We start from the raw sequence: 134,049 nt of genomic DNA, 5'->3' as shown, positions 1-134,049 counted from the left end.
GGGAGAGCTGACGTAACGTCCCCCAGCGCCCGCGCAGGCCACGCGCGCGGGAACCAGAGTCCGGCCGTCTCCGGCCGCCCCGAGGCCCCCGAGGCCCCCGCGGCCCCGGCCCCTTCAGTCCATCCTTCGCGGCCTCCTCTCCCCGGGGCGGGGTCTCCGCGACTCTAGCCCCTCCAGCTTCCGGGAGGAGCCCGGGACCTGCCCGGGCGACCCAGGAAGCCCACTCTACCTTCCGCCTGCTCCAGCGAGTTCATGTCGGGCGGCAGCTCGGGTCACCGCCGCGGCCCCGTCCGCATCGCAGCTCCGCGGCCCCCGCCCGGCCCGCAACGCCAACTCCCACCTCTAACCGCTTCCCTCCGCCCCTCGCCGTCGCACCGCCCCTTGCCTACACCCGCTGCGGCCATTGGGCATCTCTGCCAGACCCGACAACTAAGACGGATTTCTATTGGTTAGCTCCCGCATGGGCCTCGGGGCCTAGCGTTGGACGGTCTGCCGGAGGGACCAAGACCTGCCGGCGGCGAGGCTGGTGTAACGCTGGCGCCGCCTCCTGCCCCGGGGAGGAACTGCAGCCTGTCGGAGCCAATTCGCTCGTAAGTGTGTATTCTTAGTTTCCTGCCAGGTTCTTTCATTCCTCAAATATTTATTGAGCGCCCTTTACTTTCTGGGCAGTGTTCTGGTTACTGACGAGGGGTAAAGAAATAAAGGAGCTAGCTCTTCCCTCTAGGACTCGAGGGGATACAAACCCAATGAAAACCCAAATGATGCATTTAGGTTAGAGTACCTCTTTCCTTGAAAGCCCAACTACTTAAGGAAGCATTTCTCCCTTGGTTACTTTTTTCTCATGTTACCCAATTTTCCCAAAGTTTACCAACTTTCATAAATCATAAATAAGGCAAAGAAAGTATGACTACGTTTATATTTAGTTAAAATGCTTCTTGCTAATTTCCTTGTGGTCATGCATTCATTCAAGAACTATTTATTGGGAGATGTTCTAGGCACTATGTTTTAGCAGGATACACTTATGAGGGGCGCCTGGGTGGCTCAGTGGGTTAAAGCCTCTGCCTTCCGCTCAGGTCATGGTCCCAGGGTCCTGGGATTGAGCCCCAAATCTAGCTCTCTGCTCAGCAGAGAGCCTGCTTCCCCATCTCTCTCTGCTGGCTTCTCTGCCTACTTGTGATCTCTCTCTCTCTGTCAAATAAATAAATAAAATCTTAAAAAAAAATACACTTATGACCAAGACAGAGGAGATTCCTATCTTATTAGAGGAAGATAGAGGAGACTGCTTTCCCATTACAGCAGGTGAAAAATATGCAATAAGTAATGCGACTCTTGATCTTGGGGTCCTGAGTTGGAGTGTGCCCCTAGGTGTTAGGCGTACGGTTTACTTAAAACACACACACACACACACACACACACACACGCAAATAAGTAATTGATTTCAGATAAAGATAGTTGTATGAAGGAACTAACAGTAATTCCATATGATGAGCCAAAGGAGGGGTAAATAAGTAAGCAAACAAATTTAAGCCATTTCCACTTCGTGATCAATGCTCTATTTCTCCAGCACCAACTCTTGTTAATCACCCTTCCCTTTGGGACCCAACAGTGTTAGAGAATGGTTATTGAATATCTGTTATATTACAGACTCTCCTGGGCGAGATCCTGGGGAGGTGAGGAGTGAGACAGATGGCTGAATAGGACAGTCCAAAGTACTGTGATAATGGGAGCTTTGCTAACTTGCCTTCAAAGGAGACCTGATGGGGCACGTGGTGGGTTCCGTAGGTGGAGCCTGTGACTCTTGATCTCAGTTTGTGATTTTGAGCCCCATATGGGGTGTAGAGATTACTTAAATAAATGATTAAAAAAAAAAAAAAAAAAGCAAGACCTGCTAATTGCAGGTTAGCCTGTTTGCCTGATGGGCTAAGCAAGTTTCTATTTCTAGCAAGAACTTGGGACAACAGAAGGAAGACCAAGGACTACCTCCTGGGTATTCCCTCTCCTCTTTCATTTTCAACTGTGCTCAAATAAATGTTAATGTGTCTTTGAAAGAGTATACATTAGGGGGAAAATGGGCCTCATAGGTTAGGAAAATTGGAACCCAAGGCATTGGGGAGACCAAAGGATATAGATTTGTAAAAGCATCGTGTCAGTGAGATTTGGCAAGAACACAGTCAACAAGAAGCCGTAAATGTTCAGGCACTGGGACATAAACTGGGAATGCAAAGATACCTACAACTAATTCCTGCCTTCTGTAAGGGTAGAACTCAGTGTGAAAACAAAATGAAACACCAGCTGAAAACATCAGGGATGAGATGAAGATCCACTTTGAAGAGGGCAGTCCAGGACAATAGCTAACAATTGTTATATTTTTCTAGGGGGGTTGGCACTACACAATTTATACTTCAGGACTGCTATAGCTCCTTTAAACCCTCCATCAACAGCTTTGAGTCCAAGAGTGTCTACCACACCCGTTGCGGAGATGAGTTTATAGATGAGCAGGTGAATTGATCAATTCCAACACTGTGGCTGGAGTTACTATTGACCTTTCTCTTTCTCTTCTTCCACAAGGTACATCAGATCACTTGGCAAATCTTGTTGGCTTTGCCCTCAGCATGCCTCTGCCCTGAAATTATGACCCGATCCAAAGGCAGACATTAACCAACTGAGCCACCCAGGTGCCCCTTCATACATTTTTATTTATTTAAAAAAATTTGCGTGGGGGGCGTACCTGGTGGCTCTGCTTGGCAGAGAGCCTGCTTGGCGCCCCTTTGATGGATTTCTGTGTTTGCTGTTTTCCGTCGATGTCCTCTACTTACTACTTAAATTACAGTATTTGGTAATTTCCCCTTTATAAAACTTTTCTATTATTTTCCATGGGTTAAAAGTGGCAGGGCTGTGGTGTCTGGGTGGCTCAGTGGGTTTAGCCTCTGCCTTCGACTCCAGTCATGATTCCGGGGTCCTGGATCAAGCCCCATATCAGGCTCTCTTCTCAGTGGGGAGCCTGCTTCCGCCTCACTCCCTCTGCCTGCCTCTCTCCTACTTGTGATCTCTGTCTGTCAAATAAATAAATAAAATCTTAAAAAAAAAAAAAAAAAGTGGCAGGGCAGTAGGCAAACTTCAGGCCATATGACGGCTCAGCCCAGAAAATTTCAGTCCCTTCACTGGGTACCCATCGGCAGCCTAGGATGCGCTGGGGAGGGGACGGACACAGGCATCCCTCCCATGGGGCCGTTGAGGGCAGGAATGCCTTCATGGGAGGGCAGGATGGTGATCAACAGTGATTCTGAATCTTCGGGGGATTCCTCCAGTTGCTTTCGACACCTTGGGACCTCTGACATGTCCTGAGTGGGACGCCACCCAGGAGTTAGGGGTGGGATACAGTAATGAAATTTCTTTACTTTTCTGGGAGCATGGCCTCAATACTAGGCTTCTTCTTCGGTTCCCTTAGTAACATTTTTTTAAGAGTGAAAGAGAGAGAGAGGAGGAAGAGAGGGAGAGGGATAAGGAGACTCAGCGCAGAGCTGGACGCAGAGCTTGATCTCATGACCCTGAGATCATGACCTGAGCTGAAATCAAGAGTCAGATGCTTAACCGGATGGGCCACTCAGGTGCCCCGTGGGATGTCTTTTTTAACTCACTGAAAACAACTTGGATTGCAAAATTTAGGAAAGGACTGATCTCCTGTAACCCTTCATGGCCACAGTGGGATCAGTCAGTCAGATCTCACCTGCAGGAAACAGGGCAGAAAGTATTTACCCAAAGGTGTCTGGCTAGTAAACGCTTTCCTGACCTCCTGGAAGATAATGATCTAAACAGGCCTCCTGCAGATAAACCCAGAGTGCCAGAAACACAGGCCCTCTCTAGTGAAGGGGAACCTGACTCTTGTCAGTGTTCCTCCTAATAGACATGAGGGCTTCTCCCTCACTCATTTCTTAGGTTAATGGCTATAATTGGAGTCAACTGTGGTTGGACTTCAAGGAATATTCCCAAGCAGCTGCAGGAAATTCCCTTTGTTTTAGGGAAGTTCCATCTTCTCTGGCTTGACATGGACTGACTAACCCCTCCCCCCTTGCTGGTGGGAAAACATGGTTATCTGCTTCCCTGTGGGAGCTGATGAGCTCTAAAACTGGGAACCCTTTCTCAACCTTCTGGTAACACTTTGCCTGTTCTGTCTCCCCGTACTCCTCCTCTTTCTGCACCACCTCTGGCACGGCCTTCATAACTGGTTTCTAGACCATCATTCTCAGTGCCTCAGGCACCATACCCTTTCTCCCCTCACGGTCAAGGAGCAAGAAGAGCACCCCGCTAGACCTAACACCACCCACTCCAGAGTTCCCCAGCAGCGTCTCCGGTAAAAAATGACAATGGGGAAGATCCCCCAGTGGAACAGAATTCAGCATGTAAACTAAGTTTGGTGATTGAATTAAGATTAAGTCTTTAAAGATACCAGGACTAAACGAGAAACTTGGATTCTATCAAGGTTTGCTGAAGGTCAAATAAGCCCGTATGATCTGTTGCAATTTGTTAGCAAGAAGACGACTTAAAAGGTTGGTTAATCTTGTCTGCCTCGGGGCGCCTGGGTGGCTCAGTGGGTTAAGCCGCTGCCTTTGGCTCAGGTCATGATCTCAGGGTCCTGGGATCGAGTCCTGCGTTGGGCTCTCTGCTCAGCAGGGAGCCTGCTTCCTTCTCTCTCTCTCTCTGCCTGCCTCTCAGTGTACTTGTAATTTCTCTCTGTCAAATAAATAAATAAAATCTTAAAAAAAAAAAATCTTGTCTGCCTCAAAGTTGTCAAAGGGTAATTAAGGTATAGCTTTCAAAGTCTTTAGGAATCTGAAACTTAAAATTGTTTTGCTGGGACAGTAAATGGGATTAAATTCACGGCACACCTAGGTCTTTTCCAGGTAGGATAAAGTGCTAACGCATCAATTACCGGATATAGGTTTATGCTTTTGACTTTTTACAAAAAACAAAGGATATTTGGGTCTGTTGGTAAACATGCTTTGTGCTTATCGGGTTCTTAAATTTGCCATCTAAAGAATTCTGGTGTGGGGCCCCTGGGTGGCTCAGTGGGTTAAGCTTGCTGCCTTGGGCTCAGGTCATGATCCCAGAGTCCAGGGATTGAGCTTTGCATTGGGCTCCCTGCTCAGCAGGGGAGCCTGCTTCTCCCTCTCCCTCTTGCTGCCCCTGCTTGCTCTCTGTGCTCTCTCTGGCTGTGACATCAATGTCACCCCATTGATCGCCAGGCTTGATTCGGCTGATCTGGCTGGCTAGTGTCCCCTTCCTCCCTCATGGCTCCGTGTGTGTCCCTCCCGAAGCTGTGGGCTCCATCGAAGAGGATGAGAGAGGAGAGGACCATTCCTCGGTCAAGGGTATACGAGGAGCTTCGCTCCCCTGCTAGAACCTCCAAACAAGCTCACTTACTCTCTCAAATAAATAAAATCTTTTTTTTTTTTTTAAAGATTTTATTTATTTGACAGAGAGAGATCACAAGTAGATGGAGAGGCAGGCAGAGAGAGAGGGGGGGATTGCAGGCTCCCCGCTGAGCAGAGAGCCCGATGCGGGACTCGATCCCATGACCCTGAGATCATGACCTGAGCCCAAGGCAGCGGCTTAACCCACTGAGCCACCCAGGCGCCCCCAAATAAAGAATTGACGTAACAGTTCACAGTTGGTTAGTACTTCGTCTTCACGGGAGATGAAGGTTTCTAAGAGTGCAAAATTCTACTAATGTAGGGGCGTCTGGGTGGCTCGGTGGGTTAGAGCCTCTGCCTTCAGCTCCGGTTGTGATCCCAGGGTCCTGGGATCCAGCCCTGCATCGGGCTCCCTGCTGTGGGGAGCCTGCTTCCTCCTCTCTCTCTGCCTGCCTCTCTGACTACTTGTGATCTCTATCTGTCAAATAAATAAATAAATAAATAAAATCTTTAAAAAAAAAATTCTACTCATGTAGAATGTAAGACTGACTGACTGATGGGAATTAGGGAAACAACTCTACGTAGAAAAGTAGGAGATACGTAAGAAAGATACAAGGAAAGGGACTACATTTTTGTTGAAGGTAAAAGAAGGTAATTTTGTCTTGCAGGAGACTGGTTGTTTGGAAAGAAATGACTTGGGACAAAATCTGAATACAAAGGAAAGTTGTACAAGCTTTCTGAAGGGAAATCCTTGGAGAGGAATTGTAGGTGTGGTCAGGAGAGACAAAGATTGAAATGAACGGATCTTAAAGTACACTGGTAGAAGACTCAAAGTTTGCTTTCTCTTAGTTCAAAAAGACGCGTGTTCTTGCATTGTTGGTCTGCTCTTGATAACAAAATGTCAACAGTTGTTTTTTCTTTGGCTGCCCAGAGAAACCAGTTTCTATCTGTTGCCTTTATCATGTTTTTAACATCCCTAATCCTAGTTAGGCATGCCCTTTATAACTTTGAGGTTTTAACAAACTTTCCCAAGATTAAAATCATGAACAAAGTCTCATTGACTAATCAGGTTTGTTTGTTTGGTATGCTACCTTCTGGGATAAGGTCATCATCACTCGATATTCTGTCTTTTGAAGTGTTACGTGTCACAGAAATAACCAAGTTTCCTTGTCAATTGCATCATAACAAACTCTCAGATCATTAACAATGTCAATATCTGAGTTTTTGTTATTTATAATTTTTCTCAGTCTCTTGCGGAATAAATTTCCTGGGGTGCCTGGGTGGCTCAGTCATTAAGCATCTGCCTTGGGCTTAGGTCATGATCAGTGGGAAGCCTGCCTCTCCCTCTCCCTCTCCCACTCCCCCTGCTTGTGCTACCTCTCTCGCTGTTTCTCTGTCAAATAAATAAATAAATAAAATCTTAAAAAAAAAAAAAAGTACGTTTCCTCTTGAAGAAGATTCATAAAAAGGACTGTTAGGACAAACAACAAGTAAAGATATTCAATATCTTTTTTTAAAATTAATTATTTATTTATTTGACAGAGAGAGATCACAAGTAGGCAGAGAGGAGGCAGAGAGAGAGGGGAGGAAGCAGGCTCCCTGCTGAGCAGAGAGCCCAACTCGGACTCAATCCCAGGACTCTGAGATCATGACCTGAGCCGAAGGCAGCAGCGGCTTAACCCACTGAGCCACCCAGGCACCCTATTCAATATCTTTAAGATCAAAACTGAAATGGGTAAGAATTTCCAGAACTAACTAAACACTGCATTCAAACTGAACAAGAATTAGTAACAGAGACTAAATGAACTAAAGAGATTATACTATTGTGACTCTTGTTTGAAACACTGTTGGTTCTCTAATGTTTGCTCTGCCAGATTAAGGAAACTTTCTCTTAAGATATCTATGACCTACAGAAACTTGATCAAGTATTTATTTGTAAACAAATCAAAGCATTTAACTTTCCTACCTGAACCCTCTGAAATGAAAAAGGTCTCAGTAAGTATTCTTTTCTCCATGGCAATCTCTGTCATTTGCATAAATTCGATGAGAATCTGTTCCCCTTGTAAGAGATGATCTCTTTAGTTCATTTGGTCCCATGTTATTAATTCCTGTTCAGTTTGGATGCAGCGTTTAGTTAGTTCTGGAAATTCTTACCCATTTCAGTTTTGATCTTAAAGATATTGAATATCTTTACTTGTTGTTTGTCCTAACAGTCCTTTTTATGAATCTTCTACAAGAGGAAACTTTTTTTTTTTTAAGGTTTTATTTAACCATTGGAAACATTGGTTATTTTACCAAGGCTATGACTGGAGTGTCCTTTTTTTTTTTTTTAAAGATATTTATTTATTTATTTATTTATTTGATAGAGAGAGAGAAAGAGAGATCACAGGTAGGCAGAGAGGCAGGCACAAAGAGGGCAAAGCAGGCTCCCCACTGAGCAGAGAGCCTGATGTGGGGCTCGATTTTAGAACCCTGAGATCATGACCCGAGCCAAAGGCAGAGGCTTAACCCACTGAGCCACCCAGGCGTCCCCTGGACTGTCTTATTTGAGAGAGACATGCATAGACTCAGATATGACCAAACAGCTTTGAGGAAGTGAGGTTGACTTTATGAAACCTGGAGCCAAAAAGCCCCTTGGAACTGTTGGCCTGGTACCTTGCTTACAGGTTCCCAGCAGCCTCACTGGGTGAGTAAAGAATGTCATTTCCGGACAGGTGCAGGAACCTCGGAATACACTGGAGACTTCATGAAGAGGAATCTGCACATCGACAGGTATTGCTGACCATCTCTGATGGCAAGTACTTGGCTTGGCTTCTGGCCTCTCTCAACTTAGAGATCCCTTACAAGAGTCCCAGCAAAGCAAAAAAAAAATTTTTTCCAGCAAAGCAAATTTTAAAGATCTATATGATCAATCATTATTCTTGCTGACCTTATGTAAATTAGGCCAAGTCTGTCAAAACGGACCTTGTTTTTCAAATAAATTAGTCCTGGTTTGGCTATCTCTGGTTAAAAGTGAGGGTTATTTTAGAGAGAAAAATTCTGTTTCAATAACACACCTTTGTGGATGTCAAATTCCAGATCTGATTCTCTTTGAATGTTTGCCGTTTACTTAAGCTAGAGAACTTGAGATAAACTTCAGAGAAATTACCGCAGTAGCTCATGTATAGATAGTCTTCTTGGTTGTTATTCTGTGGGGATAACAGGACCCCATGGGCATATGATGATTTGAACAGCTGGGAAATAGGATCAATTCCCTAAGGATTGTATAACGCAACTGGCATCTTGAACCATTCTAGGGGGCTGGGATGATGAATTTTTTTTCCTAAAAGTCAGAGCATATCCAGTCTATCGGGTTAACTATGGACTTTGTGGAGATAATGGATGACCCCACTTTCCCTATGATTGGACTTGATGATGCAGCTGGGGATGCCCTTATCTCCTGAGACAAGTCTTCTCCCACTTGCCAGTGAGTCCTCATAATTAACACACTGTTAAGGCTGTACCTCAAACAAGTCTTCTTGGTAGTATTATCCCTTAGTTATATTTATTCTAAAAGCCACTTCTCTTGACAATTGCAAACAAAGGCTTTAGCCAAGCATACAACAGTTCTCCCGGTTGGAGCTTCAAAGCTCACTATGGGGGGCGCCTGGGTGGCTCAGTGGGTTAAGCCGCTGCCTTCGGCTCAGGTCATGATCTCGGAGTCCTGGGATCGAGTCCCACATCGGGCTCTCTGCTCAGCAGGGAGCCTGCTTCCTCCTCTCTCTCTCTGCCTGCCTCTCTGCCTGCTTGTGATCTCTGTCTGTCAAATAAATAAATAAAAAAAAATCTTTAAAAAAAAAAAAAAAAAAAAAAAAAGCTCACTATGGGACCATCCCTAATTGTAATGACTTCACATCAGGTCCAGAGTGTCTTCGAGGCCAAGGCCACCAATGGATGATGGGAGGCTGACTTATTAAATACCAGGCTACACTTACAGATTTGCCTGAAATATAGAGCATAAGTGTTCAGAGGTTACTGGTCTTGTTTATGCTAGTCAACCAATCTTTTTTTTTTAAAGATTTTATTTATTTATTTAACAGACAGAGATCACAAGTAGGCAGAGAGGCAGGCAGAGAGAGGGGGAAGCAGGCTCCCCGCCGCGTAGAGAGCCCGATGCGGGGCTCGATCCCAAGACCCTGAGATCATTATCCAAGCTGAAGGCAGAGGCTCAACCCACTGAGCCACCCAGGTACCCCAGTCAACCAAATTTAAAAGATGCCCCTATTGAAAATACAGATGACAGTTGGTTTACTGATGGCAATGGTTTCATGGAAAAAGGAGTAAGAAAAGCTGGGTATGCTGTAGTGTTCACTTGTGCTTTACAATCACCAAAGCACTATAAATTAATATTTATTCTGACTCCAAATATGCTTTCCTAGTCCTACATGCTCACAGAGCCATTTGGAAGAACGAAGGATTATTATCAAGCCATAACTCCCCAATCAAACAGGGGCCTGAAATTATTACTCTACTTAAGGCTGTACGCCTAAGGACAGAACTATAATTCACCTCAAAGGACATCAAAGGATAGGACCTTAGGATCTAGGGGAAACAATTTGGTAAACCATGCAGCCAAGAACATAGCACAAGATAAACAAATATTAAGTCTAAGAGAAATTGTCCTTAGATTTGGACTCCCGGTGTCCCTGCAAAGTAACAATGGACTGTCTTTTATTACACAAATTCAAAAGATGGCCCTCCAAACTGACTAGCCCTTGACACCTTGACTGCAGTTGAAAGGGCCCGGAATTATATGACTACCTCCTAATGGGACCCAATGGCTATGTGGCTCTAACTTGTGTTTATGGCTTCCCCCAGGCTGCACAGGCCCCTGTACCCTAGGTTTTGCTTAGAGGCACGGATGCATTATTAAGACCATTATCAACCTGGTTAACCATCCAAAGTTAAAATAATGTTGGACAAGTTCTATGTCTCATTGGTATAACCAACTGACATCCATTTTAGTTCCCTCTTTGGGACTGGGGAATGTTGTCCGGCACATAGAAACTCTTAGTAAGTACACAAAGCCCTCAGTGACGCTCAAAATAGCATTTATCTACTAAATACTGAACTGACACAAATGTGTAAAGCGGTTTTACAAAATAGAACATTAGATATTTTAACTGCTACACAAGCTGAAACGTGTGCTGCTATCATAAATACTGAATGCGATGTGTATGTTCCAGATTAACACAAAGTATTTCTGGGACTCTGACATGAATACTCAAGTTGTTGCTTTAAGGGTCCCTGGGCGGCTTGGTCATTGTTGGCTCAGGCTAGGATCCCCGCGTACTGAGATAGAGACCCACATCTGGCTCCCTGCTCAGCCGAAAGCCTGCTTCTCCCTCTCCCACTCCCCCTGCTTGTGTTTGCTCTCTTGCTGTCTCTCTTTCTGTCAAATAAATAAATAATATCTTTTAAAAAGTGGGTACTTTGAATGATCCATCTCTTTCCTTTAATGATTGGTTCAACTCCTGGACTGGAAGAGGATTTTTGTCCACTATCAAAGGACCGTTTTTTTTGTTTTTTTTTTTTAAGATTTTTAACCCACCAAGACATGAGATGGTAATTATCTGGGGTCTCATGACTGAGGTTTTCTTAGACGATGACAAAATGACCCTTTCCCAGTAATAGCTAGCCCCTCAGGGTCCTGGAAACCTTGCTTCCAGAATTCCTTCGAGACTTACACTATCCCTAACCCCCTCCCAACCTGGAAGGATATAATGGGTCACTCCTTAATGACCCCAAGTGTAGCTCTTTCTGCCCAGGGGTCCTGTCCCTGTGCTTCAATAAAACCAACGTTTTGCACCAAAGATGTCTCAAGAATTCTTTCTTGGCCACGGGCTTCGAACCCTAATGTTTCCTACATCAATAATCTATCATCGAAAAATATTTTAGTACTCTCTCACTAGATTAGGTCCTTCTTAGGACTGTAGCAGCTTCCTATTCTGCAAAAGGATGTCCTACTCTGTCCTCAGACCCGCCCATCTCTGGAGTTTCTGGAAAGTATCAGAAATGTTTTAGCAAGAGTTATCAAACAAGGGGCGCCTGGGTGGCTCAGTGGGTTAAAGCCTCTGCCTTGGGCTCAGGTCATGATTCCAGGACCCTGGGATGGAGCCCTACATCGGGCTCTCTGCTCAGTGGGGAGCCCGCTTCCCCCTCACACTCTCTCTGCCTGCCTTTCTGCCTACTTGTGATCTCTGTCAAATAAATAAATAAAATCTTAAAAAAAAAAGTTATCAAATGAGAGCTAATTTTGTGTGGTCCTCTTTTACTTAGAGACAACCTGTTTAACCCAACACACTCAAAAAACAGCTGGGAAACTGTAGTGAGTATGAACCTTTAATAAATAAAGTGTAATAAATAAATAAATAATATGTAGTACGTGCAAACCCCTACTAAATGAAAAACAGGCAAAAGGAACAAAATACAAACTAACCACATAGCAAATAAGCCTAGACCATATGCGTGTAGTGATAAGATTAGCGCGGAGTAACAAGTTATAAATATTATAACTTGTGCGAAATATCGTAAACCAAAACATGTTTACGACGTGTGTATGTTGTTGGTGTGTAAGCATAAGTGATGTAATATGTTTATGAAGGAGACTTAGCACAGTATATAAAGAGGCATCAGGTTGGACTGAGGTGAAGAGAGTTCCCTGTCGGGAGGACATCATCGCTGGTGCTACCGACGCCCCGACAGTTTCGTTGCCGACCACTCGCTGGTTCTCAGTCTCAACTTCTGCAGTGACCTCTCTGTCTAGATTGTGAGGCGACGTCTCCTTTTCCGTGACAACGTCAACGGACCGTGACCGGGCCACGATTGTGGTGCGGACCTCGTCCCAATAAAGATCAAGTGAGTTACATCATAATCCATCTCTCTATCTCCTCTTTACACGCTGCGACCTCCTGGCGGGACGCAGGGGTTTTGCTCGCGACAGAAACACTCTAATTTTAGTAAATTTAAATACATCTTTGCTAATTTTTTTTGCTAATAGTTTTTGTAAATAAAAAGGCTTTTATAACACAACTTAGGGGCACCTGGGTGGCTTAGTCTGTTAAATGTCTGCCATGGGGGCGCCTGGGTGGCTCAGTGGGTTAAGCCGCTGCCTTCGGCTCGGGTCATGATCTCAGGGTCCTGGGATCGAGTCCCGCATCGGGCTCTCTGCTCAGCGGAGAGCCTGCTTCCCTCTCTCTCTGGCTGCCTCTCCGTCTACTTGTGATTTCTCTCTGTCAAATTAATAAATAAAATCTTAAAAAAAAAAAAAAAATGTCTGCCATGGGCTCAGGTCATGGTACTGGAGTCCCAGGACCAAGCCTGGGATCTGGCTCCCTGCTCAGCGGGAGGTTGGCTTCTCCAGCTCCTTCTGTCCCTCCCCCTGCTTCTGCAATCTCTCTCAAATAAGTGAAATCCTTTTTTTTTTTTTTAAGATTAAAAAAAAAGATTTTATTTATTTATTTGACAGAGAGACAGAGATCATAAGTAGGCAGAGAGGCAGGCGGCAGAGAGAGGAGGAAGCAGGCTCCCTACTGAGCAGAGAGCCCAATGCGGGGCTCAATTCCAGGACCCTGGATCATGAGATCATGACCTGAGCTGAAGGCAGAGGCTTAACCCACTGAGCCACCCAGGCGCCCCTAAAGATTTTATTTATTTATTTGAAAGACAGAGATCACAAGTAGGCAGAGAGGCAGGCAAAGAGAAAGAGGGGGGTGGGAAACAGGCTCCCTGCTGAGCAGAGAGCCTGATGTGGGGCTTGATCCCAGGATCCTGGGATCATGACCTGAGCCAAAGGCAGAGGTTTTAACCCACTGAGCCACCCAAGTGCTCCAATAAGTGAAACCTTAAAAACAAAAGCAAAAACAAAAACCACACGCCTTAAATATGTTTTTTTAAAAGGATTATTTATTTATTTATTTGACAGAGAGAGAGAGAGAGAAAGATCACAAGTAGGCAGAGAGGCAGGCAGAGGGGGAGGGGAGGAAGCAGGCTTCCTGCTGAGCAGAGCCCAATGCAAAACTCCATCCCAAGACCCTGAGATCATGACCTGGGTCGAAGGCAGCAGGAGCTTTAACCCACTGAGCCAGGCATCCTAACGTTCCTTGTTTTAAATATTTTTATTTATTTGACAGACAGATCACAAGTTGGCAGAGAGGCAGGCAGAGAGAGAGGAGGAAGCAGGCTCCCCGCCAAGCAGAGAGCCCGATGCAGGGCTCGGTTGCAGGACCCGGGGACCATGACCTGTGCCAAAGGCAGAGGCTTTAACCCACTGAACCACCCAGGCGCCCCAACATTCCTTGTTTTAAGAGACTTCCGAGATGCCTCATTTTCAAACAAGGGGCCCTGGTGGCACCTGGCTGTCTCAGTTCGTGGTGTATAGGACTTTTGATCTCAGGGTAGCGATTACTTAAAAATAAAATGGAAACGAAAAGTCTTTAATTAAAAAAAAAAAAAAAAAAGGTGGCCTGATTGCTCCCCCTCCTCCCCACACCCTGTCTTTTCCATACCCCGCCCGCTCCATTGTAATTCTGAGTGGCTGGAGATGGGCCTTTCTTCTGTAAAGTGAGCTTCAGTGTGGGGGCGGGGAATCGCCGGAGAGGAGACTGCACTCCCAGGGCGAGGGAACCGGCATTCAGGTTCTTTGGAGCCTCCCCTCCCTCGCTGTCTCAGTCTGGGCGCTGGGGGACTGCTTAGAGGACGGGAACTCACTTGGATTTTCCCCCAAACCTGCTGTTTATCCATCTTCACTGTTTTAGTAAACGGCCCAGCATCCGCCAGGTGTTCAACCAAGAACCTGTGGGTCAGCTTTGGTTATTTCTCTTTTCCCCTCCCCCAACACTCCTTAAAGCCCATCCATCATGTCCCACCACTTTTTTTCCAAACTGAATCCCAAATTTTCTCACTTCTCACCTCGACCTCTACTGCCCAAGTCCTGGCCACCATCACCCTTGCCTGGAAGATTGCAAGATCCCCTCAACTGTTTCCCTTTCTGCTGCCTCCCCTCCTCCAGATGTAGCCAGGGGTCCTGTCCCTCCCCTACGTAAAATTTTCCATTGCTTTCCTTTGCACTTAGCATAAAGTTTGAATAATATTACTTACTAGGGTGACCAGTTTGTCTTGGGCCGAACCGGATAATTGATCATTCACACGGCTTGGCTTGGTGGGTTCTGTCTCTGACAGCCTCTGTCACTGCTTCTTAGAAGACTTTCTGCCACCTCGTCTCCTCCCCCATTACCTAAACTTCCCTCTTTGGTTTATTTGACTCCAATCACGTGGGCGCTTTGTCGTTCCATGAGAGGCCCTGGTGTCTCAGGACCTTTGCACTTGCGTCGCCGTGGAGCTCTTTTGGCCTTGGCTTGCTCTTGCATATTGGGTTTGGCTCAATGTTCCCTCCCTCAGGAGTCCTTGGATCACTCCAGCTTTTACCATGATTGTCAGGCCCCCACACCTTCCTACTTATTCATTGTGGAATTTGAGGCTCTCTGTGCTTCACTTCCCACAAAATAGAGATGGGCTTTATCCCCAAAGGGCTGGAGTGGCGGATATAGTAAGATACCCCTTGCTCAGGCCTCAAATCGCTGCTGAAACAAAGAAAATTCTTCATAGCAACGGTAATTATCGCCCTGTCCTGTTTTCTTCCTAGCTCCTGTTAATATTTGATCCAATCACATTTATATACTTACTAATTTCATGTTTATTGTCTGTCTTTAACTAGAATGTTGAGCTGCATCCCGGTGAAGATCAGGTTTATCTCCTTCAGTGCCTAGAATGGTTGCCTGGCACATATCAAAAGCTCAAGATGTGTTAAATGTGAATGAAGCTTGATGTTTGCTCACAATGGGAGTGTACCTAATGCTACCCAGTTGTACACTTAAAAATGGCTAAAATGGTGTATTTTACCAAATAAGGAAATGTATAGTTGGGTGCTTGGGTGGCTCAGTCGATAAGCGTCTGGTTTTGGCTTGGGTCATAATCCCAGGGTCCTGCGCTCGAACCCCGCATTGGGCTTCTTGCTCAGGGGGAAGTCTGCTTCTCCCTCTCCCTCTGCCCCTACTTGTGCTCCCTCTCTCGCTGTGTTTCTCTGTTCAAATAAGTAAAAATCTTAAAAAAAAAAAAAAAAAAGAAAACGTACACTAATGCCACGTAATACATACTTGATAGCTTTGATGGTTACAAAAAAAAGAAAATGGAATGACAGTCTGAGCATCCCAGGAATGGTTAGCCCCTCAGAGAGGGGCCAGGTTGGGACTGCAGGTTTCAGGGACTTTTTTTTTTTAATTAACATAACACTCCTCCTTTTCTTTCTGTTCCGCAGCGTACGTGCCCTCCTGGGGAGGTGAGCGGGAGGTGGGGACAGGAAATCCCAGAAGTCCTGCCTCCAAGGTTGAATTCTCCTAGAAGAACTGGGCTTTCTTCTTCCTCCTCGTGCTTCAGGAACCCCTCAGCCCGCTACGCACGGGTCGTCACTCTTCCATGGACAGAGTTTTTGCAGCCGAACGTGCCACTTACCGGCTGCGGGATCTCAGGTAAGTTACCTGACTTCCTCTGCTGCTGTTTTTCCCTTTTAAATGTTAACAACAATAAGAAAAGCTCCCTTCCAGGATTGGTGTGAGGGCTGAGCACGATAAAGCATGCAAAATGCTTAGAGAAGTCCCCACCTTGGTCATCGTTAGTGTTACGGAAATGTTTGCTGTTAATATTTTTATTATCCATCCAGATACTTAAGCCAAAAATCTAGGAGTTGTTCATATTCTTTCCCCCATTTCCAGTGTTCAGAATGGATCTTGGAGCCATTCACTTTTTCTTCTAAATATTCTCAAGTTTTGCCTTTCCTACTCGTCTTTACCCTGTTCAGAGACATATCCAATGCATCTTCGTTTCCATGTGGTCTACCAGTTGTTCAGCGCTATTTACTCCTGGTCAACCTCTTCCCTGTTGGTCTTCCTGGAGAGTGCTGTGCTGTAAAAGTTTCTCTGTGTGCAGGGACCTGTTTTGGAGTCTGTTCCATTGGCCAGTGGTTAACGATTTTCCTTCCTCCTCATTCCTTATGGGCACTGCATCAGCAAGTCCGTGCTACCTTCAAAACACCTTTCAAATCTGTTTCTCCGTGCATTGCCACCCCGCCATCATTTCTCAGAGACAATCGCAATGGCTCCGATCTACTGCCTACCTGCACCTTTCCCTGTGGAACTCCCCTGCCTCTAGCCATTCTCCTTAGTGATGTAGGAAAGATGTTGGGGTTTGAAGCCGACGGCCAGGAAAGAAAATTCTTGAGACATTTTTGGTGCGAAAAGGCGGTTTTGTTAAAGCACAGGGACAGGACCTGTGGGCAGGAAGAGCTATACCGAGGTCAGGAGGAGTGGCCCATTGTATCCTTACTAGTTAGGAGGGGGTTAGGGATAGTTTAAGGCTCCAAGGAATTTTGGAAGCGAGGTTTCCAGGACCTTGAGGGGGGCCAGTTATGTTGGGAAAGGGTCATTTTGTTATCTTCTAAGAAAATCTTAGTCATGAGACCCTTCTTGTGCATATGGGTGGGTCATATACTTAAGGGGAGTGATTGCCAAGATATATCTTAGGGGAGGGTAGAGATGAAGGAAGATTCCAAAGGAAGTTTTTCAATGTTCAGGTAAACTTACAGGGTCCTGGGAGTAGGGCCTTTAGAAAAGTACCAGTATCAGGCAGTTGAGTCTCTAGAGGAAAGTCACACTGCCTGCTTCAAGGACTTGTCAATGGGCAGTAAGGGAATTTAATAATTTTTCTTCTGCCTTTCTTTCCCACATAGTGCAATCCAAGAGACCACTTTCTTTTTTTAAAATGGCATAATGTTTGATATGTACAAAAATAAAGAAGGACGCCTGTGGAGGTTAAGAAGCAGGACCACAGAACCGTCTGTGAGCCCACCTTCCTACCTAGGAAATGGAACAGTAGTAAATTCTTTGATGTCCTGAATGACCTCAACACTACTGGGAACTTGTTCTTTAAAAAAAAAAACAAAAAAAATTGTTCTTTTAAAACTATTCCTTTGCTTTCTTTTATCTATCTATCATCATTTATCAAGTAATCTCTACACCCAGTGTTGGGCTTGAACTCATAACCCCGAGATCAAGAGTTGAATGCTCTTCTGACTGACCCAGCCAGGCTCCCCACCCATGCTTTCTTCTATAGTTTTACTACATGTATATATATTCCTAAGCAATTTATTATCTGTTTTTGCTTGTAAATTTTACAAAAATAGTGTCATATTGTGAATACTCCTCTGAGAATTGGTTGACTTGTTTACCAGTACTGATTCTAAGATCCTTTTGTGTTGGTGGATGTAGCTATTGGACAGTCTTGTCTTTTCTTTTTTTTTTTTTAAGATTTTATTTATTTGTTTGTCAGAGAGACAGTACAGGCAGGCAGAGGCAGAGGGAGAAGCAGGTTCCCCGAGGAGCTAGGAGCCCAATGTGAGACTCAATCCCAGGACGCTGGGATCATGACCTGAGCTGAAGGCAGCCGCTCAACCAGCAGAGCCACCCAGGTGACCCTGGACAGTCATGTTTCTGTTGCTACTTAGTAATCCACCGTAGGATCCATTATTTGCTGCTAATAGGCATTTGATTGCTACTTTGCTTTTCTGTTACGAACTATGCTTGTTCATGTCTCCTGGTGTACTCCCATAGGGGTTTCTTCTAAGTACTGGCCTTCATCCCCCCCATCCCCATTCGTCTCTGTGCTTTGTCAGGACCAGTACACTAGACACATACATTTATCCTGCTTTTAGTGGTGCAACTTGGCATTTTCTATATTACTCTGTTTCATTTAAAAAATTTTTTTTAATTTTTTTAAAAAGACATTATTTATTTATTTGATTTGACACACAAAGAGAGATCACAAGTAGGCAGAGAGGCAGGCAGAGAGAGGGAGGGAAGCAAGCTCCCTGCCAAGCAGAGAGCCCAATGCGGGGCTTGATCCCAGGACCCTGGGATCATGACCTGAGCCGAAGGCAGAGGCTTTAACCCACTGAGCCACCTAGGTGCCCCCTATTTCTTTTTTTTAAAAAAGATTTTATTTGTTTATTTAAGAGCAAGAGTGAGAGAGAGCATGAGCAGGGGGAGAGACAGAGGGAGAGGGAGAAGCAGACTTCCTGCTGAGCAGGGAGCCCAATGCAGGACTCGATCCCAGGACCCTGAGTTAGAGGCAGACGATTAACCGACTGAGCCACCCAGGCACCTCCATTCTACTTCATTTTTTAAAACAGAAGTTAAGGGGGGCGCCTGGGCGGCTCAGTGGGTTAAAGCCTCTGCCTTTGGCTCAGGTCATGATCCCAGAGTCCTGGGATCTAGCCCCGCATCGGGTTCTCTGCTCAGCAGGGAGCCTGCTTCCCTTCCTCTCTCTGCCTGCCTCTCTGCCTACTTGTGATCTCTGTCTGTCAAATAAATAAATACAATCTTAAAAACAAAAAAGATCTTATTTATTTTTTTGACAGACACAGGTCACAAGTAGGCACAGGGGCAGGCAGAGAGAGAGAGGAGGAAGCCGACTCCCTGCTGAGCAGAGAGCCCGAGGTGGGGCTGTGGGGCTCGATCCCAGAATCCTGGGATCATGACCTGAGCTGAAGGCAGAGGTTTTAACCCACTGAGCTACCCAGGTGCCCCTAAATAAATAAAATCTTAAAAAAATAAATAGAAAAGAAGATGATCTGGGGCGTCTGGCTGACACATCCCCAGAGCACGTGACTCTTGATCTCTGGGTTGTGAGTTGGGTCATGAGTTTGAGCCCCATGTTGGGCCTAGAGCTTACTTGAAATCAAGCAAGCAAGCAAGCAGGAGGATGGAGAGCATTTCCTTCTGAATGCCTAAAAAGAATTTTTTTTTAAATTTAAAAAGCTGTTGATCCGCAAAATGATTTAATGACCAACCAATCCACAGTGTGGAAAATCCCCTAGTCTAGGGGAGCCTGGCTGGTGCAGTCACTAGAGCATGTAACTCTTGATCTCGGGGTTGGGGTTCAGGTCCCACGTTGGGAGTACAGCTTACCTAAGAAAAAAAAAGAAAGGAAGAGAAAGAAAAACCTGTGGTCGATTCTGGGTATGTACCTGGGAGAGAGATGCTGTTTCAGGGAGTGTGAGCATAGTCAACTTCATCAGAACAAATTGCTCTCCTAAGTAGCTAAAATAATTGACCCCTCACCAGCCCCATATTAGAATTGATGTGTATTCCACATGTTTTTTTTTTTTAAACATGTAGTTTTATTTTATTTTTTTAGATTTTTATTTATTTATTTGACAGATCGTAAGTTGGCAGAGAGGCAGGTGGTAGGGGCGGGGAAGCAGGCTCCCTGCTGATGCAGGGCTGGATCCCAGGACCCTGAGACCATGACCTGAGCTGAGGGCAGAGGCTTGAACCCACTGAGCCACTCAGGCGCCCCTGTAGTTCGTACTTTTTGAATAAAAAAAAAAAATCTTCTCTTTTTTCTGAACTCCTAAAGATAGCCTCCAAAATTTTCTGCTTAACAAATTTTGAATATTTAAATCTTTAGTCCCCAAGAACTTGGGCAATTTTTCTTTATTTCTTTATGAATTACCAATTGACCCAGCACCCTGTGCTGGATAACCTGTCCTGTCCCCATTGATTGCTCATGTCAGGCTGTCACTTACCAAACTCTTAACTGTGTGGGTCCATTTCTGTGCTCTCCTCACTTCCTTTCATCAGGGGAAGACTATTCTTTTTTTTTTTTTTTTTTTTAGGGGAAGACTATTCTTGTCCAATACTTATTATTCTATTGTAATTTTGGAGTGTTTTGAGTATTATCTCTTTCTTAAAGATTTCAGTCATTTATTTGAGAGAGAGAGAGAGACAGAGCAAGCGCGCTCGCGCGCGAGGGGGCAAGAGAGCATGCGTGAGCTGGGGGAGGGGCAGAGAAAGAGGAGAAGCCAATTTCCCACTGAGAGGGGAGCCCAACCCAGGGCTTGATCCCAGGAACCTGAGACCATGACCTAAGCCACCCAGACACCTTTGTTTTTTGAGTATTGTACATGCTTTGCTCGCATATCCACGTTAGACTCAGTTGAGCAGGTTTTATGACACCCGCTGTTGAGACTTTGGAATTGGTACTGACTCCAGAAATCTTTTTTTTTTTTTTAAAGATTTTGTTTATTTCTTGCCATCCGCGTGCAATTTGGGACGCCTGGGTGGCCCAGTTGGTGAAGCCGCTGCCTTTGGCTCAGGTCATGATCCCAGTGTCCTGGGATCGAGTCCCACATGGTGGGGGGGGGGGGTCCTTGCTCAGCAGGGAGCCTGCTGCTGCCTCTGCCTGCCTGCGCTCGCTTTCTCGCTCTCCCTCTTTCTTACAAATAAATAAATAAAATCTTAAAAATAAATAAATAAAGATTTTGTTTATTTCTTCGACAGAGAGAGAGAGAGAGAGGATAGCGTGGGCAGCAGCAGGCAGAGGGAGAAGGGAAGCAGAGTCGCTCTGAGCAGGGAGCCCAAGGAAGGGGTTGATCCCAGAACCTTGAGATCATGACCTTAGCTGAAGGCAAATGCTTAATGACAAATTTTGAAAATTTAAATCTTTAGTCACCAAGAACTTGGGCAGTTATTCTTTTTTGTCCCTAGTAGTTGTATTTTTTCTTACAGATTTTAACATTTATTTGAAAGAGTGCAGGGGGATGGGGCAAGGTGGGGGGAGAGAATCCCAAGTGGACATGGGGCTTAATCCCATGACCCCAAGATCAGGAATAGAGCTGACACCAAGAGTCGGATGCTCAACTGAGTCAGTCACCAGGCAACCATGGTAGTTCTATTTTCAATTTTCTTTCTTTCTTTTGTTTTTTTTTTAAGATTTTATTTATTTATTTGGCAGCCAGAGATCACAAGGAGGCAGAGAGGCAGGCAGAGAGAGAGAGAGAGAGGAGGAAGCAGGCTCCCTGCTCAGCGAGGCTCAATCCCAGGACTCTGGGATCATGACCTGAGCCGAAGGCAGACACTTAACCACTGAGCCACCCAGGCGCCCCCAAACCAACTGTTTTTAAAACTTAATCATGTATTGACATATTAAAGTATCTCACAGGTTTGATTCACTTATTTTATTTATAAAGGTATTTTTACCTTCAAGTTAAAAAAAAATACCAAATAATACTTACCCAGTATAGAAAATCAGAATAAAGAGCAGCAGATGGAGAGGGAGAAGCAGGCTTCCTGCTAAGCAGGGAGCCCGATGCAGGGCTCAATCCCAGGACCCTGGGATCATGACCTGAGTGAGCCAAAGGCAGATGCTTAACTGACTGAGCCACCCAGGTGCCCCCTTTTTTTCTTTTTTTAATTAAGTAGTTTCCATGCTCAGCGTGGCCCAGCTCAGGGATTGAACTCATGACCCTGAGATCAAGACTTGAGCTGAGATCCAAGAGTCGAATGCTTAACTGACTGAGACACCCAGATGCCCCTCTCTACATCTTTTTAAAAAAGATTTTATTTATTTATTTGACATAGATAGAGAGACACAGCAAGAGAGGGAATACAAACAGGGAAGAGGGAGAAGCAGGGTTCCTTCGGAGCAGGGAGCCTGATGCGGGGCTCGATCCCAGGGTGCTGGGATCATGACCTGAGCCAAAGCAGATGCTTAATGACTGAGCCACCCAGGCGCCCCCTCTATCCAGATTTTTTTTTTTTCCATTGAGTTATGTGAGCTCTTATACATTTTGGAGATTAACCCCTTACCGGATACATGATTTGCAGATACTTTCTCCCACTCCATAGGTTGCCTTTCTATTTTGTTGATGTTTTTCTTTGCTCTATGGAAGCTTTGTACTTTGATGTAGCCCCACTTCTTTTTGCTTTTATTGCCTTTGCTTTTGTCAACAACTCCCAAAAAAAAATCATTGCCAAGACTGATGTCAAAGACTTTACTCCTTATGTTTTTTTTTTTTTTAAAGATTTTATTTATTTATTTGACAGAGAGAGATTACAAGTAGGTAGAGAGGCAGGCAGACAGAGAGAGGAGGAAGCAGGCTCCCTGCTGAGCAGAGAGCCCGATGCGGGACTCGATCCCAGGACCCTGAGATCATGACCTGAGCCGAAGGCAGCGGCTTAACCCACTGAGCCACCCAGGCGCCCCTACTCCTTATGTTTTCTTCTAGGAGTTTTATGGCTTCAAGTCTTAACATTCAAAGCTTTAATCTATTTTGAGTTAGTTTTTGTGTAGCATAAAATAATGGCCCGGTTTCATTCTTTCACAGTGGCTTAACCCACTGAGCCACCCAGGCACCCCCTCTGTAGGGTAGATTTAAGAGAGGGTTTAAAAAAATTGTAAGTTAGGGGGACGCCTGGGTGGCTCAGTTGGTTAAGCAGCTGCCTTAGGCTCAGGTCATGATCCCGGCGTCCTGGGATCGAGTCCCATATCGGGCTCCTTGCTCCGCAGGGAGCCTGCTTCTCCCTCTGACTCTGCTTTCCACTCTGTCTGCCTGTGCTCGCTCTCACTCTCTCTCTCTCACAAATAAATAAATCTTTTAAAAAAAAAAAAATTGTAAGTTAGGGACTCCGGGGTGGCTCAGTTGTTAAGTATCTTTCTTTTGCTCTGGTCATGATTCCAGGGTTCTGGGATCGAGTCCCACATCGGGCTCCCTGCTGAGTGGGGAGTCTGACTTCTACCTCTCTCACTTCCTCTGCTTGTGTTCCCTCTCTGGCTGTGTCTCCTCTCTCTGTCAAATAAATAGATAAAGTCTTTTTTAAAAAATGTAAATTAGATCTTCTCCCTTCCCTGGTTATAACTCGATAATCATTTTCCATTGCCCTTAAAATAAAGCCCAAATTCTTTGCCTAAACACATACAACCTGGTCCTGTCTCTTCAGTTTTATCTTACAAAATGGGCACCCTCACCCAGAACTGGCCAGGGTCACGGTCTTCTGGTCAGTCCTCTTGCTTACCTCAGCAATAGTCAGCCAGTGTTTCTCCTCTGCTAGAAGACTTCCCATTGTCCCACTGTCCACCTTCTGCCTGGCTAGCATCCAGCTCAGATCCCTACTTCATAGATACCTTTTTTGAACCTCTTACTCAAAATCATTCAGTTAATGCACTTTTTTTTTTCCTCAAATATTTTATTTATTTATTTGACAGACAGAGATCACAAGTAGGCAGAGAGGCAGGCAGAGAGAGAGGGGGAAGTAGGCTCCCGATGTAGGAGAGAGCAGAGAGCCCGATGTGGGACTCGATCCCAGAACCCTGTGATCATGACCTGAGCCGAAGGCTGAGGCTTTAACCCAGTGAGCCACCCAGGTGCCCCAGTTAATGCTCTTTGATAGCCAAACAGAGTGCCCTGTTTTCCCTTCTAACTCTATTATTCTTTGGCAGTTGCTTGGTTTATTTGTCTCTGCCTGATGTCTGGTTTCTTTTTTTTTTAAGATTTTATTTATTTATTTGACAGAGAGAAATCACAAGTAATCGGAGAGGCAGGCAGAGAGAGAGAGAGAGGAGGAAGCAGGCTCCCTGCTGAGCAGAGAGCCCGATGCGGGACTCGATCCCAGGACCCTGAGATCATGACCTGAGCCGAAGGCAGCGGCTTAACCCACTGAGCCACCCAGGTGCCCCTGATGTCTGGTTTCTTGAACAGCCTACAAGCTCCCTGGGAGACCTTGGCTCTTTGGCTCACCTTGGCATCTGGTGCATTGTTTAGTACATAATGCATACTCAAAAAATGTTTGTCAAAGGACCAAAGGCAAGGAAAGAGGAAGGAGAGAGGGACTTCTATAGCTTGGAAAGCAGAAACAAAGCCAAATAAGGGATGCAAGCGGTCAAAAGTGGGCTGGGTTTCAAGAAGGTTGTAGAGGGGGTCCCCTGCTGGCTTCGTCGGTAGAACATGAGACCCTTGATCTTGGGGTCCTGAGTTCGTGACCCATGTTGGGTGTAGAGTTTACTTTAAAAAAAGGCCTTGATGGTTTTATTTATTTATTTATTAAGACTTTATTTATTTATTTGACGAGAGAGATCACAAGCAGGCAGAGCAGCAGGCAGAGAGGGGGGGGGGAAGCAGGCTCCCCGCTGAGCAGAGAGCCCGATGCAGGACTCGATCCCAGGACCCTGGGATCATGACCTGAGCAGAAAGCAGAGGCTTAACCCACTGGGCCACCTTGGTGCCCCGGCCTTGATGGTTTTAAAAATCATTTCATTTATGTCGTATGGAATGTATTATAGTTGTCAAAGCTTCAAATGATACAGAAATGTAAGGAATATACATTTAAGTGTATTTTTACCACCCACTCTTCAGACCCACGCCCCATCTCCAGGGTAACCACATTTATTGCTGGTTTGGTAAATATCTTTATTTTATGTACTTACACATTTTTGCATATATACCAAATACATTTATATACATACAGGGCTTTTCTTTTAAAGATTTTATCTATTTATTTGACAGAGAGATCACAATTAGGCAGAGAGACAGGCAGAGTGGGAGATGCAAGGTCCCTACTGGGCAGGGAGCCCGATGCAGGGCTCGATCCCAGGACCCTGGGATCATGACCTGAGTGGAAGGCAGACACCCAACATACTGAGCCACCCAAGTGCCCCGGATTTGTTTTTCTTTTTTGCAGTCATGGATAGCATCCTTTACGGTTGTGTGAGATGCTTGCTTCATTTAAAAATACGACATGGAGGGGCGCCTGGGTGGCTCAGTGGGTTAAGCCTCTGTCTTCAACTCAGGTCAGGATCTCAGGGTCCTGGGATTGAGCCCCGCATCTGTCTCTCTGCCTGCTTGTGATCTCTCTTTGTGTCAAATAAATAAATAAAATCTTTAAAAATACGACATGGAAATCTTTCCATTTCAGTTCAGGTAGATATGTAACCAGCTCACAATTGGTGGATATTCGGTCTGTTGAAATAGCTCACAAGTATAAACAGGGCTCAAGTGAAAGTGATTATATCAGTCAGGCAGACGCTTAACGACTGAGTCCACCCAGGTGCCCCAGGTTTCACCTTTATAAGAAGAAAAGTGTTGGGGAGCCTGGGTGGCACAGTGGGTTAAGCCTCTGCTTTCCGATCAGGTCATGATCCCAGGGTCCTGGGATCGAGCCCTGCATTGGGCTCCCTGCTCAGATGGGAGCTTCCCTCTCCCCTCTCTGTCTCCCTCTCCACCTGACTCTCTGCCTATTTGTGATCTCTGTCTGTCAAATAAATGAATAAAATTAAAAAAAAAAAAAGACGAAAAGTGTTCTGGACGGTGGTAATGGTTGCACAATATTGTGAATAGGCTTCATGAGCCAGAACTGTATACTTAACATCTGTCGTTGATTTTATATTATGCATTCTTTACTGTAATTAAAAATAGTAATTAAAAATCCCATACCAAGAGCATACAGATTCCCTTGTATTCAGAGTGTTGGAAGAATAGAAGGTTAGACTTACAAAAAGAAAAAAATCCATACAGATGAATTTGAAATAGTTCTGGGAACATATAGTCCCAGACTTCCAGATCTGTATCAAAATTTTATTAAGATTTTCTTTCTATTTATTACTTTTGAAAATATTTATATATTTATTTTAGGGGCTAGAGGTAGAGAAAGTCTTAAACACACTGTGCACTGAGCAGGGAGACCGACACAGGGCTTAATCTCATGACCAGCGCTGAAACCAAGAATTGGACTCCTGTGCCACTCTGGTGCTCTTTTTAAGAGTTGATTTGATCTGATTTTTTAAAAATATTTGACAGAAGGGAGATAAAGACTCCCCACTGGGCAGAGAGCCTGATGAAGGGCTCAATTCGAGGAGCCTGGGATCATGACCTGAGCCAAAGGCAGATGCTTAATCAAATGAGCCACCCCGGTGCCCCAAGATTTTATTTTTATGCGATCTCTATAACCAAAGTGGGACTCGAACTTACAACCCTGAGATCAGGAGTCATGTGTTCCACCGACTGAGCCAGCCAGGCACCCCTAGATCTGTATCAATTGGTTCATAGATTGGTTAGGTGCTTGGCTGCAAAAATTGAATAGAGGGGTGCCTGGGTGTTTCAGTGGGTTAAGCCTCTGCCTTCGGCTCAGGTCATGGTTTTGGGGTCTTGGGATTGAGCCCTGCATCGGGCTCTCTGCTCAGCGTGGAGCCTGCTTCCCCCTTTTTCTCTCTGCCTACTTGTCAGATCTACTCGACAGATCTCTGTCTGTCAAATAAATAAATAAAATCTTAAAAAAAAAAAGTTACAGTAAAGAAGTCCCATTGTCTTAAAAAAAGAAATGGTCAGTGATTTTACTAGCCAAAATGGACCTACTTGGGAATAGCAGGGAATTGCAATTCAGGACAAACAAAACAAAGCAAAAAAAAAACCAAAAAAACAAAAAACCAAAACTCCTAAAAAACCTAGCCCAATAAACAAAGGAGAGAAATGTTATTTTATGGGGAAGTAGGAGTAAGTTGGGAGGAGTTGTTTTGAGTAAAATCCACTGGAGAAACCCACAGGTTCAGGGTAACAGTGGTTTCTCATTGGGTAAGTTGCTGGGGTAGTCGATTTCTTGTGGGAGATGCAGTGTACATCTTCTTCCTTTGGTGGTTGATGATTCTTTCCTATAATGGACACTGAGTGTATGGCTCCCCATTCTGGCCTCCCGAGTTTATTTTAGGGAGGAGTTTCTTTATTTTCACATTTCCTCCTTTTGATCCAGATACTTCTCTGAAAGCACATACCCTCCCCAATGTGCATAACCCAGCCACCCTATCCCTAGCCCCCCACTCCAGCAACCCTCCGTTTGTTCATTGAGGTTAAGAGTCTCTTACAGTTTGTAAGAGACTCACTGATCAAGAGTCATGTTTTCTTAATTCCCTGGCCTTTTGTCTCTGGTGCCAAGAAGGGCCTTTCTTGGGTGTCCTGTCCCAGGCTGGAGAGAAATTGAACGGATTAGAAACCTGCTGTCACAGGGGTGACTGGGTGGCTCAGTCAGTTAAGCTTCTTACTTGGCCTCAGGTTACGATCTCAGGATCCTGGGATCAAGTCCCACATCGGGCCCCTTGTTCAGTGGAGAGCCTGCTTCTCCCTCTGCCTGCTTGTGCTCTCTCTCACACACACAAGTGAATAAAATCATTAGAAAAAAGAAACCTACCATCACCTTTGTTCAACAAGGAGGGGTAGGAGGGAGAAGTCAGGCACTTAACCATATATTGTCCATATTTATTAAGATTGTGAGCATTGAAGATCATCATCTTGGGTCCATCGTTTCTACAAAGGTTTAATATTAAGGCAGTGAGTACAGAATGAAAATAACATGACAATTCCACATCATACAGTGGTTCTAAGCCAGGACCCAGGGTCTGAAAGTAGCCAATTGAAAATATTCATTGACACTTTTCCTAACTTAGAGGACAGAAGTTCTCCCTCTGACTCCAGGCAAACCCAGAGTCGACTTTGCCTTCAGGAAGTCCCTGTTTAAAGCAGCCACGGAGGCAGAATAGTGGGCACTGCAGAAGCACACCTAGAGAGTTCAGGGAGGGCAGTTAAGAAGACGCAGTGCAGGTGTAAACAGGCAGCAATAGCTGATGAACCTTTTGCAGAACATCAGCGCTTCACAGACATGTTGACAGCATTGTTAGCTCAAAATAACTGGAATCAAAGGTGGGATCAGTAATACAGCCTGTAACGTAAATTTAGAAATCAGGAATCTGGATAAGAACCGCGAATCAGGAGGTACCTGGGTTGCACAGTCAGTTAAGCATCTGCCTTTGGCTTAGGTCATGATCTTGAGGTCTTGGGATGGAGCCCCATGTCGGGCTCCATGCTCAGTGTGGAGACTACTTCTCCCTCTGCCTTTGCCCCTCAATGCCCCCCACTCCGACCTCATGATTGCTCTCTCAAATGAATAAATAAAATCATTTTTTCTTTATTAACATGTATTATTTGCCCCTGGGGTACAGGTCTGTGAATCATCAGGCTAACACATTTCGTAACACTCACCATAGCACATACCCTCCCCAATGTGCATAACCCAGCCACCCTATCCCTAGCCCCCCACTCCAGCAACCCTCCGTTTGTTCATTGAGGTTAAGAGTCTCTTACAGTTTGTCTCCCTCCAGAACCCATCTCTCTTTCTCTCTCTCTTTTTTTTTTTTTTTGAAGACCATGTTTATTCATTTATTTGACAGAGAGAGACAGCACACCAGCAGGGAGAAGCAGACTCCTTGCTGAGCAAGGAGCCCAGTGCAGGACTCGATCTCAGGATGTCAGGATCATGACCTGAGCCTAAAGAAGGCACTTAACCGACTGAGACACCCAAGCGCTCCAACAAATGAATAAATAAAATCTTTAAAACCCCCAAAATAGGGGCGCCTGGGTGGCTCAGTGGGTTAAGCCTCTGCCTTTGGCTCAGGTCATGATCTAAGGGTCCTGGGATCGAGCCCCGCATCAGGCTCTCTGCTCAGCAGAGAGCCTGCTTCCTCCTCTCTCTCTGCTTGCCTCTCTGCCTACTTGTGATCTCTCTCTCTGTCAAATAAATAAATTAAAAAAAAAAAAAAAAGGCAAAAAAAAAAAAAAACCACAAAAAACCCAACCCCCAAATGAATCCAGGATCAGCTAATAGTCCAGTTGAAAAAGACAGACTTCTTTGAGTCCTGAACCTTATAATCGGTCTGGTCTGGGCGTTTTGGGAAAACTATTGTCAGATATCCTCTTACCAGATACCTTTTTTTAAAAAAGATATTTATTTGTTTGTTTGACAGAGACAGAGAGAGAGAGGGAACACAAGCAGGGGGCGTGGGGGAGGGAGGAAGCAGGTTTCCCACTGAGCAGGTAGCCTGATGTGGGACTTGATCCCAGGACCCTGGGATCATGACCTGATCTGCCGAAGGCAGACGCTTAACGGCTGAGCCACCCAGGTTCAAGTAATCTGTACACCCAATGTGGGGCTCAAACCCAAAACCCCAAGATTAAGAGTTGCGCACTCCACTGACTGAGCCGGTCGGGTGCCCTGTCATCAGATGTCTTCAATTCTGGGACATATACTTGAAGGTCACCAGATGGTGTGCAGGCCCAGTCAGGATTTGGTGCTTTCTTTAAATGTGTCATGCAAATCCCAGAGTCTAGTTCCTGGAATTTGGTCACACGGGATTGGTTAGCAGTATCTGATGGGGCCTTTCCAGTGAGGCTTAAGAGAGTCTTTTGGAAGTGTGTGTGTGTGTGTGTGTGTGTTTTAAATAGATAAAATCTTCAGGTTGCAAGATGTGATGCTTTAAGATCTCCATCTTCTGAGCACACACTGTAAAAAGACTGCTCTACCAAAGCATTTTTTTTAAAAGTAGGCTCCACGACCCTAAGATCAAAAGTTGCATGCTCAAGGGGGCGCCTGGGTGGCTCAGTTGGTTAAGCATCTGACTCTTGATCTCTGCTCAGGTCTTGATCTCAGGGGCGTGAGTTCAAGCCCTGCATTGGGCTCCATGCTGGGAGTGAAGCCTACTTTAAAAAAAAAAAAAAGTTTCATGCTCTACCGACTGAGCCAGCCAGGCATCCCAGCATGGCTATTTTTAATAGAAGCAATTAGGCCTTTACACTATTGAAGTATATCTTTTATCAGCTGTGGCTCAAAGGAGGCAGGGACCAAATGCATTGGGCGTCCTATGACTGTCTCAAAGGATGAGACTCGGTGAGTTCCGAAAAAGGTGGATCTGAGATTCAGAAGGACCAACAGCAATGCTTGTGGTCAAAGTCGTTAGAGGATTTCTTTCTTCCTTCCTTCCTTTATTTTTCTCTTTCTCTCTTTCTTTCTTCTTAAAGATTTATTTGAAAGAGAAAGAGGTTTGGCCAGTTGGGGGGGAGGGGCAGAGGAAGAAGTAGACGCCCCACTGAGCAGGGAGCTGGAGGTGGGGGATATTGGGACTCGGTGACCATGACCTGAGGCGAAGGCAGATGCATAACCTAGGTGCCTCAGAAAGTATTTAGGAGGGACGCCTGGGTGGCTCAGTTGGTTAAGCAGCTGCCTTCGGCTCAGGTCATGATCCCAGTGTCCTGGGATCGAGTCCCACATCGGGTTCCTTGCTCCGCAGGGAGCCTGCTTCTCCCTCTGACTCTGCCTGCCACTCTGCCTGTGCTCACTCTTGCTCTCTCTCTCTCTCTGACAAATAAATAAATAAAATCTTAAAAAAAAAAAAAAAAAGAAAGTATTTAGGATTTCTACAAATTTTGCCAGTTGAATCTTAATGTGCCATTAGCGCTGAACTGAAGGATTAAGGATGGCGTGCACGGTGAAAGTGTTGTAAAACTGGCTGAAGATCACAGATTTACTGAAGCCCCTCACCGGGAAAATGGGTTCGTTGAAGGAAGTCCAGGAAGGATTCCCCAGGTACGTATAGTCTTTTTTAACAGAATTTTAGCCACACAAGAAGCTGTGGCCCATTTACAGATGAAAGCCTTAGACCAGTGAGAAAACATACAAACCATGACTGAAACATATCCCATCCATGAGATGGGAGGAGCTGTATGAAACCGATTGGCCAGACCTCCAGTGGGCCATGGGCAGTTCACAGGGTCTGGGTGCAGACTGAGCATGGGTCCTTGGACTGGACTTTGGACAGGTGGGACACAAGAGGTAGGCACTTTGTAGCCTTATTAATATTCCTCTGCCATTATTTGTTCAGGAATGCTATCACTTTGGTTTAAGGCACATACAGTAGTAAGTAGTGGGAATTTTAGAATTTTCTGGAATGGCTGGAACAGTATTGGGTCCAAACCAGAGTTCTCTCTTTTTTAGTGAACCAACATTTATTAGATTTCCAGTATTTTTCCTTTTCTGGGGCCAATTGTTCAGTGTCTTTTGTCAATTTTTTTCAAATTGTCATTTGAGAGAACATCCCTCTGGACCGTGACAGAGGTTGACTATTGGTTTCCTTGAGAGAGAATTTTGGCTGGAAATAATCCGTGAGGTGGTTTCCGCTGGCCTCCAGGGGGTTGAGTCTGGAACGCCAAGGACATTTAATAGCCGGAGCAGCTGGCAAAATTAGGGCATCAATCAATTTTGGGTATAGAAGCCATTTTAAATTTCATTCCCATTAGAGGTAAGGAAACCTCACTGTTTCCATGCCATTCCCAGGTTATGAGCTACTTCAAAGGGGTATCCGTTATCTGTACGAATGTCTGCGGTTTTACTTCCATCTGAGGTACAAGCCTGAGTAAAGGTGTATCACAGCCCATTGGGTGAAGGAGCCAGAGGCAAACACGCTGCCTCACGGACATCAAACAGTTGCAGTAGCATGCCCAGCGCAATATTTAGCATTTTCATCCTTTAAATAACATCCACCAGGGGGCGCCTGGCTGGCTCAGACAGTGGTGTATGGCTCTTGATCCCGGGGTTGTGAGTTCGAGCCCCATGTTGCTATAGGGATTACTTAAAAAAAAAAAAAAAAAAAAAATCTTAAAAAAGGACCTATCAGTAAGCCATGAAAAATCTTCAGCTGGAGAAGTTTTCTATAAATAGTCACGGGGAGGCAAGAGGTGATTGGTCAGCGTGAAGCAGTCAGGAGAGGTCTCATCTGTGGAGGCGGGCTTGGGGGGGTGTGGTGGGTAGAATCTGAGCAGGGTGGAGGTTATTGCTTCAAGAAGTTATAGGAGGGGTGCATGAGTGGCTCAGAAGGTTGAGCATATGCTTTCCGCTCAGATCATGATCCTGGAGTCCTGGTATTGAGCCCGGCGTTGGGCTCCTTTGCTCAGCAGGGAGCCTGCTTCTCCCTGTACCTCTGCTGCTCTCCCTGTTGTGCTCTCTTGCTCGCTCTGTCAAATAAATAAATAAAATATTTTTTAAAATGTTATAGGAGGAGCAGTTAGTGGAAGATGTCATAGGAGGTGAGGTGATTGGCAGCAAAGGATTGAGTGATGGAATTCAGGAGGGCTTTTGCTGCAGGGGGCATAAGGATGGTTAAGAATGTCCTCTGGCAGTTTCTTCAGTCACCTTTACCAATAGGGCAGTGGCAGGAATGGCTCTAAGGCAAGGGGGATGTCCCCAAGCCCCATGATCCTCTCGTTTGCTATAATGCCCTATGGATTGATGATGGTCTCTCTGTTTTGGGGTGAGCACTTCAAGGGATGTCCTTCCCTCTCACACACAAAAAGTAAATAGGAGCTGCTATCAGCTCCTTGGATGGCAAAGGGCAGGGGACTTTATTTTAGGCTTTTCTTTAAAGTCCCAAGAGCTATGTCCTCCTGATCTTTCTAAATAATAGGGTGAGTTTTTTCTTTAAAAAAAAAATTTTTTTTTTTTAGGAATTTATTTATTTGACAGAGAGAGATCACAAGTAGGCAGAGAGGCAGGCAGAGAGAGAGAGGAGGAAGCAGGCTCCCCGCTGAATAGAGAGCCTGATGCGGGACTCGATCCCAGGACCCTGGGATCATGACCCTGGCCAAAGGCAGTGGCCCAACCCACTGAGCCACCCAGGCGCCCTGTTTTTTCTTTTTTAAAGACTTTATTTATTTGTCAGAAACAGATACAGAGAGAGAGAGCACAAGCTGGCAGAGTGGCAGGCAGAGGCAGAGAGAGAAGCAGCAGGCACTCCACTGAGCCAGGAGCCTGATGTGAGGCTCAGTCCCAGGATTCTGGGATCCTGACCTGAGCCAAAGGCACGGACTTAACCAACTGAACCACCCAGGTGTGGGTGTTGGTTGTTTCTTAGTAAAGCGCATACATAGAAGTTAAGCCATAAGAAAAGTTCGGAATCCAGTTTTGACAGTAGTCCTAGAGAAGCTCATCATTATTGCTTAGTTTTAGGTTTGAGGAAGTTCAGGATGCCATGAAATCTATCTAGGACCAGGTGTAACCATTGTTCTGAGATCAGGTGCCCTAAGTATCAAACCTGAGCTTGAGCAGACTACAATTTTCTATGAAGACTTTATGTGCTTTAAGGTCCTTTTTTCTTTTTTATAATTTAATTTTTAAAGAGTTATTTGTTTATTTGAGAGAGAGAGAGCATGAGCCAAGGGGAGGGGCAGAGGGAGAGGGAGAAAAGCAGATCCCCACTGAGCATGGAGCCCTATGCAGGGCTCAATACCAGGCCCCTGGGATCATGACCTGGACCTGAGCTGAAATCAAGAGTCAGACGCTTGACCAACTAAGCCACCCATGCACCCTAAGGCCCAAAGTTTAACAAGGACTGTCTTCCTGTGTAGAGGTTTGAAAAGTGGAGCAGAGAAGTAGTCTATGCGTTGAACAAAGTAGAGGCTGCAGAAGCCTTTATATCCTTGTAAGAAAGAAAGGGCTCTCTGAAGCCTTGAGCCATCACTGTGTAGGTATATTGCATTTCTTCCCAGGTGAAAGCAAAAAGAGGTTGACTATACTTAACCAGAATACTAAAACATGTCCTGTGTCAATCAGTGACAGCAAAAAAATTTGCTTTCAGTGGCAGTGGTTATCAATAGCAGATGGGGCTTAGGAACAATGAGGTACCAAGGGATAACAGTGTTATTTATTCCTTGGAAGTCCTGGACAAAACTTCATCCTCAGTCATTGGGTTTTCTCATGGGTAAAGCTGGGGTATTAGAGGAATGAGTGCAGGGGATGATGAGGCCCTGACTCTTGTAATCCTCTATTATGGGCTTGATACTATGAAGGGCTTCTTTATTTATAGAGTATTGACTAGTTCTGGGGAGGGATTTTGAGTGATCTAGGGGAGATGCACTGTGGATTCTGCCAATATCAGTTGAAGATTTTGCTCCTAATGAGGTTGGTAGCTTATCCAGTAAGAATACACAATCAGTGTCCCCCACTCAAGTGCAGTGGTGTCAGAGATAGAGCAGATCAAGGTATCGATGTGTCCTTTAATTCACCCAGTTGGCTAGTTTGATTACTGCTGTCAGTTTCTGGAATTATTTAAACCCTTTTGGGGAAAAGATATTCCAGCATGATATTTTTCTAAGAAATCTCTGTCTAGTAAAAATAGGGAGGAATGGGGGTGCCTGGGTGGCCCTCCCTGGGGGCCTCTCCCCCAGGCAGAGGCTTCAGCTCAGGTCATGATCTCAGGGTCGTGGAATCGAGTCCCACGGAATCGAGTCCCGCATCGGTCTCAGTTCAGCAGGGAGCCTGCTTCCTCCTCTCTCCCTCTCTGCCTACCTCTTTGCCTACTTGTGATCTCTGTCTGTGAAATAAATAAGTTAAAAAATCTTAAAAAAAAAAAAAAAGAGAGAGAGAGAAAGGAACTAAGGGGAAAAGGGTGGGTAACTAAAGGGACCTAAACAAAAGGGAATAGTTCAGAAATTGGAATCTGTTGAGGTTCGTTAGAGAACCACACACACTATTTGAACTATTTTAGTACTCTGAGCCAAGGCCTGCTTTATAGCAGTGGGATTAAGCGCTGACGGTGTAGCACTGATGTCAGTAAGGACACAGAGAGATTCATTCCTAATCTGGAGAGTTTTTTTTCCTCCAGGCTGAGTAGAAGGGAGGAGTGGGAAGATCCTTGATAGTTTCTCGGAACGCCATCTTTGGGAATTAGGAAGTCGTTGGAAAAGGCTGGCTGGTGGGCGGAAGGTGCCTTATGTTGGTAACAATCTTTTTTCCAGTGTTCTGGCTCTTTGCAGTAGCAGCAGAGACTTTGGGTTTTGCTTAGGAGCCTCTATTTGTCAGAATGCAAAATTAAGAATTTTAGTGGTCTGTCTTTTAGGTGACTGACCTAGCATGCAGGTGAGCTGGTTTGCCGCATTAACTCAGTGTGGAGCAGACACAGTTTCCCATTTAATTCTTGTCCTTTATTATTTTTTTTAAAGTTTTTTAAAAAATTTACTTATTTTTAGGGGTGTCTGGGTGACTCAGTGGGTGAAGCCTGCCTTTGGCTAAGGTCATAGTCTCAGGGTCCTGGGATCGAGCCCTGCATCGGGGCTCTCTGCTCAGCAGGGAGCCTTCTTCCCCCTCTCTGCCAGCTGCTCTGCCTACTTATGATCTCTCTGTCAAGTAAATAAATAAAATTTTAAAACAATAAATTTATTTATTTGAGAGAGAGCACAAGCAGGAGGAGGGAGAGGAAGAAGCAGAGTCTCCGTTGAGCAAGGAGCCTGATGTAGGGCTTGATCCCAGGACCCCATTATCATGATCCAAGCCAAAGGCAGATGTTTAACCCACTAAGCCACCCAGGCACCCCCATCCTTGTCCTTTAAAAGAGAAATTTCCTGGTTCAGGCCATTAACAAATACGGAGTTAAAGCCTACCCAAGTGGATTCAACATCTGAAGGAAGCCCAGAATTTTTTTTGAAAACAATCTGTAGTGGGGTGCATGGGTGGCTCAGTGGGTTAAGCTGCTGCCTTCGGCTCAGGTCATGATCAAGCCCCGAGTCAGGCTCTCTGCTCAGCAGGGAGCCTGCTTCCTCCTCTCTCTCTGCCAGCCTCTCTGCCTGCTTGTGATCTCTCTGTCAAATAAATAAATAAAATCTTAAAAAAAAAAATCTGTAGTATAAGAGCCATAAACAAGTTCCTCAAATCTTTGTGCGCACGCCTGAATTTGTTCCAGTCGACAGGCCAACCAGGCGATACCACAATTGCTCTGTGGAAGTTTTCCGCATGTGTTTTCAGCATTTACCAAAAGTTAGGGTTTTGTTTTTCTAAATCCTGTTCAGCATGCTCCCATGGATAAATGTCCTTCACTGTTTGGCTTGGCTGTCACCAACAAGCATGTGGGCTCAGTGATACAGATCTGAGAAACCAGGTGGATCAGTTTGAATAACTATGTTAAATTCATCAGCAAACCTATGGAGGTCCTCAGTCACTTTAGGAAATTCTTTTTCTGTGGCTCACAATCCGGCTTTTGTCCTGGGAATGTAAGAAATTTCAGATTTATTTGGTCCCCTAGAAACCTGTTTGTTTTTTTCTAATTGTTTGTCTCACTTAGTCTGGACATTGTATTTTGCAGAGGGGCAACTTTATTTTTTATTTTTATTATTCATTTTGAAAAAAGATTTTATCTGTTTGTCAGAGAGAGAGAGCATGCATACAGGGGAAGTGGCAGGTGGAGGGAGAAGCAGGCTCCCTGCTGAGCAAGGAACCCAGCACAGGACTTGATCCCAGGACACTGGTTTCATGACCCCAGCAGAAGGCAGGCGCTCAAATGACTGAGCCACCCAGGCATCCCAGAGTGGTAATTTTAGATTCCTGATAATATTTGGAAGCTTCATAATACTTATCAAAATAGGCATCCATTTCAGCTTTGACAACTCTAAAGCCATGGTTGTGCAATTTGGTTTTGAGAAAAGTAAGTTTGGGGAGACTGAAAATTCCCTGTAATGGACATTGGTGTTTGGAATTATTTTTGGTTATGTCAGTCCATTTAGTTAGAAAATAGTTTCTAGTTATTTATTTATTTCCGTAGTTTATTTTCTTTAAAGATTATTTTTTTTGAGAGAGAGACAGAATGAGCAGTGGGAGAGAGAGAGGGAAGCAGACTCCCTTCTGAGCAGGAAGCCTTATGTAGGACTTGATCCTAGGACCCAGAGAGATCATGACCCGAGCCGAGGGCAAATGCTGAACCAACTGAGCCATACAGGCCCCCCATATTTATTTATTTATTTTAAAAACTGGTTTATTTATTTATTTATTTATTTATTTTGAAAGATTTTATTTATTTACTTGACAGAGATCACAAGTAGGCAGAGAGGCAGGCAGAGAGAGAGGAGGAAGCAGGCTCCCTGCTGAGCAGAGAGCCCGATGTGGGGCTCGATCCCAGGACCCTGGGATCATGACCTGAGCCGAAAGCAGAGGCTTTAACCCACTGAGCCACCCAGGCGCCCCAAATTGGTTTATTTTTAAGTAATTTCCACACCCCACTGTGGGACTCAAACTCAAAACCCTGAGATCAAGAGTCACACACTCTCCTGATTGACCCAACTAGGCTCACCAAGGGACCAGAGTTTTTATTTTCATTCATTCATTCATATATTCATTTATTTTTAAAGATTCTATTTGTTTATTAGAGACAGAGAGAGAGGTGGAGGGAGAAGCAGGCTCCCCACAGAGCAGGGAACCCATGTGGTACTCATTCCAGGACTCTGGGATCATGACCTGAGCTGAAGGCAGACACTTAACAACCTGAGCCACCCAAGCACCCCAAAGTGTTTATTTTTAGTCTTTTTAAATTCATTTTTAAAAATTTCATTTATTTATTTGACAGAGAGCGATTACAAGCAGGCAAAGAGACAGGCAGAGAGACAGGAGGAAGCAGGCTCCCTGCCAAGCAGAGAGCCCGATGTGGGGCTCAGTCCCAGGTGGGATCATGACCTGAGCCAAAGACAGAGGCCTAACCCACTGAGCCACCCAGGCGCCATTTTAAATTCATTTTTAAAAGATTTTATTTATTTCAGAGAGAGAGAGTTTGTGCATGTGAGCAGGTGGAAGAGGCAGAGGGAGAGGGAGACCCTGACTCCCTGCTGACCAGGGAGCCTGTCCTGGGGGCCTGATTCCAAGCACCGGGGATCATGATCTGAGCTGAAGGCAGACACTTAACCGACTGAGCCATCCTGGCACTCCCAAGACCACAGTTTTTAAACATAAAACTGGCAGGAGTCCCAGAAATAGTGTGTGTGTGGGGTGACTCAAAATATTTTGATGACTGGAATCCCATTTCTATTTTTTTTTTTTTTTTTTTTTTTGTCAGAGAGAGTGAGCACAGGCAGAGTGGCAGGCAGAGGCAGAGGGAGAAGCAGGCTTCCTGCTGAGCAAGGAGCCCGATGTGAGACTGGATCCCAGGACGCTGGCATCATGACCTGAGCCAAAGGCAGCCGTTTAGCCAGCTGAGCCACCCAGGTGTCCCTGGAATCCCATTTCTTAGAGGTTTTTTTTCTTTCTTTCTTTTTTTTTAAAGATTTTATTTTTAAGTAATCTCTACACTCCATGTGGGGCTTGAATTCACAACCCTGAGATCAGGAGTTATGTGCTCTACTGACTGAAACAGCCAGGCGCCCCTTAAGGGTTTTTCTATAGAGCAAAAAGAAAAATTCCTAAACTGCTATTCTAATAGGAATGGCCCAGTTCCCAAAAGGAATTGGGCCAACAACCAGCACAATCATGATAGGAACAGTACAGTTCCAAAATGGAGTCAGACTAAAGGCCAAATGAGTACACTCAGAAAGGAAAACCCTTCAGACAGATCCCCAAATAAAGGCCAGGGAGCTTAAAATGCAGAGAGCAGAGTTAGAAATTCAGGAGAGACATACGTCACTTCAACTCTAGAGTCAGCAAGAAAGCAAAGAGCTCAACGGGCCCTGTGGATACCAGCTCCTGTTTGCTTACCAGTCTTGGAGTTTTGTGTGTATATGTGTGAGTGTGTGTGCGTGCACGCGCGCGTCCTTGCCAGATCCCACTTATGACACCAAGTAATGTCCCTAAACATAAAACAGTTACTTTACCATCAAAAAATGGGTTTATTTGGGAATATCAGAAAATTGCAATTCTGGACAGGGCCACTGCAGCAAAATCCATAGGCTAGTACAACAAAGAAAGATAAATGTTATTTTATGGAGAAGAAGGAGGAATCTGGGAGAGGTTGTTTTGAACAAAAGTCCCCTAGAAAAAAGCAAGATTTCAGCGTGATAATGGTTCTCATTGGCTGAGTTGCTGGCGTAGTTGATTTCTTAGAGGAGATGAAGTGAACATCTTTTCTATTGGGGTCTGTAATGATCATTCTTTCTTGTGATTATACTTCTGCTGGGTCTGTAATTGACCATTCTTCCTCTGTTTGACATCAAGTGATATGGCATAAGACCTCCCGCATCTGGCCTCTTGGCTTTATTTTATTGAGATTTCCTTTTATTACTTTACACAACCCTGAAGATGACCTAAAAGATCCAAATTGTATTGGGAGCCAGAGGGGTTTAGTAAAGCTGCAGATGTTTGAAAAGGTGTTCTAGAAACAGTTTACTGTGAGCATAGATTAGATTCTTATCCTGAGGGCACCTGAGTGGCTCAGTCGGTTATGCCGCTGCCTTCAGCTCAGGTCATGATCCCAGTGTCCTGGGATCCAGTCCCACCTTGGGCTCCTTGCTCACCTCCTCCTCGTCTCTGCCTGCCTCTCTGCCAACTTGTGATCTCTGTCTGTCAAATAAATAAATAACATCTTTAAAAAAAAGAAAAAAGAGTCTTTCCTTTACATCTTCAATAAATTCACCTTTCTTGCTCTAGTATCAGGGTAAGAATCTTTTTTTTTTTTTCCAAGATTTTGTTTGTCAGAGAGAGAGAGAGAGCACGCAAGCGCACAAGCAGGCAGAGCGGCAGGCAGAGGCAGAGAGAGAAGCACGCTCCCTGCTGAGCAAGGAGCCCCATGAGGTGCTCGATCCCAGGACCCCGAGATCATGACCTGAGCTGAAGGCAGAGGCTTAACCCACTGAGCCACTCAGGTGCCCCAAGGAAAGACTCTTTAACACGTTTTGGGTTTTATTGCCCTTTTAAATGTATTTTTTATTACAGTAAAATAAACAGAACAACATTTACTTTTTTTTAAAAAAAGATTTATTTATTTATTTGACATAGACAGTGAGGGGGAACACAAGCAGGGGGAGTGGGAGAGGGAGAAGCAGGCTTCCTGCTGAGCAGAGAGCCTGATGTGGGGCTCCATTCCTGGACCCTGGATCTATGCCCTGAGCCAAAGACAGAAGCTTTTTTTTTTTTTTTAAGTGAGTTTTCTTTTCTTTCTTTCTTTCTTTCTTTTTTTTTTTTAAGATTATTTATTATTTATTTGGCAGATCACAAGTAGGCAGAGAGGCAGGCAGAAAGAGAAAGAGAGGGGTAAGCAGGCTCCCTGCTGATCCAAGAGTCCAATGCAGGACTCAGTTTCAGGACACTGAGATCATGACCTGAGCAGGGGTCTAACCCACTGAGCCACCCAGGTGCCCCCAAAGGCACCTGAGCCACCCAGGCACACCAACATTTACTATTTTGACTATTTTTTATTTTAATGTTTTTTTAAAAGTTTTATTTATGTATTTATTTGAGGGGGAGAGAGAGAAAGTGAGCTTAAGTGGGGGAAGGAGCAGAGGGAGAGGGGCAAGCAGACTCCACAATGAGCATGGAGCCTAAGGCAGGGCTCCATCCCAGGACCTGAGATCATGACCTGAGATCCTGACCTGACCTGAATTAAGGTGTCAGATGCTCAAGTGATTGACTCACCCAGGTGCCCCTTATTTTAGCTATTTTTTAAAAAAGATTTTATTGGGACACCTGGGTGGCTCAGTGCGTTAAAGTCTCTGCCTTCGGCTCAGGTCATGATCCCAGGGTCCTGGGATCCAGCCCTGCATCAGGCTCTCTGCTCAGTGGGGAGCCTGCTTCCTCCTCTCTCTCCCTCTATCTGCCTCTCTGCCTACTTGTAATCTCTGTCTCCATGTCAAATAAATAAATACAATCTTTTAAAAAAAAAAGATTTTATTTTTTTATTTAGAAAAATATTTATTTATTTGAAAGAGAGAGAGATTGAGAGTACACGAGCAGGGAGGAGGGGTAGAGGGAGAGGGAGAAACCGGCTCCCCGCTGAGCCAGGAGTCCAATGTGGGACTCAGTCCTAGGACCCTGAGATCAAGACCTGAGCTGAAGGTGGACGCTTAACCCACTGAGCTACTCAGGTGCTCCAGAGATTTTATTTATTTACTCAAGAAAGGGAGAGAGAGAGTGAGATGGAGGGTGGGTGGGGGAGGTAGAGGGACAAGCTGGTTCCCAGCTGAACAGTATACCCAACTCCGGGCTTGATCCCAGGATCTTTGGGATTATGACCCAAGTCGAAGGCAGACGCCCAAATGACTGAGCCACCCAGGTGCTCCTATTTTAACTATTTTTAAGTGTACAGTTTTGGTGCATTAAGTGCATTCACATAGCTGTGTAATGATCACTACCACCATGTCCAGAATACTTTTCATCTTGCAAAACTAAAACTACCCATTAAACACTGACCTTCCCTTCCCCCAGTTCCTGGTGACCACCATTCTACTTTCTGTCTCCATGATTCTGACTTTAAGTACCCCATGTCAGGAGAATCAAATAGTATTTTCGCTTCTGTGAATAACTGATTTCACTTAACATTTGGTGCTCAAGGTTCATCACATCATGGATGTGTCAGAATGTGTCAGAATATCCGTCCCTTTGAAGGCTGAATAATATTCCACTATATGTCTCTACACCTTTTGTTATCGATTCATTACCTTTTGACAATCGGGCTGCCATCTCAAGATTCTCGGATTCCTCTAGAAGCAAGCAGCATGAGAAGAAGAACAGCTATTCCAAGGCCATCAGACTAAGTAGATGAAATGAAGAATACTTTACAAATTCTGAATCAAACTCTCACCTTGTCTTTCTGGTTTTACTCTTGAGATCTTCATAGGCTAATTCTAGTCATGTTCCTCTGCATTCTCTGCCTATTTACTGTACCATAAAGATGGAAAGAATTGCTTTTAAGTTAACCTTTTTTTTTTTTTTTTTAGTTTTATCATTTTCTTTCTGGGTATGCTATTATAGCTGGTTACAAATGGCTCATTAAGTATCTAATCTTTGGGAAAAAAGTGATCACTATGCATATTTCCAATTTTGCTATGTATGCTGGTTGCTTTCCAATATTCCTCATTTCGTAGCCAAAACAGGTAAAACACCTTTTCAGAGACAAAAGCATAGGGGAGGGACGCCTGGGTGGCTCAGTTGGTTGAGCAGCTGCCTTCGGCTCGGGTCATCACTGGGATCGAGTCCCATATCGGGCTCCTTGCTCCGCAGGGAGCCTGCTTCTCCGTCTGACTCTGCCTTCCACTCTGTCTGCCTGTGCTCGCTCTCGCTCGCTCTCTCTGACAAATGAATAAAATCTTTAAAAAAAAATAAAAAAAGAAAGAAAGAAAACAAAAGCATAGGGGAATGGGACTTTCTTGAAAATCAGTACAGGGCGCCTGGGTGGCTCAGTGGGTTAAGCCTCTGCCTTCAGCTCAGGTCACGATCTCAGGGTCCTGGGATTGATTCCCACATCAGGCTCTCTGCTCGGCAGGGAGCCTGCTTCCTGCTCTTTCTTTCTCTGCTTACCTCTCTGCCTACTTGTGATCTCTCTTTGTCAAATAAATAAATAAAATCTTTAAAAGACAAAAAAAAAAAAGAAAATCGGTACAGTCATAGACCTAACAAACACCAGCCTAATTCATGTTTTGATATAGTTTGCAGAAAAGGAAAATGTATTTGGAAAGACTGGACCCAACTTTGAGACCCAAGGTTGGCACTAGAAAGTGTTAAGAGAAGTTATAATTAGGTTTCCCTGCCAGAAAGAAAGTTTATTTATTTCATTAAAAAATTTTTTTTTAAAAGATTTTATTTTTTTGAGAGAGTGAGAGAGAGCATAAGCAGTGGGAATGGCAGGCACTGGGAAAGGGAGAAGCAGGCTCCCCACTAAGCAGGGAGAAGCAGACCTCTCGACTGAGCAGGGAGTTGGATGCAGGGCCCAGTCCCACAACCCTGGGGTCATGACCTGATAGGAAGGCAGGTCCATCCAGGTGCCCCCAGAAGGAAAGTTTAATTTACAATGATCAGCCAATACCATGTGGCCTGCTTCTCCTATATCCCGAAGGATATAGGAGAGTTCCCTAAGGAACTCCTTATTTTCCAAATAATCCAAATGTGGATGATTTAAAAAGAAAAAATTTAAGTAATCTCTACACCCAGCATGGGGCTTGAACTCACAACCCCAAGATCAAGAGTCCCATGGTCTACCTACTGAGCCAGACGGGTGCCCTCAGATGTGTGGCAGATTTAAGTTGGTCACATTCTTTGATACTCCTTGCATCAAGAGATGGGCATCTCCTCCCCTTTCCTTGAGTCTGGATGCTCTTTGCTATTGCTTTGACCTGTAGAATACAGCAAAGATGATGCTGTGCTCAGTAAGATAAGTCTATAAATCAGTAAATAATTGTTTGGTTTAGGAATTTGTTTAAACCTACTTTTCTGGACAGTTTGCAGGATGGGCTCTCACACTGGGAATCTCATCGGGATTGCGCATCTAGGAGAACAGGTTGCCTATCAAACAGTTTTACTTACTGAGACTTGCTTTAAGACCCATGGCATGATGTGTTCTCTAATCCTAAAATTTATGTCAAGACATTTGCCCAATCTCAGACAATCCTTTTTTGTTGTTGTTTTTGTTTTTTTAAAGATTTCATTTATTTAGGGCGCCTGGGTGGCTCAGTGGGTTAAGCCACTGCCTTCGGCTCAGGTCATGATCTCAGGGTCCTGGGATCGAGTCCCGCATCGGGCTCTCTGCTCGGCAGGGAGTCTGCTTCCTCCTCTCTCTCTCTCTGCCTGCCTCTCTGCCTACTTGTGATCTTTCTCTGTCAAATAAATAAATAAAATCTTTAAAAAAAAAAAAAAGATTTCATTTATTTATTTGGCAGACAGAGATCACAAGTAGGCAGAGCAGCAGGCAGAGAGAGAGGGGGAAGCAGGCTCCCTGCTAAGCAGAGAGCCTCTTGCGGGGCTTGATCCCAGAACACTGGGATTATGACTGAGCCGAAGGCAGAGGCTTTAACCCAATGAGCCACCCAGGTACCCCGACAATCCTTGTTTTTAAAAATAATTTAACTTACAATTTATTTAGTACATAAATATCAAGGAAATTACATTTAACATTTCTTTCAAACTAGGAGAATGAGTAACCTGGGTGGCTTAATCAGTTATGCATCTGCCTTCAGCTCAGGTCATACTCCTCGGGTCTTGGGATCAAATCCCACATCTGACTCCCTGCTTGGCAGAGAGTCTGCTTCTCTCTCTCTCCCCCTCTGCCCCTCTTCCCCGCTTGTGTTTTCCCTCTCTCTCTCTCCCTCAAATAAATAAGAATTAAAACAAATTGAATTAGGAGGATGTTTTTCATTAAAGCTATATATCATTGGGTGCCTGGGTTGTCCAGTTGGTTGGGCGACCTATTCTTGGTCTCTGCTCAGGTCTTAATTTCAGAGCTGTGAATTTGAGCTCCATCTTGGGCTCTGTGCTCTGTGCGGACCTACTTAAAAAAAAAAAAAAATGTGGGGGCACGTGGGTGGCTCAGTTGGTTAAGCATCTGCCTTTGACTTAAGTCATGAGCCCAGAGTCCTGGGCTCCTTGCTCCGCAGGGAGCCTGCTTCTCCCTCTCCATTGAATGCTGCTGCCTCTGCTTGTGGTCTCTCTCTCTCTTTGTCAAACAAATATATAAAATCTTTATTAAAGAGGAAGTTCCATAGCCTTTTAAATTCAATAATTGATCGCCAGTAAACTAAAGGAAATAAAATGTCCTTCTAAAATTAACCTGCTTTGCAATGTCTTTCCTGCCTATTAGGTCTTGTCTTGAAAGATCTGCTTGAACTACCCAAGTCCAGACCCCAACCCTCTAAATTTCCGTTCCTTGTCCCCCCTGTCTGAGATACTACCGAGACTGTCAATGTAGAATTCTCCATTACTGCAGGAAGTCTAACAAGGTTAGTTGTGCTCGGTCACAAGTTTTCTGTTTGTCTCTTGAGGAGCTGCCCATCAAGTATTAGTTTGTGAAACTTGAGTTTTAATTTTATGGGGGTGTGTGTGTGTGTGTGTGTGTGTACACTGGAAAGGGATGTAAAATGTGTTGGACCTGTGAGTGGGGATAACAAAGTTAGAAAGTCACTCATTTGTTGTCGTCATCTTCTAGAATGTAAGCTGATGGGCACAGGATTTTTGTCTTCCCTGCATTCTCCCCAGTGAGCAGTTTCCGGAGCACATTTAATTGTTTTGTTTGGTTGTTGTTTGTCTGTTTTTTTTGTTTTGTTTTGTTTTGTTTTTAAAGATTTTATTTACTGGGGCACCTGGGTGGCTCAGTGGGTTAAAGCCTCTGCCTTCTGCTCGGGTCATGATCCCAGAGTCCTGGGATCGAGCCCCGCATTGGGCTCTCTGCTCCGCAGGGAGCCTGCTTCCTCCTCTCTCTGCCTGCCTCTCTGCTTACTTGTGATTTCTCTCTGTCAAATAAATAAATAAAATCTTAAAAAAATTTAAAAAAAAAGAAAGATTTTATTTATTTATCGGGGGGTGGGGGAGAGCGAGCACAGGCAGACAGAATGGCAGGCAGAGGCAGAGGGAGAAGCAGGCTCCCCGCTGAGCAAGGAGCCCGATGTGGGACTCGATCCCAGGACACTGGGATCATGACCTGAGCCGAAGGCAGCTGCTTAACCAACTGAGCCACCCAGGCGTCCCTTGTTTGTCTGTTTTGCACACACATAATTGTTAAATGTAGGAATGAGTGAAAGAACTACTGTGTGATTGAAAACATGAAAAAGGCAAAGGGAAGGTGAGGGGGGAAGGAAGAGCAAAGAGGGATGTGCAAGGAAAGGGCAGAGGAAAACGAACAAGAAAGACCAGTCAAGAAGGCAGTGGGCCTACACCTCCCAGCCTGCAGGGGCGCTGTGAGCCGCTTGCCCGCGAGGTGTGGGGGGCGGGGCCTGTTGGGGGCGGGGCCGCAGGCGCGCAGGCGCAGAGGGCGAGGTGAAAGTGGAAAGGCTTGAGGAGGAAAGGCGCGGGACGCTGAGTGAGGGAACCCTGGAAGAACACCTTGGTCCCGCGGGGTAAGTGCCCCACCAAGGGCGGAGGGGCCCCGGTCTTGCCTCCCTGCAGGCCTTGTGCCCCTAACCACCTCCCGGCTGGAGAGCCTGGGGAGCAGGGGAAGTGGAGGCGGGTGGGTGCCTCAGAGTCTATGTTCTGGCTCCTTGGGGACCTCAGTTTCTCCAGTTGGGAAGTGGGCAGGTGGGCCTGGTGCATTACCTGGGGATGAACCGGGAACCCCCGGCAGCCTCCCCTGCCTCTTACAGCCAGCCTGTGCATCCTCTTGCCGTCCTGCTTTGGCGTGTCCTCGTCGTCATCTGGATTAGCCCTGCCTCGGCCTCCCTTTACCTCCTTGGGAGTGGGTGGGGTAATGTGCTAATGTGCTGTGACTGTCTCCAGTTCATTCTTTCTGCCAGTGTTTACCAAGGCAGCGGATTGGGTGATTGCGCCAGGCTTCTGCGGTCAGATGCGTGGGTGCATGTGGGTGCACCGCTGACGAGCTGTGTGTACCTGGGCAAGTTATCTTACCTCTCTGTGTCCACTTTCTCATCCCCAAAATAGGGTAATGATAGATCTCACTTTATAGGATCTTTTGATGGTTCAATGAGTTAATATGGATAAAAGTTGAGAACAGATACATTCTGTTGCACCATTTCCAAAGTGCCTGTGCTTCCCTGCCTATTACCATACAGTTCTAATTTCGCTTCAGTGATTATTTAATAACCGTTCTGACTGCGTAATGCTTGATTAATAAATTATTCCTAGGAGAGCAAGACAGTGTTCTTACCTGCTCGCCCTGTATCCCCTGCACTAAGCTCCATGCCTAGTTGGGGAGTTGGGGAGTCTGAGGTTAAGGTTGGCTAGGCTGGGAGTATGGGAGTGATCAAGAGGGTTTTGCCCTGTCTGAAAGAGGCATTTGAACAAGTAGGGCATGTTTGGGTCTTCTGTGGGAGTCTGGTGATTGGGAAAGAAATGAGTTAAGGTCAGTATTACTCTCTTTTTTTTTTTTTTTAAAGATTTTATTTATTTATTTGACAGACAGAGACCACAAGTAGGCAGAGAAGCAGGCAGAGAGATAAGGAGGAAGCAGGCTCACTGTTGAGCAGGGAGCCCGATGCAGGGCTCGAGCCCAGGACCCTGGGATCATGACCTAGGCCGAAGGCAGAGGCTTTAACCCAGTGAGCCACCCAGGCTCCCCAAGGTCAGTATTGAGTCTTGAAGGAAGGGTGCATGGCTGGCTCAGTGGGAGAAGTTTGAGACTGTTCTTGGGGGTCCTGAGTTTGAGCCCCCTTTTGAGTGTAGAGATTCCTTAAATAAATAAAATAACGACTCCTGAAGGAATTGAATATTGAAAGCTCCAAACTGAGGTTTATGGTTTTGTTTTGCCTTTGGTCATCTTTGTAATTCAGCTTTATCCCAGCCCAGCAGCGCCAAGAGGCTACCTATTTTGTTTTTGTTTTTTGTGTTTTTTTTGAGGCTACCTATTTTGCAAGGCAAATGCCTCCAGCCTTGGCGGGGACTGGGAGCAGACAAAAGGCTACCTGCCTTTTGTTGGCAGTGTTGGCTCTCTAATCCTGCCCTTAGCTAAGCGTTGAGAATGCTATTGCGTTTGGGTGGGTCTCTGAGGTTTTGCTAGTTCCCATGACAGGCTGACCTGTGGGGTGACCCTCTTCCCAAGCTCACGGTGGAAAAATTTATCTCCTTCTTACACACTTGTAAGTTGACAACTAATGTATGTTTTTATTATACTAATAAGGACTTGCAAAGGGTATCATGACCATCCTATGCTGTGGTTTTCATATGTATGTTTTAGTCCTATTTTGAGTAAAATCCAGGAGGTATAGATTGCACTCATTTGGTTTATGGAAATTAAATGGCAGAGCACCGTTCTGGCCAAATTGACCCTCAGTGTCCAACCGAGAAGTCTGAGTTCACTTTTTAAACAGTATATTACTGAGATGTGTAATTTACATCCCACATAATTCAGTCATTTTAAATTTAATGGTTTTTAGTAAATTTACATAATACCTTTACCACAGTCCCTTTTGAAAATTTTTGTCCCCCCCAGAAAGATGCCCCGTACCCCATTTTAGTCACTTCCCATTCCACCCTGGGCAACCAGTAAGCTTTCTGTTTCTTTGAATTCACATTTTCTGTATATTTCAGATAAATGGAATCATAATTATATAATTGTTGGTTTGTAAGCTCCTTGGAAGCTTCTGGGTATAATCTGAAATGGGCAGAGGGCAGAGAGAGACCCAAGAAAGAGGCAGACCACTGCCGATGGGTAGGTGTGAGGTATAATAAGCAAAGGAGCTCAAATAGAAGATGTGTCTTGAGCAGCTACAAGATAAGTAGATCTCTGCACCTACCTGCCAAATCTTACCAGTTTCTATAGAGATCTTCACCTGCATTCAGTCATGTACTGTCCAGATGGTCTCAACATCACATCGCTCTCTGAAGGCTTTGTTCTAGGGCAGCCTCTGGGAGTAGGAATGGCAAGCTGGATGTATAGTCCAAGGACAGAGAAGGGGGTAAGGAGCCTCCTGTTGCTGAGATCCTGCTCACAGGTCATGTCGTCTCAGTGACCACCTCCACCAGTAATATGTAGCCTTTGGTGACTGGCTTTCACTGTGGTGTGCTGGTTTTGGGATTCATGCATGTTGTAGCATATCTCAGTACTTAATTCCTTTTTATTGCTGAGTAGTATTTCATGGCACGGATATCCCACATTTTTTTCTTTTTACCCGTTCACCAGTTGATGGACATTTGAATTGTTTTCGTCGTTTGGTTCTTGTGAGTAATGCTTCTGTGATCATTCGCCCACAAGTCTGAGTGTGGATGTGTGTTTCATTTCTCTTGGGTAGGTGGGTTGAATGGCTGTTTATGTTTAACTTTTTAAGAACCTTCTAAACTGCTTTCCAGAGGGGCTATACTATTTTACATTCCCAGCAGCAGTAGATGAGGGTTCCAGTTTCTTCACCTCCTCACCAGCCTTTGACCTTTTTGTAAGGTTTTACAGGCGAGATACACAACACCAAGGCCAGATAGGCACAAGGCAAGCTTTATTAAAGGCACCCTCGGGTGAGGTTCTGCGACTCTCCTAGGAGAGGACAGTAGGTGAAGTCGTGCGGTAAGGGGTTAAGTGAGCATTTACTAGGCCAGGGCAGGGTGGGGGCTCATAACCATATTTGGTAAGGTTAGAGGTTGGGGTTGGAAAGTCCCAAAGTGGCTGGTTTCTGTTTCTGGTATAGGTTTTGGTTTACTTAGGGTGACCTTGACAGATGTCCTTCTGGTGGGAAAGTCCTGGGTAGGGGAAGATGGCGGCCTGGAGGCCATTTTACTGTTCCTCGTGCTTTCCCAGGGCCGCTGACCCAACACTTTCGGTGATACCCATCTTAGTCAGTGAAGTGCTGTCTCTTTGTGATTTAAACTGAAAAACAAAACCAAACGGAGACTAGAGCCAGTGGTACTGTAATAGCGCTGTGTGTGACAGATGCTGATGACACTGTGGTGAGGATAGTGCCATGTATAGACTTATTGAGTAACTAGTCACTGGGTGGCACACTTGAAATGAATGGAATGTGTGTCACTAGTACATGAATTTTAAAAAATTGTGGTAAGACACACATGACAAAATTGCTGTCGTAACCATTTTTTTAAAAAGACATTCATTTTGTTTTTTACTTATGTATTTATTGATTTTGACATTTATTTAAAAGATTTTATTTAGTTATTTGACAGAGAGAGAGATCACAAGTAGGCAGAGGCAGGCAGAGAGAGGGGGGGATGCAGGCTTGCGACTGAGCAGACAGCCCGACACGGGGCTCGATCCCAGGACCCTGAGACCATGACCCGACCCAAAGGCTGAGGCTTAACCCACTGAGCCACCCAGGCACCCCAGCATTCATGTATGGGGGGAGGGAGAGGGAATCACAAGTACACTGCTAAGCGTGGAGCCCCACGTGGGGCTCTGAACCAAAATCAAGAGTCAGATGCTCAGCGGACTGAGCCACCCCAGGTGCTTTCATCTTAAGTGCTTTTGTGTGTCCAATTCAGTGGCGGAAAGTATGTTTACCTTATGTGCAACCAGTCTCTGGGACTTTTTGCAAAACTGAAACTTCTTGCACATTAAACAGCAGCTCCCTATTCTCCCTCCTCCTAACCTCAGGCAACCTCCATTCTGCTTTCTGTTTCTATATATTTGACTCCTTTAGATAACCCCATATAAGTGGATTCATAAAATGTTTGCTGTTTCGTAACTGGCTTATTCCATCCGGTATAATGTCCTCGAGATTCATATGGTGTAGAGTGTATCAGAATTTCGTTCCTTTTTAAGGGTGAATATTCCAGTCTATGTATATAACACATTTTGTTCATTCATTCTTCCATTGATGGACACTTGGATTGCTTGTATCTTTTGGCTGTTGTGTGTGAACTGTGCTGCCATGAATATAGGTGTACAAACGTCTCCCAAGACCTTGCTTTCAGTTCTTTTGGGTATATACCCAGAAGTGGAATTACTGAATGATAGATAATTCTGTTTTTAATTGTTTGAGGAGCTGCCATTCTGTTTCCTGTAGTGGCTGCACCAGTTCCTCCACACATCTACCAACATTTATTATTTTCTGTTTTTTTTTTATAGTGGCCATCCTTACGGGTGTGATATCATTGTAGTTTTGACTTGTACTTTCCTTATGACTGACGATGTTGAGCACCTTTTCATGTGTTTTGTGCCATGTGTACATCTTCTTTGAAGAAATGTCTACTTAAATCCTTTGTCCATTTTAGGGGCACGTGGGTAGCTCAGTCAGTTGAATGTCCAACTCTTGGTTTTGGCTCAGGTCATGATCTCAGGGTCTTGGGATTGACCCCCTAGTTGAGCTCTACACACGGTCAGTATGGAGTCAGCTTGATTCTTTTCCTCTCCTCCTCCCCCTTCTTGTGCTGTTTCTCTCAAATCAGTCAATTCAAATCAAATTTAAAAAATCATTTGCCTGTTTTACTTATTTAAAGATTTTATTTATTTATTTATGTATTTGTCAGAGAGAGAGCGAGAGAGAGAGAACGCGTGCGAGATAGAGCGCACCAGCAGGCAGAGTGGCAGGCAGAGGCAGAGAGAGAAGCAGCCTCCCCACCAAGCAGGGAGCCTGATTCGGGACTTGATCCCAGCTGGGATCAGGACCTGAGCCAAAGGCAGCAGCTCAACCAACTGAGTCACCCAGGCTTCCCCATTTGCCTGTTTTAAAATTGCGTTATTTTTCTTTTTATTATTGAATTGTAAGAGTTCCTTTTATGTCCTGAATATAAGGTCTTTATCAGATACAAGATTTACAAGTTTTTTTTTTTTAAAGATTTCCTCTTTGTATTATCTTTCTTTCTTTTTTTATTTTTTAAGATTTTATGTATTTAGAAGCACCTGGGTGGCTCAGAGGGTTAAGCCTCAGCCTTCGGCTCAGGTCATGATCTCAGGGTCCTGGGATTGAGCCCCCGCATCAGGCTCTCTGCTCAGTGGGGAGTCTGCTTCCCCCAATCTCTCTGCTGCTTTGCTTTCTCTGCCTACTTGTGATTTCTATCTCTGTGTCAAATAAATACATAGAATCCTTTAAAAAAAAAAAAAGATTTTATGTATTTATTTGAGAGAGAGAACACAAGTGGGATGAAGAGCACTGGGGAGAAATAGACTCCCTGTTGAGCAGGGAACCCAATGTGGGGCTTCATCTGGGGACTCCAGAATTGTGACCTGAGCTGAAAGCAGATGCTTAACCTACTGAGCCACCCAGGTGCCCCTACAAATATTATTTTTAATGATGTCTTTTAAAGCACAAAATTTTAAAGTTTTGATAAAATCAACTTGTCAATTTTTTTTTTTTTTAAAATTTTACTTATTTGACATAGAGAGATCACAATTAGGCAGAGAAGCAGGCAGAGGGGGAGGGGGAAGCAGACTCTCTGCTGAGCAGAGAGCCGGATGTGGGGCTTGATCCCAGGACACTGAGATCATGACCTGAGCCAAAGGTAGATGCTTATCACCTGAGCCATCCAGGCACCCCCAACTTGTCAAGTTTTTTACTTTCTTTGATAGCATACGATGGAGGGGAGGGGCAGAGGTCATGGGAGAGAGAGAATCTTAAGCAGGCTCCATGCTCAGCAGAGCCTGCTGTGGGGCTTGATCTCATGATCCTGAAATTAAGACTGAGCTGAAATTGAGAGTCAGATGCTTAACTGACTGAGCCACCCAGGCATCCCCCCCCCCCACCCCCAGCCTGTCAGCTTTTTAATGCTTGGGCTTTTGGTGCCATATCCAGAAATCTTTCTCTAATCAAGGTTGTAAATATTTACTCCCGTGTTTTCTTCTAAGAATTGCATACTTCAGGGACACCTGGGTGGCTCTGGCAGTTAAGTGTCTGCCTTTGGCCCAGGTCTTGATCCCAGGGTTCTGGGATTGACTCCGACATCAGGCTCCTTGCTCACCAGGCAACCTGCTTCTCCTTCTGCTTCCCACTCCCCCGGCTTATTCACTCACTCGCTCTCTCTGACAAATTAATAAATAAAATATTTTTAAAAGTTAAGAATTATATACTTTGACTCTTTTATTTAGGTCTGTGATCAGTTTTTAGTTGATTATTGGTTATGGTGTAATCAAACATGTCCATCTTTATGTTGAACATTCCAGTCTTCTAGGATGGACAGTGCTTAGAACCATGCTGGGAACTGGATGAAATAAGACTCTCGTTTCCTTCAGTATGTCTTGCTGAAGTTATTTGCATTGTTTTGCCTTCTCTGCTTGCTTTAATCTCATTCTGAAGTTTTTACACTGCGGTAATCCACTGGATCAAGTGAGATTCTGGGTGGTGGGCAGTTGGTCTGTCTTCTGTGTGGTGGGATAGTGTGATTGAGCGAGAGGAGAGGAGGAGGAGGTTACAGGCCTTTCCTCAGCCTGTTAGATGAAGTCCCTGTGAGAAAGAGTACTTGTGGAAGCTGGGGGCCTGCAGTTGCGTTGAGAGTATCCATCATGCTCATGCTTATGATCCGCACAGAATGTCTTCCTGTTTAAGGTTGATGTCAGGTGTTGGCAAGGTTGGGGAAATTGAAACTCTCATGTACTGGTGGAAATGTAAAATAAAATAGTACAGCATGTGTGGCAGACAGTCTGGCTGTTCCTCAAAAAGTTAAACATAATTACCCTGTCACCCAGCAGTTCCACTCCTAAGTGCATACCCAAGAGATTGAATATGTGTTCACACAAAAATTTGTTACACAAATGTTCATAGCAGCATTGTTCATAATAACCAAAAAAATGGAAGCAACCCGAAGGACCATCCACTGGTGAATGGATGAACAAGTGGTATATCCATACAGTGGAATAGTATTTAGCCATAAAAGGAACAAATACTGATGCATCCTACAACAACCCAAAGCATGCTATATGAAAGAAGCCAGACATAAAAGAGGACATCCATTTATATCACAGTCTGAAATAACATAATTCCAAAAAGACTGGAAGTTCATGATTGGTTACCAGAGGCTGTGAGGAGGAGAGTATAGAGAGTGACTGCTGCTGGAATTTTTTTTGGTGGAGGGAGAATGGTGAGAATGTTCTGGAATTTCAGAAGTGGTGATGGTTGCACAACTTTGTGAATGTACTAAAAAAACACCATAAAATTTAACTTTAGAAGGGTGAATTTTATGGTGTGTGAACTATAGCATTTAAAATAATGGACGGGTACCTCGGTGGTACAGTCATTTGAGCAGCTGACTCTTAATCTCATGTGCTGTGGAGCCCCACATCAGGCTTCCATGCTTGCGGTGAAGTCGGTTTGGGAGCTCTCTGCGCCCCTCCCCCCTCGCCGCACATGTCTGCGAGTGTGTGCACATGTGTGCTCTCCCTCAAGTCTTTAAAAAAATACTTTGCTTCTTTTTCTCCTCATTTTATTTTATTTTATTTTATTTTTTTTTTTAAGATTTTATTTATTTATTTGACAGAGAGAGACCACAAGTAGGCAGAGAGGCAGGCAGAGAGAGAGAGAGGAGGAAGCAGGCTCCCTGCTGAGCAGAGAGCCCGATGCGGGACTCGATCCCAGGGTCCTGGGATCATGACCTGAGCCGAAGGCAGCGGCTTAACCCACTGAGCCACCCACGTGTCCCGCCACTGTGCATTTTAAATCATACCCCTTTTCCTTTCCTCCAATCTGTGAGCATTTTTGCCAGTGCCCCTTGGAACTTCCCTAGATGACTTCGACTTTTTCTTTAGCTGAGAAATAGAATTGGGAGGGTATTTTAGGGTTGTGATTAGCTGGTCTTCATTATTGTGTTTGCTTGAAGAGTTGTTATGGGTGGAGGTTGGAAGCAAGCACTGCTGCTTGTAAATGTTTCACACTGCTCTTGATTGTAAAATGGTTTTCTAATTTAATCCTAAAAAAACCCTCAACTTCTTTTCCTAGGACTTAAGATGTCTTCGTCTGCCAGGCTTCGCAGAAGACAATATGGAAGATCTTCAGTAGCTAAAAGGTAAACTGAAATATTTTTTAAATATGTGTATTGGTTTTTACATGTTCCCAGGGTAAAATAGCAAAATTAGATGAAGATGTCAAGATTTAATTTTAGGGGCGCCTGGGTGGCTCAGTGGGTTAAAGCCTTTGCCTTCAGTTCAGGTCATGATTGATCCCAGGGTCCTAGGATTGAGTCCCACATTGGGCTCTCTGCTTGGCGGGGAGCCTGCTTCCCCCTCTCTCTCTGCCTGCCTTTCTGCTTATTTGTGATCTCTCTCTCTGTCAAATAAATAAATAAATACAATCTTTAAAAAGAAATAATTTTAGCAGTTGTTGCTGATTTTACTTTTAGTTTATATAACTTACAAAATGACATTTTTTTCAGTCTTCTAAGAGCAGAAGTAACACGTTCTTTAAACTTTTTATTTTGGAATATAGATGCTTAAGAAGTATAGTAAACACTTGTTTTTAATTTTTCAAACAACACTGAAATGTATAATACAAAAAAGTGCAAATCTTCTATAAGCCCACTCTTGAGCATTTGGCACTGTTAACAGATTGGTACGTGCTCTTCGTGTTTTTGTTATATTGCTAGGGAAACTTGCAAACTAACTTCTGTTTTTTTTGTTTTTAATAAGATTTTTATTTATTTATTTGACAGAAACACACACACACACACACACACACACACACACACACACAGTGAGATGGAACACAAGCAGGGGGAGTTGGAGAGGGAGAAACAGACTTCCCGCTGAGCAGGGAGCCCAATGCGGGGCTCGATCCCAGGAACCTGAGATCATGACCTGAGCCGAAGGCAGATGCTTATTGCCTGAGCCACCCAGGCGCCCCACAAACTTCTTAATTTTTACATGTTCGAGGATAGTCTGTAAATTTAATTGTATACTCAGCATTTTACCTCTTCAGTCACCAAAACAGTTACCGTTAGATGTTTGTATTTTTTTTTACCCCTCAACTGTTGTTTTTAGACAAGTTTTTACTTATTGACTTTGCAGCCCTTACTCAGCCCTTGTTACTCCCAGAGAGATGGGGTTAGGGCCCCAGGACTCCACTGTGGCTTGCTTCTCAAGCTTAGGGATGCCTAAGAATCAGTTGAAGAGCCTGATAAAATACAGATTCCCAGGCCGCATCCCTGCTGGTTTTTGAAGTCTTGGGCCAAGGGAGATGCACATTTAACTACGCAGCTTGTATGTCTCCTGCTTTGGGTTTTAGAACCTGCAAATTGCTGGTACCAATTATCTGAGAAACTTTGCAGCCTGAGAAGACTAGCTCCACCCAGCACTCATGGCTGGTTGTGTTTGGTTGGAGTCTGGGTGCTGTAGATGAAGCCAGTGTGGGTGCCCCTGTAGGTCTGGGTACACAGACCAGTCTCTTAAGCTGGTCCCCATGACAGCCCTAGTGTCCACCTTGCTGCCTGCCTGATATAGAGCAGGGACTGCTGGGATAGCTGCTCACTGGTGTTGACTGAATGAGCAAGCGAACGTGTATTTGCTTCCCACTGCCATTGCACATATGAAGTGGTGAATAAGCAGCAGTCATAGCCTATACCCTTACACCAAAGGACAGTAGAGAAAAAATGTAGAGGCGGACAGAAACATTAAAAGTCATAGACATTTTGGGGCGCCTGGGTGGCTCAGTAGGCTCTCTGCTCAGCCTGGACCCCCCCCCCCCCCCCCCCCCCCCCCCCCCCCCGTTCCCACACTACCCCCGTCCAAAAAAAAAAAAAAAAAAAATCTAAAAAAAAAAAAAAAAAAAAAGTCCTAGATGTTTTGGACCATGTGTGGTTTTCCATTTCTGCCATGTCAGATTAGCATACATTTAGCACTTTAAAAGAACACATTTGTTACCTTATAGCTCTGTAGGTCAGAAGAGCAACCTGGGTCTCTCCATTCTAAAATTCAAGGTGTCAGCAGGCTGTGTTCCTCTCTGAAGAGGTTGGAAAAGACCGCACATGTTCTTGCTTGTGCAGAGTGTTGGTGGTACTTAGTTTCTCGCAGTTGGAGGACTGAGGAGACGTCTCCATCTCCTTGCTGGCTGTCAGCTGAGGGCCATTCGTAGCTTCCAGAGGCCACTGGCATTCCTGGCTGGAGACCCCTTCCTCTGTCTTCAGAGCCAGTCCCTGTCACGCTTCAGATCTCTCCTCCCAACTCTTCTCTCTTAATTGTAGACCAGAAAGGTTCTCTGCTTTTAAAGGACTCTAGTGATTACATTGGACTCATTCGGATATTCAGTGTGGTTCCCCCAGCTCGAAGTCTGTGTCCTTAATCATGTATCTAAAGCCCCTTTGGGACATAAACTAACCTGTTCACAAGCTCTAGCAGTTTTGCTGTGGATGTGTCTTAGGCCATTCTGCCTGCCGCAGGACATTAGGACCAGTGGTCTCAGTAGTACCCGAGAGCATTGCTCCGTGATGGGATAGCACTGTTACTGTTTCTTTAATTCTAAGATGCCATTCGTTAAAAACAAAAAAAACCCAAAAAAAAACCCTTTTTTTTCCAAACATAAGCAGAATTAGAGAAACAGTGTAATGTACTGTTCTGTACCCATCACTTTTTTCCAGTATTACTGACCCTTGGCTAGCCCTGAGCCTAGTCTTGGTCCTCACCCCAGCTTGAAATTATTTTGAAGCCAATCTCTGAGAACATGTTTATATATTTATATTTCAGTATGTGTTTCTGGAAGTTAAGAACTCTGTTTTTATTACATAGTCACTGCTTACTAATATAACTCCCCCAAATCAATAGTTTAATAACATTAGATATCTAGACACCATTTATATTTTCTTGATTATCTTATAGTTATTTAATTTGAATTGAGATCTGAATAAAGCCTACATACTACATTTAGTTGATTATCTCTCTTATTGGGTAAAGTATATATAACATAAAAATTACCATTTTAGCCATTTTTTAAAAAAAGACTATTTATTTGAGAGAGCTGGAGAGCACAAGTAGGGGGAGGAGCAGGGGAACAGGGAGAGGGAGAAGCGGCTCCCCACTGAGCAGGGATCCCGAGAGCCCCATATGGGGCTTGATCACAGGAACCTGGGATCATAACCAAAGCCAAAGGCAGACACTTAACTGACTGAGCTACCCAGGTACCCTAATTACCTCTGTACCTATTGAACAAGTCCCTTTGCCCTCTTCCCAGCTTTTTTTTTTTTCTTTTTTTCCCAAAGATTTTATTTATTTATTTATTTATTTATTTATTTATTTTTAAAGATTTTATTTATTTATTTGTCAGAGAGAGTGAGCACAGGCAGACAGAGAGGCAGACAGAGGCAGAGGGAGAAGCAGGCTCCCTACTGAGCAAGGAGCCCTATGTGGGACTCGATACCAGGACCCTGGGATCATGACCCGAGCCGAAGGCAGCCGCTTAACCAAGTGAGCCACTCAGGTGTCCCAAAGATTTTATTTATTTATTTGACAGAGATCACAAGTAGGCAGAGAGGCAGGCGGGGAGGGCGGGGTGGCAAGCACGCTCCCTGATGAGCAGAGAGCCTGATGTGGGTGGGGCTCGATCCCAGGATCTGGGATCATGACCCGAGCCAAAGTCAGAGGCCCCAACCCACTCAGCCACCCAGGCACCCCCCCACACCCTTCCCAGCTTATTAACCATCATTCTACTTCCTATTTCTAGAAGTTTGACTACTTCAGTGCTGTGTTCCACCCCACCTCTTGATGGTGATGCTGTCAGCTAGGAATACCTGGGCCTCTCTGATGGTGGGCTCCATTGATACTTACCCCGCGGGGGTTCGAGGCTGTGACTGGTTTTGGTTTTTTTTTTTTTTTTAATGATTTTATTTATTCATTTGACAGACACAGAGATCACAAGTAGGTCGGGAGGCAGGCAGAGAGAGAGGAGGAAGCAGGCTCCCTGCTGAGCAGAGAGCCCGATGTGGGGCTTAATCCCAGGACCCCGGGATCATGACCTGAGCCGAAGGCAGAGGCTTTAACGCACTGAGCCACCCAAGTGCCTCTGGTTTTGGTTCTTAATGATCACAGGATGCACCTCAGCAAAAACAAATCAGGGAATTTTGAGGAACAGGATTTATTACTTCAAGTCCTGGAGGTTATGATACAAGTAAGGTCCCAAGCAGAGAGAGAGAGATAGAGGGAGGAGCTGGGCCTCTGACTTCATTAGGGTTTGCAGGTGGAATGTCTGGGGTTTTGAGGGGTCACTCATTATTGGCTAATTTGAAGCATAAGAGCAGAAATGAGGGCATGGGAGAGTGGAAGCAGGATCATTTAAGTGGTCAGTTATCTACATCACCCAGCATATTTCTATAAGTGGAACTTCACTGGTGACTTAGTTCCTAATCTGGTTGTTTTACCTAGTGTCTGTGTCATATACCTTGGCAATATGTTTATTCAAGGTGGTCCAGCATTTTTCTATAAGGGGAACTTTACTGGTGACCTAGTTCCTAATCTGGTTGTTTTACCTAGTGTCTGTGTCATATACCTTGGTAATATGTTTATTCAGGGTGGTATCTTGAAATGGATGTCTTGGCAGTCAGAAGCTTAATTAATGTCAGGCACTTAACCTACATTTAGTTACCTCATATTTTAAGTGAAATCCTATCATTGTACTTTTGTGACTGATTTATTTCATTTAGCATAATGTCCTCAAGGTTCACACATGTTGTGGCATGTGACTGGATTTCCTTCCTTTTAAGACAGCATAATACTCCATGGTATGTATGATGGTTAATTTTATATATTGGCTGGATCATGTGGTGTCTAGGTATTTGGTCAAACATTGTTCTGGATATTTCTGTGAGGGTGTTTTTGGAGAAGAGTAATATTTAAATTGGTGGGCTTTAAATAAAAGAGATGGCCTTTCAAAATCTGAATGAGCCTCATCCAATCTGTTAGAGCCTGAAGAGAACAAAAAGGATCCACCTTCTTCAGCAATTGAGAATTCTCCGGTAGATTGCCTTTGGACTTCATCTGGTGCATCAGCTCTCACTAGTACTTCAGCAGACTACCTTCAGACTCACACTGAAACATTGGCTCTCTTTAGTCTCCAGCTTGCCAGTCTACCCTGCAGATTTTACATGTGCCAGCCTCTGTAGTGAAATGAACTAATTACTTATAATAAATCTCTATGTATACGTCCTATTGGTTGTGTTTCTCTGGAGAACTAACAAATACAGTATGTGTAAACCACATTTTGATTCTTCTTCCATTGATGACATTTGGATTGCTTCCACTTATTGGCAACTATGAATAATGCTGCTACGCACATGGATGTGCAAATACCTCTTCGATATTGCAGCTCTTTTGAATATATACTCAGAAGTGGGATTGTGAGATCATATGAAGTTCTGATTTTAAAATTTTGAGGAGCTTCCAGACTATTTTCCATAGCCGTCACACTATTTTATAATCGCTCCAACAGTACACAAAGGTTCCAACTGCTCTCCAACCCCACCAATACTTGTTTCTGGGTTGTTGTTGTTGTTGTTGTTGTTTGATGGTAGCCATCCTAATGGGTGTGAAGTGATATCTTACTGTGTTCTCTCTTTCTTTCTTTTTTTTTAAAGTAAGCTCTATGCCCAGTGTGGGGCTTGAGTTTTAAACTCAATTTAAACTCAAATCCTGAGATCAGGGGTTGCATGCTCTACTAACTGAGCCAGCCGGGCATACCTTATTGTGGTTTTGATTTGCATTTTTCTGATAATTAGTGAAATAGAGCATCTTTTTAGGTGCTGAGTGCCTATTATATATCTTGTTGGAGAATGTCTATTCAAGTTCTTTGCTAATTTTTGGATTGGGTTCGTTTTTTTGTTGTTGAATTGTAGGATTCTTTATGTATTTGGCATAGAAGACTGTTATCAGTTATATGGATTGTAGATATTCTCTCTCATCTTGTGAGTTGCCTTTCACCCTGTAAGTAACCTTTTATGTGCAAAAGTAATTTTGGTGTAGTCCAGTTTGTTTTTTTCTTTTGTTGTCTTTGCTTTTAGTGTCATATTCAAGAAATCATTGCCAAATCCAGTGTCATAAAGCTATTCCCCCATCTTTTCTTCTAAGGCTTTAATAGTTTCAGGTCTTTCATTTAAATCTTAGATACACTTTGAGTTAATTTTTGTAAATGGTGTAAGGTAAAAGGGTCCAACTTCATTCTTTCGCATGTGGATGCTAGTTTTCCCAGCCCAGTTTGTTGAAGACTATCCTTTTCCCATTGAATGGTCTTGGCACTTCCTAAAAAATTATTTAACCCTCCTATTTGAGGGTATATTTCTGGACTTTCAGTTCTTTTGGTCTGTGTATCTGTTTTTATAACAGTACCACACTGTTTTCATTCCTGTGCTTTGTAATAAGTTTTGAAATCAGGACGTGTGGAACTTCCAACTTTGTTCTTTTTTTTTTTTTTTTCAAGATTATTTTGGTTATTTTGGGTCCCTTGGAATTCCATATGAAATGTAGGATGGAATGTTCAGCTTTTGCAAAAAAGTCATTGAGATTTTTATAGGAATTACACTGAGTCTGTACATTGTTTCAGGTAATATTGACATTGTAATAATACTAAATATTCCAGCTTGTGAAGATGGTATATCTTTCCACTTATTGGTGTCTTCTTTTTTTTTTTAAAGATTTTTATTTATTTATTCGACAGAGAGAGATCACAGTAGGCAGAGAGGCAGGCAGAGAGAGGGGAAGGGAAGCAGGCCCCCTGCTGAGCAGAGAGCCCGATGCGGGACTCGATCCCAGGACCCTGAGATCATGACCTGAGCCGAAGGCAGCGGCTTAACCCACTGAGCCACCCAGGCGCCCCTATTGGTGTCTTCTTTAACTTCTTTCAACAACACTTCATAGTTTTCAGTGTACATAGTCTTTGACCTCCTTTTTTAAGATTGTTCCTAAGTATTTTATTGGTTTTTCTTATTGTAAATGGAATTGTTTTCTGAATTTCTTTTCATATTGTTCATTGGTAGTGTATAGGATTGCAACTGTTTCTTGCAAGTTGATTTTGTGTCCTACAATTTAGCTTAATTTGTTTATTATTCTAACAGGTTTTTTCTTTTTTTTAAAGACTTTATTTATTTATTTGACAGACAGATCACAAGTAGGCAGAGAAAGAGGGGGGAAGCAGGCTCCCTGCCAAGCAGAGAGCCCAATGTGGGGCTTGATCCCAGGATGCTGGGATCATGATCTGAGCCGAAGGCAGAGGCTTCAACCCACTGAGCCATCCAGGTGCCCCGTTTTTGTTTTTGTTTTTAAATTTTTTTATTAACATACAATGTATTATTAGCCCCAGGGCTAACAGTTTTTTTTTTTTTTTTTAAGTTGTTTTTGGTGCAGTGCTTTGTAGGATTTTCTCTACATATATAACATCATGTCATCATTAGAGATAATTTTACTTTTTCAATTTGGATGCCTCTTATTTCTTTTTGTTTCTTAATTGCTGTGGCTAGGACTTCCAGTCTTTCGTTGGAAAGAAGTGGTGAAAGTGGGCATCTGTGGGGCGACTGGGTGGCTCAGTGGGTTAAAGTCTCTGCCTTTGGCTCAGGTCATAATCCCTGGGTTCTGGAATCAAGCTCCGCATCGGGGTCTCTGCTCGGCAAGGAGCCTGCTTCTTCCCCTCTCTCTCTGCCTGCCTCTCTCTGCCTATTTGTGATCTCTGTCTGTCAAATGAATAAATAAAATATTAAAAAAAAAAAAAAGTGGGCATCTTTGTCTTGTTCCAGATCTTAGAGGAAAAGCTTGTAGTCTCACCATTGAGCATGATGTTAGCTTTGGGCTTTTCATATATAGCGTTTATTATGTTGAGGTAGTTTACTTGTATTTTTAATTTGTAGAATAGTTGTAGAGTACTTTTTTTTTAAATCATGAAAGTTTATTGAATTTTGTCAAGTGATTCCTGCATCAGTTAAGATCATGTGAATTCCTTCATCCTGTTAACTGCACATTGATTGATTTTCATATGTTGAACCATCCTTGCATTAAAGGAATAAATTGTGCTTGGTTATGGTGTATAATAGTCATTTTAATGTTCTTTTGAATCCCAATTGTTAACCATTTTTGGAAGGTTTTTGCAGCAGTGTTTATAAAGTACATTGATTTACAGTTTTCTGGTAGTGTCTCTCTGGCTTTGGTATCAGGGTAATGCTGGCTTCATAGAATGAGTAAGAAAGTGTTTCCTTCTCTTCAGTTTTTTGGAGGAGTTTGAGAAAGATCTGTTACTTCTTTAAATGTTTGGTAGGGTTCACCAGTGAAGCCATCTGGTTTAGAGTGTTCTTTATGGAAATTGCTTGCTTGCTTGTTCTTGTTTTTGTTTCTCTTTCACCTCTTGCTCTCCCAAAGAATAAGAACAGTCAACAGTGGCAAAAGGCAGCTGCAGAAGCAACAGCCAGAGCTGGCTTTTTGCTCAGGAGAGAATACTACACCTTTCCTCAGGGTATTTAGTACTCCACACATTCAGAGAAACTTTTCTAGTAACAAACTATAGAAATGGTCCCTGGAAGTAGAGTGTTCCATGGAGTTCTTAATCTTCTTACTAGTTACAGATTTTTCAGATTTTTTATTTGTTCATGATTCAGTCTTGGTAGGTTGTATATTTCTAGGAATTTGTGCATTTCTTCAAGGTTATCCAGTTTGTCGTGTATCATTACACATAGTCCTCTCTTTTTATTAATACTTGTTTTTGAGAGAGAGTGCCTATGAATGGGAGGGGCAGAGAGAATCCCAAGCAGACTGTGCTGAGCCCCACGTGGGGCCCAGTCCCACAATCCCGAGATCATGTCACTGAGGTCATGACCTGAGCTGAAACCAAGAGTCAGACATACAAGTGAATTCGTCACCCAGGTGCCCTCATAGTACTCTTAAAATCCTTTCTATTTATGTTAAAATGGTAGTAATGTTTTCTCTTTTATAACTGATTTTAGTTATTTGTGTGTGTGTGTGTGTTTTAATCCTGATTAAAGGTTTATCAATTTTGTTGATCTCTCCAAAGAACTAACTCTTCATTTTATTGATTTTTGTCTATTGTTTTTCTAATCTTTATTTATCTCTGATCTAATCTTTATTATGTCCTTCCTCCTGCTAGCTTTGGGTTATCTGTTCTTCTTTTTCTAGTTCCTTAAGTGGTAAAGTTAGGTTGTTGATTAGAGATATTTTTTAAAAGATTTTATTTATTTGACAGAGAGAGAGGGAGCACAAGCAGAGGGAGTGGCAGGCAGAGGGAGAGGGGGAAGCAGGCTCCTTTTGAGCAGGAAGCCTGATGTGCGGCTTGATCCCAGGACCCTGGGATCATGACCTGAGTGGAAGGCAGAGGCTTTAACCCACTGAGCCACCCAGGCGCCCCCATTTTTTTTTTTTTTTTTTTAATTGAAGAAGCATGTCCTTTTTGTCTTCTAGTTTCCCATCGTCTATGCCAATTGCATCTTGTGGTGTCATTTATTTTTTATTTACTTTTAAAGATTTTATTTATTGGGCACCTGGGTGGCTCAGTGGGTTAAGCCGCTGCCTTCGGCTCACGTCATGATCTCAGGGTCCTGGGATCGAGTCCCGCATCGGGCTCTCTGCTCAGCAGGGAGCCTGTTTCCTCCTCTCTCTCTCTGCCTGCCTCTCTGCCTACTTGTGATCTCTCTCTGTCAAATAAATAAATAAAATAAAATAAAGTATATTTAAAAAAAAAAGATTTTATTTATTTATTTGAGAGAGCAAGTGAAAGAAAGCACAAGTAGTGGGAGGGGTAAAGCGAGAGGAAAAAGCAGACTCCCTCCTCAGCAGGGAGCCTGACCTGGGCCTTGATCCCAGAACCCCTGGATCATGACCTGGGCTGAAGGCAACCGCTTAAGCTACTGAGCCACCCTTAATAGGTGGCTTAACCTTTTTTTAAAAGATTTTATTTATTTATTTGACAGAGAGAGAGAGGGAGAGAGCATAAGCATAGGGAGCACAGGCAGATGGAAAGGGAGAACCAGGCTCCCTGTAGAGCATGGTGAGCCCTATGTGAGACTCAGTCCCAGGACCCCAGGATCATGACCTGAGCCAAAGGTAGTTGCTTAACCAACTGAGCCACCCAGGTGCCCTTAGTAGTAGCTTTTAAAAGGAAAACACACGGGGTGCCTGGGTGGCTCAGTGGGTTAAAGACTCTGCCTTTGGCTCAGGTCATGGTCTTAGGGTCCTGGGATGGAGCCCCACATTGGGCTCTCTGCTCAGCAGGGAGCCTGCTTCCTCCCTCTCTCTCTGCCTGCCTCTCTGCCTACTTGTGATCTCTGTCAAATAAATAAATAAAATCTTTATTTAAAAAATTAAAAAAAATAAAAGGAAAACACCCAACATCAAATGTATATATTATTGTAAGAAGGATCCCTAATTTCATATATGAAAAAGTACATGTCTTACATTTGAGAAAATAGGGGAGTGATGGTCATAACTGACTTGGAGTAGCCAACAAACAGATAAACAATGAAAGACTATTTTAATTGTTAAAGGAGGACAAGATGGGTCTAGTACATTTTAGAAAGGCTGATTAGATAAAACTTAAAGATGGAGTACCTGGGTGGCTCAGTCAGTTGGGTATCTGTCTTTGTCTCAGGTCATGGTCCCAGGGTCCTGGGATGCAGTCCTGACTGGGGCTCCCTGCTCAGTAGGAAATATGTTTCTCCCTCTGCATCTCCCCCCCGCCCCCCGTGCTTGTGCTCAAGCATGCACTTTCCCTCTCATAAGTAATAAATAAAATCTTGGAAGAAAGATTAAAAAAAAAAAAAGAAAAATCTTAAAGTGAAAAGCTTTGATACTCTGTCTCTGTGTGTGTATGAACTACCATATATCCCAATCATACTGCTTAATGAGATGTTAATATATGAATCAACTTTCTTAGGTAGCACCCTTAAGGCTTTTGGAAGAATATAGAGTAAAAAACACATAAGTAAAATTTTCTTAAGTCTGTCTGTTTGATATGCTTGAAGTTCATAAATTTTCCCAGAATACAGGTTTGGCAGAGGACACCTCTGTGTTTCTAAAAAGTATTTGCTTTAATAGCTGATATTTGCATGGAATATATAGAAGAGTAGAAGCACTAGAAATAATTTTTCCATGTTTATGCAGCATTCTTTTTTTTTTAAAGAGAGGGTGAGGGCAGTGGTCGAGGGAGAGGAAGAAAGAGAATCTTAAGCAGGCTCCACATCCAGTGCAGAGCCTCACATGGGGCACAACCCCAAGATATGACCTTAGCTGAAATCAAGGGTTCGGTGCTTAACCAACTGAGCCACCCAAGCGTCCCACATACTGTTCATTTCTGATAAAGTTTTGAATCACTTGATTTTCACGTGTTCCATAAGTATTTATTTAACACATGCTATGTATTGGGCTCTGGGTGACTTGAGAAAGTATATATTTGAAGTTCTTGCTTAGCGATTTTATCCAGCAGTTACTGGATTCCCATTTGGTTATCACTAAAGCACATGTTGAAAGGTTGCAAAACAGGTATAATGAGTGGGGAGAATCCCTGACATCTTTTCCTGAAAAGATACTAAAGAGGAAGGAATGAGTAAAAAAATAGAACCGTCTATCTGTCGTGGCAGGAATTCACGTCTCTCCATTTACACACTGTCATTCATAGGGTTTTCTAGCACTTGGTGCTGGTTTTAGGTGATCATCCAAGGCCTGCGCAGAATTTGATTTGACCTAAAAGATCTCACTCCTCTTTGTCACCTGCTAGGTGACTTCTCCTAATTACTCCTAATTACAGCATTTTTTTTCCCTTTTTTTTTTTTTTTAACTTACACTTAAAAAATAATAAGGGCAAAAATGCAGTAAAGTATTAGATGCTTATTGACCTAAATAAACACCGTTATGCAGAAAAAGCTGTTGAGATAGCTGAGAATGAGTATCTGCTCCCAGGTTCCCTGTGGGTAACACGAAGTGTCAGACCGGCAGTGGTTGAGATGTCCTTGTGTGCAGTGAAATCCCGGTTTTCTGTGTGTGGCGGTCACAAAAGGTCGAGGAAATTCCAGTTCTGGTTCCTGTAACTAAAAAGTTAACCTAGCCTGGGGTGCCAAGATGGCTCAGTTGGTTGAGTGTCCAGCTCTTTATTTAGGCTCAGGTCATGATCTCAGGGTTGTGGGATTGAGCCCTGTGTTGAGCTTGGTCTTGGCAAGGAGTCGACTTGAGGATTTTCTCCCTCTCCCTCTGCCCCTCCCTGCTGCTTGCATGCTCACTCACTCTCTCCCTCAAATCTTTTTTTTTTTTTTTTAAGATTTTATTTATTCATTTGAGAGAGAATGCACAAGCAAGGATAGCTACAGGCTGAGGGAGAAGCAGACTCCCCACCAAGCAGGGAGGCTGATGGAGGGCCCAACCCCAGGACCCCAAGATCATGACCTGAGCCAAAGGCAGGCTCTTAACCGACTGAGCCACCCAGGCGCCCTTCAAATAAATAAATCTTAAGAACCAAAAGAAAGTTACCTAATCCTCAAGACCTAATTGTCTACATGTGTTAAATGAGAAGGGCTGGACTTTATGAAACCTGAAAGTCTAGGGAGTTTTAGAGTTTTAAAAAAAAAATTCATTTTAGTAAATTCATTGATTCCGTAGTTATTCATTGAACAGCTTACATTGTGGCAAGCCCTGTTCCATTTGCTGGGGAAACTGTAAACAGACAAAAATCTAGAAGATTACCTTCTAGAATCTTACCGTCTATCTTCTAGATATCTTCTGTCTTCTAGAAGCTTACCTTCCTGCTTGGGATGAGATAATATCCAAATAAGTAAAAATATATAGTATGTGATCAGTGTTCCTCCACACTGTTGAGGTCATCAAAAGCAAGGAATGTTTGAGAAACTGCTTCAGCCAAGAGGAGCCTGGGGAGACATGACCAAAGAATGAAATGTGGTATCCTGGACCAGAAAGAAAGACAGTAGGTAAAAAGGGAGAAGATCAGAATAGAGTATGGGGGCGCCTGGGTGGCTCAGTGGGTTAAGCCTCTGCCTTCGGCTCAGGTCATGATCTCAGGGTCCTGGGATCGAGTCCCGCATCGGGCTCTCTGCTCAGGGGGGAGCCTGCTTCTCTCTCTCTCTCTCTCTCTCTCTGCCTCTCAGCCTACTTGTGATCTCTCTGTCAAATAAATAAATAAATAATGAAAAAAAGAATAGAGTATGGACTTGTTTTAATAAGAGTGTATCAGCATTGGTTCACTAGTTGTAGTAAACATAGTCCAATTTAAAAGATGCTAATAATAGGAGAAACTAAGTGTAAGTTATCTGGGAGATTTCTTACATAGTACTGTCTTTACAATTTTTCTGAAAATCTAGAAGTGCTGTAAAAAATAAAGTTTATGTTTAAAACGTGTGTGTGTGTATGAGTGACAGAGAGAAAACTGAAGCTGGGTCAGAGGGTAGGGAGCACAGGTGGTAAGGATGGTGACGGAGGGCTGGACAGATAAGATAACATTTGGGCAGAGCCCTGGATGGAAGCCACGTGGGTATTTGCAGGGGTGTGGTGGGGTGGTGGTGTTTAAGACAGACCTAGAAGGCATAGCCCCCCAGGAGTGCAGGTGGAAGTAGAGAATTAGGTCAGACCGGTGGGGGGGCTGTGGCAGGGTGGGGGCTGGGCATTAGGTATCTTTTAAGTCCAGATCAGGACTTTGGCATCGACTCTGGACCAGATGCGGGCAAAGCCGTGGGTCTGGCCGCCTTCCCTGTGGCACAGATCCCACATCACATGGCCCTCCTTTCACAGGCTTCTGAAAGTTACCACTTGAGGGCCTCGTTAGGCTTTAGAGCAAGGGTTGGAAACCTACAACCGCAGGCCAAATCCTATCCCACCGGGTTCTCTGCAAAACTGTACAAAGGTGAGCTCCTACCTCTTCCCTCCCTCCCTTCCGTGAGGTGGTTTCATACGTTCATAGACAATTTGTAATTGTTTTGTCACATTCTGTATTCCATCCTGGGATTCTCTCAACTTCCTAAATGATTTGTTAAAATCTGCATACATTAAGGTTCACTCTTTATGCTGTGAAGTTCAGTGGGTTTTGACAAATGCATAGTGTCATGTATCCACCATCACTGTTTCATGCAGAATAATTTCACCGCCTGGAAAAAACCCCTGTGCTTCGCCTATTCAATTCCATCCTGTCAAACCTCTGGCAGCCACTGATCTTTTCACCCATCTTTATAGTTTTGCCTTTTCCGGAATGTCATGTAATTGGAACCATACAGTATATATCCTGTTTAGACTGGCTTCTTTCACTTAGCAATATGCATTTTAAGATTAAGCCAAGTCTCTTTGTGGCTTGATAGCTGTTTTCTTTTTATCACTTAATAATTCTCATTGTCTGGTTGTGCCAGTTTATCTATGTCACCTACTGAAGGGCATCTTGGTTGCTTCCGGTTTGGGGCCATTATGAATAAAGCTGCTATAAACATTCATGTGGAGGTTTTTGTGTGGATATAACGTTTTCAAATCAGTGGGGTGTGATTGCTGAATTGCATGGTGACACTGTTCAGCTGTTACTCAGCCTGTTTTTTTTTTTTTTTGTTTTTTTTTTTAAAGAATATTAGAGAGGAAACCTATGACTTTTTTTGATTTGTGTCCTTTGACAGTGCCATGCTACTACTCTTTTCCTATTTCTGGAGGCTTGATTGAAATTTCTCCAGAGGAGTGTTAAAATTCAAATTGTTTTCAGTGAAATTTGAAATTATGATGGAACTTCTAAGAGTAGATTCTTAAAAATCTTTTTAATTTTAAAATTTATCCCCAGTGGGTCCTACCCTGAGAACTTAATAGATCAGCTGTCTAATAAGTTGAAGTAATTGAGATACAATAGTAACAAGTTAAAAATAATCGTACTAGCATTCCTGGAGGCTTTGGGAGTGACATGTACATTTAATTTGAAATAGTGAGGAAGTGTTTCGATGGACTCTCTTTCCATAGATGTGTAAGCTTCTCTCCATGTAAAGACAACAGAATGCATGATTTCTGACTGGTGCTAAAACTTGAAACATTTTGAAAACACATTGATGTTGAGGTGTGTGGCTGGCTCATTCGGAAGACTGTGTGACTCTTGATCTTGGGGTTGTGAGTTTGAGCCCCACGTTGGGTATAGAGATTACTTAAAAATAAATAAATAAACTTTAAAAAAAAGAAAGGAAAGAAAGAAAACACAATTGATGTGACAGAGGGAAGGTATAAAATGGGAGAAATGCTTGGATTTTTTTTGTTTTATTGTCGTATGGTTATTGATGTGTAATAATACATAGTAAATACCCTGCACATTTTTAAAATGTACAACTTCAGTTTTGACATGTGGATGACCGACCGGCACTACAATCAAGGTAATGAACACGGCTATCATTCCCCAAAGTTTACTTATTTGTCATTGTCATTACCCTTTGTCTTGGCAACAACTAGTCTGTCACTTTTGTCATGATAGATTAGCCTGCATTTTCTTTTCTTTTTTTAAGATTTTATTTATTTATTTGACACAGAGAGAGTGAGAGAGCACAAGCACAGGAAGAGGGAGAAGCAGGCTCCCCACTGAGTAGGGAGCCTGACACAGGGCTTGATCCCAGGATCCTGGGATCATGACCTGAGCTGAAGGCAGCTGCTTAACCGACTGAGCTACCCAGGCTCCCCTAGCTTGCATTTTTTATAAGTTTCTGTATATTGTATATATAATTTATGTGAATTATTTAAATGGAATCATACAGTGTATATTTGTATGGAAAAGTTTCTGGTTTCCCTCAGAATAATTATTTTGAGATTCATCTGTGCTGTTGGGTGGATCAGTACTTCCATTTCTTTGGTGTTGAGTAGTATTCCAATTTATGGTGCCATGGACTGAATTGTGTTCCTTATAATTGCATTTTGGAGCCCTAACCCCCAGCGTGACTGTATTTGCAGACCAGGGCTTTTAGGAGCTGAGTAAGGTTAAATGAGGTCAAAAGGTTGGGGCCCTAATCTTGCAGGACTGGTGGCCTTATAAGAGGAGGAGAAGGAGTCTCCTTCTGCACCATTGAAGGGCTGTGTGAGGGCACAGCAAGGAGGTGGCCTTTGCAAACCAGGAAGAGAGCTCTCGCCAGAACTGGACTATGCAGACATCCTGGTCCTGGACTTCTGCCTCCAGGACTCTGATACAATAAACTTCTCTTGTTTTAGCCACCCAGACTGTGATGTTTTGTTACTGTGGCCTGGGCAGGCTAAGACCTGTGGCTACACCATAGTTTGTTTTGTCATCTTTCTGTGGTTAGACATTTCTAGTTTTTGGCTCTTTGCAAATCTGCTATGAACATTCATGCACAAGTTTTTTAGTAGATCTGTGCTTTCATTTTTACCTGGTAAATATCTACTGGCTTGATTATGTGTTTCACCTTTTAAGAAACTGTCAGATGATTTTCTGAAGTGATTGTACCATTTGTACTAGCAGCATATGAGAATTCTGGTTCCTCTATATCAGTCTTGAGGCTTGAATTTTGAATCGCTCATCCTTAGGTGGTCCACCCAGATGTGCGGAGGAGGCTCTCCACCTGCTAGCGCACGTGGGCAGGCAGCCATTTTCCCTGGGGAGCCCGCTGCCGTACTCTCTAGAGTGTTCTCAAATGGGAATTTATGCCCACGTGAATTTACATTCCATAAAAATACAGAATGGCTTAATATCTTTATTCGTTAAGATTTATCCTTCTTTCATGGCTTTTCCTAGTTTTATTTTGCTTGCAGACCTCCTGTGTTAAGCCCAGACTTTCTGGGCTATGAGGTATTGGAGGGAGCCTGGGTTTTTGAGTCATACATACCTGGATTTGAATTTGGGCTTTATGGCTTAGCTTTGTAGCAAGTCGTGTGAACTGACTCTCCATTTCCTCATCTTTTTCTAAAAAGCGTTGGGAGATTGGTAATACCCAGCTTGGTTGGTTGTTATAAGTCTTAAGTATAATGCATTGAAAACATTTTCATTGAACATCTTGGAAACTCTTCATTTCCCAAGATATAATTTGTAATTAGAAGTCCCATTTCTGACTGACCTGCTACCCACGGAGTAGGAGAGGAATTGAAGTTTTAATGGGTGCCACCAGTTAGAGGGAGGCCCAGAATACATAGCAAAATGCCAGGGCTTAAGATAACCTTGCAGCGTTTAATAACATCCAGGCCTTCCTTTGGCCATTTGTGGATTTATCTCCTGTTCCTATTTATGTATTTACACAAAGACAATTCCTTCTGAGTGTGGTTCCTTTTAGTAGCCCAATTTGTGAACCACCAGCATCCACGGTACTTAGGGAATGTTTTTAAGGAGGAGAAAAGGAACACACCGTGGCTCTGGGAGGGATGTTTCTCAGGCTTCTGGGATCCCAGCCAGTGTACACGGCTGTCTGCCTTTCTCAGAGCGGGAGCTGCCGTATTTGAGTGCGGGCCTTTTGGCCTGCGGACTCCTTTGTCCAGCTGGCTGAGGTGCGTTGAGTGCTTTGGGCCTTCTCTCCCATGGAGAAGTGGGACTTATTCTTTGATGGCCGGGCCAGACTGCTCATCTGATGTTACTGGAGTTTGAAAGGTTGTCCTTGTCATCGAGTGGTTGGCATTAGTGTGGCCAGGTCGGTTAGAGTGGGAACTGCAGGCGAAAGGGAAGGTCCTGATGAGGTGGGAAGTGTGGGTGTCCGGTGGCGCTGGATTTGTTTTGCCAGGTGAGGGTGTCTGGGGCCTTCTCTCCCCTGCCCAGCCACTGGGTTCCAAGTGTCCTGCAGTGTTTCTCCTTAGAGCCGGCTGGCTTTCTTGGCATCATTCAGTCTAGTTGCTAGGAAGCCGAATAAGGCAAATGCAACTTCCTTTTGACTTACTCACATTGAACCATCTGCTTATTCCTTCTCATGGCCTTCAAACTTGGCTAGGATCATTGAGAAGAGGGTCGAGTGGAGCATCTGTGCTCCTGATCCTTTTTGGAAAAGGAAAGCTTTCTAATAACTCTTTAACCCTCTCGGTCCAAATTCATCGTAGTTCCTCTTGTTTAGCCCCTTGTTTCTTTCAGCTAACAATTTGGAGCAGGCGTTTTCTTCTTAGGCTTTGCCCCTTATTTTTGTCTTGGATTTAGATCAGTGTTAATTCATTAACCACTACCACTTCTAAATGAGGAAGACATTGTCGATGTGCATGGAATGCATTTGGCATGTAAACCTAACAGTGGTTTTAATCGAGGACTTCGACTGCTTAGAACTGATGCACACGAATGATTCAGGAATGTTCTTGATAAGTGCCATTGTGGAGTTGGTGTCAGATACATACATTAAAGGTGCCTGATAATTTGTGAAAATTTATGGTGATGTTGGTGGAGCATCTACCAAAGAGAAGCTTCTAAAAAAAAAAATCGGATTTTTAAAAAATTACCAAAAACCACCAGCATTGCATTCTTACTTCTCTTTCGGTTTAATTCAGTTCATTTGGGTAAATCTGATTCATTATGTTGAAGCCCCTTTCCTTTCCTGCATTTATAATGGTCTTTTCTTGTGAGAGAGCTCTGCCTTCAGTTGTCAGCTCTGGAAAAGCATTGAGCAAACAAATTAGATGAAAATAGAAATAAGCATTACAAAATAGAATAGAGATTCTGAAAGAAAAAAAAAAGAAGTCTTCAGAAAAGCATTGTTCGAGTTTTAAAAATCCAGTCTCACTGAAGATTTAATCACCTTTGAGTGTACCAGAACTGTGGAAAGTAACATGTGGGCTATGGGAAATAATTTCTTCTTAAGTGTAATTTTGTCTTTGTTGGTTTTTTAGCAGCAAGCCATATAAACCTTTTCCGCCGACTTCTTATTCTCCCCAAGAGGGCTACTTAAAGGAGGGTGAAGACATGCTAAGGTAAAGTTTTATTGTTCTGGCTCAATTTGCTAAAAGCTTTAGTAGTAATGTAGATGTGTTCTTACTGTGCAGACTTACGTGTTTGTTAAAATTGATGCTATTAATATTTGCTTTTTGGGAAGTCCCTCAGGTCAGCTTGATCATATTAAGCCCTTCTGCTTTAACTTCTCCCTTCCCATAGCCATTTGGACTCGAGTAACTAAAACAGGCTTACGAACTGGAGGGACTCGACCACCCGAGCCCCTTTGTGAGCTCTCCCTGGGTGACCCACTGCAGCGGGCCCTCCACTCCCTTCTTCCACACCTCCCCACCTTTTTTTGTGCCACCATCTGACCGTGGGTAGATGCTCTAAAAATGCGAATGTATTTTAGTTAGGAGGTGAATCAGTATTCCAGTACAAATAAAGTCCCTGAAAAATGGTTTGGAAGGGAAATGCAAGGGAAAGAGCACCTGGGTGGCTGGGTCAGTTAAGCGTCTGACTGTTGATTTCTGCTCAGGTCATGATCTCAGGGCCGTGCCATGGAGCTCTGCGCCCTGCTCGTGCTTAGCATGGAGTCTGTTTGAGATTCTCTCGGTCCCTTCCCTCTCCCGTGTTCTCTTTCTCTCCCGAACGGATAAATAGATTAAAAAGTGATACTAAAAAATAAAAATCCCTTTCAGAGTCCTCCCCACCCTCCCTCTATTTATTTATTTATTTTAAAGATTTTTATTTATTTGACAGAGAGATAGACAGTGAGAGAGGGAATACAAGCAGGGGGAGTGGGAGAGGGAGAAGCAACTCCCCGCAGAGCAGGGAGCCCAACACGGGGCTCGATCCCAGACCCCAGGATCAGGATCACGACCGGAGCTGAAGGCAGACACCTAACGACTGAGCCACCCAGGCGCCCCACTCTGCCCTTAATTTTAATTGAAATGGCTCATCCTGGTATATTGTTCTAGAACTTTCTTTCAAGTAAAATGTCACGAAGGATTATTGATCCTCATCGGTTTTGACCACCACGTAGGATTCCAAAGTCTGTAAACCAGTTTTGAAGGTAATCTCACGTAGTTGAGTCTGTCTTCCACATTCAGCAGTGGAGTTCCAAGTAACTAAGGAGGTAAATCAACACGGCACTACAGGACTCCTGCTTTGGATCTACCTCTGTAGTTTTGGTTTTACCAAAACTACAGAGGTAGATCCAAAGCAGTTTTCCTTGAACTGTATCTGAATTGATTTTTATATGTATGAACCTTGACAGGGCCTCTCTCTTGCCTGCATTAAAGATGAGATTTGTGTCAGATTAGATTAATAATTCAAAATTGAAAAATGCCTTCCTCGACTGCGGAAGCACTTGGAAGTATAGAATTCAGGAGTGACTGTTAATGGGGGTTAGTCTCTCTCAGGTAATGTTTCCTGACAATGAGACTCCGAATACTTGCACCGGTCGGCGATATTCTGAAGGAGGGATTTTCTTAGCTTTGGCGTGAAGGAAGCCTAAAGGCAGAGATGGATGAGAATGGCCTGCATCTGTTGAAGGCTTCTCCTGCATCAGACACTGTACTAAGGGCTTTACCTACTTGAACTCATTGGATCCTCATAACAGCACTTCTAGGGAGGTTCCGATAGCCCCATTTCACAGGTGGGGAGACTGAGGCTGAGCAGTGTTAAGTAAGTCGTTCAAGCTTCCCAGTTAGTAGGTGACAGCACTGAGATTCATACCCAGGCAGCTGCAATTTCAACATCAGGCTGCTTTTCCTGGATGGCCACATACCAGCTTCTGGGGTGCATTCCCAACCCTGTCTGATTTACTTAGAGTGGTGGTGAGCAGTTTTCAGACCACTTTGAAAAAGATTCTGAATAAACTGTGAGAGAAAGCCAGCAAGAACACAGCCTAGCAAGGGGTAGAGAAAGCAGGCAACTTGAGGAATGGCCTCTGGAGCCAACGGCTAGTGTTTGTCGGAGACAGTACACAAAGATGAAGTCTGTGTGGGGGAAGGAAGCATTCTTGGGGAGCTCAGGGTGCTCAGGCAGTAGGGGAGGCCTGGATTCAGGCAAAAGCTTTGCCTCTTAAGAGTCTGGAGCCACGTCTTTGCTGTGTCAGGGAATTGGTTGTGGCCAACAACCCAAATGAAAATTGTATAGGAGACGAGCAAAGGGATCGACGTTTGCTGGCAGCTTGCTGAATAGTTGTGGGTTGAGCGTGTTCCGTGGCTGCTTTGCCATGCAGCGTGATGCCTCTGGTGAGAAAGGAACTAATTGCTGCCTGCCGAGGTGGTTCTCTCCCTGGCAGGACACTCCTTGTGGACAGACACACTGGTGTCTGGATGCTGGAGAGCTGCAGTAAAAATGCCTGATTTAGGGTACAGAGTGCCTCGAATTCCCCCCTTTCTTCTGTTAAATCACAGCAAAGGGGACTACTTTAGATGGCTAATAGATTACCCAGCATCTGTGCGCTCTTTTGCATGCCTTCAGCAAGGGAAAATGGCTGGCTCACAGGGGCTGTAGAGTGTTCAGGAGTAAAGTGAGCAGACCTCATTGCCTCATTTTTTACCCGTAGCCAGTGAAGACCTTCAGAGGTAAGCGCTGCTTCTTCAAATGGTGTACACGGCTGCTAGAATTATCTCCTCTTTAAAATAAACACCTTCGGGGCACCTGGGTGGCTCAGTGGGTTAAAGCCTCTGCCTTCGGCTCAGGTCATGACCTCAGGGTCCTGGGATAGAGCCTTGGGCTCTTTGCTCCGCGGGGAGCCTGCTTCCCCCACCCCCCCTCTACCTGCTTCTCTGCCTACTTGTGATCTCTGTCAAATAAATAAATAAAATCTTTTTAATAAATAAATAAAATAAACACCTTCGTGTATGGGCTTCTATCAGTCTGTCTTGACAAAGATCAATGGCTCCACGTAGTACTTTTCGTCATAACAGGCAAGAGGAAGTGAATGGGAGAGAACAGAAAAACTCCAGAAACTCGCCATAATTTTAAAATGAGAACAGATTATTGAGCGTGTTTCTATCCCTGTGTAGACACAGCCCTTCTTTGGGTGCATACGCATTGTGCCAGGCGACCTGGTGTTTATTTCTTGGCTTTTGGGGACGCATTGAGAGGGAAACTCAGTTTGCACAAACTATTATGTTTTCATGCATCCAATAGCGTTGAAGAATTACGGCGGAATGTGGCTGATTATTCAAAAAGGCACGAAGAGAACCACGAGCGGCCCCAGTCCACTCAGTTCGGTAAGAGTCTTGCTGAGATCCTCCTGTTTTCCTCATCTATTCTTCATAGAGCTGTTGCCATTCATTTTCACTTTTGTAAAAAACCCTGAAAACCTTCAGTGATTGCTTTTGCCCTTGCAAGAGCATGAACACGTCAATATTTTTCAGGTGATGCCGGTGGCAGGGACACTCAGAAAGAACGGCTTTTCCAGCACTTTTATCAAATGATTCAGAAAGAACGTGATCGAGAGAGGCCTTCAGACTGTGTTATTGTTTCTATCAACAACGAACAAAGGTATATTTTATTTCTTTCTAGCCTGTCGAATAAGAATGTGTACAAATGGAATAATTAACTATTCAGCCTTACGTACATAAGTCACTAAAAGAGAATGGAAAAGACTCAGGAAATGCTGTTAGAACACTGCTCTAGGGGGCGCCTGGGTTGCTCAGTGGGTTGGGCGACTGCCTTTGGCTCAGGTCGTGGTCCTGGAGTCCTGGGATCAAGTCTTGCATTGGGCTCCCAGCTCCATGGGGAGTCTCCTCCCTCTGACCTTCTCCCCTCTCATGCTCTCTCTCTCAAATGAATAAATAAAATCTTAAAAACAAAAAACAAAAAAGAACACCGCTCTAGGAATTACAAGAATGTGCTATTGGGTTTACCATCCTGTGGCTGTGGCTGGGGAGGTTTCTGATGATAACTTTTTTTTTTTTTTTTTTTTTTTTTAATGATAACTCTCTTACTCAGTTTTCTGTATTGCTCAAGTTTTCTGCAATGAGTGTCCATCGATTTTGTAATCAGGGAGAAAAAAACAAGGCTATTTTCAGACTGGGTTCTGTGTGCTGGGCACTGTCCTAGGCTCTGGGAGTACTTGAGTGAACGTAACAGACACACCTTTACCTTTGGGTGCTGACAGTCTAGTGTAGGACCCACAAGTTGGCCTCACTGATAATTTCAGAGATGGGTTCCTCTCCTTTCTTAACTGCTTATTGAATTCCTTTCAGCCTTTGTCCTTGCTATTTTTCCTTCGATGTGGAATGCCCGTTCCTTCTTCTCCATCTGTAACTCGTGCAAGCTAACACTTGTAACTTGTATAGGCTACTTAACACCTGCAACTCATCCACGCCACTTTTGGCCTGTTTTGGCCTGGTCTCCTGCCCTCTTCACTGTCTCCAGCTCGTCCTTTGGGTCTGCATAGTGCCCTGATCTTATACACCATTGCTATCACTTGAAGGCGGACAGGAGAATTAATGTGGGATGATAATTGTCTCTGGATTCTGTCGGGTTTCGTAGTGCTTGGCGAAGACCGTGTCGACAAACGGTTGGTGGGAGGCATGCGCACTTACTCCAGGCGAGGTGCGGAGTGAGGGATCCTGCAGACTTCAGACATGAGAACTAATCATTCCTGAACAGGAGACCAGGCACGCACAAAACATAACTCAGCATGAAGGCAGCACTGGTGTTCTCACTCTGTGTGAAAATCGACAATCTTGAAATGACTTCAGAATTCTTATTCTGTGATACCTGCTTTACAGAAACCTAATGTATTTGTAGGTAGCATCTTTACTGTTAGAGTTTGTGAAAGCAAAATTATAGCTTCATCTCATTTGGAGGGTATTTGGGTTGGATCTTGGGAGAAAACGGCCTGGAAGAAATGAGGTCAGTCACAGCATGGGGAGGGTGGAGAGGCCAATTCCTTTTACATTAGAAAATTATGGGATTTCCCTTTAATAATTGAAAGACAAGCAGACATGCCCTGGATTAATTTGATCATGTGGTAATTTTAAACCAGTTTTGAACCAGAGGCAGTAAAGACTCAGCATGCATAGTGGCTTGGTTTTCCCTCAACATTTAGCAACTTTGCTATAGTCATTTGCATCAACCAGGGAAACTGCATTAATCTTTGACTAAATTGGCTTTCTTAGAACAGATCACATCAGATCTGTAGCACCTTGTAGCTCTTTCAGAGCGGTGATGGGTTCCAGTGGCCATTTGACTCCCGCACCCTGATGCCCTTGCCAGTCTCCCACTCCAGAGTCAGGCTGGCTGGTGTGGACTGGAGCACAGTGCTGTGTGGTGGAGAGGAGTCCTTGAGATTGCTCTTCTGCTCCCCCACCATCTGGGGTGGTATTCGGGCCCGGCGTTCCGCAGTTCTGGCGTTTAGCCACGGATTAGGACCCTCGGCGGGTGCAGCTTAGGAACTCCTCGGCCGAGGGCATCCTGCGTCTGCCAGAGTCTGTGAACTGGGCCTTGCTGCCTGCTCTGTTGTCACTTTGATGTCGGAAGAGATTTGTAGTGATACATTGGTTGGCTAATTCATTCCTTTATACTCCTAAACAGTAATTAGTTTTCACATCATGTCCTCCAATGTGAATTATTATTGTGATAGGTGTTTTTTTTTTTTTAATTATTGTGATAGTTTTGACCCCAGGGCTGTTACTCTGTAAATACAAACCATGTCTTGTTTTTCTTGTTTTCCTCTTGAATTTGTTTTCTGAAATCATCATTTATGTTCCTAAATTGCCTAGAAAGCATTTTTCCGGACATCATTTTAATTTTTAATACGCAGAACATGGCACTTAATGTGTACCTGTTATGTGTGCTAAGGTCAGCGAGGAACATACAGATAATTAAGTCACAGTTCCTCTTTTGTACCACAGGCAGCCTGATAAGTTAAGGTAAAACATGCGCATAACTAACAAGTGGAAGATGCAATATGCTGAGTCGTTCCTGCTCTAAGCAGAGGATATGTAAGAGGAAGAGCAGACTACCGTTGTAGGGTCCAAGGAGGTAAATCAGGGAGGTTTCAGGGAATCAATGTCATTTGAGGTTTTAAGTTTCTGTGCAGGTTTCTAAGTAAGCATTGGGCAGGAAGGGAAGCAGAAACCCAAAGGAGAGTTCTGGGATCGATTCTCTAGGACTTGAAGACCCAAGGCTGAGAAAATGGGAGATGAGAGGACTCTGGGGTTTGATCCAAGGTTGGTTATGGGATGGTTGGTATTGACTGAGATGGTTAACTCTAGAATCACCTGTTTACTCTTTTTTTTTTTTTTTTTTTTTTTTAAAGATTTTATTTATTTATTTGACAGAGAGCAATCACAAGTAGATGGAGAGGCAGGCAGAGAGAGAGAGAGGGAAGCAGGCTCCCTGCTGAGCAGAGAGCCCGATGCGGGACTCGATCCCAGGACCCTGAGATCATGACCTGAGCTGAAGGCAGCGGCTTAACCCACTGAGCCACCCAGGCGCCCCCTGTTTACTCTTTTTTGCATGTTTGTTTGGCTATACATTTACTTACTTATTTATTTACTTAAGTAAACTCTACCCCCCAATGTGGGGCTTAAACTCAAAACCCGGTAATCAAGAGTCGCACACTCCGCTGTCTGAGCCAGCCAGGCGCCCCTCACCAATTCACTTGTTAGCAAGGAATTGTCACAGTTGCAGACAAATACTGGTCTGTCCCCGGAACTAATTGTAGATGAGCATTCTCTTATTTTCTTTGAAGATACTAGTCTTAACTGTTCTTTCAAACAATCTTAAATTTTGTTTCATGGTCTTTAAATTGAAATGATTTCATCAAATAACATTTGGATGAGTCCATCTTGAAAAAGGCTGGCCCCGTTTATCTTACTTACCCAGTGTATCATGCCACACAAAAACACGGCTCTCACCTGCTCTGCTGCTTTTATAAAGCTCTGTATATGGTCACCCGAATGAGGACACCACATTTTCAGAAAAATAAGTTTTCCTTTGGTTAGAGCAGTCTCCAGTTCTCTTGCTGATTCCATAAAGGGATAACGTACTACTGAAATTTTTTCTTACGATTTATTTATTTATTTATTTGACAGAGAGATCACAAGTAGGCAGAGAGGCAGGCAGAGGGAGGGGGGAAGCAGGCTCCCCTGCTTCTTCAAGCAGGGCTTGATCCCAGGACCCTGGGATCATGACTTGAGCTGAAGGTAGAGGCTTTAACCCAATGAGCCAGCCAGGCGCCCCTCTAACTATATATTTTCAGTATGTCTAAGAATGAAAACAAGTTCCATGGCCTGCATGATTTTTGAAAAAATACAGCATCTTCCACTTCATTTACACAAGTACAGTAATAATATAATATCTCCGCCTTACTTAAACTTGTCATCAAAATACCTGTGGAACAACCGCTTGGTGAGGTAGGGTTTTGGTTTTTTTTCCCCCTCTTGTTTGGTTGACAATAACCTTACCTTTTTCTTGTGTGTGTGTGGTATGTGTGTGTTTTTTTTTTTAAAGGGAATATGCAACAGGCATAGGTCATCGGTTACAGGATCACGGCCTTGTGGTGGAAATGATTCACCTCTCTTCCGAGTCAAGTCTTACAAGAGCGCTCCATGAAGTTAAGGATGATAGGTCGCCATTTTGCATTCTTGTTGAACAGTCTAATGTAAAACTTTCTTCTTGCACTGTAATTATACTTCATGAGTCTATCAAAAGTAAGTTTAGCTCAATCTAGAACTTTTCATTTAAAATGGATCCTGCTTTAAAAATATAATAGTTTTTCTTCGTATGCTGGTATACTTTGAAGGTTCATATTTGTCAGTAACTAACCTTGATCTAGTTGAGTAAATGGTGACTTGAATAGGTGTCACAAAATACTCTCCTGTGTGTTAGGATAATTGATACTTAAATCATCTTTATTGCTTCTTACTTAAGAATCCAGAATATTTTGACCAAATCTCACCACCATCTTTTCTGCCCTCCGTGGTAAATCTAAAATGTTCATGCAATCTTAGACTACCCTTCATGCCAGCTTTGCCTCTCTCGCAATACCTCAGACATTTCATTATTCTTAGGCTCGTGAGAGTGCACAGAAATGAGCCCTTCTCTACCCTAAAATACATAGCCTCAGGCAGATGCACACATCCTAGACCACCGTCCTGTTTGCCGCCTGGGCAGAGTTGCTGCTTCCAGAGTCTGCCTTGTGGAGGGTCCTCAGCGTCCCCCTTGGAGTCAGAACCAGACAAGCCTGGGTTCTGTAGTCCTCTTGGCTCTGTGGAAGCTTTTGGTGCTGTTCTCTACAGTCCACCCTTCCTGAGTTCCTCATGCGCACCAGGCACTGCATGAGATGCAGGCCAGCCCTGCTTCCTTCCTCTGCTCAGGTAGGCAGCAGTCAGGCTGCTTCTCCAACAGGCGCATTATCAGCTTGAGTCGCCCTAGCGGTGTCGGATTTTCACCCTGAGTTGGGAGACCTTTCCCCTGGGCAGATACATAGTGGAGCACTAGTAGTTGAATTCATATCCTGCATGTGGCTCCTGGGACCTTCACAGAAGTCCGTGTCAGACTGATGTCCTAGAAACCAGCTATAATGTTGGGTCTGGAAAAAAACAGTAGTGAGTATTGGCTTCCCAATAATCTGGGGGATGCCAGGACATCTTCTGGCCATTCCATTTGCTTTGCTTCTGTATAGTGACCTATACCCACCTAGCCAGCTCTGGTTTAGCACTGTTCCCAAGAGCATGAAACGATGGTTTTTCTCAACATAGAAAATGTTTAATTTATTTTAAACAAATAATAAGACTAAACCAAAGTGTAAAAGAAAGGGCATACTCAGAAATCACAAACCCCACCTTCCTGTGGATGGGGGTGGGGGAGTTTAATTGAACAGGTTGTGCCGAGAACTAATCACATCTGTTTACATTCATGCAAGATCGCTGAGGAAATAACCACTAAAGTAAGTAGGCCCCTCTTTGACGTTGCATTGTTTCTGGCAGTGTTGTTTTATACCTTGCACGCAGCCATTCTGCAGAAGCCCGTGGAGCTGCTTCTGTGCGGAGACAAACATGTAAGAAGACAGTCAAACAGTGAAACTTCAGCACCTGTAGGCAAATATACATTCATATTTCTTCCTAAATGTAAGCCTAATAAACAGTTTAAGGTTTAACCAAATACCATCATTTCCGCTGTAGCTCCATAGTGCCCCTTGGATCCTAAATTTGTTCAGATGTGATACATGGAAGACAGGGTAGGGGCCTCTCATCTAAAATGAAACTTTTTTTTTTTTTTTTTTTTTAAAGATTTTATTTATTTATTTGACAGAGAGAGATCACAAGTAGGCAGAGAGGCAGGCAGAGAGAGAGGAGGAAGCAGGGTCCCTGCTGAGCAGAGAGCCCGATGCGGGGCTTGATCCCGGGACCCTGAGATCATGACCTGAGCTGAAGGCAGCGGCTTAACCCACTGAGCCACCCAGGTGCCCCTAAAATGAAACTTTTATGAAGTCTTATTCTCAGCAGGTAAACCCAGGAGAGATTAGGAGACACCTATGCATTGACTGTAGCCATTAAGTTATGTAAAAGCCATTCCTAGTGTCGAGAATTTATTTTATATGTAGTATTTAGGGCCTGGAGCACTCCTGACCTGACCTGGAAAGGCTTTTAATATGATTTAAGATCCCAGAGGCCTGAGCTAAAGACTGCAGAGCCACGCAGAGGATTGTGGGTTACTCCTCAGCCTACAGTGACAGAGCCTAGAAGTCCTGCACCACATGTCTGTGTGTCTGTCTGCCTTTTATCAACGTACTACATGTACAGAGTGAAGAGATTAACACTAAAAGGCATGTAGTGAAAACCAGTAGCCCCATGTCTCACCTGCTCACTTCTTTGAAGGCTCTGTTCTCTGCTTCTTTGTTTCTTCTGTGAATCATTCTTGTCTCAGGTTATCCACTGGATTGCTGGAACCAAATCAAACGCCTTCACTTTTAGGGTTTTTTTCTCTCCTTTAAACATGCCCAGTAGCCAGCAATGGGTAAAGTTGCATCCTGCCTTTTTTTTAGGCTAGATTTGCTTAGCATTAAGAATTCCCATTGATACACATGGCACCTATTTCCATACTCTTTCTGTCTCTCTCTCTCTCGGTATAGCGTGAAGCTGTCCAACTGTGAAAAGCGGGTCTGTATGGAAAAGGTAAATCAAGCTGCACATGTTATAATTTTGAAACAACGTAATGTTTGATTTTGAAATCGACAGGCACCTGCTTTGGAGGGTCCCAGGCCAGTTGGATCAGTAGACAGTCACATCTGTACTGAAAGCTGACACAGCTTAAACAACACGTAGTTGGATTAACTATGTTATTTTCTGATTTTAAAAGGAATCCGGGCGCCCATTTGATATAAAGCAGGCTCTTTCTCGTCCTTAGTACATCGTCATATGCCCCTGGAAGATGCCCTGGATCTGGTGGCTAAAGAATACAGGAGATTTTTCTCGAAACGGGAGCAGCAGGAACGTGCTGGAATTGCTTTGCAGGCTGGAGATCTGGCAGATGACTTCTTGGCCCGGGAGCAACTGACCAGCTACTCCGTCCCTTTGGGCATTCAGCACCTCCTCTTCCTGTTGAGTGAGGGCATGCATTTGTACAGGAATGAGTTGAATCTGCTCATTGACTACCTGAAGACCAGGAAAGGGCACCTGGAAGGTATTTGGCACTGTCTGTTTTCCCTCCCCATTTTAAACCTCAGGAAATCCTGTTCAGCAAATCCATATGTGAAAGTAAAACTAAAAATTTCTTATTTAATCGAGAGACTGTACTTCTGTAATGTAAAGGTGTCTGATAGGAACATGTTCCACACAGGAATTACACAGTTTTTTAATGTATAACCTTTATAGACTAAAATGCTTTTCTTTTTTAAGCTAAATTTCCTTTTGAATCAGATTTTTAATGTATAAATAGGATGACTTCTCTATATAGATGGACAGGTGGGAAATAGTTTCTGTTCCCTGTCGGTTTACTTTTGTGATTCAAAGGTTTCAGCTTGTTAATTGATAACATTTGTAGATTATTTTGAAGTGTATGGTAAACATAAAAAAGTAGTTCCTAATCTTTTTTTTTTTTTTAAGATTTTATTTATTTATTTGACAGAGAGAAATTACAAGTACACTGAGAGGCAGGCAGAGAGAGAGAGAAGGAAGCAGGCTCCCTGCTGAGCAGAGAGCCCGATGCGGGACTCGATCCCAGCACCCTGAGATCATGACCTGAGCCGAAGGCAGCGGCTTAACCCACTGTGCCACCCAGGCGCCCCAGTAGTTCCTAATCTTGAAGATTGTAAAGAGCATTCCAGTTATGAGCCAAACTTGTTAAAATGGTGACTTTTCAGTTTATTTGTTTTGAGTTGAGTAGGTGAGAAGGAAATAATAATCACTTGTCCCTATGGGGAAACATAGCTGAACTTCTAGGGCCATGTTAAAGCTTTAAAGAAATCGTTCATCTTTTAAAATGTAGAATGGATTTTATTTAAGGTTTTATTTATTTATTTGAGACCAAGAGAGAGCACAGAGGGAGAGGGAGAAGCAGACTCCCCTCTGCACAGGGCTTGATCCTAAGACCCTGGGATCATGACCTGAGCTGAAGGCAGACCCTTCACCAACTGAGCCACCCAGGTGCCCCAAAATGTATTTTATTTTTGTACATTTTTGTACCTTCTTCTCAGGGTTGTGTTGGGGGTTGCTCGTAACCTTGAAACACATTTTTTTTTCCCCCTGAGTGCTTATGTCATTGATTAATTGATTAATTGATTAAGTATAATTGACATATTCTGTGACTTTCAGGTATACAGCATAATGATCCGATACTTGTATATATCCTCTGATGATCACCGCACCAAGTCTAGTTAACATTCTGTTTCTCTTTGATCGTAGAAACCTCTAAGTCCGAAACATCACGGTCTTCTTTGACTTCCTTGAGTCGTTCCTTTTGCAGCTCGAGCCTCTGCCGCAGACTTCTGGTGACCATTCATTTTCTTCATTTCTCCAGGCTATGAGACACTTGAGTCTTCAGCTACCAGTGATCATTCCTCATTTCCAGGAAGGAGTACCTCTGTCGTGGGCAAGCTGCCTCCACTTCTTCCAACCCCCGGAAAGTCCTCCTTCTCGGGCCCTCATCCCCCACTTCCTGCCAAGTCCCCATTGTTAGGGGACAGACCAGGAGGGGGTCTCCTTCCACCACCAGGTCAGTGCCTCCCTCCAGGAAAGGAGGAAGAGCTCACGGGGGTTCTGCTTCCTCTATGCTCACGGCCCTGAGAGAGCAGACAGTTGAGAACAGTTGCAGTGTCTTTTGGCATAGTCACAGCGAATGCTAAGATTTCAGAAGACCAGAAGAGACATCTGGGGTTTCAGTGGGTGCCATTTCTCTTGAGTGAATTGCTTAAGTTTTAACATGGGGGACGTGTAGAGGAGCTTTCTTATCAAGGTTGGTGGCCACATTGAGGATGGCTTAAACAGAGTTCTCTTAATATGCACTCTGAATTCTATAGTGTTTTCCAGGCTTTTCTGAGTAGTTGGCATAAATAGTATCTGACATCTGCCTAAAATGAGGTTGTATTAGTGTGGACTCCTTCCATTGTAAGTGACAGGGACCTAACTCAGCTTAAAACAAGGAGACCTGACTGGCTTACATAACTGAAAATGCCCAGGGTTGACTCACTTCCAGCCAAACTGGATCCTGCTGCTCAAGCCTGTTACCAGACATCCATCTCTTCTCTCTAGGAGGAGACTTGGGTATGGCGCTAACCACTTGGGATACCAAGTTCCAGTCAAGCCCAGTGTCCATTATGCCTCTGGTTCTTGGGGTGGCTGGTATCTGAGCCTTTCCTGCCTCTTGATGGTAAAGAGGTTTTTTGTTTTGTTAAGATTTACTTATTTAATTATTGAGAGAGAGTGAGATTGAGCATGTGCGAGCAGGGAGTGGAGTAGAGGGGAAGGGAGAGAAGCAGACTCCCCACTGAGTGGGGAGCCTGACACAGGGCTTGACCCCACAACCCCGAGATCATGACCTGAGCCGAAATCAAGAGTTGGCCACTTAACTGACTGAGCGTCCCCAGGCACCCCAAGGTCAAAGAGTTTTAACTCCTCTGTAGGCACCCGGAATGCAGTCCCACTCCTTCTGTTCTCATCTTCCAAATATTTGTTGGTACACTCTGTCCCCTCTCCTGTGTTTCTTGTGTATTAACAGTGGGAGTAGAGAAGAAGCTGGATGAGAGCATGTTTTCAGTCTGCCATGTTAAAGACACAAGTTGGCAGTGAAGTCTTGATAGAAAGGCGGCTTTTCTCCTGGGCCTCAAATAAAACCTGGACCCTGGATGCATTTGTGTCTAAGAGTCAAATATTGCTTTGGTCTTTCATGTGAGCAGGGATCATTTTACCCAAAAACCTTATGAGCACAATATTTCCACCTTGGCTATTATCGTGGATCAAAATAGAGAGAATGGGTCCTTTTGCTTTGGTCGCTGTACATGTGTATGTCTTATTAGCGAAGTCAGTGTCTGTTGAAGATCCACCCTAGGGGTGAACGTTTCTGAGACCCCTCCCTTTCTGACCTGGTGACCTTTAGGATGATTGGGAGTGTAGTTCCAAGTCTTCTCTGTTCCTGTCACAACTGGGGCTCTCCTGCTATGCCTTGTGCTTGTTCCTTTCCTTCTGCTGCACTCAACCACGCTACCCTGTGCCTCAGCCCAGTCCCTTGGTCCACCCTGGACATTCTTAACACCTGGTTCCTGTGAGAAGCCAGTGAGTTAAGAAAAGAAAGGCTCAGGGGGAGCTTTTTTTGCTCTGAGTTGCTTCTCATCCTTGCTGAAGGTTTTTTAAAAAAAATGCAGACCTCAGATAGGGCTAGGTGCCTGCCTCAGGGCCTTGGCATCAACTGTGGGAATAAATGCCCTGTTCAACAGGGTGAGGACGGCAGGGCAGATCGACTGCCTGAGAGAGAGTGACAGGTTGCTAGGCCATGTGGGAGACCCCCAGGCCGATGTTCTGGGGGGACGGATGTTAGATTCTTGGGAACAGTATGCTTCAGATATGTTACGGATCTGTTTTTATGACCTGTCCGGGAAAATGTTTGATGGCTGAGAGAATACATTCTGAGTGTCAAAGAGAAATCCCACTTGTGGAAAGGTGAGGGTAGAGAACCAGGATGTCAAGAAACACACGCACGCACATGTGGACCTAGATGAAGGGTTCGCAAACTTTTTAAGGGCCAAATAGTAAATACGTTATTTTTAGTGTTTACAGGCCAAGAAGCAAAGTTAAGGATATTGTGTACGTACTTATATAATCACTGAAAGCATAATTATTTAAAAATGAGAAAACTGTCTCAGCTCATAGGTCGTACCAGAACAGACAGCGGGCTGATTTTGGCCCCCAGACTCTAGTTTGCGAGGCCCTGGATAAGCACTAAGGCCTAGTCTGGGCCCAGAGGGGGCTTGGTAGAGCTTGGAGGAGTTGAGATTTATGTGTGTGGCAGGTGCTCCTGCTCAGCCCTTCTCTAAAGATTAAGGAAAAGTCCCTTTGTGGGAGCAGCAGAAATCACCTTCATCCTATATCTTCTGGTTTATGTTTTGGTTTTTCATTCTCTGCAGGACTGGGCAATCCCAAAGGTCTGTTTGCCCTTCCCCTGCTCCCAGCAGCCCCCTCCAAGAGACCTGCTCCTTTGGGATGCCCCCGCCCCAAGCGTGCCAAGCCTCCGCTGCTTGGGGAGAAACCAGGCCTTTTAGTACCACCTCCAGGTGAGTAGCCAGCGAGCTGGGAGTGACATTCTAGGCTCATGCTGTCCACTGGCGCTTTCTGCGACAGAGGAGATGTTCTGCAGCTGTGTGGCTGGATGTGACAGCTGTGGGCCGCATGTGGCTGTTGAAACATGGCTGGTAAGACTGAGGAACTGAATTTTCAGTTGTGTTTAAGTGTAATTAATTTGAGTGAGTATCATCACATAGTAATTATAGAGTAGTCACATGTGGCTAGGGGCTGCCTAAGTGGTCAGTGTGGTTCTAGGCTACTGGATATGACAAGAGGCTATAGCAGTAGGTAAGAAAGTGTGTTATGTTTTTACAGTGTAGAAACCTACTATTTTCCTAGTCTTCCCCCCGCCCGTTTTAAAGCTGCAGATGTACTTGAAAAGGAAAATACATTTCTAACAAATGGACATTATTGTCAGTCGCTGTAAAATAGAAGGTAACCCTAATAAGGAGACCACAGAAGAGTATTGCCGCTAGAAACTACTGCCAGTCTCAGTCTCTGAGCATAGGGCTTTTCTAGCTTCTGGTTAAGAAAGGAGATTACTGAGGGTCAGGGAGGTGTTAATGGGAAACCAGCACTACTAGAAAAAGAAATTCCTTGACTGTGACTCTCCAGGAGGATTGCAAGAAGTTGGCAAAGGGAGCATATTCTCACGAGGTTGAATGTCATGTAATCATGTGCACGCGTATTGCTGACGTCACTCGGAGGGGTGCACTTTGTTTCTGCTTGGCTCGGGGAGATGCACTGCCTCTCTGCTGCCTGGCAGGTGGACCGGGACCTGTCATAACTTAAGATAGTGATTGATTGATATGCAGCTGTGGCTCCGAGTCTGCGCAGGAAGACAGGCTTTTCCTCTCTTCTTTCTAAGTGCAGGCCTGGCCAGCTCTTCTCTGGTGCTGCCTTTCCTCCTGTATGGCTGGGGGAGATGACGCCAGAGGCCCCGAAGCTGCCCTCAACCCCACCAGGGCACAAAGGTGGTGGTGAGAGCTGCGATGCTGGGGTGGAAGGCAGCCAAGCAGGCATTTTGCTGACTTCATCTCTAGTCATTCAGGCTTTCTGAGCTTAAGTAAAGGCGCTGCCCAGAGTTATTCTTGGTTCATTGTTAGGTTTGAGTTCTCTTTTGAGATTTGATGCCTAAACCCCAGCTCTTAGGAAAGTGAGATTTTGTCCCTCTCTGCTTTTCATGCAGGACACATTTTTCATGATAATTACTGCCGTTTTAAAGTCTCAGTCCTCGGGGACCTGGCTGGTTCTGTTAGTTGATCTCGAGGTTGTGAGTTCAAGCCCTACATTAGAGGTAGAGTTTACTCTAAAAAAATAAGTGAAGTCTCATCTTCTGTGTTTTAGTCAAATCTGGTTTTGCAAGATGTACATGCTGTGGTTGTGGTATAATGGACGTGTGTTTATAAAATGGTGACAAGACAGGGAACACGCATAGGTTCATGATCCCTATCCTCCTGGGAACCTAGACAGTCTCTTTCATTCTGAAGATCCTCTTCTGATAGACCTCATTTTGGGGAAAATTTGAGAATTTTCCTTACCTAAAATGGCCCTCTGTGCCCCAAATTCCAGGACTAAGAGAGAAAACATTTTTAAAATATATATTTTTAAGATATTTATTTATTTATTTATTTGGCACTGAGGGAGAGAGATCACAAGTAGGCAGAGAGGAGGAAGCAGGCTCCCCACTGAGCAGAGAGCTGGATGTGGGGCTTGATCCCAGGACCCTGAGACCACGACCCAAGCCAGAGGCTCAACCCACTGAGCCACCCAGGCACCCCCGAGAAAACATTTTAAAAAAACAAGAGTGAAAACATGGAGGCTGCCTATACAAGGCATAAGGGTAGCAGTTACCACGCACCGAGTTCTTGTCCTGCGGCAGGCATTGAGGTAATCTCATTTAGTCTTCAAACAACCCTGTGAGGTACATAGTGAGATCATCTCCCTTTTCCACATGAGTCACTAAGGCTCAGGGGGTGAGGAGCCTGGCCAGGGTCACACAGTGGTACTGGTTGGGCAGACACTGCACAGCAGCCATGGGACTCTCTGCTCAGTGCTCTTACCCACCACACAGTCCAGAAAGTTGTCAAGTTTTGCTTGGGTCCAAGTTTTGCCACATCCTTCCCTTCACAGTGGAAGGACTGCAGAAATTTTGAGGGAAGGAGTGGTTGTAGTTTGTTCAGGGCTTCTGGGAAACCAAGAGCTGGCTTTGGAGGAAGTCGGGTGTTAGCGTGTCTGGAGAGGGAGAGGCACCAGGATCTCCTGTGGATAAAGAGGGACCTTTGGGTGAAGTGTTTCTAACTCAGCGAAGGTGGTGTTGGGGGCAGGTGTCCCCTAGTGCTTTGTAAGGCAAGGTCTAGCACCAGCCACCAGGATTAAGTGGGATAATAGGCATGAAAATCTTTTAAGATGCCCCAAGCGTGGCACAGATGTCCGCCTGCCAAGGTCACAGCTAGGTGGGTGTGCTTCTGCCTGCAGAGGTGGGCACGGCTGGAGGGCTGTGGGCCAGCTGGGCCTGTGCAGACGAGGCAGGACACGTCACTGATGCTGCTGGTTCCTCCTCTTTGCAGCTCTTCAGTCAGTGCTGCACAAGCAGACGGCGCAGCACCCATCTCTGCTGAAATAAAGAAAGCTCCCGGAGCCAGGAGAACAGAGTGGCTGCTGCCCAGACGGCGGCTTCACCCTCCTTCCAGGACTGAGGCCCCTGTCTGATCCCACGGCTCTGGTGTCTGGGCCGTGGGTGTGAATGTGCTTCCCTTCTGCCCAGTAACGTGGCCCCGTGGAAACATGTTTCCTGTTTGGAGTGTCTGTGCCAAGGTAGAGATGTGTGGAAGGTCATTGTTGCAGAAATTGGATCTTGACGTTGTTAATTATATACATACTAAAATAAAATAAAAACTTTTCGCTTTTACATACCGGTTGCCACTTTTTAAGGACTTGTTATTTTGGAATGAGTTCAGATTTATAGAAAATTCCCAGGGATAATAAAGGGGAGCTCCCTTTATCCAACTTGCCCTGGTGTTGACATCTTACAAAACCATGGTATCTTTATTGGGAAATTTGCATTAGTACAGGAATATTCACTATATCGTAGACTTAATTCGTATTTTACCAGCTTTTCTGCTAATGTCATTTTTCTATTTCAGGAAGGTGCCACATTATGTTTAGACTCTGACTTCATTATGTTCCACTGTTTTTATTATGAAACATTGAAGTATACAGAAGATTTGAATAACATATACAATGAACACTCATATATTCTGTATCAACACATTCCCCTTTTTAAAAATTTTTTGTCCATTTCTTTTTTTAAATTTAAATTTAATTAATCAACATATAATGTATTATTGGTTTCAGAGGTTAGAGGTCAGTGATTGATCAGTCTTAAGTAACACCCACTGCTCATTCCATCAGGTGCCCTCCTCAGTGTCCATCACCCAGTTAGCCCATCTCTCCACCCACGGTCCCTCCAGCAACCCTCAGTTCATTTCCTGTGATTAAGAGTCTCTTAACGGTTTGTCTCCCTCTCTGATTTCCTTGATTTATTTTTTCCTCTTTTCCCCTGTGATCATGTTTTGTTTCTTTCTTTCTTTTTTTTTTTTTTTTAAAGATTTATTTATTTATTTATTTGACAGAGAGAAATCACAAGTAGATGGAGAGGCAGGCAGAGAGAGAGAGAGAGAGAGAGGGAAGCAGGCTCCCTGCTGAGCAGAGAGCCCGATGTGGGACTCGATCCCAGGACTCTGAGATCATGACCTGAGCCGAAGGCAGCGGCTTAACCCACTGAGCCACCCAGGCGCCCCATCATGTTTTGTTTCTTAAATTCCACATATGAGTGAGATTATATGATTGTCTTTCTCTGATTGACTTACTTCGCTTAGCATAATACCCTCTAGTTCCATCCACGTCATTGCAAATGGCAAGATTTCATTTTCCTTTTTATGGCTGAGTAATAGTCCATTATATATGCATATGTATACACCACATCTTTATCCATTGATCTGTCAATGGACATCTGGGCTCTTTGCCATTGTGGACATTGCTGCTATAAACATTGGGGTGCAAGTGCCCCTTCAGTTCACTATATTTGTATCTTTGGGATAAATAACCAGTAGTGCGATTGCTGGGTCATAGGGTAGCTCTATTTTCAACTTTTTGAGGAACCTCCATACTGTTTTCCAGAGTGGCTGCGCATGCTTGCATTCCCACCAACAGTGTGGGAGGGTTCCCCTTTTTCCGCATCCTCGCCAGCATCTGTTGTTTCCTGACTTGTTCATTTTAGTCATTCTGACTGGTGTGGGGTGGTATCTCATTGTGGTTTTGATGTGTATTTCCCTGATGCTGAGCACTCTGCGGTTTCTTAATGTTGTACATATGTCTGTGTAAATAAAATTTTTTTCTCTACTATGAAAGTAAGTTCCAGAGTCCATGACATCCTGCCTTTAAATACTTAAGCCCGTAGCATGCATTCCCTAAGAATGGGAACATTCTCCTGTATAATTATGATACTGTTATCTCACCTTAAAAATGAATAATTGTGATATCAAATATCTGGTTCCCGGATTTGAATTTCCCCATTTGTTCCCAAAGAACTTTTATGACCTTAAAAAAAAAGAAGTTTTATTTTTAAGTAATCCCTACACCCATTGTGAGGCTCAAACCCCAAGATCGAGAGTCTCACATTCTACCAGCTGAGCCCGCCACTGCCCCTTTTATGGCCTTTTTTCCCCCTCTTCACCCAATGTGAGGCTTGAAGTCATGCTCCTGAGATCAAGATTCCTGTGCTCTACGTACTGAGCCAGCCAGATGTCCACATTTGGCTTTTTATGTGTGCTGAGTTTCTTTCCATCTAGAACAGTCTTCTTATACTTCCCCCCCCTCACCTCTCAGTGGTGCTGTGAGTCCAAACCGCTTGTCTTTTGTAGAATATCCTACATTCTGAATTTGTCTGATTTTCTTCCTGGTGTCACTGGCTTGTTCCTCTGTTCCTTATATTTTCTGGATACTGACAGTTTGATCTAGAGGCTTGATTCAATTCAAGTCCTACATTTTGGCAAGGCTGTTTCCCAGGGGGTGCTAATTCTTGTTGCATTTTGTCGTAAAGCACGAAAGAGTTGTCCGGCTGGGAACGCTGCTGTGCCTGGTCCCTCAGGTGACCCCGGAGCAGGTAGGTTTTTCCCTTGAGGCACTATACTTTGGTGTCAAGCAAATGGCCTGTTCCCCAACTTTTACCCTACTGTTTTAGTGTCCGTTGATGATTCTTGCCTGATTCAAGTATTATATTGTATGCTCCTTTTCTTTTTTGTTTTTTTAAATATTTTATCTATTTATTTGACAGACAGAGATCACAAGTAGGCAGAGAGGCAGGCAGAGAGAGGGAGAGAGAGAGAAGCAGGCTCCCTGCTGAGCAGAGAGCCCCATGCGGGGCTCGATCCCAGGATCCCAGGACCATGACCTGAGCTGAAGGCAGAGGATTAACCACTGAGCCACTCAGGTGCCCCCAGCAATCTTTTATTGAGACTTGCTTCTTTTGCTTAATAGAATGCTCTAGAAGGTCACCCTGACTGTTGCAGGAGCCCGTAGATTATTCCTTTTGTGGCTGAGCAGGAGGTCATTGTATGGATATGCCACAGGCTTTCCATTTTTCAGATGATGGACTTTTGGGTTGTTCTCAGTATTTAACTATTATAAGTTTGATTATAGAGGTCCTTTTGTAGACCTATATTTTCATTTCTCTTGGGTAAATACTTAGTGGAATTGCCGGGCCATAGGATAGACGTATATTTAATTTAGGAAGAATCGTCAAAGTGACACTCCCATTTATGTGGCCCCCCACAGTGGCTGAGATCTCTGGGTCCCCCACGCCCTCTCTCTGAGTGTTGTCAGTCTTTTGGAGGAGTACAAAATGTCTGTTACTGTTTTAGTGCAGTTCTTTGGTGACCAGTGATGTTGAGCACTTTTTCTTTTTCACTCTTTATCTATTTAGGGAATGGGCTAGTGAAGCCTCATGGAGGCTTTTTGTCAGTGTATTTGTTTCTGAGGGCTGCCATTTAGTAGTAACAAAGGGCCACACTTTGGCTTAAAATAACATAAAAGTTCCACAGCGCTGGAGCCTAGAGGTCCAAAATCAAGCCAGGCCATCCATGCTTCCTTCTGAAACCTGTTAGGGAGAATCCTTTGTATTTTAAACTTGGGTTTTGTTTTGTTTTGTTTTGTTTTTGGTAGGGGGAGAATCCTTTCTAGATTCTTCTAGCTCCTTGCATTTGGCAGGAATCTTTGGTGTTCCTTGGTTTGTAGAAGTATCCCTCCCAGGCTGCCTCTGTGGTCATGCGGCCATCAGTCCTTGCGTGTCTCCATGTGGTCTGTCCCCTGTGCATGGTTTTTTCCTTCCACAGCTTGACAAAGAAACCTCTTTTTACTTTGTCTCAAGGCATCTCCTTAAATGACAGGAACTTACAAGTCTTGTCTTGCATAGTGTGAAGGCTTACATCCTGGCTGGGGGTTTCTTCACTTGCTCTGTTGACATTCAGTGTCTGTGCCCTATCAAATGGGACCAGTTGGAAGCCCTAGTCAATGGCCCATACCAGGTAGTAGAGAGACAGGAGGTTGAGAAACTCATCACTGTAGAGCTCTTGTGTCCTGCCCTATGAGTCCGCCTTCGGGTGCTGCTGGGTTAGTCACGAAGCCCTCATCCCGTCTTCATGAGACTTCCTTAGGGGCGCCTGAGCTCTCTCTCGCACATAAATATACATAAAATTTCTGAAGACGATCAGGGTGGTTAGATGAATCACCAGCATCTACAGGGGAAAGATTTTATTTTCTTATAGTGACGTAAATAATTGAGTAGAACGAGATTAGAACAGTAACTTGTGTTCAGGTTTTGAAGACAGTCTGTATATTTCTTGAAAGCAAAGATTTTTTCTGAAGTTGGCTTATTCTTTTTTAAAAATTAGTGTTTTAGAAAAATAGATGATATACAGACACACAATACAACATTCAGAAGAATCAAAAAGTAAACAGTAGGGGCGCCTGGGTGGCTCAGTGGGTTAAGCCGCTGCCTTCGGCTCAGGTCATGATCTCAGGGTCCTGGGATCGAGTCCCACATCGGGCTTTCTGCTCAGCGGGGAGCCTGCTTCCTCCTCTCTCTGCCTGCCTCTCTGCCTACTTGTGATCTCTCTCTCTGTCCAATAAATAAATAAAATCTTAAAAAAAAAAGTAAACAGTGGAAAATAGTTCTCCCACTTGTTTCTTAACTTAGTATTGGGATTTCATAAACACTCTACAGATATTTATTCACATGGAAGCAAGTATATACAGACTTACGCTCAGATGGTAACATCCTGTAAACATTATCTTACCTCTTTAGATTTTCATTCTCTCTTGAAAATGATTGTAAAATTAGATGTATTATTGCTTCTTTTCAGTGATTACACATCATTCTGGAGTATAGACTTACCTTTGTTTTAGTTCATCAGATCTTATCGGTAGGCATTTCTAACCTTGTGCTGCTTAAGCAACAAGTTTTAGAGCCAGTTTCACATATTCCCAATTATTACTCAATAGAAAATGACAGAAGTGCGTTTCTGCCATTAGGAGTGTAAAGAAACCTCGTGTTGTGAATTTTACAAACAAAACTGGATCACTTTGGCTAAACACTTAGGCTTATCATCAGGCCATCACTTAGTAGGATAGGATCATATTTGGAAAGAAGGTACAATGAGGTGTGCTTTCTCACATTACAGTGGGAAATGTGGGGTATAATAGACGCTGATTTATCCCCACATTGATTGGATTTTGGATAAAAAATGGTGACTAGATTGAAACAAATTAAAAAAAAATTTTTTTTAAAGATTTTATTTATTTGACAGAGGTCACAAGTAGGCAGAGAGGCAGGCACAGAGAAAGAGGAGGAAGCAGGCTCCCTGCTGATCAGAGAGCCGGACCATCCCAAGACCCTGGGATCATGACCTGAGCCGAAGGCAGAGGCTTTAACCCACTGAGCCACCCAGGCATCCCGATTGAAACTTCTAATACTGCTTTTTCTCCAGTCTGCTAAATACATTTCTATTTTCCACTTTGGTCTGTGGTTTTTGTTTCAAAGCCCTTGGGAGCAAAGCAGGTCTGTCTGAGCTCTTGTGTGAGCCAAGACAAGAACTGACTGAAGGCTTTGCCCAGGTTTTTTTTAGGGTCTTTTGATATGCAAGTATATTAGTTTCTTCCTGCTGTGTAAAAAATTACCACCAACTTAGGAGTCTGAAACAATTCACATTTATTGTCTTGCAGTATCCGTGGGGCAGGAATCTGGGTACACGTTAGCAAGTTTGTCACCAGACTGAAAAGCAATGGATGGGCAGAGGTGGGTCTCATCTGAGGCTTGTGGTCCTCTTCCAACTTCCCTGGCTGTTTCTTATTTTAATTATTTTATTTTATTTTTTTAATTTTAAAAAAAATTTTAATATTTTATAAACATATAATATATTTTTATCCCCAGGGGTACAGGTCTGTGAATCACCAGGTTTACACACTTCACAACACTCACCCTCCCCAATGTCCAATGTTCTCCCAACCCCCCTCCCCCCAGCAACCCTCAGTTTGTTTTGTGAGATTAAGAGTCACTTATGGTTTGTCTATTTTTATTTTTTAAGATTGATTTATTTGAGGGAGTAGGAGAGAGCAGACCCCGTACTGAGGGAAGGGCCCAAACTGGAGCTCAGTTCCACAACCCTGAGATCATGACCTGAGCTGAAATCAGTAGTCAGACTCTCGCTCTCTCTCTCTTTTTTTTTTTTTAAGATTTTATTTATTTATTTGAGAGAGAGCAAGAGAGCAGAGAGAGAGAGCACAAGCATGGGAGAGGGAGAAGCAGGCTTCCTACTGAGCAGGGAACCGGACCTGTGGCTCAGCCCTAGGACCCTGGGATCATGATCTGAGCTCACTGGTTGTTGACAGAGTTAATTGCCTTGTGTGACTGTATGACCAAGGGCCCCATTTTCTTACTGGTTACCAGCTAGAGAACCTTCTCCGCTCCTCGGGATTCTTAAGAATCCATTGCTGTGTGTCCCTTCCTCAGATAACATGGCTTTTGCTTTCTCCAGGTCACTGGGAGAGCCTCTGAGGCTTAGGCTTCTGAGGCCTCTTTTTTTTTTTTTTAACTTAAAACATTTTTTAAATGTTTTATTTTTAAGGAGATAGAAGTGTACTGAATACACGGCCAGGGAGCAGAGGGCAGGACAGCAATGGAGAGACTGTCTGCCAGGAGGCACTTGTGGGGGTGCTGCACTTAAGAGGGCAGGTGAGGAGGTATGCGGATGTATAGAAATTTTATTTTTTGGTACCTGTGCCTAGTTGTAAGTAGCCCCTTGGTCAGCTAGGGTTTATGGGTATTTTGAGGTAGGTCCCCTGATGGGCCTGTTTGCATTCAGCCCAGTGGCCGCTGTGGGCCCTTGTGTCTTACTCAGGCTTTTGTTTCTCAAGGCTTTGGCCTCTGCATTCCCCCTGACACATGGATAATGACAAATCTTTGGCCTTTGGGTGGAGTTCTGGTCTTTAATATCTGCCTTGTGCTGGTGAGGGTCCTTGCTGGACCTGCCTAAACGTGTCGGTCCATCAGGGGTTCTGTGCAGTTAAGGGATCAGAGCATGTCAGTAGAGTAAAATGCTGATGGGTGACTTGAGTAAAACTCCTTGGGGGCCAAGTCCATGGGATTGGTGTGGGTGTGTGTGCGCGCTTACTCAGTCCCAGGACCCTGAGATCCTGACCCTAACAGATACTTAACCAATTTAGCCACCGAGGCCCCCCCTGGGGGCTTCCTTTTTTTTTTTTTTTTTTTTTTTTTTATTTTGTTAGGGGGGAGGGGGGGGGGAAAACGGGAGGAAAAATGGAAGGCAGAGGGAGAGGGAGAAGCAGACTCCCTGCTGAGCAAGGAGCCCGATGTGGGACTCGATCCCAGGACGCCGGGATCATGACCTGAGCCGAAGGCAGCTGCTCAACCAACTGAGCCACCCAGGCGTCCCTGGGGGCTTCCTTTTAAAGTGCTTGCCTGATTAGATCAGGCCCACCCACCTAGGACAGTCTCCCATTTGGTGAACTCAGGGTGATCTCCCGTAATATTAACTGGTTCCACCTACAGTCAAAGAGGGGATTATGCAAGGTATGTGTACCAGGGGACAGGAATCTTGGGGGTCATCTTAGATTTCTGCCTACCACAGAGGGTGTTTGTGAGTTTTGAGTGCTGTAGTCACAGGGGAGGTGAGCTAGAATTGTTACACCTTTTTTCCTATACAAAGAGTTAGTAATTGGGCAATAATGAATCTTTACCTTTTTATGTGAGACAGTCCCTAAACCCCAGTGGATACGTGAGCAATTCTGCTCATCCCCACCTTGATTATATCCATTTTATTCAAAACCACTGGCTTTTCAGAAGGGATCTCTCCTGTTGGAGTCTTCTCTGTTTCTCTCCTTCAACCTTAAAACATATTCTTTCCTTAATAGCTGGCCATCTGGGCTGCTAATGGTTTCCAACACTGTTGTCCAACAGCAGAAAGGAGTTGTCTCACTACAAAGTCTGTACAACAATGCTGGAAACTTACTTCCCTCCACTACCATCCACATGTACCCTCTGGGATTCTTTAAACTCTTTTTTTTTTTTTTTAAGGATTTTATTATTTATTTATTATATATAAATATATAAATTTATTATTTATTTATTTATTTATTACATCACAAGTAGGCAGAGAGGCAGGCAGAGAGAGAGAGGAGGAAGCAGACTCCCTGCTGAGCAGAGAGCCCGATGTGGGGCTTGATCCCAGGACCCTGGGATCATGACCTGAGCCGAAGGCAGAGGATCCAACCCACTGAGCCACCCAGGCACCCGATTCTTCAAACTCTTAACTCTACCCCTTTCATAGGTCTTAAGGAATCTAGTTTGGTGGCTGGTGTGGGGAAAGCCCTTTCCATCAGTCTATAGGGTCGGTCTCTGAACTTGTGCTTGGGGCTCAGATCTGACCAAGGCTACCAAAGGGAAGCTGCAGAGCCTACTTAGGATGCCCTCAAGGAAGGATACTGGGCAGATGAGAAACTGCAGGTAGAAAAAGCCGCTTGTCCCCAGCAAGAGCGGGTACAGATGTCCACAGACTAAAAGTTGAGGGTGGTTTCATAAGGGAAGTATTTATGATGCAGGATCCAGCCAGAGGAAAGTAACCTTTAAAAGCAGTTTAAAAGTTTGCTTTTCTGAACGGAGAGAAACTCTGCCTGCTGGAACCATCTCATGGCACCATACTTCACCCTGACTTGTGCTTTCAAAGGAGGGGGATTAGAAGCCGGGCCCTGATGAGGTGGCAACAAAGTGGGGTGCCCTGGGGTTTCCTTGAATATGTCTGGTGGAAAGCACTGCGCTGCTCCATGAGCACTCAGGAGGACCTGTAGATTGACCTCCGCAAGCAGGATCTGTTCCTTTGATTTCCAGCACGTTCCATGGAAGCTGTTTCTCTGTTTCTGTGGACAGTGTTTTCATGCCCCAATTTTCCAAGCTTTAATGTCTTAAGTTCTCATTCGCCTTGAAGTCTTTACTATGGGGAGTGGACTCATTGTTCAAAGGAAAGTCTGCCCTTCATAGAATCCTACTTTTTCTAGTTTTTGTTTGTTTTTCATAGGCTCAATGCCTAGCACGTGGAGCCCAGCACAGGGCTTAAACTCCTGACCCTGAGATCAAGACCTGAGCTGAGATCAAGAGCTGGACACAACTGACTGAGCCCCCCAGACACCCCGAATCCCACTTTCTCTGATGGACTTTTAACTTTTTCATTTTGTTTTTGTATGTATGTATGCATATATATATTTATATTAAGGTGTGATTGACATAAAAAAAGCTGTATATATTTATGTGCCATTCTTAATGGGTCTAAAGATGGGGCTTCTGGGTTCTCAGTCGGTTAAGCATGTGCCTTTGACCCGGCTTATGATCCCAGGGTCTTGAGATCGAATCCTGCATCGTGCTCTCTGCTCAGTGGGGAGCCTGCTTCTCCCTCTGCCTGCCACTCCCCATGCTTGTGCTTGCTTTCTCTCTCTGACAAATAAATAAATAAAATCTTAAAAAAAAAAAAAAAAAGTCAGATGCTCAACTGCTTGAGCTACCTGGCGCTCTGGTATTTTCTTTTTATTGGAAAAAATTATATATGCATATACCACATTTTCTTTACCCATTTATCTGTTGACGGACATTTAAGTCGTTTTGTTGTTTTGTTTTGTTTTTAAGAATGTTACTCCTTTATTTGACAGAGAACACAAGCTGGGGAAGCAGCAGAACGAGAGGGAGAAGCAGACTCTCCACCAAGCAGGGAGTCTGATTCGGGGTTCGATCCCACGACCCTGAGATCATGACCTGAGCTGAAAGTAGGTGTGCAACCTACTGTGCCACTCAGGTGCCCCAGTTTTTTTTTTGTTTTTTTTTTTTTTTTTTTAATGATTTATTAGCTCTTTTGTCTTACATCTTCATCTAGCCTCCCCATATTCTAGGAGTCAGGTTCCCATTCTCTGCAGTCTCCATGTTTGAGCTTCGGGCCTTAGAATAGAAGATGTCCAGGAAACATAGTCTCCTCCTCCATTCTCAATGCCTCTGGGGCTGCAGGTGCCCCCCACTGGTGCCCTCACTCCAGCCCTCCTACCTCATGTGAGTAGCATTGTTCTGTATCACTGAGTCAGTGTTAGGAAAGTGGTGGAAAGCTAATCCAGTCCCCATTGTTTTTTTCCCAACCCCAAATATATGCTAAGAACTTTTCACTGGGGCACCAGGGTGGTTCAGTCAGTTAAGCATCTGCCTTCAGCTCAGGTCATGACCTCAGGGTCCTGGGAAACTAGCCCTGTGTTAGGCTCTCTGCTCAGTGGGGATCTGCTTCTTCCTCTCCATCTGCCCCTCTCCCCTACTCATGCTCTCTCTCTCAAATAAAATCTTTAAAAACAACAACAACAACAAAAAAAAACTTTTCAATGCCTATAGGAGTGTTTTTCAAATTAGAGACACAGACCCCTGGGGGTCTTTAAAATTGTACCAAGATGACTGTGAGTTCTATGAGGTTATTTTGATTTTATGTTTCAGTTTTCATGATAATCTTTAAGACATTTTTAATAAAAGCTTATACTAGATTATCTGGATCACTATTTTATAAGTGATCCCGTTGTGCGATTTTAAGTGCCTGAATTTCTCTTTGGTTTGCTTTGGTGCCGAGAGAACATCCAGGGTGATAGAGGTTTATCTGTTCATGCGGTGTTTTTCTCAGAGAGTGTGTGTGTGTGTGTCTGTCTGTGTCTATGTGAACTTTGAAAAGCACTGGGTGTGAGCTGAAGCCAGACTCCTATGCCCAGCTTACAGGGACCTCCGTGTGCGGGCTCACGTTCATATCCCGTCTCTGTCCCCATGAATCCTGTGCTATGGCTTCTACCCTAACTCCTTGACCCTGAGCCTTTAGTGTACCCACCCAATTCCTTTCTACCTTCTGGACTCACCTCGATGTTCCTTCCTCTCAGAAGCTGCCTCAGACGTCCCAGGGTGACATTTCTTTCCTAGTTTTTGTTCTGGGAAGGCCTTTGGTGACAGCATTTATCTTGTTGATGCCATCAAGGGTCCCCCTGTCTGTCTCTGCAACAGACTATGAGCCCCCAGGAGACAGGACCGAGCTCTCTGCCTCTGTGCCTGGAACCCAGCAGGTGCATAATACACACTGTCACATGATTTTGTCTATGCCCAGGAGCTTGTGGTCACACCAGATAACTTTCAGTTTTGTTCTCAGGTTGGCATTGGATCATGTGCCCTAAGGAGCCGGGAGGTTTGCTGTTGTCCAGCATCCTGCTGTATGTATTGTAGATGCTCATTTAACATTCCGTGATTACTCTGCTCAAGATGGATGGAGGATAATTTTCTTTCCTTATGAGCAAATGGTTTGCAAAAGAGAAAAAAAATCAGATCTGAGAAATAAGATTCTAAAGAAGCATTGCTTGCATATTATCTTGCAGTTTTCCTTAAAATCTTCCTCACTTGATTATACGTCGTGTTATACGAGTTATACAAGTTATATGAGTGTTCACTGAACTACATTGCACGAGCCACTTACGGACAATTGTGGACACACCAACGTTTTCCTTGAATTATTTTCCCATTATTTTCCCTCTCATGCTCACTTGGCGTCTTACTCTTTCTGGTGATGACTCTGGATATACTTAGTCTACAGTATGTTTTGTAGCCAGCCACCAAATCTGAGTTTTTCCTGCCAGCTAAGCTCTTTGGCCATCCAAAGAGGAGCCACCCCTGCGGCACTTCATGGTCGACTGACTATATGATGCTTGTGTTCCCTGGGGCTGCTGGGCAAATGAATTGGCTTGAACTTGAACCCTTCTTCTCTCTCTCGTGCTTGTTTGTGTATGATAAACTTTCTGAAGATGTTTGAAAAGTAAATGTTTGAATTGCGCATCCGTATTTGATCAACCTTTTGCACTCCCCAGCACCGTCAGACCAGAGAGGGGCTGCTGGCTGGCTTGCCGCCGGGGGAGACACTGAAGGCACCGCAGCATCGAATGTCTCTTGACTTTTTCCTGATATTCTGGCAGAAGCTGGCTATTTAGGTAGAAATTAGTTTAATTTATTATTATTTTTTTCACTAGTAGAACCCTGCGTCGAGTCTCCTGAGAGTCCTAGTGAAGGCAGTGTAACCCCCCCGGGGACTCTGTTGCCTCAGATCTGGTATTTCAGCAGGGTAATAGTGACAACCATTTTATAAAAATAACAGTTTTTGCTACTATAGGGGTAAAACGCACACAAGGCAGGAAAATTGGAAGATTCAGAAATACCACAAATTAAAAAAGGCACCATTTCAACACCCCGAGGTGGTTGCTGGCGCTTTTTCCCTATGTTTCCTCCCACACATATTCTCTACATTTATGGCTGTATCTCACAAACGTAGCTCGCTGTTTTCTGCACTCCTCAGTAGAGCATAAACATCTCACTATGTCAATATTTATTCTTCTACCATATGCAGATAGCACATTTTACTTCACCAACCCCTTGTTGGACATTTGGATTGGTTCTAATTTTCTGTTATTACATTTATCTTGTGATATGCATCTTTATTCATCCGTCTTAGCTGGCTGGCATTTCCGTTATCCTGTCCTGAGGATGAATTCTGAGAAATGGAGTTCTTTTTTTTTTTTTTTTTAAAGATTTTATTTATTTATTTATTTATTTTAAAGATTTTATTTATTTATTTGACAGAGAGAAATCACAAGTAGATGGAGAGGCAGGCAGAGAGAGAGAGAGGGAAGCAGGCTCCCTGCTGAGCAGAGAGCCCGATGTGGGCCTCGATCCCAGGACCCTGAGATCATGACCTGAGCTGAAGGCAGTGGCTTAACCCACTGAGCCACCCAGGCGCCCAAGATTTTATTTATTTATTTGACAGAGAGAGATCTGTCTGGCAGAGAGGCAGGCAGAGAGAGAGGAAGGGAAGCAGGCTCTCCGCTGAGCAGAGAGCCCGACTCAGAGCTCGATCCCAGAACCCTGAGATCATGACCTGAGCTGAAGGCAGAGGAATTAACCCACTGAGCCACCCAGGCGCCCCAGAAATGGAGTTTTTGAATCAAAGGGAATATATACTTTTTAACACCAAAATAAGAACAGATTGACTTGGAGTGCCTGGCTGGCTTAGTCAGCGGAGCATGCGACTCTTGATCTTAGGTCATCGAGCCCCATGTGGGGTGTGGTATTTTATTTTACTAAAAATCTAAAAAAAAAAAAAAAGAAGATTAACGTAACAAATGTCATTCATGTTGAAATGTCATTCATGTTGAAAACGAAATATTGGGGCGCCTGGCTGGCTCAGTTACGCGACTGCTTTTGGCTCAGGTCATAATCCTGGGGTCCTGGGATCAAGCCCCACATTGGGCTCTCCGCGGACGTCCTGCTACTCCCTCTCCCTTTGCTTCCTGCTTTGTCTACTTGTGCTCTCTCTGTAGCTCTCTACCAAATAAAGAAATAAAAATCTTAAAAAAAAAACAAAAAACAAATATTAATCTACAATTTCCTCCCCCAACTTGCGAGGACTCTTACTCTCTCTCTAAAATGAATAAATAAAATCTTTAAAATAAAAAACACAGGGACTCTTGAGTAGCTCAGTGGGTTAAACATCTGCCTTCAGCTCAGGTCATGATCCCAGGGTCCTAAGATCAAGTCCCACATCGGGCAACTTGCTCAGTGGGGAGCCTGCTTCTCCCTCTTTTTTCCACTCTTCCTGCTTGTGTGCTCTCTCTGAGAAATAAAATCTTAAAATCTTAAAATAAAAATAAAAAAATAAAATAAGTAACACAAACTCTGGGGCCACATGGCCTAGGTCCCAATCCTGTTCTACTGCTTACTGGTTATATGACCTTGACTAGTCATGTTAGCTCTTTGGCTCTGTTCTCTTATCTACAAAATGGGGACAATAAAAGTACCCATCCCAAAATCATAATAAAAAATGAAGTACTGTATGTAAAGTGCTTAGAAGAGCCCTGGCACATAGCAAGTGCCATGTAAATATTTGCTGTTTCATTTATATCTAGTTTTTTTACTTAACAAGTCGCTCTGCATATCAGTGAATATAAATCCTGTTACTCTTTTTGGTGGCTATACAGTATTCCATTATAAAAATGTGCCTGTGTGTTTTAACCAGTCTTGTGTTCTTGCTAGTTATTATTATTTTTTTTCTTTTTAAGATTATATTTTTCGAGCGCCTGGGTGGCCCAGTGGCTTAAAGCTTCTGCCTTCAGCTCAGGTCATGATCCCAGGTCCTGGGATCGAGCCCCACATCAGGCTCTCTGCTTGGTGGGGAGCCTGCTTCTTCCTCTCTTTCTGCCTGCCTCTCTGCATGTCAAATAAATAAATAAAATCTTAAAAAAAAAAGATTTTGTTTTTAAGTTATGTCTACACCCAATGTGGGGCTCGAACCCACAACACCGAGGCCAGGAGTCTTATGTTGCACCGACTGAGCCAGCCATGCATGGGGCTAGTTCTCTCCTTGTGATATATTCATAGCGCTGGGGTTGATAGGTTCTCACTTTTAAAGGCTTCTAGAGTGGGGTGCCTGGGTGGCTCAGTGGGTTAAAGCCTCTGCCTTTGGCTCAGGTCATGATTCCAGAGTCCTGGAATCGAGCCCCACATCAGGCTCTCTGCTCTGCTGGGAGCCTGCTTCCTCCTCTCTCTCTCTCTCTCTGCCTGCCTCTCTGCCTGCTTGTGATTTCTGTCAAATAAATAAATAAATCTTAAAAAAAAATATAAAGGCTTCTAGATATGCATATACGTATTTCCAAATCTTCAGAAAGAGGAGCCAGCCCGCCCGCCTGGCAGCGAAGGCTCTGTTTACTGGGACCGTGTCTAAAAGAACGTTGTGCTTTGCTGCTCAGCTTCATCTCGTCGCCTGGGCATACACAGAATTCGGAGAACAATGGAGACCATAGACTTTGTTGTTAAACTTGAAGGGCTGAGACCGCCACGGCTGTTGGGAAGAGCTGCCCCTTTAGAGGCCAAATGCGTGTCAGCAGCCAGGGATTCCCAAACAGCCATGTCACTGTCACCACCTTGGCCCCTCTCTTACAGTCAGATTCAAAGAAGGAGTTGTTCTATTTATGGCTTTTGCTTGTTTCTGTCCTAATTTTCCCTGTTTTAACTGGAAATGTAATTCATGGAAAAATTTGCACCTGGTGTGAAAAACAGTTCAGAATGATAAGTACATCTCCCTCCGCCCCAGACCTTCGTCTTCTCCCAGAGGCAGCCGATGTTAGCAGTTTCGTGTGTGTGTGTGTGTGTGTGTGTGTGTGTGTTCTAGAAATATTCTATGGCTGTGCAAACATATAGCTCTGTCCTTACTGTTTTCCTAGGAATAGAGTGTCCTAAAGCACTGATCTGTGCTCTCCTTTTTTCTCACATAACGGCCTGAAAGATTTTCATTCGTCTCCGCTTGATATCTGAAGGGTATCTGGCATTCATCCCCGTTCAGTGTTGAAAGAGCAGGTGACTGGGATTGGACAGGATGCTTCTCCTAATGTTTGGGAGGCAGTTCTTTTCTGACCAGCTGCCAAACCTCTCTAACAGAGTCCTACAAAACTTAAATGTACCTGTTGCCTCTGCCTCCTGTCCATCACTGAGTGCAGCCCAAACCCGAAGCAGAACAGGGAAGGACATGGCATTTCAACATCAGCGGCTTGACTGACTACCTGTGAATCTCTGACGGGAAGCAGTCCCTGTCCAGGACCCCAGTTTCCTCTTTGTTAAAATGCAGAATTAGGTTATAGGATCTTAGGCAAGCCTGACATGGTCAAGGTCTCGTCTCATTGACCACTATATCCCCCACTTCCTAGAAGACACAGGGACGCAGAGGGCTGATGAAGACAGCTCCCTTCCAGGTCTGACCCCACACCCTTCTCTGTCATCTCCACCATATACAAGAGTGCTTCAGTAGGGACACCTGGGCTCCTCTGGAATAGGGGTCCCTAACGTCATGGAGTTCACGGTCACCGACAGATTCAGGAAAGGAGGCCTTCTTAGAGTCCGTTCTGTTCCTCCACAGCAGCAAGCTGGCTAATTTCTGTACCTTCATAGTTTGTTTAAATGGCCCATTGTAATGCTAGGGGAGGTGTCTTGGGCTGGTCGATCTCACCCTGCAGCCGTCAGACCTCGCCACCAAACTTTAGAGAGCCACGACAGCTGCAAGTTATGTGTATAAATTGTGTTAACTGCTTAGGTGTGTCGTTTCATTTAATCCCCACACGTAGTTTCTGAAGTGAGTACACGTTATCATCTCAGAGAGCCTGGGTCACTTGGCCAAGGTCACACAGCTGAATAGCAGAACTGCAAACCCACTGTGTCAGTCCTGTGCCCCAAGCAGGGGGATCTTGTGAAGGGGTGGTTCACTTCTCACTCTGGCTTTACCTTGTGAATTATACTGTCTGACCAGGGCCGGTCCCTTCTCTGGTCTGCAGTTTTCCCATTTCTACAGCGAGAGGAGATACCCTCTCGAAGACTTGCAGAGCTCTGCATGTTAGAATTCTGGGGTGTTTGAGCTATTTTGATTTCAGAAGACACATGCATGGCGTATTGAAAGGGTTTTAACTCAAGAGCGGCTAATGAGGGGACTGGTTACTGAGATGTGGGGACCCGGTAAAGCATAGTGAGGGCTCGGGGACTAGGAACACACAAAGCCATTACCGCCGCACAGCCTGGAGGGGCCAGGAGAGGCAGTGCAGTTAATGGAGCTCAGCCAAAGCTGGAGCAGTGGGAGAGAAATGGCTGGGAGCTCTGGCCTTTAAGAAAGACAGCCACCGCCAGAGCCCAGAAGTGCCCCCTGGCCATCCCCTCTCCCCACCCCAGCCCCCGCAGCCTCACGCATCTGTTCCACCCGGGCACATGCAGGAATGGCGGCTGGGCCATTGAACATGCAGGGGAGGGGTACCCTGTGTTCGCTCCCAGGGCACAGAGCAGGCTGGTAAGTGGAAGAGGCAAGCAGAGAACAACCAGCTCAGGGGTCTTGCCGGACTTGGAGCCCGTCCTTTGAGGGAGGAGTGCAGTGACAGTGGACAGGCACCTGCTGAATGGGCGAGAGCAGTAAGAGCCCTCCTGCTGCCTGCAGAGGATTGAGGGAGCAGCAGGCACCCCGCGTCCCAGGCTTTCAAAACAGGCAGCGAAGTGAGCGGGCTCAGTCCTCTGATTCACGTGGGTAGTTCTGATGTTTCTGAATCACCTTCAACGTTTCCCAGTCTCCTTTCCTTCTTGATGCATTTGGCTGAATGACTACTGCATCTAGATGCTTCCTAGAAATGAATGCCCTTGCTCATTGAGAGTTCGTCTTTGGCTCTTGATTCTAGGGAGAAAAGGATTCTGGGCCACTCCAAACACTGAGCAAGAGGGGTTAGTAGAAGAGAAATAACTATTATGGGGGTGGGGCAGGGAGGTTAGGGAACGGGACACACAATCAGTGACTGTTAGCCCCGAGTGACTTACTGAATGGTTCCTGGGAGCTGTCACCTTCTAGTACAGCCTGCTTGCTATCCCTTGTGTGTGTCTTACTATACTGTGACCCAGGATTGCTTCAAGGTCCCAGGCTGCAGGGTCCCTTCACACCCATCCCCAGGTGTTGGCTCCACAGTCCATCCCCTGCATGCTGGGCAATTGGAGGCTGAGTGTTTGGCCCAGGCCTCTTTCGGCAGCAGCGTTCCAGCATGGTTGTTTCCAAACATGCAGAGGGCACGCTGGGAGCACAGTGCGGCATCTCTCCCTACTCGGGAAGGGGGGATCAATCGTCAGACTGCCTGGAAAACAATCTGTCAGTATGTATTAGGAACTTTATTTCTTTTTTTTAAAGATTCTGTTTATTTGACAGAGTGCACAAGGAGGGGGAGCAGCAGAGGGAGAGGGAGAAGCAGACTTCCCGTTGAGCAGGGAGCCTGATGCGGGACTCGATCCCAGGACACTGAGATCATGACAAGAACTTCCCAGGTGCCCCCAAATTAACAGCTTTAAAAAAAATCTGCTTTGAGGCGCCTGGGTGGCTCAGTGGGTTAACGCCTCTGCCTTTGGCTCAGGTCATGATCTCAGGATCCTGGGATCGAACCCTACATCGATCGGGCTCTCTGCTCAGCAGGGATCCTGCTTCCTCCCCCCGCTCCACCTGCCTCTCTGTCTACTTGTGATCTCTCTCTCTGCCAAATAAATAAAATCTTCAAAAATAAAAATAAAAATAAAAACACTCTGCTTTGATCCACAATATATATTTTTGGGTCCATCTTTTAAGGAAATGAAGGATTGGCACCATGAAAAAGTATGTGTCTGATAAATAATCCAATAAAACTTAAGGTCAGGAACCCAACTCAAAGTGACAGAATGGGAATTTACTAGCTCATGTGATTTTTTTTTTTTAAAGATTTTATTTATGTATTTGACAGACAGAGATCACAAGCAGGCAGAGAGAGAGGAAGGGAAGCAGGCTCCCTGCTGAGCAGAGGGCCCGATGCGGGGCTTGATCCCAGGACCCTGGGATCATGACCTGAGCCGAAGGCAGAGGCTTTAACCCACTGAGCCACCCAGGCACCCCGCTCATGTGATTTTTAAAAAAGAAAGAGGGGTGCCTGATGGCTCAGTGGGTTAAGCCTCAGCCTTCGTCTCAGGTCATGATCCCAGAATCCTGGGATCGAGCCCCTGGGATCGGGCTCTCTGCTCAGCGGGGAGCCTGCTTCCCCCTCTCTCTCTGCCTGTCTCTCTGCCTACTTGTGAACTCTGTCAAATAAATAACTAAAATCTTTAAAATAAATAAATAAATAAATAAATAAATAAATAAATAAATAAAGGGGAAAAAAAAAGGAGCACCAGCATTAGGCGCAAATGGATGCAGGGGCATCTCCCGACTTTCACCCTAACGTACCAGGAACAGCAGAGAATGAGCACGCCTCTCTTTGCAACAATTGTCAGCCCTCCGGATTTGATGGGGCCACATGTTCATTCTGGATCCAATCCTGTGGCCACGGGATGGGCGACGCCCACTAGTCAGCCCTCAATCACAGGTCCTCTTCCCGGAGCTGGGTGGCGAATAAGGCCCTGTGCGTCTGCACCCCTCTGGGAGGGGGAAGGGCTCCAGTGCATTTGGGCGGATGTGGTTTTGCCAAAAGAAGGATGGGTGTTGGGCGGGCAGCCTGCAAAGCCCATGACTTGCTTACAACCTCCCACGAAAAAGATGCCAAACAAAGGATCAGCTCTGGAAGAATGGCTTGAATTGTGGCGTATTCATAAGATGGAATATTAGGCAGCCATTAAAACGTATGTTAGTATTAAATGTATGGAGACAATGATCGTATTCATGCTAGAATGCTTTGGAAAAAAATAGGTTACAACATACGTATGTCGTATACTTTCATCTGTGCAAAAAATAATTTGTGCTTTGAAAAATGCTGAAAGAAGATACACAGAAATGTTCATAGTAATTTTGTCCTGGCGATACGGGTGAATTTCATTCTGTAATTTCTTTCCTTTCTTCCCCTCCCTCTTCCCCTCCCTCCCATCCATCCATCCATTCATTTTAAAGTGTCCATTATATGCATGCCTAAGAAGCAAACGTTAACTTTTAAAATCTGAGCTGCAAGATGATTTCCTTTTGACCAGCGTCTGGCTGTGCTGTGACCAGGTGGGGACAATAATGGTTGTGGGGGTGGGGGGTGCGGATGGAGACGGATGGGGGTGACAAGGCGGGAAGGGGAGGGAGCCAGCTCTGCCAAGTCCACTGTGTTAAACCTTGAAGAAAGCTGCAAGCAGGTTTTGGCCCAGTCCGAAGCGACCTGTGGGAGGTGTGGTTGGGGTTGGGGTAACCCTTAGTTCCCTTAACAGGCAGACGGCGACTCAACTCTTAAGACCTTGTCCGTTCATGTGTTCGTTCATCCTGTCGCTCGTGCATTCAGCAGGTGAGTGCCGGTATGTGCCGGGAGCGGCGGCAGGTAACAAGGGACGTCCTTGGGCCCCTGAAGCCCAGAGCCCTGCCTGACGACCCGCAGGCACACAGAGAGCTTACCGCTGCCTCACCATGTATCTCGGGCCTAGGGGATACGTAATCATTGGCAGAAGAGCTTTTGAGAGGAAGCCAACACCTGGTGAGGACCCAGCAGCTCCTGTGGAGGGCGGGACAGTGGGGTCTCTGCGCATGAGCACAGCAGGGCCGGGATCATGCTTGGCAGGAGAGGGGGTGCTGGGCAGTACGCCAGGGCACTGGCGCCCCGGCTCTGAATGAGGGGCTGTGGCTACCGAGCCCTAGAAGGAAATTGAGCGCCTGGGGGGCTGGCTGGACAGTGGGAGATGGGATGTGGGTGAGCCCGAGCAAAGCTAAAGGAGGCACAGGGACCAAGGGAGGTGACTGGCTCTGGCTTAGAGCAGGTGAGGCAGAGACGGCCTAGCAGGGCGAGGGACTGAGCCTCTCGCTCAGGGGCCAGATGTCCTAATCAAAGCAGCTCACAGGCCTGAGCTCTAAGACCTGGTGAGCTCCAGGGTCCTCATGTGGAAAAGAGGAGGTACTCCTTAGGGAGTACCATGAGACCAGGGCTGATGAACCGAAGCTGGCCAGGAGAAAGGGGAAGTTGGTGGGAGGGCAGGGGCAGAGAGGGCCCCTGGTAAGGCCACACTTAGCAACCTTCTGATTGGTGACCAGGCCGAAACCACCTGGCAGAAGGCGTCTCTGACCTGAACAAGGACTTTTTTTTTTTTTTTTTAAGATTTTATTTATTTATTTGACAGAGAAGAGATCACAAGTAGGCAGAGAGGCAGGCAGAGAGAGGAGGAAGCAAGCTCCCTGCTGAGCAGAGAGCTTGACTCGGGCCTAGATCCCAGGATACTGGGATCATGACCTGAGCCGAAGGCAGAGGCTTTAACCCACTGAGTCACCCAGGTGCACCCCCCCCTTTTTTTTAATGTTCTTAAAACTCTTCACAGGAAGGCTAGAATAAAAATAATTTTTTAAGGTTTTTTAAAAAGATTTTATTTATTTGACAGACAGAGATCCCAAGTAGGCAGAGGCAGGCAGAGAGAGAGGGAAGCAGACTCCCTGCTGAGCAGAGAGCCTGATTCGGGTCTAGATTCCAGGACCCTGAGATCATGACCTGAGCCGAAGGCAGAGGCTTTATCCCACTGAGCTGCTCAGGTGCCCCTAGAATAAAAATTTTAAAAATTAAAAAAAAAAAAGGAAAACAACAGTTGGTGAAGATACGGAGAAACTGGAACCCCCACACATTACTGGTGGGAGTGTGAAATGCAACAGCCACTGTGGGCAATAGTTCGGCCGTTCCTCAAAAAGTCACACAGTGTCACCACAGGACTCAGCAGTTCCACTCCTGGGTGTATGCCCCCCAGAGCTGAAAATGAGTATTCCAGCAGAGCCCGGCACAGGGAAGTTTGCAGCAGCATATTCACGACAGCCGAAAGGGGAAAATAACCCTAATGTCCATTAACGGGCGAAGAGATAAAATGTGATCTCCCCGTAGAGCAGAACATTATTTAGCCTTAACAAGGAATGCAGGACGGGTGCAGGCTACGATTTAGATAAACCTTGAAAATATTAGGGGTCACACGGGGCGCCTGGGTGGCTCAGTTCGTTGGTCGTCCAACTCTGGGTTTCTGGTCAGGTCATGATCCCAGGGTCCTGGGATGGAGTCCTGTGTCAGGCTCCCTGTTCAGCGGGAAGCCTGCTTTTGTGCACAGGCTCTCTCTCTCTCTCTGACAAATAAAGAAAATCTTAAAAAAAAATTCTTTCAAGGATTGCACCTTTGATGTTTGAGTTAATTTCTGTGAATGGTGAAGCTTTGTGTCACATTTTGTGCGTGTGGACACGTGGTGGTTCAGAATCATTCGTTGAAAAGACTATCTTTTCATTGTACTGTTCCTTTGTCAAAGATCTGTATTTATTTGGGTCTGTCTGTATTTATGTGGGTCTGTTCCTGGGCTCTCCATTCCGTTCCATGCATCTGTGTGTCCATTCTTGCCACTTAGATCACTGCCGCCTCAGGGTATGTCTTGAGGTTTAGTCGTGTCAGTTCTCCAGTTTCGTTCTTCTTCCTTCAGTATTGAGTTGGCTATTCTGGATCTTCTGCCTCTCCACATAAACTTTAGGATCAGTTTATTGATATCCAGAAAAATGCTTGTGATTGTATTGAATGTAGAGATCACGTTGGGAAGAACTGACATCTGGACAATGTTGCCTCTTTCTGGCTATGAACATGGACTGGCTCTCCATTTATTTAGACCTTCCTTGATTTCTTTTGTCAGTGTTGTGGTTTTCCTCATACAGCTTTTGTCCGTGTTTTGTTAGATTTATACTGAGGTATTTCATTTTTGGAAATTACTAACAAGTTGTTCTTGTGTTTTTAGGTTTGTTGTTGTTTTAATGTAAGTAGGCTCCACACAATGTGGAGCCCAACGCAGGCCCTGAACTCACGACTCTGAGACCAAGTACTGAGCTGAGATCAAGAGTCGGACACTCAACCAATTGAGCCGCCCCAGCACCTCTTTGTGTTTTTCATTTTAAATTCCCTTGTTTGTTGCTGTTATGGAGGGAAACGATTGACTTGTATATTAACCTTGTATCCGACAACCTTGCTATAATGGTTTATCAGTTCCAGGAGCTTTGCGTTTATTTATTTATTTATTATAAAATATTTTATTTATTTATTTGACAGACAGGTCACAAGTAGGCAGAGAGGCAGGCAGAGAGAGAGGAGGAAGCAGGCTCCCCGCGGAACAGACAGTCCGATGCGGGGCTCAATCCCAGGACCCTGGGATCATGACCTGAGCTGAAGGCAGAGGCTTTAACCCATTGAGCCACCCAGGCGCCCTGGGAGCTTTTATTTTTTAAATGATTTTATTTATTTATCTGATAGAGAGACAGAGATCACAAGTAGGCAGAGAGAGAGGGGGAAGCAGGCTCCCTGCTGAACAGAGCCTGATGCGGTGGTGCTTGATCCCAGGACCCTGAGATCGTGACCTGAGCTAAAGGCAGAGGCTTTAACCCACTGAGCCACCCAGGTGCCCCTCCAGAAGCTGTTTTGTTGATTCTTTTGGATTTTCCACATAGAGAAGCAGAACAATTAGTTTAAAATTTTTTTTAAATTATTCGCTACTTTGGTCATCTACCACCTCAGGAGAGAGATGGGGAGACGAGGGTCTGAAAGCTGCATGATAATGTAAAGCGTATCCTAATTTCATATACTTAGTATGTCTTGTGAGAAAGCATGCATCGTAGATCACGTTTTTTCCTAGAAGCGCAGTGTACCCTGAACTGCTTCTTGGAGTGGAAGACGTCTCAGTGTTGGCGCTTGTGGTCTCAGGATGCCAACCACGGGTCCTGGCAGCTAAGACCTACCCAGTCTGCGGGGCCATGGTTGTCATGGCTGTCTCCGATCCATGCGAGGCAAAAGCCTGGTGTTCCAGGACTGGAGCTTGAGCGGCGGCAGCTCCTCTCCATTCTGGAGGCTTTTCCAAGCGGCCAGTACAGGAGCCTTGGGTAGCTCCAGTCTGATGCTGATAACTCTGCTCTATGTTTGGCATAAAGTAGCAGCTTTGGGGCATGAAAGCAAGACAGAGGAAAAGGTAAACCCCGAGCTAACAGAACCCGTCACCTTTGCAGTAGACAACTGCTGCATTCACCTGAGGACTCCGCCTTGATAACCCTTTGGAGAACCAACCCCTTCCCAACTCCCAGCCCAAGGAACTGACTGACCGCCCAGCTCAGCGCCAGCAGGTGGGGGGTCACGTGACCGGGGCTGAGCCAATCAGCATTACCCCCTGGCCTGGCCTCTGTGATTGGTTCAAAGGCCGGCCTGGACTCCAGTTGGTCCAATGAGAGTCCTCCCCAGGACTTGCCGAAGAACTCACTGAGAACCAGCCGCTCGAGGCAGTTTTGATGGGGTTGCCAAGTGCGAGCGCCAGGTGTAGGCTGTCGTCCTGGAGCTGGGATTAGGAAGTAGCACCCGAGGGAGGGCGTGGGATGCTCGAGAATGAGCCACCGCAGAGAGCCCAGGACAGAGGTGGCAGGGAACCTGGGTCTGACGTGACTGCCTGAGGCCCTGGGTGGTACCTGGAGGGCAGCCATGTCCTGGCATTTTCAGTTCCACGAACCCGTAAATCTTTTACCCATTTATACTTAATCCAGTTGGAGTGGTGTCACCCCAAAGAGAATGAGGCCAAACTGGCATCCCCTTAGGAACGGCAGAGGGCTGTCTGCTCAGGCCTGGTTCTGGAAAGGCCAACTCCAGACTCTCAGGAAAGAGGACTTTCTCTTCCCTAAAACCCCAGCCTTGGGACGCCTGGGTGGCTCAGTCGCCTAAGCCTTCTGCCCTCGGCTCAGGTCATGATCCCACAGGCTCCTGGGATCGAGTCCTGCATTGGGCCGCTTGCTCAGCCTGCTTCTCCCTCTCCCTGCTTCTCCCCCTGCTTGTGCTCGCTCGCGCTCTCTCTCTGACAAATGAAATCTTTTTATTTTATTTTATTTATTTGACAAACAGAGATCACAAGTAGGCAGAGAGGCTGGCAGAGAGGAGGAAGCAGAGCAGAGAGCCCCGCGGAGCAGAGAGCCCGACACGGGACTCGATCTGAGGACGCTGAGATCATGACCTGAGTGGAAGGCAGAGGCTTTAACCCACTGAGCCACCCAGGCGCCCCAACTCACAAATAAAATCTTAAAACTCCCCCCAAATCTGAACCTTTCCCATTACTCCCTGCTACCTCCCAACACTCATCCCTCAGGCTGACCTTAAAGCCCTCCAAGCCCCATTACCCACCTGTGGCCCCGCCTTGGTATCGCAGAGTAGTGCCTCCCAGGAACACGGCTGCTTGGGCATTTGTCTGCCTGTGTTTCCCCTTCGGGGAAAGTGGGGGTTTAGGGGGAGCTGGAGCCCAGTCGCCCTTCCTCAGAGGCTCTTGTACCCTGCCTGTCACTTGCCAACTGCTTGGTGAGCTGAATGGAAAAAGGAAAACAGCCCAGCAGCAAACAGGATCACCTGGAAATCTGGACAAGGGAAGGCTTGGGACAAGGAGAGAGCCCTGAACTTGGGGAACAGAACTAAAGGAAGGCAGTGTGGCTCTGCAATGATCCTGTGATTTGCTTGGGCCTCTTGAGCTCCTGCGGCCTTACCCATGGCAAGAAGATCACAAGCCCGGCCCTTGGTGTGCCAGGGAAGGCACTGGTGGCCTTAGCATGTGGAGCTAACACAGGGCCTTCTCAGTGGACAATCCCCTTGGGCCACTTTATGTGTGCGGTTTCATCTAATCTGCTCTGCTACTGGACCGACAATACTTCTTTATTAGCCCCATTTACAGATGAAGAAACCAAGGCACGGTGCAGTTAAGTCACTGGCCTAATGCCACACAGTAAGAAGATTGCTCTTGAGATCAGATCTGCTGACCCCAGAGCTCTGGTCCCTCTGAGGGTACAGAGGCAACACCGATCCTGCCCCAGGCTCCAGACCTTACCGAGACGCAAGCCCTCCAGTTGGCATTTGGTCCCACACAGTGTGCAAGCATATGTTTTGTGGCTTCCATATGCTACAGGGTGAGAAAGCATCAAAACAAATCTCTGCCGTTGTCGTCTGCTTAATATGAATAGATTTAACCAGTGAATGCTCCTAACACACAAATGACTGTGCAGTTGAACTGTGTCAGGGTAATTAACATTTCCCTTTAAAAAAATTAACTTAGAGGTCACTGAAGGCAGCCTTGCCTGGTGATGGGACACAAGTTTCAAGTTGCTTATTTTCCATGCTGTTCCTGTGGGCCATGCATAACAACATCTGGAGGGAAGGTCATACATTTGAGGCCCTTGTCCCCAAGCTCCCGCCCCCTCAGTCAGTGCTTGGGAGGGGCACCTGGGAGGCAATGCCAAGGCGGGTTCAGCCCAGCACCTTCATCCCATCGCCTGGGCTGGATGGAGCTCCTGCCAGCCCGAGGCTTCCTGAGAATTCCTGGCCACCAGAAGGGGGCAGACTGTGACTTCTGAAGCCCGGGACACAATGGGTGTATGAAGATGCTGGCAGGAGGGGACAGAGGTGCCTGGCCGCCTCCAAGACCATGACCACCTCAGGTCAAGCTGGGAACCTGTGGGCTGGGCCAGACTCTCCCAAAGCTTCGGTGTGATCTGGCTCAGAGGAGCCCAACCAACCCCATGGCTGTGCCAGGTCATCCCACAGGGGCAGCTTGGAGGTTGGCAGGCTGGCTATGAGTGGGCGTGCTGGGGGTTGGTCCTGAGGCTGAAGAACAGGAAACTAGCTTTACCTGGGTTGTGTATTTACTTGAGGTGGCTGGAGAAGCTGCTGGAGCTTCTGGGTGGGCTTAAGTTGCCCCAAGCCACCCGTAAGTAAGCCTAGTCACTGCTCAGGGACGCCCTTCAGGCCCGGGAGACCTCCAGAGCCAGCACACTGCCCTGTGTGGAGGGCAGAGACGCAGATCTCCGGGACATCCTCATGCATCGCCATTCCAGGCAGGCGTGTTGGGAGACTTGGTGCCTCCCTCCAGGTCCCTAACAGCCAGTCCCCTGCTCCCCAGCGACCATGGCAGTGGCGGGGGCGGGGGGAAGGGGGAGAAGTAGTTAGGGGGGGTTGCTGGGTGTTCCTTGTGGACCGGCCCCTCAGCAGTACGTTCTCCTTGAACCCAGCAGCCAGCGTCCCAGACCCTGGTCCCTGCCTACACTGAGTCTTTTTGTGGATTCCCCAACCCCAGCAGCCCAGGCTCTCAGGTGGCTGAAACAAAGAGAATTTTAAAGTGACACAAGCTGGACATGCAGCCACGAGAGGGTGTCTGCCCAGATTAATGCGAGCTCCAGCTTGGGCCTTTGAAGGGCCCTGGATTTCCCAGGGTGATGATGGATTTTCACACCAGAATTAGGAAAAGCCTCACCAACCCCGACTCATCCACCAGGACAGGCCTCACTGTGTCACCTGGGGCTCCAGAGAACCCTGATATTTCTGACATCCCTCCTGCACACACTGCCCCATGTCGTGGCGCAAGCGTTGGCGTCCCTGTATGGAGGCTTGACTCCAGCCAGCCTGTCCTCTGCCTGCAGCCCCAGGCCTCGTCCCAAGCCCCAGGCTGGCCCCCAGCTGAAAGGCTCCCCGTGACTCCCGCGGTCTCAGGATGGAGTCCAGGCCTTTACCTGCCTCTGTAAGGCCTTGCCCGCCCTCCTCACCTGGGGTCACCGGCCTCCCCCTCTTCCCTCCCCTTCACTGCTAGCCACCTGGACTGCTTCCGGGTCTCCTGAACCCTTGCCTTGCCCTTGGACCATCATGCATTGCTCTGCCTCTGCCTGACCGTCCCTCTGCTCCGTGCAGCCAATACCTCTTTGCCCTTGGTGTCAGCTTCGGTGTGACTCCTCTGAGGGCTTCCCTGGCCACCCGGACCCTTCGTCCTGTCTCCTAGCTCTGTTCTGTTCTAAATCTCATGGCTGTTGGCATCACCACTGGTCAGTCCCATGGCCCAGCTCAGTGGCAGATGCATAGTAGGTGCTCAAGAAATGTTATCTGAAGACCGGCAGGAATGGATGAGGGGCACAGAGGAGCCCCGAGGCATCTGTCTGCTCCCTCAAGGAGAGGCTTGCTGAGTGGGAAAGTTGGCCTTAAACCCAAGGGTACGTAGGCAGGCATCCGAGCCATACTCAAGGCCACACCAGTGGCTCGCTCCTCCCTGTCCTAGAAATTCACCTTGCTCATTTCCCACAGATCTATGGCTTCCTGCAGGGACCACACTGATCACTGATCTATATGTGAATTTCTGGGCAGGGAGCCCCCCTGGTCATAGTCTGGAGCCAGTTGGAGAGAGGTAGGCTTTGCTTCTCAGACCTCACTCATCCCACCATCCTCAACCCCTGTCCCAAGTCCACCTGCCTCGGAAAGTGGAGGCCCCAGCACCCCATTTCCCTGAATTCCACCTCTAGCCCTTTGCTGGAGGGAAAGATGTTCCTTCTGGGTCCCTTGGCGGGACCTCTGGACTTGGTATGCAGCAATGGCCCGTTACTTGGTCACCATTCATGCTGGCACTTTGAGCCATGCAGTGCTCAGTCTTGGGGGATACCATACCAAGAGAAGGGATAATCAGCCCTGCTCCCCAGATCCCAAGCTTATCCCAAGAGTGCTTAGGCTTTCTGCTTGGAGAAACTTCTAAAGAAATAAGTTTTAGTGGCCCAGGGGAAGAGATTAGAGGACTCAACTCTAAGCCATCAAGAATGACATGTCACCAGCAGAAGTGAGGGGGGAGCCCCCTGGGAGCCTTGCCCTTTTGCTGTTGGTTCAGAACATCTTTTAGGGGCAGGATGCAGTCAAGACACCCTGGAACGGCTGCTAGAGCTGTCGGGGACAAGTGGCAAAAGGTACAACCAAATAGCGCCCTGGGATCAGAGGCCCTGTCCTGGTACCCAGCAGGTCCTCTGTGACCTCAGACAAACCTTTGGCTTAACCTTGAGCATCAAATGGCAGCAGGGGACAGAAGAGTCCCTGGGGTGACCCAGAAGAGCCCCAGCTGAGCCCCACCTGCAGGGCTGGTTACTTCGGCCTCCTGGTACCCGGCAGAAAAATTGAGCGGCTGGAATTGTCAGAGCTGATGATTATTTTCAGGAGAATTTTTTTAAAAACCTGAGTTGTTACATGAGATTTCCCATGTTAAGTGCTGGCTCAATTACAGCAACACACCTGGAAGAACTATTTGACCGGGCAGCCTCTGAAGTAAGCCCTCCGAGGGCTTACTTGGTTTTTTTGTTTGTTTGTTTTTTAAGATTTTGTTTATTTATTTGACAGACAGAGATCACCAGTAGGCAGAGAGAGGGCTGGAAGCAGGCTCCCCGCTGAGCAGACAGCCTGGTGTGGGGATCAATCCCAGGACCCTGAGATCATGACCTGAGCCAAAGGCAGAGGCTTAACCCACTGAGCCACCCAGACGCCTCCCGAGGGTCCATTTATAAAAAGAAGGTGGTCTTTCCTGGCTTGTGGCGGCCATCCACAGCCCCTCCCAGTGAATCAGCTCTGCCCCCGTGGGACACAAGCCCTGGCCACCGCTGACTGGGCCAGGGGCAGGGCCACCGGTCACAGGCTGGCAACAGTTGATGCTGTGACTTGGGGTCCATGCCACCATGGCCAGGCTGTCTCCACTCTCCATACTCCAGGTCCTCCTCAGCCTGGCCCCTGCTGTCCTTCAGATGTGACCATGCATCCTCGCGGGAACCTCCCAGTTTCAAACTGCGCACCCCTGGAAATACAAAGGAAAACCACCATAAGTTATCAGAATGGCTAAAATCAAAACACAAGAAATAACAAGTGTTGGTGAGGAGGTGGAGAAAGGGGAAGCGTCCTGCCCTGTTGCGGGGAATGTGAGCTGGTGCGTCCACTGTGGAAAACACAAGGAGGTTCCTCAAAATATTAAAATTCAAGGATGGTATGACCCAGTACTTGCACTATTGGGTGTTTATGCAAAGAAAATGGAAGCACTAACTGGAAAAGATGCATGTACCTTAATGTTTATTGCAGCATTTACAATAGCCAAGATAGAGAAGCAGCTCTCATGTCCATTGAAAGACAAACGGATAAAGTAGATGTGATATATACATGTGCACACACCCATGCAACAGAATATCACTCAGCTATAAGAAATGGAATCTTGCCATTTGTGACCTGGTTGGACCTAGAGGGTATTAAGCTAAGTGAAATAAGTCAGACAAAGACAAATACTGTATGATTTCACTCACATGTGGAATTTAAGAAATGGAACAAATGAAGAAAAAAGGAGAAAAAAATAGACTCTTTAAAAAAAGACTTTATTTATTGGACAGAGAGAGAGAGCAGAAGTAGGCAGAATGTTAGGCAGAGGGAGAGAGAGAAGCAGGCTCCCCACTGAGCGGGGCTCCGTCCCAGGACCCCAGGATCATGACCTGAGCCGAAGGCAGATTTTTAACCAACTGAGCCACACAGGGGCCCCCAAAATAGACTCTTAAACACAGAGAACAAACTGGTGGGGAGGGGCGGTGAGTGCGGGGAGGGGGGCAGATACGTGAAGGGCATTAAGAGGACACTTACCACGATAAACCGTGATGTATAGAATTGTTGACTCAGGGGCACCTGGGTGGCTCAGTGCATTAAAGTTCATGATCTCTGGGTCCTGGGATCGAGAAGGCTGCTCAGCAGGGAGCCTGCTTACCCCTCTCTGTCTACCTCTCTGCCTACTTGTGATCTCTGTCTGTCAAATAAATAAATAAAATCTTAAAAAAAAAAATTGTTGACTCACTATACTCCACACCTGAAACTTACATAACACTGTTAATTATACTTCAGTTAAAACAATAAAATTCAACTTTGATATTAAAAAATTTTAAAAAATAAATTAAAAATGTAAAGTGCCTACCACTCCAGGGGGGATTTTTTTTTTCTTTTTCACTTGTTCTTTGATGTAACCATGGTACCCAGAAAGGTGCCTAACTCCTCACAGACCTTCACCAGATATTTGTTGAAGGAACCAGGGAGTTCCCACGAGAGTCTGTCATCCTTGTCACTCTGGGACGTCCCCCCTGTCCCACCCCTTCCCCCAACAGTGATTTGTGCTAGTTTCAGGAAGACTCCTAGAAATCAAAAGAAGTTATTCAAGCCTCACTGGCTGTTACACAGAGTAGAGGGAGGTACAGGCTGACCGTGCCAAATGCAGACCCCGGTTCTTAGTAGCTGCTCAATACACATGTGGATTTGGGTTTTGGGGGTGCTCTGAGCTGCCTATCTTGTGACAGTGTTGCAAGAAGAAGGTTTCAGCGGTCTCGGCAAGTAGATGGGAGTCCTGTTTGTCACTGGAAAACCCTCTGGGCAGTTTCCTCGGCCCCACATTCGCACCAGGTTCAAAGCCTTCCCGGAACGCCGTGTCTGGGCCAGTTCCAGGGCCGCTCCCCGCGCCCAGACATGGATGACGAGCGTCATGCTGGAGTCTACGGCTGATAAAGAGATCATTGAGCCGTCGGTTCGTATTGTGTGTCATCCAAAAAGAAAATCAATTTTAAACATCAGATAAAATGTGACAGGCGTTTTAAGAACATATTTTATAAGCAATGCACTGTGCTGGGAACAGGGTTGGCGGGCTAGTGGAGGCCTTGCCACTGATGTGGACCCTCGTAGGGGCTCAGCGGTCTCTGGCTCAGCATCCCAGCCCCTCAGGGCCCAGACTGGAGGGCGCCTGCAAGCCAGGCTGCTGGCAGCTAGGGAAGCTGGCCAGAGAGGGTCTCCCGCCGCTGAAGGGAGCTGCCATGCCGACGCTGGGAACCCTTCCCGAAGGGGAGTGAGGAGGCTGGTGCTGGTCCAGGGCTGACTGGAGTCTTCCTGGGGACCATGGGCCAGTTACTTTGTCTGGGGGATTCAGCCTTCTTTTATTTTAAATAGGGATAACCCTACCTCCCCACAGGGAGGGTCTGATGAGATCAAGAAGGGAGTGGTTGGGGCGCCTGGGTGGCTCAGTGGGGTAAGTATCTGCCTTTAGCTCAGGTCACAATCTCTGGGTCTTGGGATCGGGGCCCAGGTTGGGCAGCCAGCCCAGCAGGGAGTCAACTTCTCTCTCTCCCTCTGCTTCTCCCCCTGCTTGTGTTCTCTCTGTCTCTCCCTCTCTCAAGTGAATAAATAAAATCTTAAAAAAAAGAGAGAGAGAGTCGTTAAGACACTTTGAAAATGAGTCTGTTTTTTATTTTATTTTATTTTATTTTTTAAAGATTTTATTTATTTATTTGACAGACAGAGATCACAAGTAGGCAGAGAGAGAGGAAGGGAAACAGGCTCTCCATTGATCAGAGAGCCCGATGTGGGGCTCCATCCCAGGACCCTGGGATCATGTCCTGAGCCGAAGGCAGAGGCTTAACCCACTGAGCCACCCAGGCACCCGAGTCTGTTTATTTTAAACAGGGAAAAGCCTCCCATGACATTTTCAAATGGTGCTTTTTCAAAATCAGACTCTCAGATACAGAGTAGGTGTTCTTCCTGCCCTTGCTCTGAGGCTCCTTCCTTGCTCCCCCAAGAGGCAGCCTCTTAGCAGCTTCTAGTGCCTATCTTTCCAGAGAGGTTCGCTGCCCGAGCCCCAGTTTGCGCACATACTGTTCTGGACTTGGGTTTTTTTGCCCCGTTAGGCTTACACCATGGAGCTCTTCCATGTCCATTCCTAGAGCGGGCCTTCTTCCTTTTCCGTGCTTTCCCCCAAACACGTGGGCTTCCTCGCCATCCCACAAAACTATATGGAAAGCCTGGTCAGCACCGCGCCACAGCCGGGCCGATGGGAGGGGCAAAGGGAGAAGGGAGGGGTAAGGGGCGGGGCTAAGGGGAGGGGGCGGTGCCGGTGGGGAAGTAAGGGACGAGGTGGATTGGAGAGGAAGAAACAGAGTGGCTTCTGTGTGTCCCTCTTGGAAGATCCTTCAGAGTTGGGATGAGAGGAAGGGGAGACTTGTCCTATACTGTGAATAATAATAATAATAATAATAATAACAACAGCTTTTATTTATTAACAAAAAATCCAGTTGTGCCGATGGTCTGTGGTCTGCTAGCCAGTCCCCTGCCAGCAGACATCCAAGTGCCCACACAGCGCTGTAGCCGTAGCCTGGCTCCTGTGTGCACTTGCTTGCCGAGTGGAAAGCACCCCACAGACTCCTGTATTAAGTCAGGGACCTGCAGTAACAGTGCTCTCAGCCTGAGTAGTCTGTGCCTTTGTCCCTGACAGAGCCATAATGAGGGGTGGGGGTGCGGCAGGCCTGAGACCTGTAGCGATGGTTTCAGGGCTTGGCTTTGCTGACTTGACTCACGAGTGATCTTCCTCAGCCTGAACCTTATTTTGCACCTGTCTGTGTGAGCTGAAGCACATACGAAAATGAATTTTACAGACGTCCAGCCCTTGCCATCACCCTAGTGAAGAAACTTCTGGATTCCCAGGGGTCCATACTGGAGGGACAGTGGGTTGGGGCATCTGGTCCCTAGAGAACCTCTCGTGCCTGGGGTTCCTGCTACTTTGGAAACTGTTGATGGCAGGGGTGCCTGAAGAGGGTGCCTATTTCAAAAAGGCTCCCTCAGGGGCTCTGCCCCACCAGTAAGGCCCCGGCAGACCTGTCCTTACCTGCCAATGCCAGCCTGTTCCTGGCTCCTCCCTGGGCATCGCCCCCTCCCTGCTTCTGCAGATGATGGCAGTGAGGTGCTGTGCCCAAAGGAGGAGAGGTCCTGTTGGACAAGCTGTGACATAGGCAACTCAACCACACTGTCACCGTGCGAGAGCCCTCACCCCTGGGGCAGGGGCAAGGCTGGGGAAATAGTCCAGCAAGTTTCTGGTCCCCATTGTTAGAAACTCTTTTTTTTTTCTTAAATAAAGATTTCAGGGGTGCCTGGGTGGCTCAGTGGGTTAAAGCCTCTGTCTTCAGCTCAGGTCATGACCTTGGGGTCCTGGGATGAGCCCTGCATTGGGCTCTCTGCTCAGCAGGGAGCCTGCTTCTCCCTCTCCCTCTGCCTGCCTCTCTGCCTACTTGTGATCTCTCTCTCTCTGTCAAATAATAAATAAATAAAAATCTTTTAAAAATAAATAAATAAAGATTTTATTTATTTATTTATTTGAGAGAGAAAGAGAGAGAGAGAGAAAGAGCATGAGAGGGGAGGTCAGAGGGAGAAGCAGACTCCCTCTGGGAGCCAGATGCGGGACTTGATCCCAGGGCTCTGGGATCATGACCTGAGCTGAAGACAGTCGCTTAACCAACCGAGCCATCCAGGTGCCCCTAGAAACTCTGTCAGGGGATAGGACTAATATCTGGTGGATGTATGGGCTCTTTCTGTTATAGTCATATAATTATAACATCTGCTTTCCTCTTTGGACTTGTTTCCCTTAGGGAAGTGGGTAGAGTGAGTATTATTTCCATTTGACAGATGGGAAAACTGAGTTTCCAAGACACTGTGAGTGGGAGATGATGTTGGTTGCCTGTTCCACAGCCATCCCCACCCCTCATACCAACACATACCCTTCTTCACCCCCATTTTCCTTGTGTTTTCTCCCAAGAGAAGTTGGTCACTCCTTCCCCTGGGGAGTGATTTTTGGCTGACCAAGACATGTTGATCTCCTCCTCTTGTCCAGTATTGAGCATGGGGAGGAGATGCAGGGTGGCAGAGAAGCCCATTGGGGTGTGATAGGGAGGTTTTCCTTGTTTTGATAAAAAGACCCATGTCAGGGTGACTCCCTTTTATCTTGTGCCTCTGGTCATTGTTGGCTGCATGTAATTTCTGGAACTGTGGTAGCCAGTAGAGCCATGAAGAGAGTCGGAATAAGGTGCAAGTTGATATGCTGAGGATGTGTATCGGTCAGCTTCGGCCCCAGTAATGCTGCATAACAAACAACCTCAAAACCCAAGAGGCATTCAGCAAGAAGCATTTACTGCTCATGTGACTGGAGTTGGCTGATCTAGGCTGGCTCATCCCCCGCAGGGTCTCAGGGCCAAGGGGGGCAAAGGGCAAACCTCCACGGGCATGACCATTTCAAGCCTCTGCCTGCATCTGGGTACTATTACCAAAGCAAGCCACCTGGCTGAGCCCAGTGTCAAAGGGGGCAGAGCCGGTGACTCCTCTTGGAATGTGGCCACTGCCAGGTCACAGGGCAGAGGGCATGGATGAGGAGGTAAACAGTGGGACCTTTGTTCCAGTCTACCATAAGAAGCAGAGCAGAAAGAGAGAAGGAATGGCTCCTTGATGATGCAATTGAATTGCTGAATTAGCTAAGCCTGGAGCCTTCTATCTTGGGGCTTTTGGTTATTCAAGAAAAAAAAAGTTGGGGCACCTGGGTGGCTCAGTTGATGAAGCTCCAACTCTTGATCTCGGCTCAAGTCTTGATCTCAGGGTCATGAGTTCAAGTCCTGATTTGGGCTCCATGTTGGGTGGGGAGACTACTATTAAAACAAAACAATACAAAACAAAACAAAACAAAAAACAAACAAAAAAACCTCCAACTCATTGTTTAAGCCATTTTGAGTTGAGTCTTCCATTTCTTGTAACCAAAATCACTAATCAGCTCAAGATCACCCACCTAGAAAGTGGTGGAGCTGAGACCTAGGGGGAACCCAGGCTCTAGGTCTGAGCTGCTGCTTCTTCTTCCTTTTTTTTTTTTTTTTTTAAAGAATTTATTTATTTGAGGGGCACCTGTGTGGCTCAGTGGGTTAAAACCTCTGCCTTCAGCTCTGGTCATGATCTTGGGGTCCTGGGATCGAGCCCCGCATCAGGCTCTCTGCTAAGCGGGGAGCCTGCTTCCTCCTTCCCTCTCTCTCTCTCTCTGCCTGCCTCTCTGCCTACTTGTGATCTCTGTCAAATAAATAAATAAAATCTTTAAAACAAAACAAACAAACAAAAAAGAATTTATTTATTTGACAGAGAGAGAGAGAGAGGACAAGTGGAGGAAGTGGCAGGCAGAGGGAGAGGGAGAAGCACGCAGACTCCCTGAGGAGCAGGGAGCTGGAACCGGGGCTTGATTCCAGGACCCTGGGATCATGACCTGAGCTGAAGGCAGATGCTTAACCCACTGAGCCACCCAGGCACCCCTAGGTCTGAGCTTCCTGCAGTGCCTTTGTGCCTTTGCTGTTTCCCAGCCTGGCATATGTGTCTCCTACCCTGCTGTCCCAGGCCATAGAGAGTGTTGTTATGCACAGGGCCCAGCAGGGATGGGGAAACAGGCTCTGTGCTATATTCTGGAACAGCTCTGCTGAAGCACTGCCCACAGCCCAGCGTGTGGCGGAAAGCCTCAGTCCTCAGAAAGTCGGGGCAGTTTCCTCTGTGGAAACCTTCTTTTCCCAGGTAGAGAATTGTGGATGTGGTATTGAGCAGTCAGTCATACCTTGGAAACAGGTACATAAGCTAGGATTTGGTTTAGCTGCATATAAAAGAAAACTTCAAAATGATAATGGCTTGAAGACAGTAAAGTTAATTTCTCTCTTGCAAAACAAGTCCAAATGTGAACAGTCCTTGATGGGAGGATGGCTCTATCATCAGTGATCCAGACTCCTTTTCCTGTCCTGCCCCACCAACCTTGGCACTGGCTTCCAATCACCTGTCACTCATGGCCCAAGATGGCTGCCAGAGCTGCAGCCATCATGACCAGGATCATAGGAATGTGAAAATGCAGAAGAGCAAACAGGGACTCCCCTCAGCTCTGCTGGTTCTTTTTCAACATCCTTCCAGGAAATCCTACTCAACACTTACACTCCCTTCTCACCAGCTGGAATATAGTCCTTGTTGCAAGGGAAGCTGAGAAATGTGTCTTCTAGGCCATAATTTTTATGACCACCTAAAAACAAAGGTTTGATAACTTGAAAGAGTACAGAAAGAATGGCTGTTGGGGAAAGTAAAGAGCAGCTTCTGCTACGAGGCATTCGACCTCCACTGGTTTATTTTCTGACTACCCAGTGTATACCAGGCACAGGGCTAGGCTGTGACACATACAGATAAATAGGACATGCTCGTTAATCTCAAGTCTAGTGTGGATGGCGGACCACAACAGAAATGGCTGTCACAGTTATGAATTGTTCTGCAACAGAATGTTTAACAAGGAAAAAACCTGCCATCCCTGAAACTTAAATAAATCATGTATGATCTGGACTTCTGGAGACTCTGGAAACATTCGAAGCTCTGGCAACAGCGGGTCTGCATCACTTCCTCATGGCAATAGTAGGCAGGACAAGGGGATGCCCTCCCCTGTTTGCCGCAGTCCCTACCAACCCCTGTTGTCTCACACCACTCCTACCTGCACGGCCCTGGAGGGCATTTGAGTTTGCAATCTCTGCTTATGGAAGCCGAGCTGTGGGAAGGCGGGGGGTGTCACTAGATGGGTGTTGGGGGGTTTTGTGTACACCACAAGCTGACCCCTGCCCCAAATAATTCTTCTAGATGCCAATTCCCTCGAACTTGTGCCTCTCAGGAAGGAAGATGGCTCTGAAATAAAAAGGTAAACCCAACCTCTACTATGGCCTTCTAGAAATCTGCTTTTCTCTAAAGGAGACATTGAAGATGTGAAAATATCCTTTCTCAACTTCTTTCCTTGAGAAGGCCTCTCCAGCCTTCTCTGGCATGTGAAGACAGGCCAGGCTGTCAGAGGCAGGCATTTCTCTCTCCCCAGCAGATGCCCCCTGTGTCAGGCCAAAGGTGGGCCTCCCTCCCTGAGGCCCCAGCAGCAGCTGGAAGCTTCTCCAGAGTCAGCAGCGACCCAGGCTCCCCACTCGGCTCACCCCGGAGCAGAGGCCCTCCTCATTAGTGCTCTGAGACGTCTTTCCAGGCTGCCCCCTGAAACCTTTCTCCCGAGCCCAGGGCTGGCGAGCTCTTGCTGGAACCACCTTCGGTCTCGGTTGAGAGCGCTGGGGGCTGAGGGAACCCGGAGCCGCGGCCGCCGGAGTGGGAGAGCTGCGGCCCATTCTGGATGGCCTCCCCTCCTGCCCAGCCCAAGGACGTCTTGCAGCTATAAATTGAGTAAATTGAAAATGTTACTGAGAGTTGGAGATAAAAGAGAGAGCTGGGTGTCTCCATGAATAAAACATGGGAAGGAGGCCATTTCTTGGAAAAATAGAGAGAATAAATTGTGGCGGATCAATTTTATCTAATTTCTTGGCGGAGCTTCTGACATGCAAATGAACGCGCTCATAATTTATGAGTGAGCTACGGAGATTGCCAGAGGGAAGGGGTGCCTGGATTTCTGGGGGAGGAAGGAGAGGCATGGCCAAGAATTTAGCAAAAGTCCACTAGGCTTATTTCTCCTTAAAACCTTAAAGATTTAGAAACCCTCCCAGGGAATGCAAAAGCCAGGCAGGATAAATTCTAGATCCTTCCGCCTGTCTTTGGGTCCAGTTCCTCTGGGCACGCTCTGGCTGTCACGGCCACACTGATGGCCCGCTGGCCAGCCCTAGCCACAGCAGACGTGGTCTGACCGCCGGGCCTTTGCTCTGTTGCTCTCCGTTTCCCGACACCCCATCTCACCAGCCGGAGTCCCATCCTCGATTTCTGGTTTCCAGCCTGACTCATCCCTGGTAGGTTGGAGCGAACTCACCCTGCCTTCTGTGCTTTTGAGCCAATCCTGCTTACAGACATGTTTTCTTTGGCCTGAGCCATGACCGTTCGGTGTCTGAATCGGTTGCTCAGATTAAGAAAGGAGGAGATTTCTCATGTGCTTCCGGATAGCCAGCTTTTACTGTACGATCAGAACCTTGGGTTACAGCGGCTGATGTTTTCACTGCAGGTCGGCTGGAAACAAGAAGCAGCCCCAGACCCTTCAAGATAGAGCTGCGGACCCCACGGCTCCCTATTGCCTGTCTGGCTCCGAAGCCGTTGATTACTGGATTTGCATCACTGCTTTGCTTATGGTGGAGTTGGTGGGAAAGGGAATTACCTCTTCTTGTGACTCTGACAAAATGGGCAAGTCAGAGAGACAGAGAGAGCAAGTTTCAACAGGGAAGGGACACACTTTTATGGTTGGTAGGAGTGACGAGTGAGCCCAGGGGTAAACGTGTAAAGAGAGCAGGGGTGCCCCGGGCTGCATCCTCATGGAGTTCCTTGGCAAGCCCTGCGGGGACTCCAGACGGCAGCCTCTGTTGTAGGAGTCTCAGCCGCTTTGTCCCATCATCTGGGTTCTCTGTTCTGGAACCACAAGGACAAAGAGAGGGGAGCTTGGAGGAGGATTAGAAACAGCCCAGGCCAGTCTCTGGAGGCCACTCAGCTCCTCTCTGTGAGGCACAGGTTCAGAGAGAGCCTGAAGTCCTGCTGCACAAAGGAGCAAACTGAGGCCCAGACGGCTTGGGAATGGGCAGCCAAGTTGGGAGAGCCTGGCTGTGAAGCCATGTCTGCCTGGCCCCACAGCCCAGCTTGGCCGGTGCCCTCTGGCCCTCTGTGCTTGCCCTTCCTTGGTCTGTGGGGATGATGAGACTTGTGAGCAAAACAGCGTACAGCTTGGGGTGCCTGGTTGGCTCTGTTGGTAGAGCATGCAACTCTTGATGATGAGGTTGTTGAGTTCAAGCTTCACGTTGGGTGGAGAACTTACTTAACAAAAACGATTAAAAAAAAACAAAAAACCCATAACTTAAAACCAACAGCTGTGTAGGTGGCCCCAGATGACCCCTGCAAGGCCTCCTGGAAGCTCAGGGACCCTGCCCCTGGGCCTTTGCACTGCTTTTTCTTCTTGTTCTTCATAGTTCTACGTCCTTCTCCTGGAGGTCTTAGTTTCCTGCTCGAAGTGGCCTCCCTGCTTACTCTTGACCCTGTCTTTGAGCACCCAGTTTCCTCTAAAACATCTTACTGATTTGCTTTTGTGTGTATTATTTCTCTCTCCCCCCACAGGAATTAAGTGGCAGGAGGACAGAGACCGAATCTATTAGCTGCTGAACCCTCTGTACACAAGAAGTGCTCAATAATTAAAGAATGAGTGAAAAGTGGAGTGTCCAGGTGTCTGACCCAGAGCAGCCTTCAGAGAGGAGGGTGCTGGCCGGGAAGGAAGTTCTCTGAGCATGAGGCCATGAGACAGAGGGGAAGGGGGCGGGCACAGCTGTCCTCTGAAGTGGGGGTGAGGCGGGCTACCTACCGGAAAGCCTGTTGTTTACAGCCAGACTTTAGAACTCTCGGGTAGCCCAAAGCGCTCACATCTAGAAGGATCTGCAAGCCCACCAGCGCAGGGACAGTTCTGCTGAGATCTGTGAGGACGGGCGGCTGGGGTGCAGCGTAGCAGCTGGGAGGGATCCAAGTGAGGCTTCCTCACCCAAATGCCCCGGGGCTTCCTCATGCAGCAGTGAGAATCTGAGCCTCCTGGAGTGTCAGGAATAGGAGGGACACTGAGGCTTAGAGTGGGGGACACCAGGCCCCGGTCATAGCAGGTATCTGCAGACACACAAGTCTGTTGGGGATCAGTCGGCACCTGGGCCCTTTGCGAGTCCAGAGAGATGCGGGCAGTGTCGGTTTTGAGCCTCTAGATGAATGAAAACAAGTAGAGAAATGCTCAAATAGGATTTCGAAAATTCTGGTGCATTTTAAACTTTTGCCTTGAGCGAAGGAATACTTCAGTACACTAGAAAGATCCCATGCAATGCACTCTTCAGACGGTAATCCTGGGTGTTAGGAAGCAGTGATCCATCCTCATGTCTGGGAGGGGTGACCTGGGGGTGAACGGACACCCTAATGTGATAGATGCGGGCTAGGTGTCAGTGATGCCCCTCGGGAGAACCTACAGAGCCTAAAGTCGGGGCCTTTCATGGGAGGGGGGCAAAAGCCACATGGCTTCCCTGAGACGGGCCTCAGTCGGAACCCTTCTGAACCTTAGTTTTCAGATCTAGTAAATGGGCACACTCCTTAGTCCACTGCTGGGCTGAGCTGGAAATGTCTGTGTGGGAAGTGCTTAGTCCCAAGTCCGGGCTGGCTGTCGGGTTCATGCACAGAGCTGGGACCCAAGCCCACAGCTCCTGCTCTGGAAAGAGCTCCTCCCCTCTGCCCCCATAAGCTCATCTCTTGGGAAGGTTTCAGACTCTGCTAGGAGGACCTATCCTTTGAAAGCAGACAAGGGATTTTTCTTCCCAAATCCATTCCTTGGGGGAAGTCTTCAAAGAGCATTCTCGTAATTTCCCGTTATAAAATTTTATGTGCCGTTCTAAACAATGAACTGTGGGCATTAATTGAGCAGACCAGGAGATTTTCTGTTTTTAAATCACAGACTATTTTTAAATGTTCCAGACCACACTGGAAATACACTTCCAGAGGGTGGTCCAGACCTCACTTCCCCCCGCCCGCCTACAGTTGTCCTTGTTACATCGGCATTTGCCAGGAAAGGTGGCCATACTGGAAGCTTCTGGGCTCTGCTGCTTGCTTGTGTGTGTGACTACTGGCTTTCCACCTGCTCTGCTTGCCAGGCACATGGCAGGTCTGTGTCCATCCATCCATCCATCCATCCGTCGGTCCAGTCATCCATCTGTCCGTCCTTCCATCCATCCGTCTGTCTATCTGTCTGTCCATCTGTGAATCCATCCAACCAAACAATATTTGTTGAGTAGCTACTATGTGCCAAGCTGTGGGCATAGAGCCATGAACAAAACAGACAAAATCCCTCCCCTCCTGGAGCTGCCATTTTCACAAGGGAGACAAAGAGAACAAACACAATAAATAAGAACATTATACAGTGTATTAGAAGGTAATGAGGGCTTTGAAGAAAACCTAATTAGGGATGAAGGATGAGGCAGGAAGGAGTGGATGGGGGTGGGGGTGGGGGTGGGGATCTGGAGGAAGCTGGGAAGCAAGCCACTGGGATGTCTCCGGTGGAAGTGTTATAGGTATGAGGAGAGAGCAAGTGCAAAGGCCCTGAGGCATGCCAGTCTGTTCATCCAGTGAAGACTTTAAAATGACCCTGAGAGAAGTGAGGAACTGCAGCAAGACTCTAAACAGAGGAGGCATAAGCCCTGGGCCCTGGCCAGCATTTTAAAAGGACCACCAATCAACACAAATAAAAGGCAACCTATGGAAATGGAGAGCACTTGGCTCAGTTGGAGGAGCATTCGACTTTTTTTTTTTTTTTTTTTTAAAGGTTTTATTGGGGCATCTGGGTGGCTCAGTTGTTAAGCGTCTGCCTTCAGCTCAGGTCATGATCCCAGGATCCTGGGATCGAGCCCCACATCGGGCTCCCTGCTCAGCGGGAAGCCTGCTTCTCCCTCTCCCACTCCCCTTGCCTGTGCTCCCTCTCTCACTGTGTCTCTCTCTGTCGAAAAAATAAATAAAATCTTTAAAAATAAATAAATAAAAAGGTTTTATTTATTTATTTGACAAACAGAGATCACAAGTAGGGAGAGAGAGAGAAGCAGGCTCCCCGCTGAGCAGAGAGCCCAGTGCGGAGCTCAGTCCCAAGACCCTGAGATCATGACCTGAGCTGAAGGCAAAGGCTTAACCCACTGAGCCACCCAGGGGCCCCAGAGCATTCGACTCTTGATCTTGACCTCACGGTTAGGAGTTTGAGCCTTGCAGTGGGTGTAAAGGTTACTTAAAAATAGAACTTAAAGAAAAAGGCAACCTATGGAATGAGAGAAAATATTTACAAATGCCATATTGGATAAAGGGGCAACATCCAAAATAGATAGCTTCTAAAACTCAACACTCTGAAAACAAACAATCCACTTAACAAATAGGCAGCAGACACGAACAGACATTTCTCTGAAGAAGACATCCAGATGGTCAGCAGACACGTGAAAAGATGCTCAACATCACTCATCATCAGGAAAATGCAAATCAAAGCTACAAGGAAATATCACCTCACACCTGTCAGAAGGGCTAAAATCAGCAACACAGGAAACCACAGATGTTGGCGAGGATGCGGAGAAAGGGGAGCCCTCTCGCACGGTTGGTGGGAATTCAGGCTGGTGCAGCCACTCTGGGAAACAGAATGGAAGTTCTTCAGAAAGTTAAAAATAGAGCTATGCTACAATCTAGTAATCACAATATCGGTATTTACCCAAAGCATACAGGAACATTAATTCAAAAGGATACACACACCCCCAACATGTTTATAGCAGCATCATTTATAATCCCCAAGATCTGGAAGCAGCCCCAGTGTAATTTCAACAGATGAATGGGTACAGAAGGTGGGGTGTATATGCACACTGGAATACTACTCAGCCATCAAAAGAATGAAATCTTACCATTTACAAGGACATGGATGGAGCTAGGGAGAATCATGCTAAGTGAAATAAGTCAGTCAGAGAAAGACCAACACCATATGATTTCAGTCATGTGTGGAATTTTAAAAAAAGGATTTTACTTACTTATTTGATACAGAGAAAGACATCACAAGTAGGCAGAGAGGCAGGGAGAGAGAGGGGGGAAAGCAGGCTCCCTGCTGAGCAGAGAGCCTGATTCAGGACTCGATCTCAGGACCCTGAGATCAGGGCCTGAGCTGAAGGCAGAGGCTTAACCCACTGAGCCACCAGGTGTCCCTCATGTGAGGGATTTAAGACCAATCAAGTGAGCCACAGGAACAAAAAAAAAAAAAGAGAGAAAGAGAGGCACACCCAGAAATAAACTCTTAACTCTAGGAACAAACTCATGGTGACCAGAGGGGAGGCGGTGTGTGGGGGGCTGGGTTCCACAGGTGATGGGGATGATGGAGGGCACTTGTGGTGATGAGCCCCGGGTGATGCATGGAAGTGTTGAATCACTACATTGTACACCTGAAACTAACACAACACGGTATCTTAACTAACTGGAATTAAAATAAAATTTAACAAAAAATAGGACTGCCTGGCTGCTGTGTTTTCAACAGAGCTGCTCTATCACAGAAACTACTGGCCAGCCACGTGTGGCCACGGAGTGCTTGAAATGTGGCCTGCTAAATTGACATTCGCCGTGTGTGTATGTATAGAGTGGATGCCAAAGATATGCTCTGGGGACACCCAGGTGGCTCAGTCGGTTGAGCCTTTGCCTTGGGGTCAGGTCAAGATCCTGGGGTCCTGGGATCAAGCCCCACATCAGGCTCATTGCTCCACGGGGAGCCTGCTTCTCCCTCTCCCTCTGTTTCTGCCCCTGCTTGTGCTCTCTCTCTCCCCCTGCTTGTGCTCTCTCTGTCTCTCTTAAGTAA

The 134,049-nt window shown here is 45.6% G+C and overlaps 2 protein-coding genes and 1 pseudogene across 2 annotated transcripts in view; 1 reads left to right on the top strand and 2 right to left on the bottom strand.

Moving 5' to 3' along the window:
• Window positions 1–366, bottom strand: part of CNEP1R1 (CTD nuclear envelope phosphatase 1 regulatory subunit 1) — a 20,145-nt gene extending 19,779 nt beyond the window's left edge. Inside the window, exon 1 of the mRNA XM_059382052.1 lies at window positions 230–366. Within this exon, the coding sequence (XP_059238035.1) occupies window positions 230–254 (25 nt within the window). The 5' untranslated portion in view covers window positions 255–366. The remainder of the gene's footprint in view (window positions 1–229) is intronic.
• A 15,409-nt stretch (window positions 367–15,775) lies between these two features.
• On the top strand, window positions 15,776–90,800 carry LOC132005342 (uncharacterized). The gene is made up of 10 exons (XM_059382344.1): window positions 15,776–15,976; window positions 54,352–54,418; window positions 73,131–73,208; window positions 76,336–76,418; window positions 76,566–76,692; window positions 80,659–80,858; window positions 83,557–83,832; window positions 85,168–85,362; window positions 87,767–87,913; window positions 90,494–90,800. Exons 2-10 carry the CDS (start codon window positions 54,360–54,362, stop codon window positions 90,547–90,549), a joined length of 1,221 nt encoding a protein of 406 aa, XP_059238327.1. The 5' UTR covers window positions 15,776–15,976; window positions 54,352–54,359; the 3' UTR covers window positions 90,550–90,800.
• LOC132006255 (small nucleolar RNA U3) lies at window positions 62,711–62,899 on the bottom strand (annotated as a pseudogene).
• Window positions 90,801–134,049: the final 43,249 nt, after the last annotated feature.

This window comes from Mustela nigripes, chromosome 17 (genome assembly GCF_022355385.1).
Source record: "Mustela nigripes isolate SB6536 chromosome 17, MUSNIG.SB6536, whole genome shotgun sequence".
Lineage (NCBI taxonomy): Eukaryota > Metazoa > Chordata > Mammalia > Carnivora > Mustelidae > Mustela > Mustela nigripes.
The sequence above is the reverse complement of the archived record's forward strand: the minus strand, read 5'-3'. Positions and strand labels throughout refer to the sequence as shown.

Coding starts and splice junctions, on each gene's coding strand:
- LOC132005342 (XM_059382344.1), top strand. CDS start 54,360: ATGTCTTCGTCTGCCAGGCTTCGCAGAAGACAATATGGAAGATCTTCA. Junction 76,693..80,658: donor TCTATCAACAACGAACAAAG/GTATATTTTATT, acceptor TTTTTTTTAAAG/GGAATATGCAACAGGCATAG. Junction 87,914..90,493: donor CCTTTTAGTACCACCTCCAG/GTGAGTAGCCAG, acceptor TCCTCTTTGCAG/CTCTTCAGTCAGTGCTGCAC.